The sequence below is a fragment of the Neofelis nebulosa genome, chromosome 2 (assembly GCF_028018385.1).
Source record: "Neofelis nebulosa isolate mNeoNeb1 chromosome 2, mNeoNeb1.pri, whole genome shotgun sequence".
In the NCBI taxonomy this organism is placed as follows: Eukaryota; Metazoa; Chordata; class Mammalia; order Carnivora; family Felidae; genus Neofelis; species Neofelis nebulosa.
This window is the reverse complement of record NC_080783.1, coordinates 28,265,822-28,379,152: the sequence shown is the minus strand read 5'-3', so window position 1 is coordinate 28,379,152 and position 113,331 is coordinate 28,265,822. Positions and strand designations below refer to the sequence as shown.

At 42.4% G+C, this 113,331-nt stretch overlaps 6 protein-coding genes and 1 non-coding gene across 15 annotated transcripts; 1 reads left to right on the top strand and 6 right to left on the bottom strand.

Annotated features, from left to right (window-relative positions):
* Positions 1-38,458: 38,458 nt before the first annotated feature.
* Positions 38,459-41,122, bottom strand: LOC131492842 (gamma-crystallin F-like). Its single transcript, XM_058696699.1, has 3 exons — positions 41,022-41,122; positions 40,688-40,930; positions 38,459-38,797 (listed from the first exon to the last, which is right to left on the bottom strand). The coding sequence occupies exons 1-3, from the start codon at positions 41,028-41,030 to the stop codon at positions 38,525-38,527; spliced, it is 525 nt and encodes a 174-aa protein (XP_058552682.1). The 5' UTR covers positions 41,031-41,122; the 3' UTR covers positions 38,459-38,524.
* A 6,022-nt stretch (positions 41,123-47,144) lies between these two features.
* Positions 47,145-49,034, bottom strand: LOC131492839 (gamma-crystallin D). Its single transcript, XM_058696684.1, has 3 exons — positions 48,917-49,034; positions 48,583-48,825; positions 47,145-47,486 (listed from the first exon to the last, which is right to left on the bottom strand). Exons 1-3 carry the CDS (start codon positions 48,923-48,925, stop codon positions 47,214-47,216), a joined length of 525 nt encoding a protein of 174 aa, XP_058552667.1. The 5' UTR covers positions 48,926-49,034; the 3' UTR covers positions 47,145-47,213.
* Positions 49,035-53,528: 4,494 nt separating this feature from the next.
* LOC131492833 (gamma-crystallin C) lies at positions 53,529-55,312 on the bottom strand. The gene is made up of 3 exons (XM_058696671.1): positions 55,183-55,312; positions 54,832-55,074; positions 53,529-53,868 (listed from the first exon to the last, which is right to left on the bottom strand). Exons 1-3 carry the CDS (start codon positions 55,189-55,191, stop codon positions 53,596-53,598), a joined length of 525 nt encoding a protein of 174 aa, XP_058552654.1. The 5' UTR covers positions 55,192-55,312; the 3' UTR covers positions 53,529-53,595.
* Positions 55,313-60,207: 4,895 nt separating this feature from the next.
* On the top strand, positions 60,208-60,313 carry LOC131505821 (U6 spliceosomal RNA). The gene has a single exon (XR_009258591.1). It is a non-coding gene; the product is annotated as a U6 spliceosomal RNA (small nuclear RNA).
* A 2,692-nt stretch (positions 60,314-63,005) lies between these two features.
* On the bottom strand, positions 63,006-65,415 carry LOC131492828 (gamma-crystallin B). The gene is made up of 3 exons (XM_058696659.1): positions 65,350-65,415; positions 65,012-65,254; positions 63,006-63,346 (listed from the first exon to the last, which is right to left on the bottom strand). The coding sequence occupies exons 1-3, from the start codon at positions 65,356-65,358 to the stop codon at positions 63,071-63,073; spliced, it is 528 nt and encodes a 175-aa protein (XP_058552642.1). The 5' UTR covers positions 65,359-65,415; the 3' UTR covers positions 63,006-63,070.
* A 9,898-nt stretch (positions 65,416-75,313) lies between these two features.
* LOC131499284 (gamma-crystallin A) lies at positions 75,314-77,335 on the bottom strand. Its single transcript, XM_058707166.1, has 3 exons — positions 77,207-77,335; positions 76,860-77,102; positions 75,314-75,650 (listed from the first exon to the last, which is right to left on the bottom strand). The coding sequence occupies exons 1-3, from the start codon at positions 77,213-77,215 to the stop codon at positions 75,378-75,380; spliced, it is 525 nt and encodes a 174-aa protein (XP_058563149.1). The 5' UTR covers positions 77,216-77,335; the 3' UTR covers positions 75,314-75,377.
* A 1,776-nt stretch (positions 77,336-79,111) lies between these two features.
* On the bottom strand, positions 79,112-106,534 carry C2H2orf80 (chromosome 2 C2orf80 homolog). Of its 9 annotated transcripts, none has more exons than XM_058707146.1 (9): positions 106,408-106,534; positions 103,449-103,578; positions 101,613-101,694; positions 99,526-99,608; positions 97,953-98,040; positions 97,477-97,548; positions 86,407-86,494; positions 85,738-85,856; positions 79,112-79,361 (listed from the first exon to the last, which is right to left on the bottom strand). In XM_058707146.1, the coding sequence occupies exons 2-9, from the start codon at positions 103,487-103,489 to the stop codon at positions 79,353-79,355; spliced, it is 582 nt and encodes a 193-aa protein (XP_058563129.1). In that variant the 5' UTR covers positions 103,490-103,578; positions 106,408-106,534; the 3' UTR covers positions 79,112-79,352. The 9 variants fall into 9 exon arrangements, with proteins under 9 accessions (XP_058563129.1, XP_058563112.1, XP_058563103.1 ...); XM_058707129.1 differs by lacking the exon at positions 79,112-79,361 and adding an exon at positions 80,395-82,621; XM_058707120.1 differs by lacking the exon at positions 79,112-79,361 and adding an exon at positions 83,349-83,577.
* Between the last annotated feature and the right edge of the window lie 6,797 nt (positions 106,535-113,331).

Genomic DNA, 113,331 nt, shown 5'->3' with positions numbered 1-113,331 from the left:
TGGAATGGAGGTCTGTGTGTTCAAAGTGATCCGACAGCTCTGTGCTTGGTAGTAACCTTCGTCCCCTATATCTGTGTCTGTGTCTATATCTATACCGATAGCTATCTCTTTCCATATATCTTTATATGTATATTAAATTACATTACCAGAAACTAACATTAAATCACATACAGAGGCAAAATGGAAGAACCTAGTCCAGACTTTTTGAGAAGTTTTTAAGAAAGACCATTCTCAGTTAAAAATCCAAAAGACAAGAAATTAGTGTTGGTGAGGATGCAGAGAAAAAGGAAGCCTTGTGTGCTCTTGGTGGGAATGCAAAATGGTACAGCCACTGTGGGAAACAATATGAAGCTTCCTCAAAAAATTAAAAATAAAAATGCCACATAACCCAATAATTCGACTACTGAGTTTTTACCCAAAGACAACAAAAAACACTAATTTGAAAAGACACATGCCCCCCTATGTTTATTGCAGTATTATTTACAATACCCAAGATACAGAAACAATGTAAGTGTCGTGTCAATCGATGAATGGATAAAGAAGATGTGGTCCAGCAATTGCACTACTAGGTATTTGCCCAGAGGGTACAAAAATACAGATTCAAAAGGGGTACATTCAACCCGATGTTTATAGCAGCATTAACAATAGCCAAACCATGGAGAGAGCCCAAGTGTCTATCAGCTGACGAATGCGTAAGGAAGATGTGGCATATATATATATATATATATATATATATACACACACACACACAATGGAGTATTACTCAGCCATAAAAGAGGGTGAGATCTTGCCATTTGGGACAACAGGGATGGACCTAGAGGGTATTCTGCCAAATGAAATAAGTGAGACTAAGAAAGAAAAATATCACACAATTTCACACATATGTGTGAAAAAACAAAACCAACCAACCAACAAACAAAAGCAGAATCAGACTTATAAATACTGAGTACAGACTGATGGTTGCCAGAGAGGAGGAAGATAGGGGATGGGCCACATGGGTGAAGGGGAATGGGAAGTACAGCCTTCCAGTTACAGAATGAATAAGTCATGGGAACAAAAGGCATGACATAGACATATAGTCGATGATGTCACAGTAAAAATGTATGGTGACCGATGGTAGCTACCCTTGTGGTGAGTATAGCATAGCACATGGAGTTGTGGAATCATCATGTTGTACAGCTGAAAATAATATAACATTGTGTGTCAACTACACACAATGTCTCCATCAAGTGGCAGTTTCTTCAGCTTGGTGCTAGAGGCTTTCAGCCTCAGCCTGTCCGTCCCCTCCCTAGAAGTTTGAAAGTCTTTATGATCAGAAACTTCTTTCAGTCATTATTGCTGTGGCCTATGTTTACCATCCTTTATCCTGCGTTCATCCTTCAGACTATTTTCTGAGGTGGGAAGCATTAAGAAAATAGATATCCGGTCATGTAAATTTTCACCAGAAAATGTTCTTGACCTCATTGAGGACAAAATAAGAAAACATGGGCCTAATACGGAAAGTGAAGGAGCGAGACTAGATGAACAGGGAACTGTTTCACTGTTGGGTAGCTTGGGCATTAAAAACATGACCCACAGAGTGACCATTGTTCTATCATTCTCTTCCTTCCAGGAGTTGCCTTGTGAATGGGCCCAATGACTCATACATGGACGGTAAGTGGTCAGTATTGCTTAGTGGTCCATGGCTGCTTAACTCCGAGGAAATTCAAGAGCTTGAAAGATGAGTGTACAGAAAAAGAAGCATCAATATCTGCCTTTGCAGTAGTCTGATCCTGGCTTTAAGTCTCCAGACCTTAATGATATTGGGTGATTGAATGTGATAATACACTATTTTATCCTTTCTTGGTCACACGCAGAAAGAAAGTAACACAAGTGGAAAAAATATTAAGGTACAAAGTACAAAAATACTAAAATACAAAAAGAGTAGAAACTGAAATGCTTTTGGCCCAGAACAATTATGTCTCTACTACATCAGAGTTAAGCATCTTTTTTAATTGATCTTCCTTCAGGCCGATACAACAAAATACCATAGACTGAGTAGCTAAAAAACAACAGAAATGTATTTATCACTGTTATGGAGGTTGGGAAGTCCAAGATCATAGCACCAGCAGATTTGGTGTCCAGTTAGGGATGGCTTCCTCACAGAAGACACCCAACTCCCTGTGTCCTCACATGGTATAAGGGGCAAGGTCGTTCCTTGGGATCTTTTTTATAAGGGCACTAATCTCTTCCCTCCTGATGTAATCATCTTCCAATGGTGATTGGGATCTCCCAATCACCTCCTAATATCATCATCTTGAGGGTGAGGATTTCAAAATGAATTTTGGTGGGACACAGACATTCAGACCATAGCATGGATCTTTCTCATGTGTAACCCTAGAATGATTAAAATTATAGTGATCCTCAACCACAAGTTTCTCCTTATGGGGAATTCAAGTACACCCCAACTTTATTTCAGTACCTTTACAGCAACAGAAGAATTTAATAGCCAGCATTTAAAAATTTGTTTAATATTTATTTATTTTTGACAGAGAAAGAGCGAGCATGAGTGGGGGAGGGGCAGAGAGAGAGGGAGGTACAGAATCTGAAGCAGGCTCCAGGCTCTGAACTGTCAGCACAGAGCCCGACATGGAGCTTGAACTCACGGACCGTGAGATCATGACCTGAGCCGAAGTCGGACGCTCAGCTGACCGATCGTGACCTGAGCCACCCAGGTGTCCCTAATAGCCAGCATTTAATCTCCAAGTACTTTACCTAAACAATATCCATTCCTCCATCCCAAAAGAACCCCAATTTTATTTAGGATGGTAAGGTGCCCAGGTCAAATAAAAAGCCTTTATTTCCCACTCTCTCTTGCAGCTAAGAGTGGCCAGATGACAACTTCTGACCAAGGAGATGTAAACAGAAATCTGGTGGATGAGACTTCTAGGAAAGTTAGTGTTTTCCTCCTAAAAAGGGGGCACATTTGGCTTGGGGAGCATTTTGCCTTTGCTTTTTGTGCTTCATCTTGCATATAATGTTGGCACAGGATCTTGAGGTTCAGTAGCTATTTTGTGAGCTTAAGGGCAAAAGACAAAAGGGAAGGATGTTGATACAAAAACCAAGCGAGCGTGCACCCCTGATGGCCTCACAGAGCTGCTCTACCAGCCCTGGGCTGTCTGCTACACGAAAAAATTATTTCCCTCACTTGCTTAAGCCTTTCTTTCGGCTTCCTGATACATGCATGAGAGCATAATTCTATCTAATTAAACCACAGTCCTCTCTTTGGAGGGTAATTAGAAAAAGAGAGACCTATGGTCTGGCATTCAGTTGCACAGCCAGACTTACCAGAATTATTCAAACTAGAGGCAGATGGAGGGCAGAGCAGTGAGAACTGAATGACAATGAAACCAACTAAAGTCAGCCAGCCTTTATTATCGCCACATGCCAGCAACTGTCAACAAAGTCAGCCACAAAATATTTCTTCCTGAACAATCTTTGGCCTACATCATAAACAACTGCTGAGGTTACTGAGTTTTAATAATGTGCGTGTAAACTTAAACTTAGCACATTTTATCATTCCTTATCTGTTAGTGCATGTTGTGTTCTACACGGGCAGTAATCACAAGAATTGTCAGTCATTCATTGAGCTTCCAGAACAGGGGGACATGCAGGCTCATTTCAAAGGTAGCTTTATAAAAGGTTCAGGATTGTTCCAGTTCACTTTCGGCGTGCAGTCTGTGTTTCCAACCCCTGTAGTCCTACAAATGCCTGAGTTTAAGTAGCAGATTTGAAACAAGGAACAACAATAGTGACTGCAAAGACAAGGAAATCAGAACACGAGTTAACTTCAGTTCTGTAATTGCTTGTGAGTATTTGAATTTTGGGTATTTGAAATTTAAAACAGTGATACTGGGGTGCCTGCGTGGCTCAGCCAGTTAAACATTGACTTCAGCTCAGGTCATGATCTCATGGTTCACGAGTTCAAGCCCCACTTTGGACTCTGTGCTGACAGCTCAGAGCCTGGACCCGGTGCTTGAGATTCTGTGTCTCCCTCTTTCTCTGCCCCTCCCCCACTCACACACACACACTCTCTCTCTCTCTCTCTAAAGTAAATAAACATTAAAATAAATAAAATAAAACGGTGATACAGTAGAAACTGCAAGGTGAATATTTTTATTGGAAAGTACAGAATTTAGCTTATGTATTCAATATTTTATTGAATTTGAACATTATCTTTAAAATAGAAATTTCTCTTTGTTTTCAATTTGTTAGTCTTTCATAACTATTATTTTTTTATTAAAATGTTTTATTTTATTTTCGAGACAGACAGAGACAGAGCGCGAGCAGGGGAGGGCAGAGAGAGAGAGAGGAAGACACAGAATCGGAAGCAGGCTCCAGACGTTGAGCGCGTCTGCACAGAGCCCGACGCGAGGCTTGAACCCACAAACCGTGAGATCATGACCTGAGCCGAAGTCGGATGCTTAACTGAGCCACCCAGGCGCCCCTCATAATTATTATTAAATTAAAATAATTAATTATTAATTATATAATGTACACTTATATATTATTATATATTATATTATTAATAAATTAGTATTAAATTAATAATGCTGTTATTCATTATGTAACCGATAAATACACAGGTATAAGAGTTCAAGTTTGTTTCCTTTTTTTAACCAAAAAAAATCCATAACATTGTAATTAAAAAGTAGTAATCCGTATTTTCCATATTCTCTTTTTTAGTAACTAATAATTTTTTACTGTACAATTATACATAAAAAATTCAATAAACTATTTTCACTTTCTGCATTTCTTTTTTGGCCGTTATTATAGTTGCACTTAACGATTATTACTGAAATAAGCTTTGTCATATAGAGGGTGAAGATGTTCAAAATTAATGTACTCTTCCTGTCTCAATTTTACTTGATTTTAGTACTCACCATCAAGGGTGCCATTCCACGACTTACCAACTCATAAGTTTGTTAGAGTCCAACTGAAGTAATTTTCTGAAAAGGTTACATAGGTGGCATTCTTTCTGAGCACTTGCAAACCAAGGTCTTCATATTATTTTTCCTTGAGTGAAAACATAGTTAAATGGGATTAGATTCTGACCTCATTCTTTAGCCATCTGTAAGCATTGTTTCATTGTCATTGGGAATTTTGTGTGGCAGAGAAAGAAAAGCTTGTGACAAGTCTAAGTTTTTAATTTGTTTTGGGTAGTTTTTCTTCTTTTTTTTTAAGTTTATTTATTTATTTTTGAAAGAGAGAGCAGGTAAGAGAGGGAGGGAGAGAGAGAATCCTAAGCAGGCTCTGCCCTACTTGGACTCAAACTCGGGAACCGTGAGATCATAATCTGAGCTGAAATGAAGAGTCGGATGCATAACTGACTGAGCCACCCAGGCGTGCCCCCTACCTTTTTTTTTAGAGGAGAAAATGGATATGGTAGCATTTCCCTCCTACTTATCTTATGGTTCAAAAGTTTTGCCCAATGTGTCTAGATGTGGGTTTCTTGTCATTGACTTCTCTTGATTGACTTCATCTGGGATGTGGTTTCGCACTTCTGGCTGAACATCTGCATTCATGCATTCATTCACTATCTTTATCTCTTTATTTTTTTCCCCCAACATCACTAAAGGGACACAACCCAGCCCAACCGGTAGTCATTCACAACTCCAATTTAAAGGCACACCACTCCTTCCAGGGCAATCCAGTCACGTGCCCACCATGGCTACATCCTCAACCCTACCCTCTAGGGAGAAACACTCTCCTATCCCATCTCTGTGACTGTGTCTTTCCTGCTGTTCTGGATTCCTCCTAAGGAACACCGGTTGCCCCTCTCCTTTGTTCTCTATCCTTTGTTGCTATCATCTTAACTTTTTCATCTCTTTGTCCATAAATTTTGATAATTATTTAACTTCTTCTCTACATCACTACAGCATCAATCAGAATCAATGTTGCGATACCTCCCATGTTTTTTCCTTAACTCCAGCATTCCGTTTTATTTTTTTTTTTAATTTTTTTTAAACGTTTATTTATTTTTGAGACAGAGAGAGACAGAGCATGAATGGGGGAGGGGCAGAGAGAGAGGGAGACACAGAATCAGAAGCAGGCTCCAGGCTCTGAGCCATCAGCCCAGAGCCCCACGCGGGGCTCGAACCCACGGATCGCGAGATCGTGACCTGAGCTGAAGTCGGACGCTCAACCGACTGAGCCACCCAGGCGCCCCCAGCATTCTGTTTTAATTTCCTTCCAATCTTTCCTCATCACATTGTCCTTCCTTTAAAAATCTTGTTGCATTTTATTTCATCCTAATGAGTTCTCATTTTATTCTCTTCTTTTAATAACTCATAACCCTTCCCTTTTTAAAAGTCCATCTTGTGTCTATGAAGGCTACCAGTTCCCTGAAGTTTTCTTGCAGATCCTACAGTGGTTCAATATCTGGGACAAGCTCTTCCTGGGGTCTTCTGGAAGTTGTTTCCTTTTTTTTTTTTTTTTTTTTTTTTTGTATTCTGCAAAAGTACTTTGTTAGGTTGCAGTGTTTTGTGCTTACACATCCTTGAATAAAGCAATTCGTTTTGCTCTAACTTCGTTATGCCTCAACCCATTCCATCCCTTCCTTTCCCTTAGAACTAACACTATACCAACATTTCTCATAAGCACATCCTTACTTTTATTTCTATAGTTTTCTCACCTCTGTGGTAATGCATCTCTAAACAGCTTAATTAGTACTTACTTTTATTAACTTCATTTGAATGAAAGTTTATATTTTTTTGTGACTTGCATCTTTCACTCAATTTTAACGTATCAGTGCCCTCCAGTCGCCCAGGCACACTCCTGTAGTTGAGGAAGTTGGGTTTATTATTCATTATGGTGAGGAAGAGCACACACGGTGGGAGAGGGGGGGCGGGCAGGGGATTCTCAGTAAGAGAATTTCCGATCTAGTATAGGCTTTAGGCTTGTGTTAGGTGATTTGGGGAAGAGTTTAAGGAAGTGAGTCTTTGCTCTGGTTTGGATAACCCTGATCAGGAAGCCAGGGTAATTCTGTGATTGGGTATCACACCAAATCTTACCTAGAAGAAAGGAACTTAAGACTGAGGCTAAAGCTGTAATTGGAAAAGAAGCATGAGTCACTCATATCAGTTCTATAAGAGGATATTTGCTCATTTTTGTGGTTAGGGCAATATTCGTGTTTTGTTGGTGGTTGGATGGTGTAACAGTCGTTTGGGTTTTGTCTTGATCTATCATGGTCACAGAATGGCTTTGTCTGATGTTGTACTTGGCGAAATTATTTATGTTCAATAGAACACCAAGGCCTACCTGTGAGTGGCTGAATGTACCAGACTGGCTCTTGCATATTGGGGGCTGCTTTTCTCTTTCTCAAGTGTTGATGTGATTTGTCCATATCATTACATGTAGCTCAAGTTTATTCATTTCACCATTCAGTAGTGTTCTATCTCACACTCACCATAACGCATTTATATGGGTTACAATACAACCATATTTATTTATTCACTCTACTCTTTTTTTATGTGTATTTATTTACTTGTGTTTAAGAGGGAGAGAGAGAGAGAGAGAGAGAGCACGCGCTTGCTTGCATGAGTGGGGGAGGGTAGAGAGAGAGGGAGAAATAGAATCCTAAAACCAATCCAAACCGCAAGACTATGACCTGAGCTGAAATCAAGAGTTGGATGCTTAACAAAATGAGCCACTCAGGCGCCCCTATTTTCTCCACTCTTGATGGACATTGAGTTGTGTATAACTGGGGCTGTGACTAATAACACCTCACCAGCCTACTGCTTGATTTTCCTGATGCTTTAGGCTTAATGCAGCGCGTGGGAACTGCGAGTCCCGGATCACTACAGTAGTCTTCCTCTTTGCTCTCCCCTCAGCACCTGACTTAGGGGGACCAGACCTTTCACGACACACTTTCTGCTTCATTTATAATTGGGGACTCCTGAAAAGTTTTGAATGGGGCCAGTAAAGAGTGACAGATTAAAGATAAAGGAGAGGCAGAGTGATCTACAGAGTGAGGTTCCTGGTCAGGTGAGAGAAAATGACATCCAGAGCCCGTGCATCTGTTCTACCGCAAAGTAAACCACAAATATGGGAATTCCTGGACGAGCGTATGAGGGAGTAATTATAATTACTGTATTGGGCTGGGGTGTTCAGGGAAGACTCTAGGGAAGATGTTGGATTGAAACTGGATCCCAAGCAAGGCTGTGATAGAGAAGGGCAGAAAGGAAGGAAGGGGGACAGGCTAATGTAGGGATAAGGCAAAAATTATATACATCAAACAGTAATGCAAGCATGGAGGGTAAACTTGTGGGAGGTAACAGTGGAAAGAGACTTAGGTGAGACTGATGAAGGCTTGACACCCAAGATAACAATGAATTCTTCCTCCCTCAAGATAGTTTGAAGGCATTTGTGCAAGGAAACGATGCAGTGAAACCCATGCTTAATGACTGTTGAACCATCAATAGTGTTTCAAACTAGATTGTACTGGGGTCTGGGCATGAGAGGTCTAGGCACACGTGAGTTAGAATGAGAAAGAAGGGTCAGGACTTAGGCACCCTCACAGCTTCTGTAAAATACTTTGAATCAGCAATGGAGACAGTAGATCATAAAACAAACTAAACACCGCCCCCTTCTCTCCCCACCGCCCCCCAATAATCCTACCTTATTCTACAGGAATGTTCGCCCATTTGCTGTCTGGTAACCACTCAGGAGGCAGTTTAGTGTGATGGAAAGAATATTTTTTAGAAAAATGAAAACTTTCAAATGTATGGAAAAATAGGACTAATATAACAAATACATACTGATATAACAAATACTAATATAACAAATATAACTGGCAGAATTAACAAATGTTAATATTGTATGATATTAGCTTTTGATATTTTATTAAGAAAATATTGTAGAGTAAACGTGATTCCATTCTCCTCTTTCCATTCTCATAGGTAACCACAATCACACATTTGATGTTGACGCTTTCCTATGATTTTTTAAACAAAAATGTTTAAATAAAATAATTTTAAAATATTTAAGATGTACAACACAATGATTTGATATACATATACATAGTGAAATGATTACTAAAGTCAAACTAATTAACATATCATCTCACACAGTTATTTTATGTGTGTGATGAGAGCACCTGAAATCTATAAATATCCACCTTTTAAATGTATGCAAAAAACCGCTTCTCTTAACAGAAACCCACAGGGGAGGGGAAGGAAAAAAAAAAAAAAGAAAAAAAAGATGTTAGAGTAGGAGAGAGAGCCAAAGCATAAGAGATTCTTAAAAACTGAGAACAAACTGAGGGTTGATGGGGGGTGGGAGGGAGGGGAGGGTAGGTGATGGGCATTGAAGAGGGGCATCTTTTGGGATGAGCACTGGGTGTTATATGGAAACTAATTTGACAATAAATTTCATATAAAAAAAAACCGTTTCTACCATTTAGTAGCTATGGGATCTTAGGCAAGTTACTCAATCCTAGCTGTGTTTCTCAGTGCCATCATCTACAAAATGGAGGTAGTAACAATAGGAAAAATATAGGGTTGCAAAGAGGATTAGGTGAGTTATTGCATGCAAAGCACTTGAAAGAGTGGTACATAGCAAGTGCTCAGTAAATATTATTTTTATTGTTTTCTTGGAGATCTTTCCATGTCAGCCCTTATAACTCCATGGTGTGTATGTGTGTGTGTGTGTGTGTATTTTTTTAAGTAGGCTTCACCCCCAGTGTGGAGCCCAATTCAGGGCTTAAACTCATGACCCTAAGATCAAGACTTGAGCTGAGATCAAGCGGTAGATGCTTAACTGACTGAGCCACCCAGGCTCCCCTCCATGATATTTTTAAAAGGCTGTATAATATTCCCTTAAATGGCCACCTCCAGATTTTCAGATTTTCCTGTTGCATACAATGTTCTTCTGTATGCAAGTTGCCAGGTTTTTGCAAATATATTGATATGGTAATTTTTTGAGTCTGAATTGCTGAATCAAAGAATGAGGTGCATTTAAATTTTGAAAGGTATTGCTAAGTTGTTCACCAAAATAGTGTGCCAATTTTCACTTCCACCATTATTTATTGAGCTTTGTAATCTGATAAGCAAATTCATATACCTCTTTTTCTTTTTCTTTCTCCTTTCTGTTTTAAGAGAGTGAGCTGGAGAGAGGCAAAGGGAGAGGGTGAGAAAGCATCTCTCTCTCTTTTTTAATGGAGTCCATTTTTTTAAAGTTTATTTATTTTAAGAAAAAGAGAGAGAGCATGAGTGAAGAAGGGGCAGAGAGACAGGGAAAAAGAGAATCCCAAGCAGGCTCTGCACTGACAGTGATGTTCCATCTCACAAGTGATGAGATCATGATCTGAACCGAAATTAAGAGTGAATGCTTAAGTGACAGCCACCCAGGCGGCCCCCTGACTGTTTTCTTATATAAGACTTAAAAAACAAAGCGGCTTTGTTGAAATGTAATTCACATACCAGACAATTCACTGTCTAAAGTGCACAATTCAGTGGTTTGAGTACATTTCACAGAATTGTGCAACCATCATCAGAATCAATTTTCATGACCTCAAAAAGGAAAAACACAACAGAACACTCTGTACCCATTAACAGTCACTCCTCGGGTGCCTCAGTGGCTCAGTCCGTTAAGCATCCGACTTCAGCTCACGTCATGATGTCACGGTTTGTGGGTTCAAGCCCCGCATCGGGCTCTGTGCTGACAGCTCTGAGCCTGGAGCCTGCTTCCAATTCTGTGTCTCCCTCTCTCTCTGTCCCTCCCCTGCTCATGCTCTGTCTCTCTCTGTCTCTCAATAATAAATAAACGCTAAAAACAAAACAAAACAAAAAAACAAAACAGTCACTCCCCATTTCCCCTGATTCTCATTGCCCCAGTTCTAGGCGACAACTAAATTATGCTTAGGGTCCCTGTGTTTGCCCATTCTGGGGATTTCACATAACTGGAATCATACAAATATGCTCTTTTGTGTCTGGCTTCTTTCACTTAACATAGTGCTTTCAAGGTTCATCCACATTGTAGCATTTATTAGTACTTCAGTCCTTTTTATAGCTGAATGATATTTCATTGTATGGATATACCACATCTGGTTTATCTATTCATCAATTAATGAGCATTGGGTTGTTTACACTTTTTGGATATTATAAATAATGTTACTTGTTGTTGCTCAATAATGTTCCATTATATGGATATACTCATTGGTTTTGATATGTAATTATTTAATTGTGAAAGAGATGAAGATTTTAATATGTTGACCATTTCTTAAATTTGATTTGACTTACTGAGTTGTACAACATGTTGTATATTAATGACAATTTCTTTGCCAAATATACTGCAATATTTTTTTCTAGTTTGTATATGTTCAAATTTGTTTTTTTTCTTCCTTTAAGACTTTAGGATTACAGGCCTTAGAAAGTGTTTTTGTATGCCAAGATTATCCACCAAATAATAAATCCATTAAAGTTTTGAACTACTAATTCTATAATTTTATTTTTCATGTTGAAAATCTTTCAATCTTCTGGAAATATTTTTGGATATAAAAGTATGGTGAGGGGCACCTGGGTGGCTCAGTCGGTTGAGTGTCCGACTTCGGTTCAGGTCATGATCTCACGGTCCGTGAGTTTGAGCCTCGCTTTGGGCTCTGTGCTGACAGCTCAGAGCCTGGAATCTGCTTCGGATTCTGTGTCTCCCTCTCTCTCTGACCCTCCCCCGTTCATGCTCTGTCTCTCTCTGTCTCAAAAATAAATTAAAAAACATTAAAAAAAAATAAAAAAAAAAAAGTATGGTGAAAGACCATTGTATTTTATTTTTTCATTCCTAGCCAGTCTACCCTGCCACTATTTAATTAAAAAAATTTTTTTTAATATTTATTTTTGAGAGAGAGAAAGACAAAGCACGAGTGGAGGAGGGGCAGAGAGAGAGAGAGAGAGACAGAATCTGAAGCAGGCTGCAGGCTCCAGTCTCTGAGCTGTCAGCACAGAGCCCAACACAGGGCTTGAACTCACTAACCATGAGATCACCTGAGCCAAAGTTGGACACTTAACCAACTGAGCCACCCAAGCACCCCATACCTGCCACTATTTATTGACTAATGCATCTTCCTTCCTCCTCACCTGTAAAATTGACTCATCTACCTGTTCCACACATTAAGTTCACGTACATATTTGGATTTATTTCTGGTCATTCTATTCTATTCAACTATCTATTTCTTCTCTAGAATATGTTGATTATTGTACCTTTGTAAGATATTTTAAATATGGTTGTACTATTTCCTCATTACTTTTTTTTTTTCAGAATGTTTCTAATTATGGATTTCTAGGGGCGCCTGGGTGGCTCAGTCAGTTAAACCTCTGTCTGACTCTTGATTTTGGCTCAGGTCATGATCTCACAGTTCATGGGGTTGAGTCCTGCATCGGTTGGGATTCTCTCTTCCTTTCTCTCTGCCCCTCCCTCGCTTGTGTGCTCACACTACCCCTCTCTCTCAAAATACATAAACTTAAAAAAAATTACCCATATCCATTACCTAATGAAATTTAGTACTATTTTCTTAATTTAAAAAAAAATCACCTTGGTGTTTTATTTGGTTCTGCATTGAATTTATAAATCAGCTAAGGAAATTAATGTTTTTCTAATTTTGAAGAGTCTTCTCTCGTAGGGATATAAACCAAGAGGGAAAATCTGAAATTGAAAAGGAAGAGGAAGAAGAAGATAAAATTTTCCTCAAAATTCACATTTAAAGTATAATGTAAATCGTTTCTCTCTGAAGAGCATAAAACACTTTCAAAATATCACCTCAATCTCTAAAACATCCCCACCCCTACTATTTCTAATTTATAGATTGAAAGTTCAAGGCAGACTCTTGGCCTGTTCTTTAACTTTTATGTATTTATTCTTAAATGATTTCCTTTCCTTTGAATATTTATGAAGAACTGAGTATAAATCTTTCCTGCCTTTAGGTTTTTGGCACCTTCTGTCAGAGTAATATGAAATAATGGATGGGGTTGATAGAAAAGCTCTATATATACATACGCACATAAGAATCTAATTGCTGGTGACTGTATTCTGATATAAGTTACTTTCTGTAAATTTTTACTTTTAGTCCAACTTTGACTCTTATCCTGCTGTCAAAATTATTTCCAGATTGTCCAAAGTGACAGATCATAAACAGAAGAAGAAATTAGCACTCATTCTTAGCTTCTTGTACGTCTTAATTTCGAACAGTTTCCTTTGCAGAATCATAAAATTAAAGGTTATTTTCTCGCAATATTTTTCCTCCTAAATATTTGGATAACACACTGGGGTGACTAAATGGATAGTTCAAATCTGCCGTGAGGATGGCCGATCTGTAAAGCAAAGCTAAGAGAATGGGGAGTCCAAATGCACTTGGAGTACCTGGAAATTACACCTGGCAGCCCGCAACGTTTTGTGCTGCTTTGTTGTACTGTATTTTCTGGCAGCAGGCTTTCAAGAGTACCTTTATTTCACTGATTACTAAATTAGTGTTGGATTTAATGAGAGAGATCTGTCCTTTTATTTGTGCCTCTTTTCCTTCTTCTTCTTACTTAAAAAAAAAAAGGATCAGCATCACAAAAGCTTTGTACATTTCTAGTTTGCTTTTGATGATGTGACCATTTGCTCCCATCTATCTCCATGGTAATAAGCTTCCTCCACCCCCGCTTTTCGAAGCCTCAGATACTTAGGAAGCTTCAGGACTGGAGTAGAGTTGCATGTTAAAATAATGCAGGGAAACAAATTGGTCTCTGTAAATAGGCCCCATCTTCAAAGCATTCGAAGAGTCTTCAAAATGTGATCCATTTTTCTTTGCTTGAAAACAGGTGTATTTTAGATAAAATATTCTAAAGATATTTGAAAGTAAAATTTTGCATCCCAGGAAATGCAAGTCAATAAGTGCCTGTATTCCAAAACAAGACTTGGACAGGATTTTAAAACTGGAAGGAGCCTCAGACTTCATCTAGGATAGGCTTTTTATTGAACATTTGAGGAAACGGAGGCATAATACAATTCATTATCTTGCATCGAATCATAACTTGGGGCTGAGACTTACATCTCTCAGAAAGTATTTTTTCCTCTCTTACTAACGTTTCAACAATAATAATGAATAGCAAAAAGTATTATTAATTGTTAATAGCATTATTGTTATTAATGATAATAATAATAGCTATTATTAGTAGTAATAAGAGATAATACACAGAAGATGTGTTATAAAATGCAAGTAACTATTATTAGGTCTATGCTAGGCAACTTTTCCCTGTAACTTGAAGTCCTTTGGGTGTTGATCTTTCAGATGCCAATCATTTCTTCTATACACTCACAGAAATCGACAGTCCTAAAAGATGATTTACAGATATATATGTATTTATACACACACACACATTTATATATAATATATAAATAAAATATTAACAGTGGTAATTTCTGAGGAGTGGCTAATGGCTTCTTTTTTATAAATTTTCTGTATTTTAAATTTTCTATGTTAAAATATATTACTTTTAAGAAAAAAAAGTCTTTTTAATTTTAGGAAGAAAATTTGCACATTTGATGCTTAAGGTATAAATCATTCATACTTGGCCCTATCCCATAGTTCTTTTCCCACAAAATGCAAATCCATTTGTCGTTCACAATAGCTGAAGATACTCTGTCCTGCTCTACCTATTAAGATGCCGTGCTGGGGCCTGGGATGATTGCATTTCCTTATCATTCACAAAATATCTGGGATTCCCACCTAGCCAGAAGAGAAGGGACTGTAGAACCCAAGATCTTTATAAAGAATATCCCCTTTATAGCCTTTTTTGACCCAGATTTTGCTTAAGAGCTATTTTTAAGGTAAAGATAATATTAATTGGTACTTCAGAGAGCTTTTCACCTGACCGCCTCAAAGTACTTCACATGCCTTAACCCATTTATGATCTCATTAAGGCATGTATTTGGCCTTAAAGATTCATCACAGTTCTACAAACAGAACCCAAATGATCAATTGCATTTCGGAAGCCATGGGAAACTCTCTGAAAACAAAGAGGTGTTCAAGAATAACAATAGCAGTGCCACAGTATCTGACACAGTGACAGTCCCCAGCACAGTGCCCCGTGTATGACAAATGCTAAGAAAACGTTCCATGATTAAGTGGCTCCAATTCAGAGATTACATCAGGGCTAGAGTATCTGGTAAGGTATTTTCCCCCCAGGTAACCAGTGTATTCTGATCATGCACCATGGGCCTAAACACAGCCAGCTGTGAGCTGTAAGTTCATCTCTGCTCCTGACCAGGCAAAACATTGCAAAACAACTTAGTGTAACCTCTATTAATTTTTTTCCTGCTTGATTACAACTGAATCAACTAGACCCAAACATCCTTTATTATCAACACTGATATTGATTTATTCCTTTTTATAGAAGGATAATGCTTGAGACCCTGGGAAACTATCAAGTGCTCGTTTACCACAGCTTCTTTTACACCTGACCTAACTGTCTTCCCAGGAACGATTCTAATCGGATACTAGAGAAGAATGGGAAAGGAACATATAACCTACACTGAGGTATTAAAAATCAACGGGACATAACCAAGTGTCTTGAAATGATTGTCCAAAATACACCGATCTGTCCCTTCTCCGGCAGTCATCCCTTCTCAATATATGGCACTGGTATCTACCAGGTTCCTCAAGCTAAAAACCACACAGACATCCTTGGCTCCTCTCTTCCCTTACTCCCAAATCCAGTCTGTCAGCAAGTCTCGTTGGCTCTGCCTCTAAACGGTTCCTTCATTCCTCTGCTACTTTTCCTTCCCACAGCTGTCCACTGGTCCAAGCCCCGTCATTTTGCACACGAACAACACAATGACTCCTAACCAGTTCTCTGCTCTTGACCCTCACTACAATCTATCATTCCCCCCGTGGCCAGATTTAACACACAGATCAGATCATACAAGTCATACCCCCGCCCAAAGCATCCCTTGTCACGCAACACAAGCCAAACTCTTTTTTGCCCAGTGTCCCTACCTGATCTAGGCACTGCCTACCTCAAGCCTTCTCTTCCATTTTCTCCCTGGCCTTCTCTTCCAGGTGTGCAGGTCTCCATACCGTCTGCAGATGCTCCCGCGTGCACAGAAAACACTTCTCCAAGGACCTTCGCGGGACTTGCCCCTTCACGTCGTTCGAATCTGCCCAAATGCCTCCTCCTCAGGAAGGCCTTCCCTCACCATCCTATCGAAAATGGTGCTTCCCTCTTTCTCTTCTTGACTTGCTATACTCTTTCCCGTGACTCTTACCACTGTTTGAAATGGCGTTATTTCATTTGTTTGTTTTCTGTCTCTGCCTCTAGAACTCCATCACCACGACGGGTGTGGTCTTTCTTGTTATCCACCATGATCTCAGTTCCAAGAGCACTTTCTCACTCAGTAAATATTGTAGAATGAATGGATGGTTTCAACTTAATCCTTTCTTTTTTCTTTTCTTTTCTTTTTTTTTTTTTTTTTGTTTACTTATTTATTTTGAGAGAGAGAGAGCATGAGTGAGGGAGGGACAGAGAGAGAGGGAAAGAGAGAGAATCCCAAGCAGGCTCCTTATTGCCAGCATGGAGCTCGACACGAGGCTCAATCCCACGAACCATGAGATCATGACCTGAGCCGAGATCAAGAGTCAGACACTTAACCAACTGAGCCACCCAGGCGTCCCTCGGCTTAATCCTTTCTTCTCCGAAAGAGAACATTTTGTGGGTGTGGATCAGTGTTGGAGGTGATCAGGCTCTCTGGAGAGTGATAGACCAGCACACAGCATATACAACAGTAAACCACATTTCTACCTGGATCACTGTAGACACATGTGTGCACTTTGCACGGATATTTGGGCTCTAGATTTCTGTCACTCAGAGAGATGCTACCCCAAGAGGTAAACATTAAATGCTATGTAAGGCTCATTGGAGTCACCTGTGTAAATTGTAGTCACTCATATAAGTGCTTATTGTCCCCTTCAGGTGGTTATCTTGAGGGCAGAGACCATGGCTTGCTCATCTTCCTATATTTTCTGACAGTAATTTGCAAACAGTGCCTAATATGTAGATGCTAGCTGAACTGAAGGAAATTGGTCCTTTTAAAAATTGGCATATATTTTTAGATTCTTGTGTGTGTGTGTACATTCAAACTAAAAATATCAATTTTGAAGTGATTAGACTTGGAAGACATGCCAATTCTCCCTAATTCTATTTATTAATTATCACAACCCCAATAAAAAATATCAATAAAGGTTTATACGGAACCAAATTAACTGATACAAAAGCTTACATGAAAAAATAAATGGGCAAGAATGGTCAGGAAATAGAAAAACTTTGAAAAACCAGATATTAAAATATTTTATAAAGCCCTTGTAATTAAAACATCTTCTATTCTTGGATAGGATGACTCAACACCACAGACTTGTTCATGTTTTCCTAAGTCAATTTATTAATTATCACAATCTCAAAAAAAGAGCAATGGGCTGGCTCTTTTGTGGAGCCAGACAAGGTGAAACTAAAGATTATATGGGGAAAATAACTTAAAAATTCAGAGTAAGATTAGCCCTATGAGATACTAAAACATACTAGGTGCTCAGTTGGTTGAGCGTCTCACACTGGGTTTCAACTCAGGTCATGATCCCAGGGTCCTGGGATCAGACCTGGTGTCAGGTTCCACACTGAGTGTAGAGTCTGCTTGAAATTCTCTCTTTCTCTCTCCTCCTCCTCCTCCTCCTCCTCCTCCTCCTCCTCCTCCTCCTCTCTTTCTCCCTGTGTCCCTCTCCCCCACTCTCATGTACTTTCTCTCTCTCAAAAATGTTTTTAAAAATTTTTACGTTTTATTTTTTATTTTTTAAGAGACAGAGAGGGACAGAGTGTGAGCCGGGGAGGGGCAGAGAGAGGGGGAGACACAGAATCCGAAGCAGGCTCCAAACTCTGAGCTGTCAACCCAGAGCCCGACGCAGGGCTCGAACCCGTGAACTGCGAGATCATGACCTGAGCCGAAGTTGGACACTCAACCGACTGAGCCACCCAGGCGCCCCTATTTTTAAAAATTTTTAAAAAGAGTTTTTGTTTGTTTATTTGGCATGGCTAAGAACCCCAGAATAGTCAAAGCAAAAGACAACTAACAAATTGGGAGAAAATATTTGTAAGATATAGCACAGATAAAGGGCTAATATTCTTTGTATATAAATAACTCTTAAACATGGAGAGACAAAGGGCCAAAAACCTGATAGGAAAACAGGAAAAATACATTGATAGACAATTTTGGTAAGAAAAGCAGAAAAAAGTTTTAATTTATAAGTTAAATTAGAAATAAACCACCTATTGGGGCTTCTGTGTGGCTCAGTCTATCAAGCGTCTGACTCTTGATTTTAGCTCAGGTCACGCTCTCATGGTTTGTGAGATTGAGCACCGTGTTGGGTTCTGTGCTGACAGCATGGTGCCTACTTGGGATTCTCTCTCCCTCCCTCTGTTCCTTCCCTGCTCATGCTGCTCTCTCTCTCTCTCAAAATAATTTTTTTTTTTAAAGGAAGACAACACTTGCATCCATCTCCATCAACAGACAGGAGGCCCAGATAGCATAACAGGGTACTTTAATAGAGTCGGGATTTAGGGAAACTAATGCAGAATGATGAGTGCCTTGGGGCTAGCGGGAGCCAGGAGGCCCTTACTCCCCTAGGTCTGCTGAAGGGGGAAGGCTACCCGGGGAGCTATGGAGTCAATCCACAATGGCTCAGCCGGGAGGGAGCTGCAAGAATTCACCACCCTTCATCCCCCATCCATCTGCCGGTATCCCCTAGTGGCTGAACTCAACCAGAAGCCTCCTGGAACGTGGAGCAGGTGAAAAAAGGTAAAGACATCTGGAGAGATGAATGGAAAATATTCAGAACACCGAGCATTTCAAGCACAGAGTGCACCAAACATAAAACTTAGAGTCTCGGACAGTCACAAGGCAACTCTCCGTAGAAGAACTTCTCTTGAAGAGTGAGAACTGGACAGGAGTTGAGTTATACCTGAATTCCTGTTCTCATGAAGTTTTACCCTAGTTTATGACCCTAGTAATAAAAGTGTCAACACAAACGGATGAGCTGTTTCAGGTGGTGAAGAAGATAGGGTGCCGTGTCTGGGGATGGGTGTGGTCGGCACGTGTCGTTTGTATTAAGGTGTGGTGGCGTATGTAATGGGACAGCTACAAATAGCAGTGATCTAAATAAACAGTTCATTTCTCTCCCACACAAAAGATCCCCAGGCTGGTATTGTATGCTCCATCCCAGCCACAGTTTCATCAGCTCCCCTGGCTCCTATCTGTCCATCCTCGCTGCCATCTCAGGGTACAGGATGCTTTCAGAAGTTGCGGTTATTATATCTGTGTTCCAGAGAGCAGGAGAATGAAAAATGGGAGGAAGGGCTTGTCTGCTTCCCTTCAAGGAGGCTTCCAGGAAGTCCCACTCAGCGTTTTCACTTCAATCCCATTAGCCGGAGATATGGCCACATCCAGCTGGTCGGGAGGCTGGGAAGAGTGGATGGTATCCGGGCAGCAAAGGACCCACCCAGCTGGAGAGCGGGGTAGTGTTGGGAAAGGCAGACAGGAGTGGGTGGCTTCGGAAGTCTTTTCCCAGGAAGCGACAGTTAATCTGGAACTTGAATGACAAGAAGCCTCTTGTTGGATGATGGGAACAGAACATTTCAAGCAAGGGGAAGAGCAGTGCGCAGAACTCGGGTGATGGAAAATGCACCACGTGAGGAAGGAAGGGATGAGGAGAGGAGAGTCCCGGAGGTAGGTAGTGCCTAGACCGTACGGGTTTTTAGCCCTTACCACGAGAGCTTCCCATTCATTCCAAAAATTTACTGGAATATTTGGCTCTAATCGATGCTAGAGGAATCTACTCTCAAATACACTGGAAATGTCTCGGTGTTAATCCTGATTTCATCCTCGATTATTTAACAGGATGTGGTAAATTATTGTCTGTTCTGCCTTTGATTTGTCTATAGGCAACAAATAATTATATTTGGTCATTAGCTGCTTCGGTGAGAAACAGATAATATCACATAGCAGATTTATTGTGGAATGCTTTCTTTAGGGGTGTGGGGTGCAGCAGATATGAGGACCTGGGCATGGGGGTACTAACATCAGAAATACTACCATATCTGTGGTCTGGTTGGGTCTTTCAGGATGTGTAAAAGCCAAGAAAAGATGTTTAAAAATCACTTTTTCCACTTCTTATCCTTTTTCTTCTTAAGATCGTTCCCATTTTGTAGGAATTTATATCCTACTACTGGCCAAGGCTATACAGCATTTACACGTGTAAACTTTCACCTGAGTTTTTAGTATCTGTTGCATATTTTGTGCTCCTCCAACACTCAAGCAAAAGCTATGGAAACTTTCAGCCAGTAGGAATTGCCACACATGCCTGTCTGTGGTCGCCCTCTAGTGGGCTAATTAGGCATAACACTTAAATGCCACCTGCCGATGTCCTCATCTGCCGGAACACCCACCCCTCCTAGGTGACAATGCAGCAGTGTCTCCTGAGCTGAGCACAACCTGCCATATACTTGGGCAACCACAGGAATGAGCTGTAAAGTTGAGCTTCAGGTTTTTTAGGTAAAGACTCAGAACCCCCAGCTCTTCCTCTCAATTCACTGTATTCCAAAGTGTTTGGTGGTTCCTCTCCTTGTCCAAACGCTTTGCATTCTACCTTCATGTCACATCCAGCCCTGGGGCCTTGAATTTTGTCTTCTTCCTAACAGGCTTCCTGTCACTTGACCTCCAGGCTGCATGTGTGTATGTGTGTGTGCGTGTGTGTGTGTGTGTGTGTCCCACTGCCTGCTTGAAGGTGCATGGGGGTTGAGACAGAGTGTGAAGTTGAGTGTGTTAGGGCATGGGGGAAGGAAGAGGGGTCCACACACACCATCAAAGGAACTGAAGCTGGAGAGATTCCTTTGCAACCCGTGTTTTCCCCTTAATGAACGTGAAATGTAGACATGGAAACACGCTTGTAATGTATTGGTTTTGGTAAAGATAAGCACAAAAAGTTAACAGCAATCCTCCCTGGCACAGCCTTAAGATTTGCACTAAAATCATGATAGAGCAGATGCCTAGCATAATGCAAAATGAAATGTGCTGCGTTCCCGACATGAAACCAACTACAGAGAAGCCTCTCTTTCCTTGTGGAGGTGGTTGTGTTGAGGTGAAGGCAGCACTGAAATTGTCTGAAGACCTGGGACTGAGTTTTTACTTGCCTGCTTACCATTTCTGAGGCTTGGGATGTGTCACGCACTCTGAGTCTCATCTTTATAAAGTGAGGATGCTAATGTCCATCCCACAGGGTTGGAACAGGGATCGAGCGAGACTTCGAGAAAGCCCTTTTGTGAGTTGTGAAACTCTAATCGAATGTGGAGTTTTATTACTATAGGATCATTCTATAGGTACCCCTGTCTTTTTTAAGGTTCAGAGGTGAGGCCCAGAAATGTTGAACAAAAGGACAACACGGATGGGGTAAGGTGTTTGATTAGATCAAGCATTTACATAAATGTTTCCTGGAAGTTCTCTGTCAACTGCTGTGGTTGAATTCCCACCCTTCCCACTATAGTTTATTAGCTCATGTCCCAGGAAAGCTGGCCCCAAATGTTGTCATCGTTTCCTCTCACCAACCTGTCCTCAAAGCCAAGAGAGTTAGATTTCTAGAAATTACCTATGATAGCATTCCTTCTCCTCTTATATCCAATATGGCAGCTCCTCATTGTCTAGGGAACAGAGGCCTTAGCACCACATCTGAGGCTCTTCAGGAGCTGGCCTCAGCGTATCTAACTTCATTTTCTCCCAATCTCCATCTTATATCCAACATGGCAGGAAACATCTCAGTCTCCAGTATAGAACACAGTTGTGTCTAAGAAGGGTTGCCATGGGCCAAACTGAAGAAGTCAGATTAAGTGGCCGGGACAGTTGGAAATAGAAAGCAGCCCAGAGGTCAGGAGCCAGGTGAGCTCGAGATCATCAGGAAGGGAAGTACAAGGTGGAACTGAGGCAGAAGGGTTGGAGATGGTGGCCCAAGAGGGAGCTGGTTTCACTGGGTTCTGAGAATTTGGCACATGGTACAAGAGCCATAGTCAAAGGCAGAGGTGGCAGTCACACACCCAGCCCTGAGCCCGTCCGCCTCTGCAGGCCCTTCGTCTGGGTTTGTTTCTTCATTTCTGTCATACGTTTACATGAAGAGCTACAGCTCTTTTTAGCCCTGGCCGGGGGCTTCTGCAGGGCATCCTGACCTGTGAGTGGAGAGGTCAGAAAGTCAGTGCCTCTCAGCGGACTGTCTAGGGCTTTCCCTCTTAACGTGAACAATGTCGTCCTGTTCAGGGATGTGACATTTCCTTACAGACCAAGTAGGACTGTAGACACGGGGCCCATAAGATACACACAACTTAAAAAAAAAAAGCACAACCTTACATAACTGGTTATGGAGCTTTGTTGAATTGACATCTACAACGTCTTGACATTAAGAATGTAAATAGAATTAACAAAGAAGAATATTTGCCTTGTTTGCAACGATGGCAACTATTGAAACACTTTGTTAATGGGGCGCCTGGCAGGCTCATTCGGAAGAGCTGTGCCTTTTGATCTTGGGGTCGTGAGATTGAGCCCCATATTGGGTGTAGGGATTACATAAACAAACAAACAAACAAACAAACTTAAAAAGAAATAAACACTTTGTTCAGAAGCAAATTATCCCTGTGTCTGCCAGTCCTGCCTGCATGTTAGAATCAGCTGGGAATTTTGCAAATGCTGGGATGCCTCAGCCCTGCATCAGAACCATTCAGTCTCATCTTTGGCATGAGGCCAAACTTGAGGATTTTTTTTATTTTTATGTTTTTATTTATCTTTTTGAATTTTTATGTTTATTTTTAAAATATAATTTATTGTCAAATTGGTTTTCATACAGCACCCAGTGCTCATCCCAACAAGTGCCCTCCTCCATGCCCATCACCCACTTTCTCCTCCCTCCCCCCCATCCTCAGTTTGTTCTCTGTATTTAAGAGTCTCTTATGGTTTGCCTCCCTCCCTCTCTATTTTTCTTCCCCCTTCTCCTCTCCCATAGTCTTCTGTTAAGTTTCTCAAGATCCACGTATGAGTGAAAACATACGATATCTTTCTCTGCCTGACTTGTTTCACTTAGCATAATACCCTCCAGTTCCATCCACGTTGCTACAAGTGGCCAGATTTCATTCGTTCTCATTGCCAAGTAGTATTCCATTGTATGTATAAACCACATCTTCTTTATCCATTCGTCAGTTGATGGATGTTTAGGCTCTTTCCATAATTTGGCTATTGTTGAAAGTGCTGATATAAACATTGGGGTATATGTACCCCTATGCATCAGCACTCCTGTATCCTTTGGGTAAATTCCTAGCAGTGCTACTGCTGGGTCATAGGGCAGTTCAGCAAAGTCGCAGGGTACAAAATGAATGTACAGAAATCGGTTGCATTTTTATACACCAATAATGAAACAACAGAAAGAGAAATAAAGAAACTGATCCCATTCACAATTGCACCAAGGGTCATAAAATACCTAGGAATAAACCTAACCAAAGATGTAAAAGATCTGTATGCTGAAAACTATAAAAAGTTTATAAAGGAAATTGAAGAAGATACAAAGAAATGGAAAAACATTCCATGCTCATGGATTGGAAGGATAAATATTGTTAAAATATCAATACCACCCAAAGCAATCTATACATTCAATGCAATCCCAATCAAAATTGCACCGGCATTCTTCTCGAAGCTAGAACAAACAATCCTAAAATTTGTATGGAACCACAAAAGACCCCAAATAGCCAAAGTATTATTGAAGAAAAAACCAAAGCAGGAGGCATCACAATCCTAGACTTTAGCCTCTACTACAAAGCTGTAATCATCAAGACAGCATGGTATTGGCACAAAAACAGACACATAGACCAATGGAATAGAATAGAGAACCCAAAATTGGACCCACAAATGTATGGCCAACTAATCTTTGACAAAGCAGGAAAGAAGACATCCACTGGAAAAAAGACAGTCTCTTTAATAAATGGTGCTGGGAAAACTGGACAGCAACATGCAGAAGAATGAAACTAGACCATACACAAAAATAAACTCAAAATGGATGAAGGACCTGAATGTGAGACAGGAAACCACCAAAACCCTAGAGGAGAAAGCAGAAAAAAACCTCTTTGACCTCAGCCATAGCAATTTCTTACTCGACACATCTCCAAAGGCAAGGGAATTAAAAGCAAAAATGAACTATTGGGACCTCATCAAGATAAAAACCTGCACTGCAAAGAAAACAATCAACAAAACTAAAAGGCAACTGACGGAATGGGAAAAGATATTTGCAAATGACATATTCCATAAAGGTTTAGTAGCTAAAATCTATAAAGAATTCACCAAACTCCACACCCAAAAAACAAATAATCCAATGAAGAGATGGGCAGAAGACAGGAAAAGACACTTTTCCACAGAAGACATCCAGATGGCGAACAGGCACGTGAAAATATGCTCAACGTCACTCATCATCAGGGAAATACAAATCAAAACCACACTGAGATACCACCTCACGTGGGCCAGAGTGGCTAAGGTGAACAAATCAGGAGACTACAGATGCTGGTGAGGATGTGGAGAAATGGGAACCCTCTTGCACTATTGGTGGGAATGCAAACTGGTGCAGCTGCTCCGGAAAACAGTGTGGAAGTTCCTCAAAAAGTTAAAAATAGAACTACCCTGAAGGATTTTTTTTTTTTAACTCTGCAGGTGAGGAGTGCCTGGCTCAGTCAGTTGAGCCCCCGACTTCAGCTCAGATCATGATCTCGCTGTTCGTGAGTTCGAGCCCTGTGTTGGGCTCTGTGCTGACAGCTCAGAGCCTGGAGTCTGCTTTGGATTCTGTGTTTCCCTCTCTCTCTCTGCACCTCCCCTGCTCGCACCATGTCTCGCTCTCTCTCGTCTCTCAAAAAAAAAAAAAAAATCCCTTTAAAAAAATCATTCTGAATTCCAGGGAAGAAGGAAATCATGTTCTGCTTCATAAAGTTGAAGTTGACAGGGTGCTAACCTGAGAAATCAGGGTGTTATGAATTGACTTCAGTGTATGTGTTTCTTGTAACGATGGAGCTGGTAGCCAGTTAGCCCACGGAGTACCCGGGGTATTTGCTACATGCTGTGGCATAAAATGAGTTACTGATTTTCTCTGGATTTTGCTGTGGGCATCACCTGGGTGGCAAACATCTGGGGTTTTTTTCCTGCTTGGAATCCATTCCACTTTCTAGTACCCCTGTGTTCTTTAGGTGACTGCCTCTTCCTCATTCTCATTCTGTGTAGCTTAGGTCTCATGGACTCTATCCCCCAACTCCAGAGTTTAGTCAGGCTTCATCTTCAGCCATTCAGACCATTCTCTTCTACTGGCCCCAGGGACTGGCTCAGGAAAGGGAAAATTCACTCACACAAGGCTGGTGAGATCCAATGCTGAGATTTTTTAGAGCTCTCTCCATTGGGATTCTGAGATAGATGCTGTAAGCCTGGAGCTGCTGAGGTCCACCATATGGAAAGAGCTGTTGGAAGTAAATCCAACACAGAGGAAAGCAGAACTGAGGGAGATAGAGGGCTGCAGAGAAGGACTCCTGAAGATCCCATCAGAACTGCTGCACCTGTCCATGCCTACAGCTTTTACATTATAGAGACCAGTAAATTCTCTTCTTACTTTGAAATTGTGTGGGTTAGTTTTCAGTCACTTGCCATCGGAAAAGACCTGCCCAGTACAATAGAACAGTGACCTCAGTTCAGATTATGTGCTTTCTTCCCCCACATAGACTGATCTTACCTTTCCTATTTTGCTAGAAGACAGAAATGAAACCCCAAATATGGGTCACACAATAGTTGCTGCTGACCTTCTACTGGACGCTCTCCGAGCAAAGTTGAATCCAAAGTATTTTGAGGATTAACTGTAAAACATTGAGCACCTACCTCTAGCAAGTGAGATATTTGTTCATATAGGCTTCTTTGAGAAATCAACTTTGCCTTTATTTTTATTTTTTGATTTGAGAGAGAGAGAGAGAGAGACAGAGACAGAGAGAGAGAGAGAGAGAGAGCAAGCAGGGGAGAGAGGCAGAGAGAGAGAGAGAACCTCCATGCTGAGCAAGGAGCCCAATGCAAGGCTCCATTCCATGGGCCTGGGATCATGACCTGAGCTGAAATCAGGAGTCAGATGCTCAATGGACTGAGCCACCCAGGAGCCCCTGCCTTTAATATTAAGTTTAGAATAAGTTATTACAAATGTCTGCAAAGCTCTGTTATCATTGAAAATGGAAGCTGGAAATGTTTTGCTAAGTTAAAATTTATGTGCAAGACTTCAAAGGAAGGAAGAGAAAGGATAAGGCTCATTTACAAACGTAGTGCATTTTTTGGGAGAAAGAGTCAAAGAATTTTAGGCCCATATTTTCTGGTTTGTTTTCCAAAGGGAGGATGAATAATGTCAGTTATGTTTTCTCTTTCTTTTCTTACTACTATGAGTATGAAAACTGGGAAAATACGGGGTTTTTTTAATGCTGCAGTAGTTACTTGTGTTTTAATCTGTTTTAAAACATTTTTTTAAATTTATTTTTGAGAGAGAGAGAGAGAGAGAGAGAGAGAAGGAGGAGCAGAGAGAGAGGGAGACACAGAATCTGAAGCAGGCTCCAGGCTCTGAGCTGTCAGCACAGAGCCCAACATGGGGCTCGAACTAAATAACCCGAGATCATGACCTGAGCCGAGTCAGATGCTCAACTGACTGAACCACCCAGTGCCCCTGTGGTGCTTTAAATCTAAAAAAAAAAACAAAACTCAACTAAAGAAAAGGAGAATAATGCATTGATTGCACAATACAATATATAATGTACAATACTGATAATACAATAGATGTAACAACAACAGAAACTTACATATTTTAATCATGGGTTATATCCCAAATTCTGGGCTAAATGCTTAGCATGCATTATTTAATGTGCCCCTCACAATAACCTGCCCAATCATCTTGCATTTTGAGGCTCAGCAAGGCTAATCTAACTTACCCCTGGCCTCCTGACTGATTAGTGGGAAAACCAGATTTCAAACCCAGGTCAGACTCCAGGGCTTAATTACCAAACGCTACTGACTTAATTTTCAATCTCTCCTTTGTTCCTAATTGTGCAGAAATATAACTGAGGGAGTTTTTCTTGCTCCACGTGGTGATTTTTAAAAGTTTAAGCCAGTATTAAAAATCAGGGTGGTGGTAAAAAAAAAAAAAAAAAAAATCAGGGTGGTGGATGGATAGTTAACATCAGAACGGACGGTTCTAGATTTTCATAGAAGTGGGGAGATCTGGTCTCGATGGGCCTCCTTCCCCTGAGGTGGGAGGCAAAGTGTGTCTGACTGCCTCTTTTCGATGGGGCGGGTTGTCTGTAATGGGCCCAGCTCTCTGCAGAGGCTCTGTGGCTCCCTGGCTTTCCTGCTTCCATCCCTCCTCCTGCTTATCAGTCCTCTGCCTCTAAGGAAACTTGTCCAAGTGCACGAAGCCTGCTCGGTGCCTTCCACGGTGCCCTATTGTCTGAAGGTCCTTCATACCCTGTTTCTCCCCAGCTTTCTAGTGTCTTCTCAGCCTCGCCACCCCTAGCCACCCCTTCTCTTCTTCCTCCAGCCATAGCAGAGCTCCTCACAGTCCACCGAATGCCAGCCTCTTGATGTGTGCCTTGATGTGTGCCAGCCTCTCTCATGATGTTCTGGTGCCATCCGTGTCCTTCTGCTCTTTCTTAATTGTTAAATTCTTACTCAGACCTCAGGGGCGCCTGGACGGCTCAGTCAGCTGAGCATCTGACTTCAGCTCAGGTCATGACCCCACAGTTTGTGAGTTCAAGCCCTGCATTGGGCTGTCTGCCTTCAGTGAGGAATCTGTTTCAGATCCTCTGTCTTCCTCGCTCTCTGCCCCTCCCCCACTCACAATCTCTCTCTCTCTCTCTCTCTCTATCTCTCTCTCTCTCTCTCTCTCTGAAAAATAGATAAACATTTAAAAAATAAATAAATACAATTAAAAACAATTTCTTACTCAGACTTTAAGCTCCATCACCCGCCTATGTCATCTCTTTGGGAGACAGCAAATCCTTTTCTGGAATTCTCCTTACTTACCTGGGGAAAACTCGCATCTTTCCTTTCTTGCCTCTACAGCCCTTCTTGTTCTCAGCTCCTATCCAGTTAACCACATTTTACTTCATCTAGTTAATAGTGGGCCTGGCTGTCCTGTTAGACTCCAAGCGCCTTGAGGGGAAAGGCTGTCTTAATCTTCTTTGCGTTTCCAGAACCTGATAACAGTGATGGGCAGAGTAAGGGCTCAGTACCGTGTTAGTCCCCTCCACTATCTCCCTAATGGCGGTGACTACCTTATCAACGCCGACATTTCTCTGCTTAACTCGGCAGCACTGGTTCCTGGAACACCATAAATGCTCAATTAGTCTCAGTATCCATTGAATGAATGTACGCCTGTCACAGCAGAATTTCACCTGTGTCGGAGCCAACATTGAGTTTGGCCTTTCCAGGCCCCTCCCCAGTCTGTGTGCTCAAGTACTCCCAGCTGCCAGCAGCACCTGTTACTCGTGCGCTCCGACCTTCTGACCATGAAGCCAATGAGAGACTTGGCTCAGGAACCAACACATGTTACAGTCATTGTTCTCAGAAGCAGTGGAGGTGAACAAAATCCCAGATTGCTGCCTGGACCTCAGGCTGCTCCCCACCAGCCTGCCTGTCCCTCTGGTGGGAATTATATTCTGCTTGACTGGCCTTGCCTTCTTGCCTGACTTCCCTACTGGGGCAGAAGCCCAGACTTGCACAGCAGCCTTGTAGGTTTGGGTTGCAGGCACCTCGATGCCCATCTTCATGGCTCCTGTTAACTCCTTTTATTGTCACTGCACTAGGCACTGCTATGCACTTTCTGCCGCCATGTTTCATGGGGTCTTTTTGAACGTCAATGGGAGCTCAGAATTCACTAGCATTCATGCTTCTCTCTAACCTGGCCACTTACACGGTAAATCCTCTGCTGGAGTGGGGAGCTCATCTCTGCCCCTGTGTTAGCTAACTCCCACCAATTCCATGCTACCCATTCCGGCCGGGAACTCCCACATGCCTTCCAGAGTTGTGTCCACTCTTTTTCTGGGTCTTCTCAGCCTCTCCTTCCAAGTTGAAGTTTTCCCTTTGTTTTCTGTCTTCTGAAGATAGATCTTGGCATTTCTAGTCCTTCAAGTAACTATCTTGGTAAACTTGTTCTTCTATAAAAACCAAAAAAAAAGTTCTTATTATTTTAAACTTAAGATAACAAATAATAATCATAATGCTATGGGTTTTCAGTCCTGGGCTGACAAAATTGTCTAAAAAAAAAAATTCCACAAGGAAACTGTCCCCACGCCTAAGTCTCTGCAGCGTAGGAGGGGTCTATGGCCCTCCCTCACAGACTCAGAGCCTCTCCTAGGGGTCAAGTGACCCAGCTCCCTCCTCACTCCCAAGAGGGCTGGTCATGGGGGCGTCCTGCACCCACATTCCTTTTCTCCCTGGGAGAGACTGGTTTCCTCTGTTCTCTGACAGGAAAACTGGAAAGCATCCTTAATGTTTTCTCACTGAGAGTGACTTACTGGGATATTGGGGCACTTTCCATGCCTTCATTCTCTTTCCTCATTTATCTTGTACAAATTATGTTTATGAGAAGACGCTTCCCGATGTCTTATAGTGTTGTGCAGTAGAAACACGAGTGCTGGTTTATCAAGCTAACTCCTCCCCAGACGAAGGCAGGATCGTTGACGTGTGGAGGACTAGTTACTGCAAGTCTAGGTCTGCCAATGTACGGCAAGAATGTCCCTTGGATGTAGGGACCCCACCAATCACACCGTCTCTTCTGGCCTCGCTGATGATCTTGCCTAAAATGACGGAAGCTACGATATCCAGTCTGGTTTTCTGAGTGTTACAGGCCTGGAATCTCCCCGAACAGCTCTTGCTTTGGACTTTCAAAGATCCTTCTTTTGTTTCCAGTCATCCAGGTGGGGACACTTCCCTGCCCCTCCCTCTGGCTCTTTCCTTCTGGTTCTGGATGTGATTACCACCTCCCAATAAACTATTGCTAGAAACGACATGTCTCAGGAGATAATGTACACACTTTTCTGTGTCCCCCTCCTCCCCAAGCCTCCTATGTGTGTCCTCCCATGCAGAGGCAGTGTAACTTACTTATGAAACATGAGGATTCCGGAACCAGAGAGATCTGACATCAAATCCTGGCTCTGCTCCTTGTATGTGTGTGTGGCATTGGACTAATCATGTAACTGATCTGAGCTTGTGTCTCTGTTCCTGCAGGTAGGACTGGTACGGAACTCATATGGTCGCTGTGCAAGGATTGGCACGGGTGGGAAGTGAGGGCACCGTGCCTGGAGACCCTGTAACTGTTGTCAACTATTCTCACTGGCTGTATGGCAGAAAGGAATATTATCGAAACAGCAGGCCAGCCTTCCAAAGCTGCTGATCTTTCCACGGCAGCTCAGACCTCGCTCCCTGATGTGTTGGTGATATGTGCCAACAAATATATTCCAAATGTGTCGCAAATATATTCCAGATGCGTCAAGAATTTCAGTATTTTCCTGTGTAATAAAACCTCAGTGGAGAATCATCTTAAGAGTGTCAATTGGTTTTATCTGTCAAATAACAATAATGTGCGCTATACCTCATGGGGAATGGGTTTTTTTGTTTGCTTCTGAGCTAATGGGAACATTAAAATAATAGCTCCAATGAGGAAGGGCGTAGGGAAGAGGCCCCGTCCCCCTGTCACCATCTTATTATTATTTTTTAAGTTTATTTATTTATTTTGAGAGAGAAAGAGACAGCGCAAGTGAGGGAGGGGCAGAGAGAGAGGGAGAGAGAGAGAATCCTAAGTAGGCTCCGTGCTGTCATCACAGAGCCCAGCTCGGGGCTCAATCCCACAAACCATGAAATCATGACCTGAGTTGAGATCAAGAGTTGGATGCTTAACCAACTGAGCCACCCGGGCGTCCCTCACTGTCACCATTTTAAGAGGCTCCCTGGAGGGTAGCAGTTACACTGAATCCTCACTAGCCCGGGTCAAGCTGAGGTACAGCCAGTTACATTGGCACAGCTTTTGTCATTGGGAGTGCCAGAAGGTTGGCTCCTGTGTCCTCCCTTCCTCACTTCCTCCTTTTTCTTTTAGCGTTTTCCTACTTTCTGGTACCACCAGATGTCCCAGATTCATCTTGTGTTTCCTCTGCTCCCATAACCACTTCTTCTTGAACCCCTGGTTCCCTTTATTGGACCATGGTGCTTAGAAGTCAAGAAAAAGCCCATTATTGCTTTCTCTCATGTGACACACAGTACTCTGAACACTTCTATATTCTGGTCACCAAATGGGCAGTCGTTTTTCACACATAAGTGATTGTGAGACACCAGCTGGGTGTCCTATAATCTAATGCCGTTCTGACACTATCTGCCTGGAGACAGCATTGATCCCACAGTCCTACAAGACTGCCTCCCAACCCCAGTGCACTTAAGACCCCAATCAAAAGCACAGGCTGTCATGTGCTCCTGACCACCTGCCTGTAAACTGGAGGTTCCCATAGCCTCCTTCTTGGTTTTGATTAATCTGTTACGGTGGCTCACAGAACTCAGGAAAACAGTTTATTTACTAGATTACACCTGCTTTATACGAGGATTTTCTAAATGGTTTTAGTGTTAGGTTTTTTTTTTTTTTTTTTTTATGTATTGGTTTAAAGAAAGGACCTTTACTAAAAGCAGCTGGCAATAAGACCATGGCCATCAAACCAGTTTCTCTCACAGAAGTGTCTCTTCTTTTAAGTGTTTCTGACATTGTTCTTGGACTGTCTTAGTGTCAAAAGTCTGTAGTTATACTCATATCATTTATTGCCACTCAACAGTCTTGGGGAGAACAGCCCAGATGGCAGAGATGTACAGGGCAAGGTGACTAGGATGGTCACTACTGTGCAAGCCACCATCACATTGCCTGGCATTTCTGGCTCCTTTAAAATCTTTCTCACATTGAACCGATAACAGCCGTCTCCTAAATTACACCCATCGGCATTAATTCTGTACTGGGCTCACACAGGAAATAGTCTAGGCTCCTTTTCACGTGGTAGCATTTTAAATACCTGAATATACTAACATTTTCTTCTCTGGTCCAAATTGCACCAATTTCTTTACCTACTCACAGGAGATTGTTTTTAGTCTCTTCATAATCCTGATGTCCTCTTTAGAAAATATGACATTTTAGTAACAGTCCCTTTATAATACATTGCCTAGTATTGAATAATTTGTTTGACTAGCTTGAAGAAAAGTACATCCATTGTTTCCGGCATTCTAAGTCCTGTAGCTCCATAAATACACTTCTAATTACATAATTTGCAGCCAAACTCCTCATACCTAGGACATCCTTCATCAAACTTTGGGCTTCGAGATCATTTTTACAAATCCACAATTTTTGGATTGGGTTTGGGATTCTCTCTCTCCTTCTCTCTCTGCCCCTCCCTCTCTCTCTCTCTCTCTTTTTCAAGATCAATAGATAAACTTAAAAAGAAAGGCTTCTCCTTTAAAAAAAATCCACAAATACAAAATATAGCCCTTGGGACAATAAAAAAGATAAATAAATACTAATAATAGCTAATGTTTAATGAGTTACTATATGCCAGGCTTTTTACAGCATTATATTATTATTATTATGTCTCATAAAACCCCATGAAGTGGGTTTTATGAGTATCCCCATTAGGCAGATGGGAAAACTGTAGCTTAGGTTAAAGAGGTTAAGTGGCTTACCTGATGTCCCATAACTAGTTCATGGTAAAGTTAGTATCCAAGTTTGACTCCCAAAACTAGCTCTTGGGAATTCAGGAGCAATGTTTTCAACAGAAAACCACCTGGATGGTTATGGTAAACTGTCACCGTGCCAACTGAAGTATTTGAAAAGTCATAATGATTATTTACGGGAATTTGAGTTTGTTGTTGCTGCTGCCTCCCCACCCCCAAATGCTGTTGTTTCTTAATTGTAAAATTGTGTTCTGTGAATCCTTGAATGGAGGTTTATAATGGAGGGCAAGGGGGAGATAGAAAAATTCTGATTACAGCCTTTAAGATTAAATAAATATTAAAAGTGAAGAGTTGTGAAGAATAGAATTCAAGATAGATGGAACAAAATTTGAAAATTTGTGAAGAACGAAATGATGAAGCAGGTGGAAAGAGTGAGCTGTGGAGCATGGAAACCATGGAGAAGAATCTGGAACATGGGCAGTGGAGTGGTGGCCTGGGAGAGTCTGATGGTAAGACTTGGCTTAGAATGGACCCTTTTGATTTCCTGGAAAGAAAAGATGATTTCCTGAAAAGAAAAGATGATTTCCTGGAAAGAAAAGAGTTTGGAATTTATATTTAAGACCGGGTTTATCTTATGTTCTCAGGACCCTGGGAGGGTGAGGCAGGTGGCTACAAAGTCAGAGTGAGAGAGGGTAAGTTTCAAAGATGGAGTCTAGTAGATTCTCAAAGGGAGCTGGGATCCGGGCTGGTTTGTAGCATTCCCCTGCCACGTGGGACATAGAGTGAAGGTTTTCTAGAATGCCTAATAGAGTCCAAGGGGTATGAGGACATGAACTGTATTTGTGAGCTCTATCAACAATTCCCAATTACCGCCTTTGAAACCAATGTAAGCTGGGAGTAGGCAAGCTCAGGCAGAAAGGTAACATCCCTTGGAGGATATGGGTCAAAGCAGCCTCAAGATGCATAGTGTGAGTGTTACTGTAAAGGGTGAAGGTTGTGACTTTCAAATGCAAGGATGGGCACTAGAGGAGCCATGCTGCACACTGTTCATTATCTCTGCGTATACCTAGGTTGATCTAAGATATTTAAGACCAATGGGATGATGATATCCTTGTATGTCTGCAGACACTGAGAGAGGGACAGAGGAACACAGGAAGTCAGCCAACAAGATTAGAAACAGCTCTCTTGTTTCTATCCTAATGGAGATTAATCAACCAAAAAATGACTCATACACAATGGCAAGGAAAAACACAAAGGATGTCACAAAGAGTTGGTTGAGAACTCATAAGTAAATAGGGGCCGAGCTTGAAGATGAAGTGGAGGACATATCTGAAGAAATATGTGAAATGTATCTTACTTCTGAACTTGAAGTTTCATAAATTAGCAATGGATCTGTCACATGTTGCAAGATGGAGGAAGAAGACAGGGGCTCTGATAAAAGTCACGGTGCAAATGCTGGATTCCCCACCCGCAGGGGCCTCACTGGCTCCGTGAACACAGACTGATTGTCATGCCTTTCTTCACCTGCTCTTATGAAATGCTCACAGTGTGTCACAACGCTCTCAAGCCCTGCTTTTTGAGTAAGATTTACGTTGGCTTAATAAGCATTTTGGCTACAAAATAAGTTTGCAGAGCATACACTGCCTAGCAGAGTATATTTAAAAGGTACAACATAATCTCTCTTTTAAAATACATTTTTTAAAGTTTATTTATTTTGAGAAAAAGGGAGAGAGAGAGAGAGAGAGAGAGAGAGAGAGAGAACCCAAGCAGGTTCTGCACCATCGGCATAGAGCTCCACGCAGGGCTCGAACCCATGAACTGTGAGATCACGACTTGAGCTGAAATCAAGAGTTGGACACTTAACCAACTGAGCCACCCAGGTGCCCCAATAATCTCTTAATATATGTGATTTTGGAAAAGGCTTTTAAACCATATTTGCCTTTTTTCTGGTGAGCACTGGGTGGAGCTCTTATCTAAATTAAGTAAAAGCATTGTCTGAGGGAAAGAGAAGGGTGCTACTTTAAAGAGTTTGGAATTTATATTTATTTAGTCCCGGTGGTACAAAAGATGTTCAGCTTTTCACTAAAAACGAATAAATAGGCGTGTGGCTGCCTCAGCAGGTAGAGCATGTGACTCTTGATCTCAGGGGGTGAGTTCAAGCCCCATGCTGGGTGTAAAGCTTAGTTAAAAAAACAAATAAATAAAAATGGGTCTTCCTTTTAAAAAAATAAATAGATAAGTAACTTTACAAAGAAAAAGAGGAAGAAATACAGGAGTCAAAAATCCGTAAGAAAGATGTGAGAACCATGATACAGAGAGAGGATTTGTGAATGGAAAGCTGTCTTGTTAATAATAAATTCAGCAGACAGTTTAAACTTAGCTAGGTTCTAAGGATTTCTTCATGTTCTAAAAACTTTGTTCCTAAGCAAGGTAAAGATCTCCTTGGTCCTCAGGTGGTTCCAGCCGGCCTAATCAACAACACTGGAAAAAAAAAGTGGGGGGAATGATCATTGTCTCACATCCACTGGGTTTATCTGTGGCTTTACTGGGCCAGGGTTGTTCTGGGAATCCTCCCGCAGTCAGATTACTTCTCTGCCTGGAGAAAGACAGATACCATAGGTTTTCACTCATATGTGGATTCTGTGAAACTTAACAGAGAACCACGGGGGAGCGGAAGGGGGGGGGAAGTTACAGAGAGGGAGGGAGGCAAACCATACGAGACTTAAATATTGAGAACAAACGAGGGTTGATGGGGGGTGGGGAAGAGGGGAAAGTGGGTGATGGGCATGGAGGAGGGCACCTGTTGGGATGAGCCCTGAGTGTTGTATGGAAACCAATCTGGCAATAAATTATATTTAATATAGAAAAAAAAAGATTACTTCTCTGCCTGTGCCTAGGGTTAGTTCAATTTGAGGAGAAGTTGGGATCCCCATCTTGATCCTGGATTCAGACCTTGTTTTCCAATCAAGCTTCATCATTATTAAAATACTGGGCATATTTGACTAATCTAGAATAAATAAGTCAAAAAGCATATGTAAGTTGACAGAACTTACAGAAGAAAAAGAAAAGAAGAGGAAAAAAATTATTGGAAGAAAAATTCCAAGAAGAAAAAAATTATTGGAAAGTGATGTAATTAATTCAGAACCTTTGGGAACGTGGCCCAGGCATTAGCATTTTTAAAAGCTCTGTGGATGATTCTAATGTACAGCCAGACATGAGAAACAGTGATCTATACTCTAGTGGATTTAGGGGATACCACTGCTCGTTAGCCCAAAGTTTCTCAAATTGGTGTGTACATAAGAATCATCTAGCAGGGCTCCTGGGTGGCTCAGGCAGTTAAGTGTCTGACTTCGGCTCAGGTCATGATCTCGTGGTTGATGGGTTCGAGGTTCACATAGGGCTCTCTGCTGACAGCTCAGAGCCTGGAGCCTGCTTTGGATTCTGTGTCTCCCTCTCTCTCTGCCTCTCCCCCACTCACACTCTGTTTCTGTCTCTGTCTGTTTCTCAAAAATAAATAAACATTTAAAAAGAAGAAGAAGAAGAACCATCTAGGGATCTTGTTAAAATGCAGATTCTGACTCAGCGTGTCTGGGTTGAGGTCTGAGATTCCACATTTTTAGCAAGCTCCCAGGACATCCCTGGGCGGCTGGTGTGCAGACCACGCTTTGGGAAGAAAGGCTTTCACCCACTGTTTTCCAAATGTTCAGTGTCATAAGCCTTGCCAGGGGAGCATGTTAACTCTACAGGTGCGCAGGGAACTCCCTGGAGATCCTGATTCACCAGGTCTAGGCATCTCTGTGTTGAAAGTGTCCGGGTGATTCTCAAGGCCTGTGTGGTGGAGAAAGGCTGTCCTAACTTAATCTGGGTGGTTGATTGTGCACCAGGCCTTTGCTACTCTCACTAAAACCTGAAAGTCCTTAATCTCTCTCTTAATAATTGTAAATGTGGGTTCATAAGCACCACACGATTTTTTTTTAGTATTCATTACAGTTTTCCAGATTTTCCTTTTAAGTTTATTTACTTTTTAAGTAATTTCTACACCCAGTGTAGACTCAAACTCACAAGCCCGAGATCAGGAGTTGCACACTCCTCCAACTGAGCCAACCAGGTGCCCCCCAAAATTTTTGATGAACTGGTAGATAGTGCTCTCTAGTGTAATGGTCAGAAAACCGAAAGCGGTATGAAACAACAATTCGATTCCACTTTCCTAATTATGTTTGCGTTGTTCCTGCTGACTTCCATGTTTCCAGATTCATCTGCTCTTTTTTTTAATTTAAAAAAAAAGTTTAATGTTTGTTTTTGAGAGAGAGACAGAGTGTGAGCAGGGGAGGGACGAAGTGAGGGAGACACAGAATCCAAAGCAGGCTCCAGGCTCTGAGCTGTCAGCACAGAGCCCGACGCAGGGCTCGAACTCCCAAACCGCGAGATCATGTGAGCCATAGTCGGTTGCTTAACTGATTAAGCCACGCAGGCACCCCTGGATTTATCTACTCTTAAGAATTAGCTAGGGGTGCCTGGGTGGCTCAGTCAGCTGACTATCTGACTTGACTTCAGCTCAGCTCACGATCCCAGGTTTGTGGGATTGAGCCCTGTGTTCGGCTCTGCCATAGATGTGGAACCTGTTTGGGATTCTCTCTCTCTGTGTCTCTTCTTTTCCCCTGCTTGCTTTCTTTCTCTCTAAAAAGAAAAAAAAAGAACTAGCTAAAAAGTCAGTACCATTTGTTTCTTAAACACCTCTTTTATTTTTTTACGTGAAATTAAATTTTTTTAAATAAAAGAAAAAGCTTTTATTGTGTAAGCCATCGGACTTTTAGCATAATTTATTAGTCCTCCCTCCCATGCATTCATTTTAAAGCTGGGGTGCCCAAGGCTTCACTGATATACATGCCCTGGGGGATCCTATCCCATCTTGTGACTTTCAATACCATCTACCCTCTGATAATTTGCAAACGTTGATCTCCAGCCCATGCCTCTCTTCTGAACCCCAGGCTGGTTGCCTGGTTAACCACTAAGCAGTTATCTGGTCAACAACTCCATCTGATGTTCCTGGCCATTTCAAACTCTTCCTGCACAAAATGGGACACCTGGTTTCCCTCCCCAAAAGTGCTTCTCCTGCAGTTGTCTCTGTTTGGGTTGAAGAGAACTCCATCCGCCCAATGGCATAGGACAACCCTCTCCTGCACCTTGAATCCGATGGGAATTTTTGTGTTCAGAATGTGTTCAACACGCAACCACTTCCCTCTTGTACAAATGCCACCGCGCTGCCCTAAGCCTGTGACCTCTTTTTGGTTTTTGGAGGTTGCAGCAGCTTGCTAGCGGCTGGCTTCTGTTTTCTTCCTCACCTCTTCCTCTTTTCATTTCAAAGTTTCTTCCAACAACTTCAGCAGTCAGTCACAGAAGCAACCATATCACAAAATAATGTATTCTCTCTTCCAATTTTTGTTTTAGAGAAAAAAAAATTAGGATTTTAAAGAAAGCTGGAAGTGTTTAGGCAGGAGCTGCGACAAGGGCGCATAATACCACATAATACCACATATGACTGATCAGTGTAAGCAAAGCCACATTATTCTCAGCTTCCTTTCTGCTGAGCCCTTCCAAGGAGACTGAAAGGAAAAGAGGACCACGTGACTGCAGGAAACACACAAGAAATATTTTATTAGCTTCCAGATGGAGAACAAGGTAGAGTAAAAATATTTCAATAGTATTCCACGGCTCTCCTCAAAGAGCCCACCCGGGCACTCGTGGCCCCCCAGTCGTGGTAGCGCCTGTAGTCCCCCGGTCTCAGCAGGTACTGCCGCCCCCGGTAGTTGGGCATCTCGTAGAGGACCCAGTAGCCCTCCAGCACTTGGAAGGAGTGGATCTCACTGAAGTGGAAGCGGTCGTGAAGCGAGGAGCAGTCCTCGGTGATCTCTACCATCTGGCCCCTGTAGTCCTCTCGCTCATAAATCCTGATCCTGTGGGAGCTGGTCTGTGGGTTCAGCAATTAGCAGATGAGGAAAAGTCAGAAAATCTAGCCCTTAGCAACCAGGGACACATCCCCCAGGGGACTGGACATTTCCTTCTCTTTTCTACATCAAAGATGACCAGGGGACTGGACATTCCCTTCTCTTTTCTACATCAAAGATGACAAATTTTAAAGATAGCCAACACCAGGGCAGCTGTGTGCAATTGAATAGGCTGTATACTGCAGAACTGAAGAAGGTGTCATTCGCATAAAGAGACGAATAGTGCTCCCTAGAGCTAGGACCACAACCTATATGAACCATACATATTGGCCCTAGTTAGTATCATTCTTTTTTTTTTTTTAATGTTTATTTATTTTTGAAAGAGAGTGACAGAGCCTGAGTGGGGAAGGAGCAGAGAGAGAGAGGGAGACACAGGATCCAAAGTAGACTTCAGACTCCGAGCTATCAGCACAGAGCCCGACACGGGGCTCGAACCCACTGACCTGAGCCAAAGTTGGATGCTCAACTGACTGAGCCACCTAGGCACCCTTAGTTAGTATCATTCTTAAGTAATAATTTATGTATATTTTATATATATCATATACATTTTAAATTTATGTTTATTTTATATATTTATTAAATTTATTAATTAAATTTATTATTTATGTATTATAAATTTATATGTTATATACTATTTATATATAAGTAATAATTTATATATATTTATTTAAATAAATTTTTTTAAATGATCCCTGGAAAAAAAAAAGTTATAATTTTGAATCTCAACAGTATTAGAAGAAGCTAGTGGGAAAGGAAGTCAAGTTGCTTTTCCTTCAGGGGAAGTCACAGACTGGTGGCAATTCAAGAAGAGAGTCCAGTCCAGGCAATCCTAAGACCCTTCCCTTCTCCTTTAAGCCCTGCTTCTCTAAGATCCTGAAAAGCAAGAGCCATCACAAAGATTAGCTTCAATTCTCAGCTCTAGGATATGCTCCTGCAAATCTGCTTTAGGTAATAAACAGGAAATTCTCCCAAGCAATCATCCTGCAGCATTAAGGGCTGCTAGTGAGGAATCTTCCATGGTCGTCAAGGACCCACGTGTACATCACGTGATTTGGTCGCCACAACAGCCCCACACCTGTTTCTTCTTTTAGGAGAAGCTCGTGACTAGAGCTCTCAGCGTGTCACGTGGAAGGTCGGGGCAGGCACGTGGAAACCCAGGTTTTCAGGCTCCTCGTGCTGGGCTGGGTCTTATCAAGGCGTTAAACCCTCCGAGGGGGTTTCAGACGTGGCCGGAGCGGTACCTTTTCCACAGGACTGGGTCGCAGTCAGGTTAGAGAATCCCTAACTGCAGAATTCCAGGCCGCTGGGGCTTTATTTGGGTAACAGCGGGCTTTGCCGGAGCGGCTGGAATCACACTGTCGGCCACTTGTTTTGCCTGATCGGGAAGCAGGGCGGGAGGCTCATGCTAACAGTGGTGGCTGGGGGAGGGGAGGCTTGCCAGGTGCCCACCTCTCACCCTCGTTCCAGCCCTGTGAGCTAGCCGCCTTCACGAGCCCCATTCTACAGAAGAAGAGAGAGAGCCCCAGGAAGTAGCCCAGGCCACCTGATGCAAAGGTGCTAACGTGCTGCTTATTCACCGCCTCGCCTGGGGCATAGACTCTCTGAACGGACCGGGTGCCCTACTTTCTCCCAGTAGAGGTGAGTTTACTTGTAGCAGAGCAGAATGAACTTTTAAAAGAGAAGCGTCCCCTCGCATACTTCTGCAATGGAAGGAAAGCTTAGAGATGTTGACAAAGGAGAGGAGACCATGGCGAGAGGCAACCAAAGGAGGCCGCCACCCTGCACGACGAATGCCGCCTCTGGAGCACCCATGTGGCTCCGGGGCTCGGCGGGGCCCGCGGGGCCGGACTCACGTGGGGGATGAGGCGGCAGGAGCGGACCGCGTCGCTGAGGCCCATCCACTGCTGGTAGTCCGGGTAGTCCCCGCGCCGCAGGAAGTACTGGCAGCCCGAGTAGTTGGGCTGCTCGTAGAGCATCCAGCAGCCGCTGTCCACGCGCACCGAGTTGCAGCGGCTGAAATAGGGCTGCAGGTTCGGGTGGTCACTGCTGCACTCGTAGTGGCGGCCCTGGAAGCCCCGGTCCTCGTAGAAGGTGATCTGCAAGGCAAGGGGAGGAAAGGCTCAGAGGCCTGGCCCCCAGCCCCCGGGCGCGGGGGCCCCTCCCGGCCTGCGGCTGCGCTGGGCTCACCTTCCCCATGGCTGGTGGATGGAGGTCAGTGATGGGCCGCCGGCGCGCGGGTCTATATAGCACGAGGGCTGCTGCGTTGGCAAGAACAACACAAAAGGGGCCCGCGGGGTGAGGAGGGGATTTTCTCTCGCTCTTTTCTATATAATGACGGCGGGGGTGGGGTGGGGGACTTATTGTATGTTTCCTCTTAGACTCTCCAGTGCTTTCGAACTGATGACCCGCGTTAAAACTGTCACTTGGTGCCTGTGGGGCCTTTAAATGAAGCCTGTTTAGGAATTTGGAACTGAGCAAAGGCCCTTAGCCAGTTAATAATTGTAATGAGGTATTTGGGTTATCTTTTACAGTTTCAAAATGATCTCCTTTTTGACTACCAAGGCCGGGTAGTGACTGAGACCGAGGTCAGCATAGGCCCCAGCATGAGGCATCTGGATTAGAGAGTATTTCCTTGGTGTGAGGGTCTGAGCAGGGACAAGAACCGCCTCCTCCACAATACATTTGAAATTAGATGGGATTTCCCTCCAAGAGGTCCCGTCTCTGAACCTACAGGCTGGCAAGTGGCTACAGCAGATATGCTGACACACTTGAGGAGGGGTGACAGGGGCTTGGACCCCGAGGAAGCGTGCTGTGTAGGCACCTGGCCTCTGCTCTGCTCCCCGGACACTGGGCGGGACCAGGGCCATCTCTGGAGCCTCAGCTGGGGCACCTCTGGCCAGGAAACCCTCACCTTTGGAATTCATGAGGTGCAAGTTTGTTGTTCTTACTCGGTAGCTTTCTATTTAATAATTTTGCAAAGTAGGTGCTAAGCTAGTTAGTTCTAGCTGCTGATGAATACAAGTTAACATGCAAATGTAACAGGTTAAAAATCCTACAATCTTAACCTTTCCTAGCCCTGGGCAAGACGCGGTTGCTCTGTAGTTAAGGCTCTGACTCTGCCAAGATCCCCACCTCTACCCCTGGTGGCTCCTTCAGAGCAGAGTTTAACTCAGCTCTCTTTAGAGCAGAGTTTCTCAGCCTCACACTATCTTGACATTCTGGGTCAAAAAATTCTGTAGTGGGGTAGTTGTCTTGTGCATTTAAGGATGCTTAACAGCATCCCTGGCGTCAACCCACAAGATATTAGTAGTATTATTCTCCTAGTTGTGATAGCCAAAAATATCTCGAGACATTAGAAATGTTCCTTGGGGAAGCAAAATCAACACTGGTTGAAAACCACTGCTTGCTTTATATATATATATATATATATATATATGTTTTTTTTTTTTTTTTTTCAGCGAGAGAGAGAGCACAAGCGGGAGGGGGGCAGAGACAGAGGGAGACACAGAATCAGAAGCAGGCTCCAAGCTGTCAGCACAGAGCCCGATGTAGGGCTTGAACTCACAAACTGCAAGATCATGACCAGAGCTGAAGTTGGACACTTAACTGACTGAGCCACCCAGGTGCCCCAAAAACCACTGCTTTTGAAGAAGCTGTTCCTCAACTTGATACAACATGATACGCTCTATCTCATTCCTTAGTCTGGATTGTTGTGACTAAAGTCTACTGCTAAAAAGTTGTTTTCCCTGAACAAATTTCATTTGTTGCACACAAGTTTAATAAGCCTTATTCACATTCTTTCCTTTACACATTCTTACTTTTATAGAATATTTGGAAACTATGGAGAAACATTTAAAACCATAGTCCTGTGTCAAAAAAGCACTATTAATATGTATTTTAAAACTTCTTTTCAGTTCTGCAAGTGAAAGAATTCTAAAGACCCACTGCACAACAACGTGCATATAGGTAACACTACTGCACGATGTGGTTAAAAATGGTTAAAGCGGGGGGCGCCTGGGTGGCTCAGTCGGTTAAGCGTCTGACTTTGGCTCAGGTCATGATCTCACGGTCCGTGAGTTCGAGCCCCGCCTCGGGCTCTGTGCTGACAGCTCAGAGCCTGGAGCCTGTTTCGGATTCTGTGTCTCCCTCTCTCTCTGACCCTCCCCTGTTCATGTTCTGTCTCTCTCTGTCTCAAAAATAAATAAACGTTAAAAAAATTTTTTTTAAAGTGGTTAAAATGGTAAAAGAAAAAAAAAGATAGCTTTGCCCATACTCCCACCCCTCTTAATTTTCACTTCTTTGATCTAATAGTTTCATCTGTAAGAATTTGTCCAAAGGAAATAAAGGTACATGCAAACATTATGTATAGTGATGTTTTATCAGACCATTGTTTATAATATAAAAAAATAGGGCATTAATTCGGTAAACTATAGAGCATCTGTGTGACGAGGTGCTAGGCAGTTACCAAAAATCATGTTCTCAAATGATTTATTTAAGGACATGGAAAATGCTCCCAAATGTTAAGTCTTTTTAAAGTAAGGATGTTATACACTGAAAAGTAGAAAGTATTGCTGAAGGAAAGAAGATATAAATAAATGGAAATACATCATGTGTTTATGGATTGGAAGACTCAATATTGTTCAGATATCAATACAACCCAAAGTGATCTACAGATTGAATCCAGTCCCTATTGAAATTCCAATGTTTTATTCAGGAATAAAAATGAAATCCCTCCTGAAATTCACATCAAGTCTCAAGGGACCCTAAAACTCAAAAGAATCTTGAAAAAGAAGAACAGAGCTGGAGAACTTGAATTTTCTGATTTCAAAACGTATACAAAGCCACAGTGATGAAAACAGCATGGTACTGGCATAATGATAGACACAGGGGCTGGTGGACGAGAATAAAAGACTCCGAAACAGAGCCTCCCCGTGTAGTCAATGGAATTTTGACAAGGTTGGCAAGACCATTCACTGGAAAAGGGAAGTCTTTTTTACAGATGGTACTGGGGAAAATGAATATCCACATGCGAAAGAATGAAGTTGGACCCTTACCCTACGCCATATAAAAAACTGGCTCAAAATGGATTAAATGTAAGAACTAAAACCATAAAACTCTTCAAGGAAAACATAGGGGAAAACTTTCATGACGCTGAACTGGGCAATGATTTCTTCAATATGACACTAAAGCATGGGCAATAGGTAAATTGGACTTCATCAAAATAAAAACTTCTGTGTGAAAAGGAGTGAAAGATCATGGAATGTGAGAAAATATTTGCAAATAATATATCTGATAAGACACTGATATGCAAAGTACATTAAGGACTCCTATAACTCATCAACAACAAGCAAAAAGCAAAAAACCCCCCAAAACATCAATTTTTAATAAAATGATAGGAACAGACATTTCTCCAAAGAAAATATATAAATGGGCAATAATCATATAAAAAGATGCTCAACATCACTAATCACTGGGGAAATGCAATCAAAATTACAATGGGATACCATTTCATATCTGTGAGGATGGCTCTTATAAAAAAAGAAAATAACAACCGTTGGTGAGGATGTGGAAAAATTGGGAATGTTGTGCATTGCTAGTGGGAATGTAAAATGGTACTATGGAAGACTGTTTGGAAGTTGCTCAAAAAAGCTAAGCATCTAATTCCCAGATGATCCAGCAATGTCACTTCTGTGCATCTACCCCAAATTGTTGAAAGCAGAGATACAAACAGGTATTTGTGCACCAACATTCACAGTAGCATTATTTACAATAGCCAAAAGATGGAAACAACCCAAATACTCCTTGAGGGATGAATGGATGAAAAACATGTGGTATGTGCATTGAATGGAATATTATTCAGCCTTAAAAAGGAATGAAATTCTGACAAATGCCACAGCATGGGCAAACCTCAGGAACACTATGCTAACTGAAATGAGCCAGACAGGACGACTATTATATGATTCCATTTATTTGAGGTAGATACAGCCGTCAGATTTATGGAGACAGGAGAATGGAGGTTACCTGGGGCTACAGAGCAGTGGGAATGGGGAGTCAGTGTTTCATGAGTGCAGAGTTTCAGTCTGGGGTGATGACAAAGCTCTGGAGATGAATAGTGCTGATGTTTGCACAACGTTCTGAATGTGCTTTATGCCACTGAATTGAACACTTAAAAATGGTTATAATGGTAAATTTTAGGTTATGTATATTTTACCACAATTGAAAACATACTTCATGAGCAAAAAGACAAAAATACATCTATATTAATTTTATTAATACTAACTTCTCGATAATTCTACTGAGGTTGTAAGAACAAATTATATTCTAGGAATTAAAAGGGAATTAAACAGCATTTAAAATAGAGTTTATTTTAACTTGCTTATAATCCTCTCACTTTATAATGAGAAATAAAAGAATAATTGATATAATTAGTGTCTTAAATTTTTTTTATTAGTACCTTCCCCTCCTCGGGCTTCCTACCTCTTTCTCCCTTTATTCTTTCCATTCCAATTAGCTTATATCACAAAAGCTTATACTCAAGAACCTGATAACATTTCCAGGTCCTCTTTAATCCTGGGAATTTGTGCTCTGGACACCATTGTGTTGGAGGCGACGATGGTTGGGTGTTCGCCTTCCCCCAACCTTCCTTGTATGGTGTCCCAGTTGTGCCTAGAAGCTCTCCTATGGTTACCAGTGATACCAGCTTCAGGATGATGCAGGTTCTAAACATGGTGGGAGACAGACAAAACCCAGGGCCCTGCTAGCATTGCTGAGCTGCTGAATCAACCATCCCTAAATCCTGTGCTGTCCTAAGACTTCCTATCACATGAGCTACTAGATTCCCATATCGCTCGTCCATTTGATGTGGGGCTTCTGCTTCTGAAGTGATTCAGATTCATTTTTGGCTGAGAGATTAGGGTGAATTGTGATCAAGCTTTGGAGAAGGAGCTGCTCACCAGGGGGAAGGTGGGGAAGAGTAATTCAGGTATGGAAAAGATGTGAGCAAAGACAAAGAGATGTGAAAATGCTTGGTGTGCTTGGAGGACTCAGGTGGGTCAGGAGAGTCAGGTAATAGGGGATGAAGTAGATGGGCTGGGGCTGGGTTCTTGTAAGAATTGTTTTCCTGTGGACGGTGGAGGAATATCAAAGCTTTTTAAGCAGGGAAACGACTTGATCAGATTGGTCTTTGAACATACACACCAATCCTCCTTTCTAAAATTCTAGCAATGAGAACACAAGACAGAGCAGAAAGCAGAAGAACCAATGTAAGTGAATGCACCATCCAAAATGTTGAGGGCCTTGAGTAGAAGAAAAAGGTGGAGAAAGGACAAATTAGTTCTCTGCTTGAACTGAGACGTCCATCTTCTCTTGCCCTCAGACACTAGCTCTCCTGGTTCTCAGGCCTTTGGACTAGGACTGAATTATAATATAACACCTCCTGGCTCTCCCGTTTACAGATCGTGGGGCTTCTCAGTCTCCGTTAGGGAGCCAATACTTACCATAAATCTCATATTCTCTCTCTCTCTATCCTATTGGTTCTGCTCTCTGGAGAGCCTGACCAATAAACATTGTTTCAGGGGCTTGACCACATTAAGGCCAGCATTTCTGAAACTGTGGCATTTCTCCCACACTTGTCCCCTCTTGGGTATAAAATGCCTGAAAGAGGAAAGAACTGTGGCACCAGGGGCAGCCACTCCTTTTCATCAGGAAGGCAAAAGTTTTTCCAGAACCATCTCTTCTCTCTCCATCAGCATTCTTTCACTTATGTTTCCATATCCAGAGAGTGTCACGTGACAGCCTCAGTTAGCAAGAGACTCTGCCAAAGATTCATGAATTCAATGTGTACATACAGTTTAGGGGATTCAAAACCTTCTGAAGCCCATTATGGTAACCTAGCTTCAGGATCCCTGTGTGTGTGTGCGTGTGTGTGTGTGTGTGTGTGTGTGTGTGTGTGTGTGTGTGTTTTCAGAATCCCTGTTTTAAAAAGTGGGTCCTGCTATCTCTGAACCTCAGTTTTCACATCCTCACACCTCAGAGAAAAACCGAAATCTAAACAGATTTTTAATAATCTGTTTTGAAGCAACAGCTTGTTTAAAGACCAGGGAATCACATGAGACAATGTATTGTAAAAATGTTTTGCCAATTGTAAAGTTGTACTTAACACGAAGGCACGTTTTTATTGTAAGAGGTGTGTTTTATTTGTTATGGATCACACATCTTGGTTTCTGCTTGTGCTGTGTGGTTGTGCATATGTGTGTGTGAGTGAATAAAACAATAAAATAAGAGGAGGACAAAAGAAAAACACAAGAAAACCAATGCCAGGAGCACACAGAAAATATTTTATTAGTTTCCAGATGGAGAATAAGGTAGAGTAAAAATATTTCAATAGTAATCCATGACCCTCCTCAAAGAGCCCACTCGGGCACTCGTGGCCCCCCAGTCATGGTAGTGCCTGTAGTCCCCTGGCCTCAGCAGGTACTGCCGTCCCCGGTAGTTGGGCATCTCGTAGAGGACCCAGGAGCCCTCCAACACGTGGAGGGAGTAGATCTCATTGAAGTGCAAGCGGTCTTGAAGAGACGGGCAGTCCTCAGTGATCTCTACCATCTGGCCTCTGTAATCTTCCCTCTCGTAGAGCCTGATCCTGTGGGAGCCAGCCTGGCCCATCCAGAGATGGAAAGAGGAGAAAAGCAAACCATGAAATGGATGTAACACATTCAGGCAGTCCAGCTCAAGGTGTTTTGTAATATAGGATAAGCCTTAACTAATTCTCCATATTAATATACTCTCCATTTTCAAAGGTGGAAATTCGGTACCTTTTCAAGACCATAAAGTGTGACGGAAAGAATTAAGAAGGAAATTCCACTCTTTCTGTGTTCAAAATTTCCCAGGATAAACTATTAACCGAGTTCAGTATACCCCACCAGAGAGAAACCCAAACCTTTAACAGCTTATTACTACTTTTTCCATTTTGGGGAAATATTTTTAATTTTTCAAGCAGGTGTCTTTGAACAGTAAAAGAAGCCTATGAAATGAATGATCTTGCGTTGGATTTAAAATAAATCTTGGAAAAATCACCAAGGACTTGGATGTTTCTGTTTCTGTGGAAAGCAAAGTTAAGCATCTTAAGTCTCTCAGAAATCATTGATTCTCATTGAATCATTTATGAATACAATAAAGAAAAATGAGAAAGAAAAATCAGTAAGCCCAAGGACTCGTTTTTCAAAAGCCTTAGTGTTTTTAAAAAACACATATTTGAAATATACATGGGTATGTGCATAAAATTTCTCTGTGTTTCTCTCCATTGAGAGAAAGCACTTTTATTTGTATAGGTCCGGTAAATCAAAATATGCAAGTGGGGAGCAAAAGAGAGAAAAGTCTTTTAAACATTAACCCTTGTAAAAGTTTCCTTTACAATGCCTCACTGCTCTGTGACTACAGTATATTCTAGCAGTTCATTACTCTTCTATGGGATATTAGTGCTTTTTCTACAACTCCATTGCAAGTTGTTCCAGGACAGGACCCATAGCTTTTACGTGTCCAGGCCAGCCAACACATTGTTGCTGAGTAAATATTTGTTGATTCATTGGTGCCTGGGTAACACTTTGCTTCTGTCTGTGTCAAATGACATTGAGCTACTCTACCATAGCTGGTCTTTTGTCCAGACTCAATTATTCTTGATGATCACTACTCCCGATGGTTAGCCTTTGCTTGAAACTACCCATTCTGTGTCCTGTCACGGGGCTGGACTCACGTGGGGGATGAGGCGGCAGGAGCGGACCGCGTCGCTGAGGCCCATCCACTGCTGGTAGTCCGGGTAGTCCCCGCGCCGCAGGAAGTACTGGCAGCCCGAGTAGTCGGGCTGCTCATAGAGCATCCAGCAGCCGCTGTCCACGCGCACCGAGTTGCAGCGGCTGAAATAGGGCTGCAGGTTGGAGTGGTCACTGCTGCACTCGTAGTGGTGGCCCTGGAAGCCCCGGTCCTCGTAGAAGGTGATCTGCAAGGCAAGGGGAGGAAAGGCTCAGAGGCCTGGCCCCCAGCCCCGGGGCGCGGGGGCCCCTCCCGGCCTGCGGCTGCGCTGGGCTCACCTTCCCCATGGCTGGTGGATGGAGGTCAGTGATGGGCCGCCGGCGCGCGGGTCTATATAGCACGAGGGCTGCTGCTGCGTTGGCAAGAACAACACAAAAGGGGCCCGCGGGGTGAGGAGGGGCTCATTGTGCTCTTTTTTCTCTTTGCTGTCAAAGTCCACCGGCTCATTGTGGGTTTTGGTCCCATTCTCTCTGGAGTATTCGGGTTGCTATCACTGTCTGGTGCTATTGACACCGTTTGAAAAGAAAAAAAAGTAATTTGGAACATTGTTTATTTAATAATAGAAGCAGAGCTTCAGCCATTTTGTATATAGTCGATCCTTCTACTTGTATAGGTTGGGGAAAAACAACAAAATGTAACTGAAGGAGCAAAAAAAAAAAAAAAGCAGAGTCTTAATATGGTCAATATAAAATTAATCTGTGAGAACTATCATATGACGTATGTGCCACGATATTGTACTAATTGTGAATAGGAAGAGCATGACCTTAGCTAAATGTTGAAAATTCCAAAGTAGTTCTTTAAGAGAATTTTCTTATTGAAGGGTGTAAGTTACTGGAATGTTTATCAAGGGAATTTACAAAACTTCGGACTTGCAGGTACGCCAAACAATAGCAAAGACAATAAGAACACACCAGCAAGCACAGATCTGAGGTGTCTGGTCGGAATTTGTTACAGCCCTGTCTGGAGGTAGACTGAGGATTAGATGTTTCAGCGTGGCCAATTGTAATTCAAAAGGGAGAGCAGTGTTAGGAGGCTTCATCTCAGAAAGAAGAATGAAAAAGGAAATTCCTAAGTTGGAGGAAATAAGAAAAAGTGAAAACACAAAAATCGATGACCTCTCAGGTTATTATACGATAAAACCCAATTCCTAGAAAACCCATTTCTGGTAGGAATCCCGATACCCCTTTTTCTCTGGGGAACAAGAGTACGCAGAGCTTTTGACTCAAAGGAGATTAACTGCGTGAACACAAAGAGAAGTTATAGCTAAAATGGTGTGGGAAGAGGAAGGAATAAATCTGGAAGCTGAGACTCTAGGAAGACTTTAGAAAGTATTTATTAGCCTGGAAGAGAATAGTTTGATGGGCTGGAAAGAGCACTGGAGTGGAAGATGACCTATGCCTTTGGCCTCTTTCATGTCCAAAGAATTATTCACAGTCCTGTGTTGTCTCATGGAAATACTTTGTCTTGACTTTGGGTCATAAGTCTTTGTAAGTCTGTATTTGTGAATAAACACCAACTAACGTACAATATGATGATTTCCGTTCTTGTTAACCACTAGATAAAGGCATATGTTTGCAAAATTACTTCTGTTTACAGAGTGGAAAAATAAGCAGAATAAAAAAACCATCATTTTAATTAATAATTTAAAAATTAATCATTAACAAAATAAAAAGGTTAAAATTGTCGTTTTGCTCAGAGTTGTTTCTGCGGGGAGAGTGTTGAGAGGTAAAAATAGTAAAACATGAGAAAGAACCAAATGCAGAGCCCCAGGGAACACCCAGAGGAGCATGGTGGGAGTGGGCTGTGGGGACCACCAATACAATTACAAATTTATGATACATGTAGAGGACCAAACAAGGGAGTTGGGTTTGGTATTTTCATTGACTAGGAAGAGAAAAGGCTTTATTTCAGCCTGGAGAGACAAGGAAAAAGAAAGAAAAAAACCAACTCACAGTTTTCACAGAGCTGAAAAGTGATTGGCTCGGGCCAAATGTGCCTTGATTTTAATGCTCTACAGAGAATTCCTGGATTGACAAATGTGTGTCAGACCAAAGCCTCAAACTGCACTTAGTGTGCTAAGTGAACATAAGCTAAGACTTGAGAATCCTCACGCCTGTGGCACTGAAGCAGAGGTCTGTACAAGTTGCCTGGAATGATTGATAGGGACTGTCTTTGGAGGGAGAATAAGAGATAAGGATCAGGCACCCTCAATCCTGAGCTCTAGTCTGGGAAGTAGCCCTTTGTCACTCCCGAAATATTCAGGTGGTTTCAAACAAAAGTGAAGGCAAAAGAGACGAGTTCAGGTTAAATTTTACTGCACGCAGAGTCAAAGATTTTTGTAGCTGCTGTAAATGTCAGTCTACAGAATGAAGTGTACGAGAAGTACCCCTTTCCTTATTTTCTATTGTTGAAATATTTCATGAATCTAAGTCTCATTCCACTAGGATGGACAGAAAATTGAACTGCAGTCATTGTTGGGGTTTTGTCTTCTCACTTTCCCAGGCTCTACAGTTGGGTTCTGTGGGCATTTCATGGCGGTATTGGGTGTGCTGGGAAGTCCCGTGTTAGCCATTGGTGGTGGCTGTCCCCAGCTTTCACACCAGCGTGGAAATGAGCATTGGCAGCCCCGAGGGCTGTGGGAACTGGGATGTGTTTTATTTGGCCGGCACAATGTTTAGATGTTTTTCATGATGCTTTAGGTTGGTTCGCACAACCCATAGCTCCCCATACTCGTCATCACTCCTTGTTGTCTATAAGAAGTTGTTTTATTTATTTACATCATTTCTCAGGCCCCTGAGGGCATTGAGCTGCAGCCTCAGACAAGAGTTTTCAAACTCTGCTCAGTTTTTGCCAGATGAAAACACTATACATCAGAGCAAAATCCCAAGCATTCTTCCTTGGTTGGAGCCATAGTTTACTAGGAGCTTGTGTATCTTGGGGTATTAAAGTGTCCTTTTGTAAATGTCTCTTCTTTTGTAAAATGATGTACGAAGAGATGGTGCTTAGTTTTACAATTTTGCTGGTTTGTTTAAATTTTAAGTGTCCTTGCTTGGCAAAACAAAAATTGGCAATCTTATGTTGGTCTCTATTTAAAGAAAACCGGTCTGGTAAACCTAAGCTACTGAGAATCATTTGATTTGATATCATGATTTGAGCCATTTGGTATCATAAGAAATATGTAAATAAATATTACTCCATTTATTTTCCCTAGAAATTTGTCTCGGGATGACTTTAAAGTACTAAATAAAAGTACTTGATAAACAAAAGTGATTATATATGTATTATTTAGTACCTGAAAAGTACTTGACTCTAAAAAGTGATTACATACTTATGTTTAACGTAAGCATCTCGTATTTCTGGGTAGAGCTCTGTGGTGGTAGGGACAATGCCTTTCATTTGTTTGGGTTGTTTCATCCCCAGTACTAACATATGACAGGCCTATGGTAGGTGCTTAGAAAACGGTGAAGATACTAACTCAAAAAAGTTAGGATCTTTGGGTGGCCAGTAATTGGGCAGAATCTAATAAAATTAAAAATAACTTGTGCTTTGATTGGGCGGTCTCACTCCTAGGTCTCTATCCTCCAAAAGTTATGGCATGTGTAGATAAAGGTACATGTACAATGATATTCTTTGCAGCCTTGTTTGTAAAAGGAAACTTGGACAAGCCCAGTCACCAATGGGTAAATGGTAAAATAATCTAGGGGGTCTTCAAATCACGGAATGCACTGCAGCCATTAAATAGAATAAGATACGTATCTAGATCTATGTCCGTATCATTTTTCATGGTAAAAGCAAGCTGCAGACTAATATGTGCAAGTAAGTAAATAAATAAAAAGCATGCATTTCATGAGATGTCAATATAAACAGGGAAAAAATTCAAGAAGGGTGCCCATCAAGTGTAAAGCAGGGTTGGGGAATAGGGGCGCCTGGATGGCTCAGTCGGTTGAGCGTCCAACTTCGGCTCAGGTCATGATCTCACAGCTCATGAGTTTGAGCCCCGCGTCGGGCTCTGTGCTGACAGCTCAGAGCCTGGAGCCTGCTTCGGATTCTGTGTCTGCCTGTCTCTCTGCCCCTAACCCACTCGCATTGTCTCTGTCTCTCTCAAAAATAAAATAAACGTTAAAAAAGCGCTAGCAAATAAAGAGTGGGATCAGAAGGACCCTCTCTACTTCTTTCTTTATAGAGTTTGTAAAGTAGTAGGATTATAGGAGGCTTTTCTTCAGAGGAAAAATTTTAAAAATAAATTAATTCTCTACTAATGGAAAGATTTTCAATTTTTTTCAACATGCAAGGCTTTACTTGTGAGCAAGCAGGTTTTACTTCAATCAAAGTCTATTTAAAATATTTACATATATCTCATTAATTGCTTTGCATTAACTGCACTTCAGGTAGGGTTTGGCCCAGGGGATATACTGGCCAAGAGGTGCACCGGGGGCTGGAGCCACTTTAGAAAAGGAAGGGGGATCTATAGCTTTGACATTAGTCATGTAATACTGTGCTCAAAAGTAAACAATACAATTCCTTATGTAGCCTAAACAGGCTTTTTGCCAAATGGGCTTCTCTTCACTGCTCATCTGGGACCTCCTATGGCTTCCACTCACCTGCTGGGGCAGAAGGAAACTCCTAGAATGCTGTTCCTCAAGACCCTCACCTGAACGCCTCCCTCCTCACCAGTCACCCTCTCCCATTTTTCTACCTTGACTTCCCTTTCCTTCTTAGACAGGCTACCTCATCCCTCCACCCCCACTTGGGAGCCTGTTCCAGACTCATTCTACCTTGAAGTGCTTCTAGAACTGAGCCCTCCCCACCTAGTCACACCTCAACCTTTAACAGGGAGCCTTTAGAGGTAAATTAATTGGCACACAATGAAAGAAAAACAGAAGTCAGCAGTTGCCAACAATACAGACTAAATACTTTATTAGGTTCCAAATTGAGAAAATGGTAGTGTGAACCTATTTTAGTATAAATCCACCACCCTCCTCAATGCGCCTGCCTTAGCATCCACGGCCCCCCAGTCGTGGTACCGCCTGTATTCTTGGGGCCTCAGCAGGTATTGCCGCCCCTGGTAGTTGGGCATCTCATAGAGGACCCAGCAGCCCTCCAGCACGTGGAGGGAGCGGACCTCACTCAGGTGGAAGCGGTCCTGGATGCAGGAGCAATCCTCGCTCAGCTCCATCATGAGGCCTTTGTGGTCCTCTCTCTCATACAGTCGCAGCCTGTGAGAGCTCGTCTGCTTGGTCCACAAAGACAAGGAGCAGAAGAAGCAACCAAACAACAGATGAATTTGGTAGGTTGGGGGATGGGACTACCAGTGTCAAAACTGAGACTCTGAGATTGCTGCATATGCTGTGGATAGCTCTGTGTTCTACCAGCATTTAACAAATATTTGCATATTCAATTTTTATTTCATATCTGGGAAATACAAATTTTAAGAGGTTCTAAGTCTGGGTTAGAATGCATCAAGAATTCAAATATCTAGACTCCTAATTCCCTAATTTCCATTGATTCCTAGGTGATAAGTCAAATGTATATTTTGGGGAAAAATACAAAGTATTTTAACTAGTATTATTTTAATATGAGTATCATCTCCCCAACTTATATACATAGAAGTGTACAAATAAAGTTGGACTTTTAAAATTACATACTTCAGTGAAAATTGGTTTGATTAGTCACTTGGAACCAGAATTCAACCGCTTTTCCAAATCAAGGGCAATTCCCTTCTCCAAAGTTGGACACAAACTTAGAATAGTCTGTATTAACAATAGAGTTTCCATTTTTACAAGTCTGTGGTGGAACCTATCTAATTCATTCATTGTCAGTTCTTTACTACTAATTAAAATTACAATTTAAAAAATTTTTAATTTGTTCGAAATACTACCTTCTTAAGTCCAACCAGCTCCTCATTAGCAAGTTTCGGTCTCTATCTCTGTATATTACATTTGTTACATAATGGTAACAAAACTTTGTAATTGACATAACGGTAGCAAAAATGAAAACTAAGACCGACTCTTCCCATGAGTGAATTCCTCTCATATTCTCTGCTGTTTCTGTGCATTTATCTCTCTGGGCTTAGGCAGTAACTAAAGCCCACTCTACCCTTCCGTGTCTTTAAAAGAAAACCTGCCTCACGTTAACCCCCCAGTAATCCAGTGAGGACACTCAGGCAGCGTGATGGAAATGAGGTCGGACTCACCTGGGGGATGAGACAGCAGGAGCGGACCACGTCGCTGACGCCCATCCACTGCTGGTAGTCCGGGTAGTCCCCGCGCCGCAGGAAGTACTGGCGGCCCTGGTAGTTGGGCTGCTCGTAGAGCATCCAGCAGCCGCTGTCCACGCGGATGGAGTTGCAGCGGCTGAAATAGGGCTGCAGGTTGGGGCAGTCGCTGCTGCACTCGTAGCAGCGGCCCTGGAAGCCCCGGTCTTCGTAGAAGGTGATCTGCAAAGGAAGAATAATTCTGAATTAAATCAGTTGCTCCCAACAGATCTGGTATAGAGGCATTTTCTCTCTTGATGTCTCTTTTTCTTTAACTTGTATCCTGCTCACCTTCCCCATGGCTGGTTGACACGGATGTGCGAGTTCAGTGCGCTGGGCCGGCAGCGCCGCGGGTCTATATAGCCAGGCTGCTGCTGCGTTGGCAAGAACAACACAAAAGGGGCCCCCGGGGGTGAGTAAGGGGATTTTATGGATCCCTTTTACACGCTGCATTCAGTGGAAATGCCTGTAGAGTTTGCCCTCATTCTCTGGTATATTCTAACGCTGTTCTGAATGCGTCCTGGTTGAGTCCCTAGAGTTGCTTTTATGTGGATTCTTAGTATTTTCTAAATTTATCAGCACCTCAATCTGAACTTTTGACCTGAAATTCATGTCGCTACGGATATGATTCAGTTATGCCCCGTGTAATTTCTACGGGAAAATCTATGCCTTTATAGCAGTGCCCCCCCACTTCCAGGGGCTGTGATGTGGAATGCCACAAACATGGCCTAATTTTCCTTGATGACAGAGGCCGCTGTGACTTAACATTTTTTTTCCTTTATACGATTAGCCAGTCTGGTGCAGGACACAGGTTTGGTTTCTGATCTTTGCTAGTTTTGACTGTGGTGATCTGATGCTTTTAGACATAGCTACTACTCCTTTGGTGGGCGTACTTCATGCACGAGAAATCAGCCCCTGCAAGTCAACTTGTCGTAAGAACCAAGGGAAAGGTTTGTTTCTAGGGGCTCTGGGCCCAAGACTAAGAAGTATATTGTTTTTTGGCGTAACTTCCCTTTGTTGGGCCTGGGGAGGCAGTAAAGCTTTGCACGCTCAGAATGTCCACTGAGGAGCCACATGAACTTGGCAAGCCACGTGACCTCTCAGAACCTGAGTTATTTCATGGTACTTATCTCCTGGGATATAGTAAGTTGAAAAAGAAAGAAAGAAGCAAACGAGAGAGGTATTTGCCTACAGAAGCTGTCCTGGCATTCAGAGCTAGGGCATGTTTTTCCTCTGTTAGATGAGAGAGAGAAAGAGAGAGAGAGAGAGAGAGAGAGAGAGAGAGAGAGTCTCTTGAGAGGAAGAGAAAGAGAGGGGAACAAGAGAGAGCCCCCCTCCCCGCTCTCGCTCTCCCCTCCCCCTCGCTCTCCCTCTCTCTCTCTCCCTCTCACTTGAGAGCTGCCTCACAGAATACCAGCTGCCGGCAGGGTTCCTCTGAGATCAGGATGCAGTGAGACAAAATAAGGTCACTTCACAATGTTAAGCACACGCGAAAGCAAAGTCACCATGTCACCCACACAATACCAAACACCACCCCTCTCAGCCTCCACAATTAACTGTAGCTTCATCCTTCTTCTAGGCTACCCTCCCCATGAGTAGATTTATTGAGATGTCGAATCATAACATTACCTCCACTTTCTGACAACATCCAGTTTAGACTGAACCCCTGCTTCTTCAGACTCTTCCCCAAATCACCCAACCAAAGTACGGATCCTATAATAACATCCTTTGCTGAGACCCCCCGTGCTTTCCCATGGTGTGTGTTTTCCCTTGCTGTGACAAGTAATAAAACCAACTTGTTTTGTGACAGGTATTCTGGGGGTCTTTGGCTGAGGGACACTGACATGAATACATGGGATTATGTGTGCAATGTGTTTGGCACCCACTTGGCACAAATGAGCATTAAGTACATGTCTCCTGTTAGTAATAGTGTGACAATACTAAGAATGACTTCAGCCTATTAATCTCTCAAACATATGCAATCCTCTCAAAGATGCCTGAAAAATTTCTTTGCTATGAATCCATTTTGCATATATATGTGTATATACATATATATATATATACACACATGTATATATATGTGTATATACATGTATATATGTGTGTATATACATGTATATATATATATATATATATATATACATGTATATATATGTATGTATATATATGGAGGGGGGCACTTTAGAAATCATCTAGTGGCTTTCATTTGGTGGCTTTCAAACTCCAGTGAGCATAAGAATCACCTGTGCTTGTTAAAACTGCAAATTGTCAGGTCCTCTCCTCTCCTGAGATTTTGCATGATTAGATGTGGAAAAGACTCCAGGAATCTGTATTTCTAACCCACACCAGATCATTCTTGCATCAAACTTTAAAAAATACTACTCTGGTTTACTCTTTTTTTTTTTTTTTTTTGGTAAAGAAAACATGTTTTAGCCATCTCCAGCTAATGTTTTATTAGCACTTACGCATCATTTTCCTTAAACACGTAGGCAGAAGAGCTCTCTGCTTTGTTCTACAAAGTTTTATATGCGCATAAAAAGAGAACCCAACAGAAATACCAGTATGATATAGCTGACTAGATAAAGTTGACTAGACAGGAAAAGAGGTGAAAGGGTCAGAAAATGCATAGTACTAAACTTCAGTCTTGTTTTTTTCAGATCTTTCTCTTTCTCTCTGGGGCCCCTGTCTTCCCTTCCTTTACCCACTCCTCCAACACCCCCCTAACACCATCACTGCAGTTGCCTTTCTTGGACTCTCACGATATCTCAACTAGACTGTCCGCAGTCTCCTGACTCTGTCCAGCCTTGCCTTCTTCCAAACTACATTCTGTCAGGATGCCAGGGTGATCAGAAGCAAAACACATAGGAGTGCCTGGGTGGCTCAGTTGGTTGAGCATCTGACTCTTGATTTCAGCTCAGGTCATGATCTCAGAGTCATGGGATCAAGTTTTGAGTTGGGCTCCATGCTGAGTGTGGAGCCTGCTTGGGATTCTCTCTCTGTCTCTGTCTCTGTCACCCTCTCCCCTGCTTGTGCTCTCTTCCTCTCTAAAATAAAAAAAAAATTTTTTTAAAATAAGATAAAGTAAAAAGAAGCAAAATGCATCAAGTCATGTTCTTGCTGTGGACCAAATGTTTGTGTCCCCTCCAAACTCATATGTTGAAACCCTAATCCCCAGTGTGATGATGTCTGGAGATGGGGCCTTGGGAGATAACTAGGTCATGAGGATGAAGATATCATGTTAGAATTAGTGTCCTTATAAGAAGAGCCAGGAAAGAGCTTGCTTCCTCTCCTTGGACAAGGAAGCTGGCTCTCACTGGACACTAGATCTATTGGCATTCTGACCTTAGACTCCCCAGTCTCCAGAACTATGAGAAAGAAATGTTTGCTTAAGTCATCCAGTCCATGGCATTTTTTTATTTTAAAATATTTTTGAGAGAGAGAGAGAGAGCGCACAAGCAGGGGAGAAGAGCAGGTTGGGGGGAGAGAGAGAATCTCAAGCAGGCTCCACACTCAGCACAGGGCCTGACATGGAGGTCAATCCCACAACCCTGGGATCATGACCTGAGCCAGAATCAAGTACCATTTCCTTAGCGTGGCATACCTGACCCGAGATCCTCTGTCTGTCTGAATCACTGAATCACTTGTAGTTTCCCAAATGCACAATGTTATTTTCACATTTCTCATTTACCCCCTAGTTTTACTGAGATATAATTGAAATATTACATTATATAAGTTTAATGTGTACAACATATTGATTTGATACATTTGTATATTACAAGATGCTTACCACCATAGTGTTAGCTAACACCTGTGTCACATCCCATAATTAATTTTTTTTGTGGTGAGAACATTTCAGATCTACTCTCTTAGCAACTCTCAAGTTTATAATATGGTATTATTAACTATAATCACTATGCTGTACATTAGATATCCAGAACTTATTCATCTTACAGCTGGAAGTTTGTCCTATGTACTTCTTTTGTTTTTTAATGTAGCGATCCTTCCCCCTAAGACACCAGTTCTACGTTTTTCACCCAGAGAAATCTTACCCCTTTTTCAAAGGTTCAACTCAGGTATCAATTCCTCTGTGAAGATTTTCTTGAACCTTTCCTAATCTTTCAGGCTGAATTTAGTGCTGCCTACTTGGTTCTACCAAGCATCTTGCTCATACCACTGTGATGGTGATGATCGCTTATCTAATTATGTTGTTTAGACATCAGTTTCTCAAAATAACTGAGGACAGCTCCTTTCTGGACTATTCCACCTTTATTTTTGTATTCTCACTGATCGGCAAAACAGGCACATAAAGGCAACTCATTAAATGCCTGGAGGATATGAATGTTATTCCCTAGTCTGAAACCCATTGTTGCGATAGTCCATGAGACCTATTTTGAATGCTCAGCACAACAGGCATATGGGCTCCCATCAGAGTTCAGTATTTGCAACTTTCAATGTGTAGGATGACACAAGCACTCTGCATTTGATCTATTTAATGGGCCTTTATAACAGGGGAGATGAGTAAGCAAAAGAGAGAAAACAGGAATGTTGTGTTGTCCCCTAAACCCTCTGTTCCTTGGTCATTCTGTCTAATTTTTGTGTTTCCTGAGATGCCAAGTTAATGTCACAACAGCAGTGGCCAATTCCAGAGTATTGCTAGTGTCCGAGGTCCAGCCAGCAGTTGATCTTAAGCCCACCCTCCTGCTTCCTGCTAATTCATGTAGCATTTGTATCACATACAGGCTTGGTTAAATGAGAAAAGGTCAACTGGTTGGCAGCTACTTAGACCAAACTATCCCAAACAAGGAGGCTGGGAGAGAGACGAAGCATCACCATCATAGCCCCAGCCTCTGGTTCTCTTTCTCTGCTTGTCTTTGAGGACTATTCAATAAATGACAAGAAGACAGGGGGCAACCTGTCTTAATGACCCACCTCTGCTTAACTCCTATGGCATTCCATTTGGATCAAATTGGCTTTCGTGTTAAACATAATACATTTCTTCTGCTCAGGTGGTTGTGATTGTCACTTTAGCTTTAATAAACCCACAAAGAAGAACCCCTAAAGTCTGGAGGAGAAGGAACAGGACAAAACTAACATCAGGACCTAACCCTGTGGCAGCGAGGAAGGATCATTGGAGAGAGAACCCACAAGGAGGAGCACTCTTTGAGGGTATCCATCAGTATGGCAGTTCTTGGCACTTCTTTATGGAATGACCTCAGTTGCTTTGCTTGGTGGGTTAGATTGGCCAGAAGATGCTATAGATGCTATAGATTCAAAGGGAGAGAAAAGAGGAAAAGGAATAAAAAGATTTAGATTCTGGTGCTTACTTTGGCAGCATGCATACTAAAATTGGACCAATATAGAGAAGATTAGCATGGTCCTGCACAAGGATGATGTGAAAATTCTTGAAGCATTACATAAAAAAAAAAAAAAAAAAAAAAAAAAAAAAAAGATCTAAAACCTGGGCTTATTACAAACTAGGACCTATGTGAAATACTGGTGAGTATAGGGTATATAGGCTGACAATGGGGTTATCTTGAATTGTGTTTTCATCATCCTGGGGAAAAGGTTAGTGGGATCCTGTAGGGTATCCCTTCTTGCATTCCACTCTTGGAGCCTGCTTTCATCTCAGACCCTTTCACCTCTCTGAGGCTCCAGTGTGCACTTTCAAGAGAGGAGGGAGAGGAGGAAGCATAGGTGAGGGACTAGTTTGAGCGTTATTCCTCTCCTGCCACCATTACTCCCCTCTGTTGGCTTTTTTTTTAATGCTGGGATTAGAGGGAGGATACCGTTCTCTTTGCCTGTTCCCCAGGGATGGAAATATAATTTTCACGAAGAAAAGCTTGATCAGTGACATCCAGGGTCTCTAATTTTACATGCTTTCAGTTCAGGTATTTCAGGATAATTTCCATGTCTGCAGTCTGTGATTTTATGTCTACCAAACAAATAATGTGAAATCCAGCACTCCAAGAAGCTTTTGGCTTTCTAATTTATGCCTGATGTTATTATTACTGACAAACAGAATTCTGGCTGATGTTTCCGGTAAGCTAATACTATCGTTGGGAGTTTAAAGGTTGAAGAACTGAGAGTTAGGAATAATTGATACCAAATAATTCAAGAATCTGACTATTTTCCAGGGAAAGAACTTTTATAAATAGCCTAACCTTGTGCCCCAGTTTGCCTGGAATACTCCTGGTTCATGCCTCTTGCCCCAGTGTAATCCTTAATAGAATACCCTTTCATTCTCAAAAATGACTCAGGTTAAGCAACAAATTAGATGCTTGCTCTGTTCATAGACATGGAGATATGGAGCCCTTGAGGGCATAGGATGGAAGGAAGCTATAAAGAATGAACAGCCATGTGGGTACAGCTCAGACTAGAGGAGAGAGGAACAAGAATGAGAAAGAAGACCAGGCCACCCGGTAGCAGGTTGGAACTTGCAGACTGTTTAGAGCAAGGTCATCTAATCTTAAATTTGTACTGTTGTGCTGCTGTGATCTAAACATGTATCTCTCCTCCCACAACCTGTATAATAAAGCTGTCTGCACCCATGAAGGCTTTATATGAGAGATAGTTCAGGAACTCAAGGAAAAGAAACTGTCTCCCATCTGAGTCAGTGAGATGCATGGGGCTGGTCATGTGGGGGAGAACAAAATGGTCCACCCAATGACAAGGCAGGAGTTCAGAGTGGAGGGTTACTGGGAAAAGCATAAACAACCCATTCCCTTTCCAGAATTCCAAGAGACTTTGAGGATATGTGTGTTGGAGAAAGTGGGTACACAAGTACCCCACTCCACGTGAGATGACACTTCAGCCATTTCATTAGAATCTCAAAGAATGGGGCACTTTAGCTGAATTTTGATCTGAAGCCATCAATTATTTCATTGTGGAACTTTGTAAGAAAGATCCAAGAACCATATTTAATTACTGCAGGATGATACTAAGAATGTTGTTTGCTCAGTACTCTCTTTACTAGGACCCTCATGAAAACTTTCTTTTAGGTTTTGGTACTGGGAACGGTTAGGTTAGCCTTGAGTAATTAATTGATTTGTGTTATGGACTCTGTTAGTCATGGGACTTATCTTGTTTCCCCTCTCTGTCTTGGCTGCTGGATTCAAATCTGGCTTTATCTACGGCCAACATGGTGCAGTAGATAACAACATGCAACTTGGGCTTGAACCTCACCCCTGGAAAATAAACATACCAAAAGGAAACATACATGCCATCAAACAAACTTCTCCAGGAAGTTTCAATTCCTTGTTTTCCATTTAGTATCATTTTCCATGTATAGTCATAATTCTTTACTTCCTATTAAAATGATACGGGCTGAGTCCCCCATGTGTATGTGGTTTTGGTAGAAATCCTGAAATTCTTCTATAAAGCATATATAGCAAAGAGACAGTAAATTCTGTTTGGACTGAAAACCTCATGGAGGAATGAAGTACTGAACATGGAATTGGCTGCTGTTAGAAGGATAAGGCACGTAACAGGTGAGGGTGGCTGGTTTCTTCATTTGTTTTTGAAGCTAAAGTAAGGGTCTAGATGCTGAGAACAACTTTCCTCATTAGCTAAGGCTTGGACTATATATAAAAGATGGCGGGGATAACCTAGAAGGACAACTTGGGGTGTTACAATAGCTATTTATTTATCATTGTAGCTGCAAAATTATCCTTCTAAGACTAAGCATAAATGGCTTTTGCCCAGTCGAATCGAACCTTGAGCCTACATGGGCTAGTCTTTAAAAGAAGGCTGGAGGGGCGCCTGGGTGGCTCAGTCGGTTAAGCGGCCGACTTCGGCTCAGGTCATGATCTCACGGTCTGTGAGTTCGAGCCCCGCGTCAGGCTCTGTGCTGACAGCCCAGAGCCTGGAGCCTGTTTCCGATTCTGTGTCTCCCTCTCTCTCTGCCCCTCCCCTGTTCACACTCTGTCTCTCTCTCTCTCTCTCAAAAATAAATAAACGTTAAAAAAAAAATTAAAAAAAAAAAAAGAAGGCTGGTGATGATATCCTTTACTCCTCTTATAGTTTCCCATCATGAAAACATCTGTCATTATGTTTGGCAAAGTGCCATTGTCGCTTAGGAAGTCTTAACAGATTAAAAGAAAAGCAGGACTCCATAGTGCGAGAAACACAAGCTAAATATTTTATTGGATTCTAAAAGAGAAGAGCGGAGAACGTAAGTACTTTAGTAAAAATCCACTACTCGTCTGAAAGAACCAACTTTGGCATTCATGGCCCCCCAGTCAAGGTATCTCCTATACTCCCCGGGCCTCAGCAGGTACTGCCTTCCCCTGTAGCTGGGCATCTCATAAAGGACCCAGCAGCCATCCAGCACATTGACAGAGTGGATTTCATTGAGATGGAAGCGGTCCTGAAGAGAGAGACAATCATCTGTGATCTCTGACATTTGTCCCCTGAAGTCCTCTCGCTCGTAGATCCTCATTCTGAAAGTGCCGGTGTGCTGGGGTGGCAGAAAAGAAAAAGTAAATGAACACAAGTGGAGAGAAATGGAAGTGTTCTAGCTCCTGCACCTCCCTGGCCACACCTACCCAGAACTTGTTGGAGTCCAGGTTTGCTTCCAGAACAATCACGTTGCAGTGTGAGCCTTGCCCACCCCCCACCCCATCGCCTACCCAGGCATCTAGTGATTTATGGGTAATATGAGGAGCAGAACTCAGCCACCCTTCACTGCCATCCACATCTCTGTCCCTAGCAACAAGACTCGTCCAAAATAAAATTGATCATGTTGGTGCTTGTTGTTAGAGCAGGTCCTTCTCAAAGGTGAAAAGTGTAAGTCACTGGAAAGAAAAGTCCCATTCGATACATTACTTTGGTTAAAGAGGAATCAACATTTAGCTATTTTATGTACATTATGGAACACGGGATTATTAATCTCTTGTAAAAAATAAGATGACACATTTTCTTTATCTCTGTGTTCAATATCAACCTATCTGGCGTCTAAACTTCCTCTCTGGTCTCTTCCCTTCCCGTCTTCATTTCCCTCAGCAACAAGAACCATCTCCATTAAGCTCTGTTTGGGTGACACTTTACCCGTGCCTCCCACACTCCAGCACATTCCTCTAAGAACTGTGAAATCACTCTCTAAGAAATATTGAATTCAAACTTTGATTTTGGATTTGGCCTTTCCTTTAATTTATACCTCTAAGTAAACTAATAGGTAGTGACCATGGTATCAGAATAAAAAATAGAGGACAGGAAGATAATTAAATAGGAAAGTGAGCCAAAGCAAGCAAACATATATTTATCAGGTAAGCAGACCCGGAGCCCCTGGCTGGCTCATTGGGTTAAGCATCAGGCTCTTGATTTCAACTCAGGCCATGATCTCATGGTTTGTGGGTTTGAGCCCTACATGGGGCTCTGTGTTGACATGCGGAGCCTGTTTGGGATTGATTCTCTCTCTCTCTCCCTCTCTCTCTGTTCTTCCCCCGCTTGTGTTCTCTCTCTCTCTCTCTCTCAAAATAAATAAATGAACTTAAAAAAAATTAAGCCGACCCAGATTGTATCTATCTGAGTTTTGATATATTATTTCTGAGTTGATACAGTTCAGAATGATGACATTAAGTTATATCTTGGGGCGCCTGGGTGGCTCAGTCGGTTAGGCATCCAACTTTGGCTCAGGTCATGATCTCACAGTCATGGGTTCAAGCCCCATGTCGGGTTCTGTGCTGACAGCTCAGAGCCTAGAGCCTGCTTTGGATTCTGTGTCTCCCTCTCTCTCTGCCCCTCCCCCACCCATCCCCTCTCTCTCTCTCTCTCTCTCTCTCTCTCTCTCTCAAAAATAAACATTAAAAAAAAAGAGGTTATATCTTACACAGATGGCAACTTGTTTTCTATTTGTCCTGCTTTTTCCTAATTAGACTTTGGCCTTTTAATTTTTTATTCCATTTAAAATATAAGAATCTGGGACCATGTGAGTAAAAAAGCACACACCATAGGGTTCATGAAGACCGACTTCCCATCTGAGACAGCCTTTTAGAACAGACCACATGCGGTAGCCCCACTCCCACCTTCTGCTGTGTAGTTGGAATGATTTGGTTGAAGAATAGTATTCGTTCATGGCTTTCACTTCCAAAGCGACCAGAGACAAAGACAGAGCCACACTCACCTGGGGGATGAGGCGGCAGGAGCGGACCACGTCGCTGAGGCCCATCCACTGCTGGTAGTCCGGGTAGTCCCCGCGCCGCAGGAAGTACTGGTGGCCCTGGTAGTTGGGGCGCTCGTAGAGCATCCAGCAGCCGCTGTCCACGCGGATGGAGTTGCAGCGGCTGAAATAGGGCTGCAGGTTGGGGCAGTCGCTGCTGCACTCGTAGCAGCGGCCCTGGAAGCCCCGGTCCTCGTAGAAGGTGATCTGCAAAATGGAAGGTGCGGGAGCGTGAGGCCATGTGCCCCCGCTGAGGATGCTGCGCCAGGGCAAACCCCCGGCATCAGGGACCCAGCACTTACCTTTCCCATTTTGGAGAGAGTGGTCAGGAGGTGTTCGCTGGGTGCTGTGTGGGCCGAGGGGGAGTGCCGCTGTATATATAGCAGCCCTGACTGCTGCCTCCGCAGGAAATCACACAAAAGGGGCCCATTTCGGTGAGTAAGGGGATTTGCAAGCTCCCCGCTCCCCCTCCCCCTGGTCATTGGGGTTAGCTGAATGGTTCTCTCATTCTTTCTGGTAGGTTCGGGTTGTTCTCATTCACTAAAGCTGTTGTTGCCACCAAAATGAAAAGAGTCTTTACTCTTTTAGTTGAGCAAAAGGATGAGCGAAATTCTATCCCCCGTGCTTTTATTTTGTCGCCTAATCTGCTTCATTGACTCCTCAAAGGTAATTAAACTAAGTAATGTGTTCTGCTCGGGGACTGGTGTATTTTTTTAAAACGTATTAAAAAGCAGAATTTAAATAATGAGGAATCTTAAGGAAGAGGAAACCAAGTGAAGCAATCTGTGAAAGTGCTTTAAAAAGCACAAAGCTTAGTTCGGGTTCAAGACTCTGTGGTCATCGTCGTTTGTATTTTGGGGTCTATCTGGAGTAAAATCGATACTTGACTGGAAATTCGTAGGTTCTTGGGGGCTGGGAACTCTCTCTTGTTTCTTTGTGCCCCGGGCCCTAGAGCAGAGGGTTGGCACATAGTGGGCCCTCAATACCTGGCTTTGACCTGAGAGAAAGCAGATAGTTATGACTTTCCTTCACTTGCTGAGGACACCCGGAGAGCCTAAATCCTTCCTTCTGCCGGTGGCTGCCCGGAGTACTGCTGTTCTTGGGCATTGTATTCCTGCCCTCCTTCAATGTCCTAATCTTGGTATCCTTGCCCTCCTCAACGTCTTAAGATCTTCCTTCTCTCTCCCCCATCACAGACGCTTGCTCACTTGGTAAGGGTGGTTTGAGCTACTGTAAGGAGTAATGTAGAAGCTCTCAAAATACCAACGACCTACTTCCTCAGACTTTTTTTTTTTTTAATTTTTTTTTTTCAAAGTTTTTTATTTATTTTGGGGACAGAGAGAGACAGAGCATGAACGGGGAAGGGGCAGAGAGAGAGGGAGACACAGAATCGGAAACAGGCTCCAGGCTCCGAGCCATCAGCCCAGAGCCCGACGCGGGGCTCGAACTCACGGACCGTGAGATCGTGACCTGGCTGAAGTCGGACGCTCAACCGACCAAGCCACCCAGGCGTCCCCCTCAGACTTTTGAGATGTGGATGGCACCCAAGCCAGATGGCAGCCTTTGGATCGTATGGATCTCACAGTGTGGTATGGGACCCCTGAGGCCGCTGGGACACTTTCAGGAAGGTCAGAAGGTCAAAACAGTCTTCCCAACAATACCAAGATGTTATTGACTTTTTTCACCCAGTGGAGTTTATGTCCAGAGGCTATATGAGTTGAAGAGATTTATAAAAATGTCTAATAATGCCAATCTGTTCACTAAATGTTTTTGTTTTGGAAAATACGGTTGTTAGTCATAAAAACGTTAGTCATAAAAAACAACACGTTATTTATGTTGACATGTAACAGGTTTACCCTCTAAGGCCTTGCGTCAGAGGCCTACACTCAGGCCCTGTCAGTCGTATGGTCGCCCTGTCGGTTCCAATGGTCAGCTTCCAATGTTCGAGCATCAGGGACCTGGACTGGGGGCGGGTACGGGGTGAGTGGTGCTGTCAGGACCTACACCCTCGCAAGTGACACTAACTGTGACCACCTACCCTGCCTATCCCGTGCCTTGCATCCACACTGCTTCCTCTAAAGCTGTTTTTCTTCCCAGTGCTTACAAACGTCATGAAATTGTTGAATAGACACCGTTTATGGAGAACGCATTCAGGGACCAACGCCTACACACCTCCATGTGCACGCACTTCTGCAGTTTCTGTGGCTGTTTGTGTAGTCTCGGTTTCCCCGTTTATAAAATAGGAATGGTGATGAAAATCAAATAAGATAATGGATTTGAAAGTACATGGAACATTGTAAAGCAATACCAGTGGTAAAAAAATATATATATCGTTCACATTTTAATAAATGCTAAAGATGATAACGTTAATAGAGCTCAGAGCCTGGAGCCGGCTTCGGATTCTGTGTCTTGCTCTCTCTCTCTGCCCCTCCCCTACTCTCTCTCTCTCTCTCTCTCTCTCTCTCTCTCAAAAGTAAAATAAAAACATTAAAAAATGTTATAAATAAAGAAATAAGTTTCTGCTTCCGGGCTTCGATGTCATGGTGTCTACACTTCTGCTTATTGTATACAGACTAAATGCGATCCGTGGATAATTGCATATACTGGAACGCTTGATCTAATTTAGCAAAGGTCTTCTGTTTGGTAACTTTGATTTCACAGTCAAATGACGACTACCATTTGGAGGTGGTCTTGAAGCAAGGCACCGAGAAAAGGAATAACATAGGCAAGGGCTGTGCGGTCAGAGCAGAGAGATTCCTTGAAGTCCATCCACTGCTGGTGTCAGACGCCCCGGCACGGAGCGTCCAGCTCTTGCTGTCCACCTGCACGCACCCTGTTGCTGTGGATAAACAGGTCTGCAGGTTGGACTGGTCGTTGCTGCCCTCAGAAGAGGTAACTTGCGATGGAATGTGCAGTAGGGGAAATCCCCCCAAGAACACGTTGCCGTGAGGTCGTTGACAAACCCCCGTTCTACACCCAGCCCACTGTGGTTGATGGACTGAGAATACAGAAGCCAGGGTCGTCATCAGCCATAGCAGAGACTCAGGGTATGTGTGCTTGTGTGCGTGTGTGGGTGCATTTCAGACCCACTGGTGAGTTAGGCCTGATTTGGCCAACAGTAGCATTTTGCCCTTTTCCTCATTTCTATATTACCAATGCAGTCTTTTTAAATGTGTTTGTCTTTCATTCTCCCTTACCTAATAGCTGTGTGTCCTTTCTGTTAAAGTGCCTTGGAGGTCTTTGAGGTGGTGCGGGAAAGGGAAGTTGATACGTAAAGCACAGGTCAGAAGAAGTGTCCCTGCTCTCATTGTTTGATTACACTCTTTCACGTTTAAGTAGAGAAATAGTAGGAATAAACACAATCCAGCTGAAAAACTGTGGGGGCGTGTGTTTTCAATCTTGACAGTGCAGGAGGGCTTATTGGAGAGAACCTGTTCCCATTCTGCCTTTTGAACTCAAGATGTCTGTGAGGATCCGGGCCCAGGGAAGGAATCATCCCTCGATACTGGAACGCCTTCCCTTCCCAGAGGCTTATCAAAGCTCACCCAGTCTTCAAGGCAGCCTAGGCCCGTCTTCCTAGGACACCCCCTCTTCAGGCCAGCTGTTACTCGGCTGTCTCTTCTCCGAGCACCTACATGCACTTCGTCACCACCCAACTTAGTACTGCAGCCTTGCCTTTCTCGTCGAATTCCTTCTTTTCGTTGTCTTCAGCAAGGTCATGAGCTCAAGAATAAGGGCATGTCACACTCCTTTATCCCCCATGATGATTTATCAGTTAGGTGGGTGGATAAATAGAGCCCTGGAAGCACGAAGAACATGAAAAAATAATGATTCTAATTCTATTTTGGATAACGATAGTTCTCCCGTGTGAGGTCACCCGTGTGGGCTCAGAGACACGGAAGCCAGTTTCTCCCACTCACTCAGCTACTGCTCTGGTTCTGATGCTTCCTCTTCTGTCCGCCTTTGTTGACCTGGGAGGACTTGAAGGGAGGTAAAAATGGCCCAGAAACCAGGCAGGCTGGTGTGTGCAGAGGGCAGCGAGGCCTGCCGTTGGGGTGGGGAGGTTTTAAGCACCACCGGGGTATGCTGTGAAGGTCTCAGAACTTACCTCTAGTGTCTAAGCGTGAGAGACAAGAGAGGTGGCCTGAGAAAGAGAACGGAAATGAAGGAAAAAGTGATAAGCAACATTTTTGTGAAGGAAAATGATAAAGAAGATTCTTAGCTACCTCCTTGTACTTTAAAAGATGGATGGATCAATGGAATGAGACTTGGGGTCCCGGGGGCTGCAAGGCATGCTTTGTAATGTCTCTTTGTATTATCAGCCAGCAGCCCAGGCTAAAATATGTCAGAGGTTAGGGCACTGAGGCCAATGAGGCTTTTATCAGAAATATTTGAATACTGAGTTTATCTCTCAAGTTATGTACAAGCATTTTATTTTTCTTTAAAAGTAACTGTAAAACTCTCTTTTGGAAGAACTGGTCTCATTTACATCAGGAAAAAAATTAGAAAGCTGTTTAAGGTCCTCTAGGAACTCAATGGTTAAATAAACTTGTATATCAAAATATCTGAAAGTATCTACTGTAAGCCTGGCTTCTTCTTTAAAAAAATTTTTTTTTTTAATGTTTATTTTTGAGAGGAAAACAGAGCATGAGTTGGGGAGGGGCAGAGAGAGGAAAACACAGGATTTGGAGCAGGCTCCAGGCTCTGGACTATCAGCACAGAGCACGATGCAGGGCTCGAACTCACAAACTGGGAGATCATGACCTGAGCTGAAGTTGGACGCTTAACTGACTGAGCCACCCCTGCGCCCCAAGCCTGGCTTCTTGTAAAAACAAAATCACTCATTTAGGAGCCATTATAGTTGCCTGAGGCCTGTTAGGAGCCTCAGTGAAAATAGTTCATTACCCTTTGCCTCTCTCCCCACACAAACGTTTTAGTTTATACGCTGGCTTTTCCTGAAGCATTTGCGGACTTTTCTCCTGACTCACTGGTAACCACTCCCAAGAGAAATCTCTCGAGTTCGTCAGCACATCGTTGACATGACACTCCGCTGAAGGAAGCCATGTCTACCTTCATTTACGTGGTTAGGATTGAAACTGCAGCAAATTTTACAGCACTCACTTGGCTCGGGGTGATGAAATAATAATAGGTATTAATAAATAGCCTACCTATTAATAATAGGTATTAATGAATAGCCTACTGTATAAAGAGTGTCTAGTATGTTCCAGACATTGTACCAGGAATCTGGTACAAAGTACATCATGTAGCCAACACAGCACAGTTATTATGGAAACTCCCAAATGTTTGTGAGGTCTGGGGCAAGAGCATAAATCGAGCCGCCTCCAGCTTCTCCCTCCCTCACGTATACACACTCTATCTGCATGCTCCTTGCCCCCTCCACTTCCCATAAACAGCCGCCTTTTGACTCCCAGTGGCCTTGGGAGGATAGGCCAGGCAAAGACTCTCCTTTAAGTCTTGGAAACAAGGGTCTAAATAGAGGGAATTCTGGAGCTCCAGGTAAAAGGTGTGTGGTCTAGAAGAAGTGTAGGCTTGTCTCCAGGATCCAACAGATTTCTGTCCTGTGGGAACGATTATAGCTGGGAGTCTAGAGTAAGGCTCTCTGAAGCACCCAGTTCAAGCCAAGATCTCTGACTAAGTCTAATAACAGTACTGATCACCATAGAGAAACAAATCCAAAAAGGTAGATGTAGCTAGTAAGTGGAGGAACTGGGGATTGAACTCAAGTCTGTCAGCCTCCAAGGCCTAAACTAATTGCCTCTCCATGTAATAATGGTTTGTTTTGTGTATTACCTTTCTAGGTATACACTTCTAAATTATACACTTCTAGGTATCTCTTCCCTAAATTACACATTTCTCAATGTCACACTTTTTTTTTTTTTTTTGTAATTTGCAAAGGTCCAGCCTCCAACTGGCCTGCTGTGTCCCTACAAACCCTGAAATCTTTGTCTTTAACAGTTCTGGTAAATTCTAGTGGACTCTTCAATGACTGATTGCTGCCAGGCTGAAGAAATCAGCATTAACTGACCATAAAAAGCTCTGAAATCCCCTATTTATTTATTTGGGTGTAGACTTCTAAGACAGTAGTATTGGGTGACTGTCAAAGGGACATTGAAGATGTTTACATTTCCTTGACTTCAAAGAATTTTCTAGAGAACAGCTCATTTCTTCCGACCCCTTTTCCTTATCAAGTCCATGTATGTAGCACAATTAGACACAACTGATAGAGTCATGGCTACTAGTAACTGAGCTCCTGCCATAGGCTAGCTTCTGTACATGAGGTAGCTCATATATTCCTCATAAGATTATGCAAGCGGGAAAACTGAGGCTCAGGGAGGGTAAGCAAGTTGCTTAAGGTCACCCAGCCATTAGGTGGTCAAGCCAGAATCCAAGTCCCTGGACCTCAGAGTCTGCATTGGTAACCACTGAGTTACCCCACTTTGGTAACCACTGAGATAGCCCACTTTGAAACCCAAAAGAGTCTTAAAGTATCAGATCTGGAAGGAAATACAGAGCTCATCTTGTCCATACTCTTCATTTTACAAAGAAGGAAACTCATGGCAGACTGAGCTTTGTGAGATGAAATGCTATTTTCTAAGCCTATGAATTCACCAGATTAAAACAAAACCAAATCCTAAATTAACAAAGTTATTTTCGGTGACACAGGTCACTTGGCTTTTCATTTTTTGTTAAAAGAGAACTCATATGAAAAAGACCCCAAAAAACAACAAAGCTCATATGTCATTAGTCACCCAACTATAGGACAACACAATGATTTAGCTAGGCCAGCAAGAAAACCTCAAATCTTCTGCATATTTGGTATTGATAAAAGCCATAACATTTTGATAATATGTGTATATTTATAATTTATCCCACAAGTTCCTTCAACAAGAAGGAATCTTATTTTAAAAGAATCTTCATTACTTAAGGTTTTATGCAGAGCATTATCTTTTTAAAGATTTATTTATTTATTTATTTATTTGATTTTTTTGTTTGTTTTCAGGTCATCTCTATACCCAACATGGGGCTCAAACTCAAAACCCCAAGATCAAGAGCTGCATGTTCTATCAACTGAGCCAGCCAGGTGCCCCAAAGCATTATTTTTTAAAACATTTTTATTGAGATATTATTTGCATACCATACAGTTCACCCATTCAGAGTATATAAATATAATTAAACAATTTTTTGCTTTTTGGTTTTTTTTTTTTTTTTTTTTTTTTGAGAGAGAGCAGGGGAGGGGCAAAAGGAGAGAGAGAGAGAGAGAATCTTAAGCAGTCTGCATGGTCAGCATGGGGTCCTTCTCGGGGCTCGATCTCATGACCATGAGATCATGACCTGAGCTGAAATCAAGAGTCAGATGCTTAACCAACTGAGCCACCCAGGGGCCCCTAAGGTTTAGTGATTTTAGTATACTCATAGATAATGTGCAATCATTGTCACAGTCAGTCTTAGAACATGCACATCACCACAGTGAGAAATCCTGTACTCTTTAGTTTCATTCCCTATCCACCCATCCCCCACCCAGCCCTAAGCAACCACTAATCTACTTATGGTCTCTGTAGATTTGCCTAACCTGGGAATTTCATATAAATGGAATCCTATAATACATATTCTTATATGACTGGCTTCTTTCACTTTGCATAATGTTTTCAAGGTTCATTCATGTTATAGCAGGTATCAGTATTTCATTCCTTTCTGTGGCCAAATAATATTCCGTATATGTATATATGACATTTTATTTATCCAATCATCCATTGATAGGCATTTGGGTTGTTTTCACCTTTTGGCTATTGTGAATAGTGCTGCTATAAACAATGCTTGTTTGAACACTCCTTTCAATTCTTTTGAATATATATCTAGAAGTGGAATTGCTGAGTCATATGATAACTCTATGTTTAACTATTTGAGGAACTGCCAAATTGTTTTCCATAGCAGCTGAACCATTTTACGCTTGCACCAGCAACTTATAAGCATGCCAATCTCTCTATGTCCTTACAAATATTTGTGATTTTCTGGGTTTTTTCCCTAAAATTATTATAACTATCCTAATGGGTATTAAGTGGTATCCCCTTGTGGTTTTGATTTGAATTTCCCTAATGACTAATAACGTTGCACATCTTTCCATTTGTTTATTGGCCATTTGTATATCTTCTTCAGAAAGATACATATTCAAGTTTACTGTATGTATATATATATATATATATATATATATATATATATATATATATATATTCTAGACTCTGGATACATGTACTCAGGTATATAGTTCGTAAATATTTTTTCCCATTCCATAAGCTGTCTTTTCACTTTCTTGATAGTGTCCTTTGATGTGTAAAAGGTTTTAATTATAATTAAGTCCAATTGATTTTGTTGTTGTGGTTTATGCTTTTGGTGTCACATTTAAGAAATCATTGCCTAATAAAAGATTACAAAGATATATGTTTGTGTTTTCTTCTAAGTTTTACAGCTTGAGTTTTTACACTGAAGTCTTTGATTTTTTTTTTTTTGAGCGAATTTTTATATATGGTGTGAAATAGGGGATTAACTTCATTCTTTTTCGCGTCATTGTCCAGTAGTTTCAGCATCATTTATTGAAAAGCTACTCTTTCCCCATTGAATCATCTTAGCATGCTTGTCAAAAATCAGTTGACACATGGGTTAGTTCCTGGACTCTCGAGTCTATTTTATTCATCTATATGTCTACCCATATAGACACACACAGGTACCCAGGACCTCACTGCCTTGCTTTTCTTGTTCGTTTGTTTTCAATGCTTATTTATTTATTTTTGAGAGAGAGAGAACAAGAGAGAGAGAGTGCACATGCACAAAGAGGGGAGGGGCAGAGAGAGAGCGAGAGAGGGAGACACAGAAGCTGAAGCAGGGTCCAGGCTCTGAGCTGTCAGTGCAGATTGTGACCTGAGCTGAAGTCAGATGTACAACTGACTGAGCTACCCAGGCACTCCAAAAGTCTCTTGACACATGGGTTAATTTCTGGACTCTCGAGTCTATTTAATTCCCCTCTATGTCTACCCAATGCGAGTACCTCACTGTCTTGATTACTGTTGTTGTGTAGTAAGTTCTGAAATCGAGAAATACTCCTACTTCACTCTTCTTTCTCAAGATTGTTTTGGCTTCTCCAAGTCCCTTGCATTTCCATATGAATATTAAAATCAGCTTCTCAATTTTGACAAAGAAGTTAACTGGGACAGGGCACTATTTTTGCTTATATAAATTTGGAAAGAGAATTGGCATTCTGGGAGAGCAGCTTTAAGTGGAAAGAAACTCCAGAGGTACGCAGGAAGTAAATATTAATACTTCATTCTGCATGATTGAGTCTTTGGTAATTGAGTCCTGATAAAAATTCATATTGGAATCCAAAACAAAGATGACCATATCGCACTGTTGAAAATGAGGGGACACTGAGGGTGCCTGAATTTTCTGCATTTGTAATGTAGAATAATAATATAATAATTATTGTATAATAATTTAAAAAGAACAAAGTGTGTTCACAATCTTTCCTTATCTTTTCATCATAAGTGTACTGGGATTTAGTGAAGCAGGAATTTCTTATCCACTTGTAGTCTTCAATAAGGTAATTCAGGCACAGAGAGGGTAAGAAGTGACTTGATCAAAGAGATAAGCCAGTTAAGTAGGGTAACCAACCATCACGATTTACCTGAGACTGAGGGGCTTCCCACAATATAGGACTTTCGTTGCTGAAACTGGGAGAGTCCCTAAAAAAACTCATCTGAGTTGGTCACTTTACTAGTAATTAGCAGAAGCAGGAACGACTCAGGCCCTTTAACTCAGCATACACACTTTTCCTACCAGTTGAACGCATCAAGCATGCTTGACTTTCTCTACCTTGGGAATTCTGCGTAAAAACCCGTCTTCACTCAGCTTTTCTTGACTCGTCTTATCTGGGACTTCAGCTGCCCTAAGCTTTCCAGCAACCTCTTGTCTTTGGTGTCCCAGCCATAACTCATTCTATTTTCTTTTTTCGATAGTCGAATAGTTTTTCGTTCTATCTGCCCTTCCTCTCTTTTGCAGATCATGGGTTGCAGAAGCAGACATAGTGCTTCTCCCTGCTTCCCATGATGCGAGTGGGGCCTTCACAAATACCGTTGCCTGATGGAGAGGAAGTCCGTAAACACTCAAAACACCTGATCTTCAGCGTCAGGTAAGTTGCCAGGGGTCACCATTCCTTAGAACTCAATTATTGTTTAAATATGAACAAGAGTCACTTAGTGCCAGGAACACAATTTGTATCTTTATTGCATTTTGACGTGGATCACAACAAGAAACACACAGCCTAGTACAAATCGATGACCCGTCTCAGAGAGCCCACTCTGGCATCCATGGCCCCCCAGTCGTGGTAGCGCCTGTAGTCCCCCGGCCTCAGCAGGTACTGCCGCCCCCGGTAGTTGGGCATCTCGTAGAGGACCCAGCAGCCCTCCAGCACGTGGAGGGAGTGGAGCTCATTGAGCCGGAAGCGATCGTGGATACAGGAGCAGTCCTCAGTGAGCTCGGACACAAGGCCTCCGTAGTCATCTCTCTCGTACAGCCTTATCCTGTGAGAGCTGGTCTGTTGTGACAATAAACAAAAGAAGAAAAATCAGTTGTGTGCCTCCCTGATCTCCGTAAAAGTGGCTCAGTCAGCCTGTACCTTCATGAAGCATGGTTTTCAAACCATCCTGCCGAGTATGTGTCCTTTCCTCACATTGTTGGAAATTCCTAACAAGTCAGGACGAATATTAAAATAAGACTGTGGACTTATTGTGGAAGAAACCAGTGGACTGTCTTGTGGAAGAAACAAACATTGAAATAAAGGTCACAAAAGTCCTTTGTAGGAAACCATCGGGCCCAACTGTAGTTAGTGAGTCTGCAGAGAGGATGTGAACTCTTTTCCATTATGGCTGCATATAACTGAGTCCTAACAAGCTTGTTTCTAAGTCGCTTTTCACTCAGAATGTACAACAGTTTGTATTTACTCTGACATGTCTGACATTTTACCAAGTCACCTGAGCCATTTGAAGTTCTTGCTTCAAAGCAATTCCTCTTATATTTATATGTCTTTTTGCATCTGCAAATTTCTCTAGCCTACTTTTGGTTTCACTTCTTGAATCTGCTTGTCATACCACATAATTTGGTATCATCGGCAATCAGAAACACAAACTCAACATGTTTAACAAACATGAGCAGTGCTCTGAGGAGGGCCATGCCCATGAAATCTCAATTAATGACCCTGGAGAGAAACTAGGTGATAATGACTCCTGGGAGGCACGGAGGAAGCTGAGACATATCGTTCTAGTTTCTAGACCCTTATGCCATAGAGGCTGCATAGAAAACAGTCACTAATACAGCCAGCACACATTACACTGATATTGTTCTCCCAGAGTCTATTAAGTGTTTCTATTAATAAAAGGCAATGATCTAGAACAGGCTTTTAGCTATTCTGAGCAAGGTGATGTTTATTTCGAATTTAGGGATCATCTAAAAGCCACCAAATTTAACTTTAGCGGCTATGTTGTTGCGATTTCTTGTGCCCTAAAACAATCTTGTCCTTTTTTTTTTTTTTTAAGTCTTGTCCTTAAGTAAGAAAAAAAAGAGAGACAGGTTCCAGTGATTCATAAGCCTACTCACAATTTTCTTTTCAAGGCTTGAGAGCCAGGTATTGCTATCCTTACTGTGAACACTAGTCCTGGGTTGAAACAAACTGACTTTTTTACAAACAGGAATTTACGACGACGGATCAGTGATGCTTTCGCATCAGTCTGGTTGAACCAAGACTCACGTAAGGGATGGCCCGGCAGGAGCGGACCGAGTCGCTGAGGCCCATCCACTGCTGGTAGTCCGGGTAGTCCCCGCGCCGCAGGAAGTACTGGTGGCCCTGGTAGTTGGGGCGCTCGTAGAGCATCCAGCAGCCGCTGTCCACGCGGATGGAGTTGCAGCGGCTGAAATAGGGCTGCAGGTTGGGGCAGTCGCTGCTGCACTCGTAGCAGCGGCCCTGGAAGCTCCGGTCCTCGTAGAAGGTGATCTGCGGTGGAAAACAAGGGGACAGCCAGAAGTCAGCGGGGGAAGTGCCCCGAACACAGCAGGCGCTCAACAGACATGGCATGGCACCTCGCTCGGGTGGCTCACCTTCCCCATGGTTGTCGGCAGCGATGATCAGCGTCCAGTGTGATGGGGACAAGAGTGGCAGCCGGTATATATAGCAGGAGGGCTGCTGCGTTGGCAAGAACAACACAAAAGGGGCCTGGGGGTAGTGCGTGAGGGGATTTCTATGTTCTCACTCTTTTTTTCATTTGGGATCATGGGGCAGGGGGCTCTCATTCTCTCTGGCATTTTCGAGTTCTCCTCACTAGCTCCAGTGAAAGGAATTGAAGTCAGCAGAGCCATTATGACCTTGGAGACAAAGGGCGCACTTCTCATCCTATGCAGCTCTCTAGAAATACATTACATGCCCAGCATTTTGTGGTGTTTGCCTATGGAAACTGCTGAGATGAGGGGTGGTTCCATCTGGGGTGACTCATGACAATCCTCTGAGTTCCAGAAGGACTTGAAGTGCTAAGGGTGACCAAAAAAATCCTCTAATTGAGCGACAATTACATTTTCTAAACTACCTCATCAGTATGATATGGTTTTGATAAAAGCATTTTGCGTATGTTTATGTAGGGGAAAAAAAAGATAACAATGGTGTATGTATCCACCAAAATGTCAGTTGTGGTTATCAATAAATGGCAAAGTGATAGGTCCTAGTTTTATGTTTTTATTTCTCCTTTTGGTTGTTTTTGATTGCCTTATTTTTTTTTACATAAGTATATATTACTTTCATGGGATGAGAAACAAACTCAATTTGTAATGTATAACTTTGAGTTGCTGGTGAAAAGCAGCAAATTTTGAAACTAAGTATATTTTGTTTTGAGCTCGAGCACTTCTCCTTGGGCTAAAAATAAAGAGATTTCCCGAGACCCTGTGAGACCCTCTGAGAGCAGGAAAACATACAGGATCCTTCCATTCCCTCTCTCCCACCAACGGTCGTCTAAGGTTGCTTTTTGTTTTCAGAACTAGCATCGTGATTTGCCTGATTTTTCCTTTCCTGGAGTGTCACTGCTTCCTAGAACCCAAGTGACTGCCCAAAGAGCTTTCTCCACCGCTGCCAACCTACTGACTCGTCTTTGTCCCCTGTGGGTATGTAGAAAGATGGTAGTTTGTGATTCATGGAGGGCTCCGAGAGGATAGCCAACCACAGCTACCAGTAAGTGTTCACAACACCATTTGGGCAAGTCCTTGGGCAGCACGTGAAGCAGATGTGCAGATGGCAAAAGGAGAGACAGCAATAGCCACAGAGGAAAAAAAAAATGTCCCCTCACAATTAGCAGGGCTAGACCAAAGAAAACCCGCGAAGTCCTAGGAAGCTAGACAGTGTATCCACAGGTCACTGATGTATCTTCAGTCTCCACCTAGTGCTGCAGGCCTCAGGTAAACCTCAGTTACAGCCGCAACTGAACCCGTGTGGAAAAGGCGGCATCGGTCTCCCCAGCCATACCACCGCATCGGGACACCCCACGATTTTCAGCAAAAGCCAACAAACGAAACACCGGTTTTTGCACCTGTTTCTGCGGAAAGGTGACACATCAAAACCTCAGAAGAGGTGAAAGCTGTACTCACGGTCATTTGGTCAAATTATTGCTACATGTATTTACAAGCTAAACCAGTGCTTAATCAGCATTTTGCAAAGTGCTGAAGGACTAGAACATTTTCTTTTCCTAGTAGATATTATATTTATTGAAAGAAAGCCTACACTTATTTTTCCTTTACTGCTTTATTGAAATGATTTTAAATGTCTCCATCGGAGAACATAGTAAGGGCAGTGAATGACAGATTAATTTGATTTGGGGTCAAAACTTCCAGAAGCTGCCTCCTACCCCCCTCACTCTGTAGTATTCAGTGCTAAACACTTGTGGCATTGCTGCAAAGCCAGTCTGTTCTGACCTAGAAATACTACATAGTCTCGAAATTCTCTGACCAGCCGACCAGCCGACCAGCCGTCTTCCAGTGACAATGAAGTAGCTTAAGATACACATTTTTAAAAAACCACACTCTAGCCACACAATAGGATTCTAAGAGAAGAAAGCCCAACATCCAAAGTAACCCTTCAACAAACTTTGCACTAAAAGCTAACCATAAAGAAAAACGTGCTGGCAAAAGTTACAGTGTTAAGATGATGTTTCTTTTCTCCTCCTGGAGACTTTATTGTAGACTCTCGTGGTGCAATTCCATGTTTCTAAGTGACCTGCAGAATAAAAAATAAATAAAAAAAGATTTTGGTATCAAGCACATCAGTTTCAGATGTACACAGACATTAGCTTTCAGTCTATAGGGAGTTAAGGTCAAATATCGAATACTAAGTTACTGACAAAGATGGATTAAAATCCATGTAGGAACAAAAGAATATCCATGGAATTGTTCTGAGAGGTTTAGGAAATTGAGTTATATTTCTCAACTAAATACAGTATCAGATCCCACACTGAATCCTGTACAGAAAGGAAAAATGTTTAGAAAAGGACACTATTGGGCCACCTGGGTGGCTCAGTCAGGTGAGTGTTCCATTTTGGCTCAGCTCATGATCTCACTCAATTGATGAGTTCAAGCCCCACATCAGGCTTTGTGCTGACAGCACAAAATAAATAAACATTTTTTAAATTTTTTTTAAAAAAGAAGGACATTATTGGGTCAATTGACAAAATTGATATATAGGCGGTAGATCATATAAAAATATCAAAGTTGGAGGCACCTGGGTGGCTTAATCTGTTAGGTGTCCAATTCTTGATTTCAGCTAAGGTCATGATCTCATGGTTCATGAGATCGACCCCCGTGTTGGGCTCTACACTGAGAAGGAACAGCTTGCATGGGATTCTTTCTCCCTCACTCTCTGTCCCTCCCCACCCTGTGGGCATGCATGAATATGCTCTCTCTCTCTCTCTCAAAATAAATAAATAAACCTAAAAAAATTATGTACTATATACCAAGAGAAAGAGAGAGACACAGAGGAAGAGAGTTGGAGTGACAGAGGCAGATAAAATGGTAATGCTAATGGAGCAAAACACTAATAATTGGTGAATCTGAGTAAAAGGTGTATGAGGAATCTGTGCCATTCTTGCAAACTTCCTCTAAGCTCAAAATTATTTCCAAAGAGAAACATAAATAATAAAAGTTATACTTCTTTTGACTAACCCTACCCAGAGCAAATCAATCTTTTTTGCCCCTGAGCAGTTGCGTGTTTCTCTTATACTATATTGTTTTGAATTGTTAATATATTTCTTTGAATTTAAACTTGAATCGCCCTCTCTCCATTTCTGATGAAGGGATGCTGAAGTCTCCAGCTGTGATAGTGGAGTCAGCGATTTCTCCTTGCAGCTTTACCTGTTTTTACCTCCTGTGCTTTGATGCTCTGTTTTCCCATGCGCACGTGTTAAGGATTGTCTTCTCAGAGAATTGACCCCTTTATCATTTTATAATGCCTTTCTTTATCCCTGACAATTTTCCTTGCTTTGAAGTCAGCTCTGTCAGAAATTAGTACAGCTTTTCCTTGCTTTTGATTAGTGCTGGCATGATTTATTTTGTCTATCCATTTATCTTTAATCTATATGTACCTTTATATTTAAAGCGGGTGTCTTGTAGACGACACATAACTAGGTTTTGTTTTTCGATCCACTCTGACCGTTTCCTTTTTTTTCTGCTTCATAATTTCATCATGAAGACATTCATGCAGAAGAGTTGAAATATTTGTACAATGAAGATACACACGCCCCCACCTGGATTCTCCAGTTAACAGTTTGGATTTTCTCCTCTCTGCTTCCATCGCTATCTCTTCTTGCATGCTGTGTTCCTTACCTATTAGAGCTCTTGGCATATTAATCATATTTGTTTTAAATTCCTGGTCTGATAATGCCAACATCCCCTGCCGTATCTGTTTGTAATGCTTGCTCTCTTTCAATTATGTTTTATGCATCTTACTATACCTTGTCATTCTTTCTTGATAGTTAGATATGATGTACTGGGCAAAAGGAACTCTCTGAATACGCCTTTAGTGATGTGGTGCTGGGGTGTGTTTGTGGGGGGGGGGAGGGAATAGTTCAATAGTCCTCTGATTAGAACGCAGTCTTTGGTGAGCCTGTGTTTCTGGACTGTGAGCCTCACAAGTGTTTCTCAGTTTTTCTTCTCCTCCAGCTGGGACAAGATGACTACAGCTAACTGGAGTTGGTATTTCCCTTCCTTTTGGTCAGCTGGGCTCTGATAAAACCCCAGAAGGTGAGGTTCTAGTTAACTAGTTTCCACTTGGGGCAGGCCAGGTTAAGAACAGCGTGCTGTATTGAAACATGATTCCTTTTCTCCTCCTGCTGCTGGAAGCATGAAAGGAATTTTCTCCAATACTTACTGTGAGAACCTGCAGAGCTCCTGGAGGTAAATTTCACAATATTGTGGGTGTCCTGCTATGACTGGTCCCCCTGGAGTTGTTAACCCTCTGAGTTGTCTGCACTGAGGTTCCCATAATTTGCCAATTACAGTTGAGGTTTTCATACTCCAATGCTGTATCCCTGGAAGCTTCCACTTGTGAGTCTTTGCTCTCGCAAACCGTAACTTCCTATATCCACCTGTCTGTCTCTCCAACCTTTGGGGGCAGAGGTTTGCCTTTTGACCTCCCCTGTCCTACAGATCCAAGAGGAGTTCATTTCTCAGCCTGTTCAGCTTTTTACTCGTTAGGATGAACGGCAGTTTCTAAACTGTGTGGAACCAGAAACCAGAAACCCTCAAATTGCCCTCTCTCCGTATCTTGTTCCGGTCCATGATCTTGTGATTTTGTCAGGAGTGATAGTAACAGAAGCAGTTGTATTATGGCTAGCTAGGTCCTGGCACTTTGCTCAGCCCTTCCACATAGGCAGTCCTTGTAGCGACCTTATGAGATAGGTACCGCTGTAATCCTCTCTTTATAAATGAGAAAATGAAGCACAGAGGGATTCACTTAACAATTCACTCCAGTTATTAAATGGGAGAACCAAGAGTCAACTCTGAGCTGTGTGACTCCGGAGTCCATACTCTTAATCATTATAGCATGCTGTTTTCTAGCTCTTTTGTATGGTCCTGTCCATTCCGAATCCATTTCCTGGTAATGTGCTCAATGTCAACACTTTTCTAGGGTATGGTGTTGCTCATATTCATTTTGACTAAGAAATGAGGAGCACCTGGGTGGCTCAGTTGGTTAAGCATCCAACTCTTGATTTTGGCTCAAGTCATGAGCTCACATTTCATGAGTTTGAACCCCGCATTGGGCTCTGTGCCGACAGTGTGGAGCCTTGCTTGGGATTCTCTGTCTCCCTCTCTCCCTGCCCTTTGCCCACTCGCTCTCTCAAAAATAAACATTAAAAAAATTAAGAAATGAATTACCAATGTCAATATAATACAAAAGAAATCTTTAAAACTATTTTCCAAATTACCTGGATTAAAAAAAATATATATTCTCCTTGTCCCTTACTTTATGAAGCAGTTCTGTGCCTGGAAATAAATAGAAAGTTCTGAATGAGACATCGTTTTATCTTGAGGTTGTAAATGTTCACCAGTTAAAAGACACGGTACAATATCCATAAAACATACGGATAAAAAGACTAGGAAGTTCAAATATATAATTTGAAAAACTTCAAGCAATAAACTGTGAAAGCATATTTTCCATTTAATAAAGATATTGCTTTCATTAATTTCTTTGTTATTTCTAACAAATCAATAGGACACATGTATGTATATTTATATGTACATGTACAACAAATATTTTAATATCACAAGAGATATTAACAGTGGTTATTTCTGAGGAGTAGGACAGGAGTGTGGGGAAGGCGGAATTCTTTTATTTTTCAGTTTATATTTCCTGTATTGTTTGAAAGTTTTACTATAAGCACATATTACTATTATAATGTTTTGAGCTAATTTAGAAAGTACATTACCCAGGAGTTGGAAAAGATGCCTAATGTACACAAAGGAAAAAGAATGAACATAAAGTCATAATGAAAGTCAAAAAGAAAGTCATAAATGTGTTTTCTGCTGTTTGATTATCAAGAAGAGGACTTTATGGAAGGGATTCACCTCAAGACCTGGCCCTACTGCAAAACGGGCACTTATTTTTTGGACACTCCTGGGCTTACAGGCAGTAATTAGCCTATAGAAATGGCTGGTCCCTAGAAACGAGCCTGTAGGTCAGTGTAGACAGAGCACAGTGGTTTGAGAGCACTCAGGACAATGCAGTTTATTGCCAATTCAGTAATGAACAATAATTACTGAATATCCACTGCTTGCAAAGCACTATATATACATGTGGGAAATAATAAGGAAAGAAAAGATCTGCTTCCATCAAGAAGCCAACAATCCTTAATGGCGGTGGAAGAAAACACACAGGAAGTGAAATTGTATTTTCAAAAAAACATACCAGTGAGTCATCTTGAGAGCCAGATTTTCGGTACCTAAGATGCATAAATGGGCCTATGAACTCCCGTTTCAGAGATCTGCTTTTTCATAATTAAGTTTAACATCTAGATATCAGTGTGTGTGTGTGTGTGTGTGTGTGTGCACATGCATACGTGAGTGTACATCTGTGTGTTATTTCTGGAGTTGTTACTTTTTTTCCTGTTGTTTTGTTTTACTTTCTAAAACTTGCCATCTCCAAACTCATATTAAAAAAAAAAAACAACAGCACACACATCTTACTTCAAATAGTTCTTTAGTAACACAGATACGGTTCTAGAAAAGCCATGTCTTTAAATCTCATTATAGCAAATATCTTTAAAAGAAAACAATATAGTAAACCTTTCCCAATAGTGGGATTGATATGTTACTGGAACAACACTTTTTTTAAAAATTTTTTTTTATATTTATTTAGTTTTGAGAGACAGAGAGAGACAGTGTGAGCAGGGGAGGGGCAGAGAGAGAGAGTGAGACACAGAATCAGAAGCAGGCTCCAGGCTCCGAGCTCTCAGCACAGAGCCTGATGCGGGGCTTGAACCCACGAACCGTGAGATCATCACCTGAGCCGAAGTCAGAAGCTCAACCGACTGAGCCACCCAGCTGCCCCAGAACAACACTTCTTAAAACCCTGATATGACCAAAGAATTCAGGCAGTTCCTAAAGCAATTGTTATGATAAGGATACATTTCTTACCAGCCAATAGTTTGCCTCTAAAACCTGAATAAATCCTGAGCCCTGTGTGGTCCAGTCTATTCAGAGATTCACATTAAAAAATGAACAGTACAGCAACCAAACTAGATAAAATTTTTATTTGTTAAAGTAATTTTTTTTTAAGTTTCTTGATTTATTTTTGAGAGACAGCATGCGCAGCGGAGAGGCAGACAGAGAGAATCCGAAGCAGGCTCTGCACTGTCAGTGCTGAGTCAGTCCCATGCGGGGCTTGAACTCATGAAACCATGAGATCATGACCTGAGCTGAAACTGAGAGTCAGACGCTTAAGGGACTGAGCCACCCAGGTGCCCCATAAAAAGAAATTTTAATTTTCACTTGTGTTTCTTTTTTTTTTTTTTTTTTTTAAATTTTTTTTTTTTCAACGTTTTTTATTTTTATTTTTGGGACAGAGAGAGACAGAGCATGAACGGGGGAGGGTCAGAGAGAGAGGGAGACACAGAATCGGAAACAGGCTCCAGGCTCTGAGCCATCAGCCCAGAGCCTGACGCGGGGCTCGAACTACGGACCGCGAGATCGTGACCTGGCTGAAGTCGGACGCTTAACCGACTGCGCCACCCAGGCGCCCCTCACTTGTGTTTCTGAAAGCAAACCCAATTCATAATCCAGTGTACCAAGTTTCAAAATTCCCTTTCCTTGTCCTAGCTTATAGCCCTGCTGCTGACCCATAGTCCCTCATTCTGCAAAGCCCTAAAATATCCCAGACGCTCAGCTGTACCACTTATCTGACTCTTTCCCCTCTCAGCTTTTATTATGTTGACCAACTGGGTTTCCTGACGTCTTTATAAATTTCCTTTTCACTTTGCACATTAAAGAGCCAGGGCGGGAAGGGGAAAGAACTCGCTTGCCTGTTTCCTTTTTCTCCAGCCCAGTGCCTCTCTGACCTTTCTCTGAATTCTGCAGCATAAATGTGCCAGGAATCGGATGGACAGGGCAGAAGCAGCAGAGATGCAAAGCAGGCAAAGAGAAATTTTCATTAATGTGAAAGGGACCAAGAAGAGAAACACTTAGGACACAGGCATTCATATAAATCTCCTCAACACATTTACTTGAATCAAAAAATAACAGCTGATTAATTTGTGAATAGTATTTTTTAAGTGCTAAAAGATAATAATGGCTAGTATTTATTTAGGGTTTACTTTGCACCAAGCACTAATCTAATCTCTTAAAAATGCATAATCTCAGTTACTCATCCCAACACCCTGGACAGTAGGTAACCTTATTTTTCCTGTTTTGTAGAGGGGGAAACTAAGGCACAGAGAGGTTGAGTAGCTTGTCTGAAGTCACACAGCTTCACACAGCAAGGAGTGGCTTGATATTCAGACCCACAGCATCTCTCTCCAAAGGCTAGACTTTTAACCACAATGTAAGTAAAATATTCCCCAAACTCTCCGTTATCAGTTTGGTCCAGTTTGCATTTTTAGACCTACTTTGTTCTTGGGCTGGATGTCCAAAGATACATTTTTTGATGATTTCCATGCTGTGACATTTACTTCCCTTGCAGAGCTGCTGGCGGCGTTTTTGTTTGCTCCCCTTCTTAACTTGACACCTAGAGACACATGCAGTAACCGTATCGGTATAAGAAACTTTTTTTAAAAAAATGAGTCCACCCACGGTTTTAGATTCTTCCCTTCTAGAGTGCTTTGCTCCCAGGGCTGCCTGGGTGGCTCAGTCGGTTAAGCGTCTGACTTCACCTCAGGTCATGATCTCCTGGTTCACGAGTTCCCGCCCCACGTCAGATTCTGTGCTGACAGCTCAGAGCCTGGAGCCTGCTTCAGATTCTGTGTCTCCCTCTCTCTCTGCACCCACCCACCCCCTACCCCCCGCTCTGTCTCTGTCTCAAAAATGATTAAAAACATTTTTAAGAATTAAAAAAAAAATTAGAGTGCTGTGCTCCCAATGCTAAAGGGTCTGAGAAATAAGACTTCTCTGACTTCTATAAAATGAAGGGAAATTAAGTCATGGATGCTTCTGGTTTGTTTTTTCTTTGTTCAACTGGACAGAAGAATCTTATTGCTATAACAACTTTGGCCTTACTTTGTGTATTCACCTCCTAGTTTTACTTAAATTTCTCAAGCAGTGGAAGTAAGCAGGCTTACCCTGTTTGCGGGCGTATTCTGCTGCTTTGGGTGCCGTTAACATGGCAAAGGGGTGCAAGGAGAGGCGGAAAGGTGGAGCTCGGGGAACCTGAAAGGAAAACAGTCTTATTTTTAGTTTTTAAATTAAAAAAAATTAATGTTTATTCATTTGAGACAGAGAGAGAGAAAGCGCACAAGCAGGGGAGGGGCAGAGAGAGAGAGAGAGAGAGAGGCATAGAATGTGAAGCAGGCTCCAGGCTCCAAGCTGTCAGTGCAGAGCCTGTCACTGGGCTCGAACCCACGAATCCCAAGAGCATGACCTAAGCCTAAGTCAGACGCTAAACTGACTGAACCACCCAGGCGCCCCTTAAAAATTTTTTTTTAATGTTTATTTATTTTTGAGAGAGAGAGAGAGAGAGAGAGAGAGAGAGAGAGAATGGGAGCAGGGGAGGGGCAGAGAAAGAGGGAGACACAGAACCCAAAGCAGGCTCCAGGCCCCGAGCTGTCAGCACAGAGCCCGACGCGGAGCCCAAACCCACAAACTGTGAGATCATGGCCTGAGCCAAAGTCCAACGCTTAACCGACTGAGCCACCCCCAAACAGTCCTGTTTTTAAAAGCTGCACACACTTTGCGCCGTTAACAGCCGCGAGTTGCGACACTTGGTCTGTTGAAGCAGCCGTGGTCCCCTCACACAGCATGGATGTCTGCTGGTGGAACTCATGCCTCACATCGTATGCACGTTCATTCGCTGCCTTTGCTGCCGCGCTTGGTCCCCTTTGCCCGGAAGGCTCTTTCACACGCTGACCCCGCTCCTCACATCGTGATAACCATTCCCTCCTTTTCTGCCTACGGGCTCCTCCTTTTCCATTGAGATAGAGCTCAGATATCACCTTTTCTGAGAAACTCGCCCCGATGTCTCCCACCTCCACTCTCCTATGCTGGCACCCCACCCCCCCACCTTACCCCCCAGGCAGAATTACTGACTCACTCCTCTGTGAACTCAAAGCATGCACTCACGTAGAAGAGCCGCAGTGTGTAATATCTGCACTTAGTCATAACCCACGGTCTGCTGCTCTACACTGGGGACTTCTTCAAGGTTAGGACTGTCTCTTCACTCGTTCATTCCTTCAGTGAGTTTTCACTGAGCACTTACTACAGGCCAGGCCCTCTTTTAGGAGCAGTGGTTACTGAGACAGACCAGGTTCCTGCCCTTCCGGAGCTGAGTAAGGAATCACAAACAATAAATGATTAGACAACCAGGGTAAGCCTACATTGTGATGGGCTTCATAAATGAAACAAGATGGTGTACTAGCAAGTGACTGGATAGCCACCACTTCAGAGTGGCCAGAGGAAGCCTCTAGAAGGGAAGCAGTGTTTCAGCTGAGATTTCCAGAGTGAGTGGCCGACGGCCCTGGGAAGAGCTGGAGAGGAGTACTCCGGGCAAAGGGAATGAGAAGGTCCTCTTGGAATAACCTGTGTTTCCAGACACAGAAAGGAAGCCAGGGTGGTGAGAGCATAGCGAGAAAGGGGAAATTGTAGTTGGGGCTGAGGAGGGAGGCAGGAGCCAGATGCCCTGGGTCCTTGTTGGCCATGGTGTGGAGCTTACGTTGTATCGATTCCAGGAATCAATGGAAGCCACTGACATTTGTTTAAGCAGTAGGTTGACCAGGTCTGGTTTAGCTCTGCTGCTGTGTGGAGCACGGGTTGGAGTGTGGAAGCAGGGAGCCCAGTTAGCTAATTTAACCTTTTCTCTCCAGTGCCTTAGAGAGGAGGCCCTCAAGTGTCATTGGCTGGTTGAATAACTCCCATTCCAGTCAAACAATAGTGGTTAAGAGCAGACACTTTAGTTTCAGACTGGCTGGCTGTGAAGGCCGGCTGCACCATCTACAAGATGTGTGACCTTGGGCCTGTCACCTAACTCCTCCTGTTTCTTCATGTGATAATAATAACACCGGCAGTGACCTTACAGGGTTGTGGTAGGGATTGAAAAGTTAACATATGTAAAGGACTTAAAATAGTGCTTGGCACATAGCACCATATATTAGCTTTCAAATTAATGACAAGAGTAATTATTATTTATGTTTGTTATCACCATCATAATCATCATCTTCCTCCCTGACTCATCTCTCTCTATTGTAGTGAATTACCCAGGGCAACAACTTGGCCACCATTTCCTTTACAGGATCCTGCCTGGAAATAACTAATCGAATAACTAATAACAAATAACTACTCAGAGCCAGCAGGCCTGAAGTAATTCATATCCCTCTGCAAGACCAACAAGTTTCTGCTTTCTCACCGAGAGAGCTTCAGGCATTACATTTACAGAATTTACAGAACTCTTATTTCTAAGGAGCAAGATGTGATTATACAATTCTCTTTATGTGTACATTTCAACAAATATGGCATTTCATCAATAGGACACTTTTACATGATGTACAACTGAGGCAAATACCGAAAGACAAGGACAATAAAATAAATACCCATTTTTAGATTTCCAGGTCAGTAGAACATTTCTACCCTATCATCCAAACTCTTAATGATCAAGTTCCCACATCACTGGTATTCCTTCAAAGTAAGTAGAAATCTTCATTTCCACGAGAACTTGAGTTTAAGATAATTGTGTGGTTTATACATAGGTGGGATTTGGCGGGGGGGGGATAGTTTTTATTTTTTATTTATTTTATTTTATTTTTCTTTAAAGTTTATTTATTTTGAGAGAGAGAGGGAGAGAGAGAGAGAATTCCAGGCAGGTTCCACACTGTCAGCAAGGAGCCTGACGGAGGGTTCAGGCTCATGAACTGTGAAATCATGACCTGAACCAAAATCAAGAGTTGGACACCTAACAGACTGGGTCACCCAGGCGCCCTGGGGGTGTATTTTTTTGTGAAGAAAGGTACTGTATTTATGTATTATTTTGCAATTTTCAATAAGAATAACCGAGCAGAGAGCCCGGAGAAGCCTGTGTTCCTTACCACCCTGTGGAACCTTGGTAGTGGCCCCAATCTGCCCACCTCCAGACTCCTTCACATGAGAAACAGACTCTGGTTTTCACGATTACTATAGGTTTTTGGTTATTATCACACAGAAAACATGGATTAAATAATAAATGAGGTTGTGTTCTCTTTGTTGACAGAATAGTTTATAGCCACCTAAGCAGGAGCCCTTCTGAATTTGACCTCAGCTTTTGCAGTGCCTGGGTGACTCAGTAGGTTAAGTTTCTGACCCTTGATTTCGGCTCAGGTCATGATCTCACAGTTTGTGGATTCGAGCCCCTCATCGGGCTCTGTGCTGACAGTGTGGAGCCTGCTTAAGAATTTCTCTCCCTCTCTGTCTGCCCCTCTCCCACTCATCCTCTCTCTCTCTCTCTCTTTCTCAAAATGAATAAATAAACTTAAAAAAATAAATTTGACCTCAGCTTTCCTTTTTTTTTTTTAATTAGAAAATATGTTTATTTGAGAAACAAAATCCCTGCTTTAACTGCATCTGTAACAAAATAAGAGGGATACAATCAAAGTAGTAAACGTTTAGAGAGAAAAATTTATAGCTTTAAGTGTATATATTAGAAAAGCTCAAAAATCAATGATTTAAGCTTCCCCCTTTAAACCGGACAGAGAAGAGCACATTTGCTCAAATAAAAGAGAAGGAATGAAATAATAAAGAATTCCAAAATAATAGAAAACAAGTACACTACAGGCTTTTTAAAAAAGAAAATCAGGGGTGCCTGGGTGGCTCAGTCGGTTAAGCGGCCGACTTCAGCTCAGGTCACGATCTCGCGGTCCGTGGGTTCGAGCCCCGCGTTGGGCTCTGGGCTGATGGCTCAGAGCCTGGAGCCTACTTCCGATTCTGTGTCTCCCTCTCTCTCTGCCCCCCCACCCCGTTCATGCTCTGTCTCTCTCTGTCTCAAAAACAAATTAAAAAACGTTAAAAAAATTAAAATTAAAAAAAAATAAATAAAAGAAAATCAAAGCCAAACCTCAGCCTTTTTTTAAATGGCTAACATATTTATAGAGTATACCTGCTATCCAGCATTGTAAAAAATTAAACATAAGCATAAGCAACGGCCTCCGTCTTCAAGAAGTAGATATCTATTCAGAAACATGGCCCTAAAACACAGAAAGTAATAAAATGAGGATTCGTATTGGTGGGGCGATTATGGCTATGAGAACGGCCCTTCAGAACAACATATGCCAGGTATAAGAGAAAGAAAACTGGCTTATACGTTGTTCTCGATGCCTTTGAAGATTCAAAACTTGATGTTTTTCTTGCTCTAGCTCCCTATCCACTGGGGAAGACAGACCCCGATGATTTTAAAGGTCACTGCCAGCTCAAATATTCTATGGTCCTGATAATCTGATGCCTCATGCAAGCAGTTCCTATAGCTTCCTGTGTGGTTTGTATGAGAAGTTATTTTCCAAGTAGGGTGAAATTTAAATCCTAAACCTAGAGTTGGTTGTACATTCTTTTTTTCCTTTAAAGCTATTTCCTAATATCATCATCGTGCCAGTGTGGAAGTATTATGGCAATTCTTATTTCTTGATTCAAGTTCTCCTTAGGTGCCATATTATGTCCGAAGCACATTCAACGAAAGTTTCTTCTAACTGGAAGCATGAAGAGGGAGAGAAGATGGGGATATGTTACATAGGAATGTGCACAAGAAAGTCCCCGGATACATCAGTAAGGGCTGAAGAGCATAGACAGGAATCTGCACGAACCTTTCTTTCAGCCTTGAGCAGTAACTTATTAACACGTCATCTGGTATCACTGAGACAGAAGGTGGAAAGTTTCTGATTCTAGATGTCAAAGTGATCGGGTATATGCGTATGACAATCATATTTTCCAAAGTAAAAACAGGGCATGTGGTCTGGAAAGACAGTTGGATCTGTCCAAGAAGTTTTTCAAATGTGCTTGGGATGGGGCAACATCGTATTTTCCAAACATTTTAATGTCTGTGAAGAGAAACGGCAAATTTCAAATAGGAAGAGTACTGGAAAATCCAGGACTCGACTGATTATATATCCTGTAGCAGAATAAACAAACAAACAAAAAATGGACAGAAGATTTTCAGCAGGCACTTCACAAAAGAAGAACGTAGAAATAGCTGCTCATTGATAATCAGAGGACTGAAAATTAAGACCACAATGTAAATTAAGACCTCAGCCACTTAACAGACGGACAAGCTTAAAAAGCCTGAAAGCAGCAAGCGGATGACCTACACTGCGGGTAGAAGTGTAAATTGGGGGGCGCCTGGGTGGCGCAGTCGGTTAAGCGCCCGACTTCAGCCAGGTCACAATCTCGCGGTCCGTGAGTTCGAGCCCCGCGTCAGGCTCTGGGCTGATGGCTCGGAGCCTGGAGCCTGTTTCCGATTCTGTGTCTCCCTCTCTCTCTGCCCCTCCCCAGTTCACGCTCTGTCTCTCTCTGTCCCAAAAATAAATAAAAAACGTTGAAAAAAAAAAGTGTAAATTGGTACAGCCATTTCAGAAAGCAATTAGACTTTATATAGAGTTGAAGATGCACATCCCTGGGACGTAGCAGGTTCACACCCTAGTTCTAGACACACAGAAGCTCTTTCACTGAACACAAGGGCGGGGCGCCTGGGCGGCTCAGTCGGTTAGGTGTCTGACTCTTGAGTTTGGCTCACGTCATGATCTCATGGTTGTGAGATCAAGCCCCAAGTCCGGCTCTGTGCTGACAGCGTGGGGCCTGCTTGGGATGCTCTCTCCTCCTCCCTCTCTGCCCCTCCCCCACTCACATGCACTCTCTCTCTTGCTCTCTCTCAATAAAGAAACAAATAAATGAATTCTTTTACTGTACACAAAGAGACATATCACAGTAATCATCCCAGTGTCTATAATGGAAGAATATATAAATAAACGGTGGCATACTCTTCTACAGCGGAATACTATACGCAGTGAAAATAAACTGTGTGTAACAACAGGGATGAATTTGTGCAACATAGCGTTGAATGAAGAAAGGAATAAAACATTTGCTCTATTTACGAAGACTGTCTTTTATATTACTTATATCAAATTCAAAGAATATGCAGAAGTAAACGATACATTGATTAGACATGTATATGCAGTCAAACTAGAAAGAAAGAAAAGAAAATGATAAACTCGTGATTCAAGATAGTGGAAGCCTGGAGCAAAAGGAAGGGTAGGGGCAGGGAGAGCTCCCAAACGGTTGATACGTCCAATTTCATCCACTTGGCGGATCTGTTGTTTGCTTGGCCTTTATACTTTCAACATTTATTGTGAGTGTTCATTTGGACATCATGGATATTGAAAGCGTGGTTTCCAATCTCCCATCAAGAAGATCTGCCAATACTGAACTTTTGTATAAACGCAGTAGGTCCCTGTCTTTATCATGAAAACACTTTTTCATTTTTGTCTGATTCAGGCTGGGTCAAGAAGAGAAGACACTTGGCGGATTATTGTGGTGAGTGCCTGAGGTTGGGGCTGCAAACGGGTCTGAGGGTGGAAGATGGGCCTGCTGCGGAGAAATCAGGCTGCTATCAATGGACTCCGGGGGGCGGGGGGAAGGAGGCTGACCATCCTGAGTGTGCTGGAGGCCTCCCACCCTGTGCCAGCATCATGCACCTGATATGAATGCTCAGAACGATCTAGCAGGGTTGGGTAAGTGGAATCATGCATATTTACACATAGGGATATTGGGAATCGGGGAAGTTAATAACTTATCCAAGGCCACACAGCTGGTAAGGGACAGAGCGGGGACTGGACACCAATCTCTGAAGAGCATGCTTTGAACTTTGGATGCAGTTAAGCGATGGCGGGTCAGACTCTGGGGTGTGGCTACAGGAAGAGAGAAGGAAAGCAGAGAGGTTCCGATGTTCTCTACCACCTCTCCTCGTCTTTCTCCTGTCTCGGTTGCACTGATTTTTACTCTGCCTCCCTTTCCTTTTTCCTCTTCCTCTGAGAAATGGAGCTGAGGAATGTTTTTATTGCTGGCTTGCTTTGTTGAAGGCAGATTTATGCTCCTTTTTTTTTTTTTTTAGTTTAAAATCGAGAAGGCTATTTTATATCTAAAGTAATTGTAAATAACTCTCATTGGTGTGAGACCTTTACTTGATTTTTTTTTCTATAGGTCCAAGGCCCTCAGCAGAAAAATGGCTCCCTGTCATTAAATAACAGCTCCCTATCAAGAATAGAACCTGAGGATAATTGACAGAACAATACTGGGCCTATGATGCCTTTCTGTCACCAGGTGGCAGCAAATACTCCTGAAGGAAACCATCAAGCCTTTGCACAACCCACTGTATACTGTAGCCAATTCTAGTGGCCAGAAATTTACATAATCTGATTAGTATTCAACAGGGCTTTAAGCTCTTGCTTGGGGAGGATTTTAGCTGTTGTCTAGGAGACAATTTTATCCAAAGGAATCAAGGTTTATTCAGATAGGGGCTCCTGAGTGGCTCAGTTGGTTAATCGTCCCACTCTGGATTTCGACTCAGGTCACGATCTCCCAGTTGTGAGATGGAGCCCCGTGTGGGACTCTGCACTGAGTGCTGAACCTGCTTAGGATTCTCTCTCTCTCTCTCTCTCTGTCCCTGCCTGGCTTGCAAGTGTGCACGGGCTCGCTCTCTCTTTCTCTCAAAATAAATAAATAAATAAACATTTAAAACAACTCAAAAAAGTTTATTCAGGTATATGCAGTAATTCCAGAAGAATCTTTGTCAATAACTTCTTTTGAACAACCTCATCTCCTAGTTAAGTCAATTTTTTGAAATTATGTTAAACCTTGAAAGACTTTTATTTTTATTTTTTAACGTTTTTATTTATTTTTGAGAGAGAGACAGAGTGCGAGCAGCGGAGGAGCAGAGACAGGGAGACACAGAATCTGAAACAGGCTCCAGGCTCTGAGCTGTCAGCACACAGCCCGATGCAGGGCTCGAACTCATGAACCACGAGATCATGACCTGAGCCGAAGTCTGACACTTAACCGACTGAGCCACCCAGGCACCCCTGAAAGACTGTTTTAAAATAGCTCTTCCACTTTAATCTTTGAAATGCTACATCTCCATTGAGGGTTCTACTAATCTTTTAAATAAGATGTGGAGGAGGTCCCTGAGTTGAGCTGATATAAAGCCACAATAGAAAGGCCTGGGTGGGCATTCTTGCAGCAGGGAGGAGCTTGTGAGGTCCACAAGGGTAGAGGATCCTCAGACTTTTTTATTGTAGCTCAAGTGGTATCATACCCTTTGTGATCATTTGGTGTCTAAAATGGGCAAAGTTTATATTGTGTTAATAATATATTTGGATGCTTGATGAGCTTTTTAATTTTTGAACATTTAGAGAAGTGGTTCTCAACTAGCTGTGATTTTGCTTCTGAAGGGACATTTGGCAAAGCCAAGAGACATTTCTGGTTATCACATTGGGGCAAGCTATTGGCATCTAAAGGGTAGAGGCCAGAGATACTGCTAGACATCGACAATGCTGAGGACGGCCCTACACACACAACAAAGAATTATCTGGCCTGAAATATTGAGAAACCCTGATTTATAGGAACATAGAGGAAATCGAATACCCAAATCCCAAGTACCAGAACCTTAACTATAGTTACTGAGGTTACCATGTGCCCAGCACTAGGGGCTTTACTAATTCACCTCATTTCCCGCAACAATCCTATTTTCTTGTCCCAGTTTTTACGATGAAATTGAGGCTGAAGGAACTCAGATGACTTACCCAAGACCACTCTGCCTGGAGCTGGTGGGGCATGGGTTCACACCCAGGCAGTCTAGCTTTAGAATCCTCATGCTTAACCCCTACACAAGCTGCCTTTCCTGTACAAACCGATAAATGAGCTGACAGATCCTGTAACAATAAATAGACGCAGACCTTTGAAGGAATGCCCGCTCCATGACCATATTATCTATTTCCCTTCCGAGTTGGTCATTATGTAGTCCATGTGCACATCTGAGCTTTTTGTTACTGGTCACCCATTGTCCATTGTGAGGACAGAGACTGTGTATAACCGAACAGAGAAGGTGCACAATAAAGTCTCTTTACTGAAAAAGTGAAAGACCAGACGTATAGATAGAAATTGGCCAGCCTTCCTCGAAACAGCATGACTTCCTGTTCTGGCCCTTTGAAAGGAACCTGGCCTGAGCTACTCAGGCACCCATGTTTGCAAACCTTCTTAATTGATAACCCAGCCAAAACTAGAAAGGTTCACAGGGCCATCCCTTCCAGGATGTGATTTTTTTATATTTGGCCTTTGGCCATTCGAGCGAGACCAACCAATCAGTGCCTGATGACTGCCTAGCTGTTCCAAGGCACCGGAAGATAAGGAAAAACACAATGGCTAAAAGGAAAGGGTTAAGCTGAGATATTAATGTGTATGTGTTGGGCGTATTGGGGAAAGGGGGAAAGAGGGCAGCCTGAAAGGGAGAAAGCTGCAGGGAAAAAAAAAAAAAACAAAAAAAAACAAAAAAACAACCAAGCAAGAATGAAGCATTATGGTTTGCTTGGCTCTCTAAAGAACCAAAAGGGTTGGGCTTTCTTTAAAAACCAAAAACAGCTTGGTCTCTGAGGAAAACTGGGCACAGAGTGGCTTTATCTCAACCAGGAGGAATGTCAGGTCCAGTACAAGATATAAAACCCATGAGAAAAGTAATCTTGCCTGATTCAATCACCATTATATCCCTTGCACCTACAACCATATTGAATGAATGAATGAATGAATCAATCAATCAATCAATGTAGTTGAAGCTAGAGTGATCAGAGAAAAGGTACTGACTTCCTCTGTGATCAAGGGAACTTGAGTCTCAGAACTAGAGCCAGTTTACATATGGATTAAGGCGATGGGACAGTGGGATTCAAAGTTACAACACTTCTTTTTTTTTTTTAATTATTTTTTTTCAACGTTTTTTATTTATTTTTGGACAGAGAGAGACAGAGCATGAACGGGGGAGGGGCAGAGAGAGAGGGAGACACAGAATCGGAAACAGGCTCCAGGCTCCGAGCCATCAGCCCAGAGCCTGACGCGGGGCTCGAACTCACGGACCGCGAGATCGTGACCTGGCTGAAGTCGGACGCTTAACCGACTGCGCCACCCAGGCGCCCCAAAGTTACAACACTTCTTAGTAAATGCTTGATTTTTTTTTCCTTTTCTTCTTTCTTTTTGTAAATGCTTGACTCACAAGCTGGACATGGTGAGTTCTTGATTTGCTGTATGGTCTGCGGGTAAAGAACGGGGCGGGGGGGGCTTTTCTGTGACCATAGCCCTGCCCCTGCCCTGGCCTCCCTGCCAAGTGCTGGTGGGGGCATCCACAGTGATCGTGTGAGCAGAGGGCTGGGTATGTGGGTGTGGGTTGTCCCTCACCCCCACTGCACATCCCCCTTTCCTCATCCATTTCCTACAGGTATCTAAAGGTAAACGGATAGGTAGTTCACATCTAAATATCACCTCTTGTTTAATGCTTACTAAATGTCCATACATCCATAAGTAGCAAAAACGGAATTGGCTGTAAAGACCATTCACAATTCTAAAAAAAACAATTTTTTTTTTAGATCAGTATATGGAAGAGATCAAAGAAGGCAAGGACCGAGGGCTCTGTAGAAGAGGTGTCAGAACTCGGGTCACTGGAATTGTGATAATTGCCGCGTCTACTGTTGTGATTAAAGGACTCTCGTGGGAAGAAGTGTGGCAGCAGCAAACTACAGAATGTATCACGAGAACAAACCTTGCACATCTTGCCTGAATTCTGGATGTTCTGATACATCATGCAAGGGGAGTTCTTGGGCTTGCCAAACGTGCATTACAGAGTAAGTGAGAGATTCCGTTCACCAGAGACAGAGGCAGAATCTAGACTCAGAGCTTGGCGACCTGTTTGCTGCCTCTACTTAGCCTTACGCAAAACACATTTGTCCTTATGAACACAGCCCTCACGTGAGGAAAGCGTTTTACAGACCTTTATGAGCCAGGTAAGACGTGGTCCCCTCTGGTTTTGTATGTTTCGATTAACAACTGTTATTTCATGCAGTTGACAATGTTAAAAATCCACTATAAATGTATAAAAATAAAGAAATCCTCTCTAAAATTTCCTCTTATTGATAGTCTCGGGTCTCCCCTACCTTGGTGGCCCCAGAATTGGTAGAAGAATCGGCTCCATACATTTTAAACACTTCCTCAACTGGGAGACTGTTCTGTTAAAAAAAAAACAACAGCACCAACAAATGTATTATCATGTCATGGTTTTTCTTTTATTACAACACAAAGCAATTGTAGCTCCAACATGTACAGCATCATGCCTGGATAGCATGGGCACTAAATAAGTAATTTCTGAATAAGCAGGTAAATCAGAATCACCTGTATCCAATTATTTATGTCTTTCATTCTGGTTTTTTTGCCTTTTAAATGAAGGTTTTCACAATACCATATAGGCATAAAAGACTTTTTACTGTATCTTTAAAACCAGAACATTTAATATTAGTAAACCTTAAGCATTTAGGAAGAGCGGTTGAAAAATAAAATAAATATGCATTAATATCAAAATGCACATAAGTAAATATAAAATCCCCATATAGGCAAACAGTGTTCTTTACCTTACCATTAAGATTCCAGCGTAAGATGATAAAATCATTGCTTCTCTTTCTTTCCGGTTTGGATATGTGGGTCTGCCATGAAATGGCATTTTCCTAAGGGGGAATAGGAGTAAATAACAATGGAAGGTTTGTTTTTGGGTTTTTTGGACATCTATTAAGTTTATAATGTTATGCATCTATTTACAAAATTAATGTGGTGAATCTGCTCTCAGTAAAGTACACACTTAGAATTCTGAATCTTCCAACAATGGTGATGAATTTGCCTTCGTTGGTCCATGTTTTCACAGCTAGCAACCATTGGCCACTATGGTGGACACTTATGGTTTTGCCAACCCGGATCCTCTTCCCCTTCTTGATGGAGGGAACTGCTTTACCCACTGTAAGCCTATGTGCTTCTAGGGAAGCCATGAACACCCCTAGATTCCAAGGGTAAAACACTGCGGACTAAGCTAGTCCGCGTATTCCATGCCCCCCACCTTCCACCTCCAGACAAATCAGGGGCTGAGGCACAATTGAGACACAATCTTGTGATCTTTTAAAAAAATCTATTCTCCTTTGGACTGGATGTTGCAATAAAATGGGCTGAAATTAAGAATAATGTCCACCCAGGGGAAATAGTCCAGAAGTAAATCCTGATGACACGATTTGAGTTTTGAATTAAGCCCTGCCTAATGCAGACCGACTCATGGACTTTTCAAACGCAAAGTTAATAAATTCCTTCTTCCCTCCTCTTTTGGGGGGTGAGGCTTACGTCTGGATTTTCTGCTTATTACAACTAAACCCTAACTGATACAGCGAGCCAGGACAAGGTGTGTGTTCTAAGGCAATGGAACAGAAAAAATAACTGGCCTCTGGAATAAGCTATTCAATCCTGTCTTCATTAGACATGGCAGAAAATACCAATAATCCTGGAAAGGATTGACACAGCTGTAATTCAAACACCTCAGCCCAGGTAGATATTGAGCTAAATGCTTAAGAAATTGTGTTTGATAGTCCTCAGAAAGAGCCTTTACCCACAGAATTGACCGTTTTAAAAATCATGGCATGGGCACAGTAAAGTATGGTCCATATTTCTAAGACAGAACATTATGTGGGAGAAGGATCTTCATCTGACAGAAACCAATGTGTAGATACAAAATATACAAACAAGTATATGAGTTCTCCAAGTTGACAACTATAGGGTTTCTTCAGGTTTCTAGCTGGAAAGGGATGGATACTCACCCTGCAGTGTTTTCAATGGTTTTTTTTTTTAATGTTTATTTATTTTTGAGAGAGAGAGAGAGAGAGAGTGCGTGCGAGCAGGGGAGGAGTGTGAAAGATGGGGACAGAGGATCTGAAGTAGGTTCTGTACTGACAGCAGTGAGCCCGATGGGGGCTTGAACCCATGAACTGTGAGATCATAACCTGAGCCGAAATTGGACCGTCAATTGACTGAACCACCCAGGCTCCCCACCTTGCAGTATTTTCAAATCAGAGTGCCTCGAGGTGGATGATGCCAGATAGAAGTTTTCTCTATCACTACTCATAGTCATATATTTGAAAGAAAGAAAGAAAGAAAGAGAAACCATTTCCACTTACACTTTCTCCCACTCAAGCCAAGTGAAGTCTTCCAAGTGATCCAGCCATTGCAAAGCAACATTGATGGCCAAGTCATAGTGTGCCTGGGAGCGGGAAGCAGACAGAAAAGGGATGGGCTTAGACATTGGCCGAAGCACTCCCTGGACCCAATGACAATGGCACTGCTAAGCCTATTCTACTATATTGTCACATCCACAAAGGTGAGGATCATCAGCTAACCTGATTCCCAGACAGAAATATTTAGGGATCTTCAGTCATTACATTTACCTCTCACTAGAACTGATTTTTGTTTTTGATTTATGGTGACAGGAAAAGAAAGGATGGATTCTTGGAAGGAAACTGGGAATCTGGGTTCAAATCTAGGTATTGCCAACAACTCATGGTATATCTTCGGGTAAGCAATTGATGTTTTCAGCACCTCAGTGTCCTCAAATTTTAACATAGAAAAAAGTGAAGGTGGGGGGAAGAGGGCCTCAGAGAACAATTTTGAATTCTGTGAACAGAACGTCAGAAATGTGCTCCCAGGGGCACCAGGGAAGTGGTGTGTCCACCTGGGGTGTCAGGGAGATCCCGGGAGGCTTCAGAGAGAGGGCCCTGGTGGAGCTGGGGCTTGAAGTATCAGGAGAATTTCTACAGGTGGAGAAGAACTTGAGGGTGGAGGGACCAGCATGAGCAAACGACTGGAGGTAGACCCCAATGAGTGGCTTGCTAAGAGTCTAGTATGCAGTAAAAAGCTGAGGACCAGTTCAAATATTCATTCCATGCCTGTTGACCATCTTTTCCTGGTAATTTCTAAGCATATTCACCTTGTCCCCATCCAAATATTCTTTCTCCTCTCTCTACCCCGCCCCCCTCCAGAAAAGGGAAGGTTGGTTTTGTTTTTGGGGTTTTAGATGGGTTCTAAGGTTCTAACTTTTTCAAAACAATGTACAGTTGACCCTTGAACACCCAGGGGTTAGATGCACCCACCCCTGCAGTCTAAAATCTGTGTACTGTGAATAGCCTGCTATGGACTGGAAATTTTACCAGTAACATAAACTGTCAATCAACACATATTTTATATGTTGTATATATTATATATTGCATTCTTATAATACAGTAAGCTAGAGAAAAGTTGATTAAGAAAATCATAACAGAAAATATTTACAGTATTGTACTGTATTAAAAAAAATTCTGTGCATAAGTGGACCCACACAGTTCAAATCTGGGGTCAAATCAAGGGTCAACTGTACTTCTTCCAGTGACTAAACAAAACTAGAGAGTGAACAACAGCAAAAAGAACTGTGATTGGTGGTTGAAACCTAATGGAAAGGTTGATGCTGGACTAGCCGTGTGGGCGTGGCCTGTTTGCTCATTACAAATACAAATTCCCCAGCCACGCACCCCCAACTTCCGCAATCAAAAGGGCCTTGCGTTGAGACCTCATTAAAGTTTGAAAGCACTTATCTGATCGATTTAAGTTCCCCATTTAACATGTGCACAGAGATGTACTTTAGAACACCAGGCCTAACTGCTTATTCAGCTCTAGGGAAGTCAGGCAGGGACGGAGGGTAGGGCAGGGACACATCCTTTCTTCCTTAATAGTGCAAACAGGTAAGCATAAAGAAGCTGAGGATTTACTTATTAGGCCTTTACATAATTTCCGTGAGGGGAACTTTCATTACAGAACATGAATCTGAACTTCAACATTAACAATGATGACGGATTTTGATTATTCCATTCTTTGGTTTTCTCCATGAATGCAAACGATAAGTAAGTAAATAAATAAAATTAGAGAACTGCATAACTTATTTTGTCAAAAAAATTGTTGAACAACATGTATGTAACGTTTAACTTTGCATCCATTTTGCTTTTTAATCTTTTCTAGGAGCGAAATAGCCAAGAGCAAACAGTCTCATAACTTGGACTTTCTCGTTATTTTTGCTTTCAGTGTAATGAGTCGAAAAGACCGTGTGGAGGACTCTAGGATGAGGACACTACGGGAGGATCAAGATTAGGCTTATTTAGGATATACATTAGGTCCTTGCTCTGTCCCCTGAACACAAAAAAAACACAAATGTGACTTGCGTCGGCATGCCTTTCTTTACCATATCATCTAGAAAGGTGAGTTGCCTTCTTCCTTTTGGGTCAAATTCATTTTCCCGAAGTCTGATGCCAATATAATCTCCCCTTAAAAGCAAGAGAGCAGCATTGAACCATTGGGAAGCAGAGGGGAGCTCAGTTTGCCGAAGCGCGCTCTTTCCAGTGCCTCCCCTCCCCCACCAAAACCCAGGAGCTCTGGTAGCTCAGCTAATATTCGCTTTGAGTTAAAAGGCAATTCTGCAACGGTGCAGCTTTAAATGTTCAACCACCATGAGCTTACCTCACATTTATCTAAAAATAAGACTCCCGTAGTCGGAACAGGATTCATGGGAAAGCAGGAGGCGGGGCCGCATCACAAATTCCCACACGCAGAAAAGGTTTTACAAAACCCAAAGGATTGAGATCCACTGTTTAAAACAAAGATTCCCTTGCTGCCCGTGTTAAACCCAGGCAGAATGTCCACAGTTGAAAAATTCCAGCTCAGTGATATTCTGTATGGATGTATTCTCTCGCCCTAAGGCCCCTTTTCCCCCATTAGAAAGCAAATATCCTGAGGAGTTATACAGAAAAGCGTACCAGAAATTCCACTTTTAGTGTGTCCTGTGCGATCCTTCCCTACCAGTGATTTTAATGAGGGGTCCTGGCAGGAAAAGAGAAAGTGGTTTACCGCCCCCACCCCCCAGCCCCCCAGGGAGAAGAGCCAGAGGGACCTGATAAAGGAAAGAGGATTCTGGCTCCCCGGGTCTATCTGCACACTTTTACATAAGGCCAGTTCTGTTTTCAAGGTCTTTACCAAGCACTATGGGCAAGTTACTGTGGGGGGTGGGGTGGGGTGGGGTGGGGAATGGGGGTGGTAAGTTTGTGTCTGGTTTCTTAAAGTTCTGAATCACTAGGCTAAGATTTTTTTTTAAATTCTCAAATTTTTGCTTTCTAATTCCAAGGCAATTTATTTAAAGTAGCCTAAATGTATTCTTTAGGTATAAAATTATACTTATATCAGTTTTGAAATGCCAGTTCTACATGGAGGAATTGACATTCCTGATAATAGGGTTTTTTTTTTATTATTATTATTATGTTGGCCTCCAAGCCCATACATGTAATTATGTGTAGTCCTACATATTTTATTCCAGTGTTTCTTAAGGACTTGTTAAAACATCATTATCTTAGTAGTAGAGAAAGGACATTGGATGAAGACTGTGATAAGGTCTTTGATAAAAAGGATATTATTGTTGTGCCTATAATATATATGAAACAGAACAGCCTTTTCTCCCCTTTTCATATGGTCTGTGATTTTCACCAACCTCTTAACAAAGTACCAAATCATAGAAAAGCTACCATAGGAGAAAAAAGATTTTTCCATGGGAGAACTTGGCTTTTTTTTTTTTTTAAGTTCAAATGGCAAGAACAAGGAGATGAATTATTTAGTTGATAAGACTAACAATGAAAGAGGCAGGCTACACTTATAAATGTACCTTTGGGCACATTTTGCAGAAATCTCGCCTGTGTTCCTGGCAGGGCCCTTTCAAAGGCACACCCTGTCCAGTAGAGGCAGCCTGGCATGGGGGTTCAGCTGTCAGGTTCCAGAATGGGGATGCCTCAGATGTGCAGTTCATGGTCTTGGCAGAAACATCTCTCCCAAGAGAGTCAGCATCCTGCTTTGCACCACACGTGAGGCTTCTCAGGCAGGAGGCAGAAGCCAGATCATCTAGCTTTCTCCTATAGTGCAGGAATCCATTCTTCTCTTAGATTTTTACCCTCTGACAATATCTAAACCATCAATGACCTGAAACCCACCAAATGCCGAGTGTAATAAACGAAAGCTTATTCTCAATCATACTTACAGGAGTTTTTTCATTTCCTTCTTTAGGAGCTTTCTTTCCATGATTAAGGCTTGTTCAGATGAGCAGATATCTGTAGCTTACACTGCACTTGATATCCTTGGGGAAGAGTCAGCCTCTTTGAGCCTACAAGCTACAGCAGCAAATCAGAGAGAATTTGAGTTAAGGATGCTATCACTCCAAATACCAGTCATGGAGTCCTAGACTCTGGAAGGGATCCGGGAGTGTGCAGAGCTCAGGCCTCTTATCCAGCCGGTTCCAGGTTGGAATTAAACTGGCTTGGGGGTGGGAGGGCAGTGCACTGTACCTTGAATTTGTCTGACACCTCTTATTCTTTCCAAGTTTCCCAACATTCACCATTTACTTATCCTTGCAATAAATAAGCAAGTAAAATAGTCATGACTCATGTAATAGTAGATGAGACTATTTGGACAGAAACATCCAAACATGCTGTGATCTGAACATGTGAGTTCTGTGTGCATTCCACATAGTGACTCCCAGTGAATCCACCTTGGTACAATGGCTCATAATGGAGTTTTCTATAGAACCTGTGTACAACTTCCTATGGCCGGTAGGTCCTGGAAAGAATACATCATCATGGCAAAGGTGAGGCCATGTCTTCAATTCTTATCTCCACATTGAACCAGAAACCGGAGTTTAGGTGATGGCATCAGAAGGCATTTGAGGTCACAAAAAGGAGTTTATTAAAAAAATCATCACTTTTAAATGGGACATCTAAGGAGAGGTATAAGTAGAATATCAACTATGTCCACAATGTTTTATTTCTTTTTTTTTTTTCCAACGTTTTTTATTTATTTTTGGGACAGAGCGAGACAGAGCATGAACGGGGGAGGGGCAGAGAGAGAGGGAGACACAGAATCGGAAACAGGCTCCAGGCTCCGAGCCATCAGCCCAGAGCCCGACGCGGGGCTCGAACTCACGGACCGCGAGATCGTGACCTGGCTGAAGTCGGACGCTTAACCGACTGCGCCACCCAGGCGCCCTGCACAATGTTTTATTTCTTAAACAAGATGGAAAGCAAATTGTGATGGTTACTTTTATGTGTCAGCTTGGCTGGGCCACTGTGCCCATACATTTGGCCAAAAATTATGCTGGGTGTTTCTGTGAAGGTATTTTTTGTATGAGATTGACACTTAAGTCAATCAACTTTGAGTTGAGCAGATTACCCTCCATTATGTGAATGGGCCTCATCCAATCAGTTGAAGGCTTGGATAGAAGAAAGATTGATTCCTCCCAAATAAGAAAAAATTCTGCCAGAAGAACTCTCCTCCGAGTCTCCAGCCTGCCAGCTACCCCTTCAGATTTTGGACTGGCCAAGCCACCACAATCATGTGAGCCAATTCTTTACAGTAAATTTCTCTTGTACATGTATATACATTATACATAGATACATATATGCTCTGTTTCTCTGGAGAACCCTGAGAACAAATATAAAAAAAATGTTAACATTTGTTGACTCTGGGAAGATAAATCTATAGGTGTTCATCATATTACCTTCTGTGCTTTTGAAATTGTGCATGTGTTTTTAAATTGCCACTCTAAGTACGGTTTGAATAAAACTTTAGAAACTTCTGGGAAAAAATGTAGTCTGTAAACTACATTAAACATGATGCTTGATTTGATTCAGCTCTCTAACAATAAGCAGAGAGAAGACAGGATGTCCTTAATTTAACACGAATTCTTCACCAGACCAAATTAATTATTTTGGACCATTCTTGCTGCCCCTGCAGCTGCTTCAGTCTTGGATGGGATGTGGAAAAGATAAAAGGGGGGGTAACAAAGTAGGAACATTCCACAGGAAATGAATGAACTGCATAGACAGTAATATAGCTCTCTAGAAGAGTCAAGCGGGAGAGAATACTATAAGCCAGAGAGGGGACCTCATAACCTAGAGAAGGAAAAGCACTGGACGGGGGAGGCCAGATGCCAGGATGTAGTGTCTGCTGTACCACTGACCGACTGGCATGGCTGTGGCCAAGCTTCTTGGGTCTTCTGCATTCCAGTCTCAGGTGTTGTCTAAAAAATGATGAGCCTGGTTAATATCACCAAGAGCATTTTTCACCGTACCACTCGAAACTTCATAAAGGCTAGCACAAATTATGATTCTTCTAATTCACTGAGTTGGAAACGCATTTGTCGGCCGAACATTTGTCTTATTTCAATTCGTTCACAAGGGGGCAGATAGGCTCCCTTAGCTTTGATGCTTTTTTAAAAAGCAAAAGACTTAGCATTTGCTTTAACCCATTCTTGTTGGTAATTCTGAGCCAGCCCTTAGAATTTCAGACTTAAATTATAAAATATGCATTTCTTGCCCACTGTGATAACTTCCCCTTGGACCACCCTCCCCAACACCATTCAACGTGGCATAATAAACAAAGGTTTAAATCTTAAAAATATGAGCGAGCCTCACCCCCAGGAGGTCCAAAGACCTAGTAAGGCTATCAGCTAGCTGTGTCACCTTGGACAAGTGAATTTATGTCTCTGTGTTTTTCTGTTTCCTCTTCTGCAAAACAGTCATTGAATGATTGGAGAGGTCCCTTCTAGCTGTAGAGTTCAGTGACTTCGTACATTGAGTAGCTCCGTGTGGTTGAAAGGGGGCCGTTTGCATAGACTATTTGGTTTAAATTTGAATTCAGCCAGTCACTCTTCTTTTCTGTCTACAGAGCTTTAACAAAAACCAAGACTCTGGCTGGAAATACACACAAAGGGTCTAATGGAAAGATGTTAGCTGTCTCAGGCATTAGCTGTTTCATAGAAACCAACCCCCCAGAAGTCACAGCCCACATACTCTGTAAGAATATCATGCCCTGAATATCTGTAAATATCTGTATACTCCATGCAGATCCCCTCCCTGCACCCCTGTAGCTATGATACAGGACTCTCAGATTGTGTTCTATTAGGTGCCCAGCCCTTAATAAATTCCCCTTTCAGAATCTCTTACCAACCAGAGACGGATTCTGGTGCTTTTGTTCTCTCCCTGCTTCTGGAGGCGTGCTGGAGCATTGAACATCATCGTCTTGGGCTGGTGCTCACAGACATCAGGAAAACACATGCCTTTTTTTTTTTTTTTTTTTGGTTGCTAGGAAACAATGACTGAATGAAAATAATTTGTTTTTACCCATCCCCTCCCTTCCTCCAACCCCTGCCATCCTGCAGGGGAAAGAATGTCATATATTTAGACAGGGTTGTGATCCTGACCTGGAGTTCACGTATCTTTTTACCTGAGCAGGCTTCGGTTTCCCACCTAAATGATTAATCGGAAAGCCTAGAGGATGCAAGAAGTCCCCCTCCCCTCCCCCAGGGTTTTTTATAGCACTTGGCTGCAGACCCAGGAGTCAACTGACTGAGCAGGGATTTCTGGGGAACGTCTGCCCCGAAGCATTCAGGGTGATTCCACCTGATGATAGTGCGGTGGGAGTCCTGAAGAACCATCACCTTGGTGCAAGGCATCACCATTTCCCCCCTGCTAGGGGGTCTCCCTGCTCACACACTTGTCTCTTCATCCTGAGTACTTCTTCCCCTGCTTCAGGCTTGCTCACAGTTTCCCACCCCTCTTAGCGGAAGACCAAAACTTGCCATGGCCTGTGTGCAAGTCTCCCCCATACTCCTGGACAGAGCAGAGTTTGTTCTGGCCCATTGACACCTGGGCGTCTGTTATCAGGAGCACTTCCACTCCTCCCCACCGACCAAGTCTCTTGGTTACTTGATGTCTCAGGTGTTCTATGAGTGACAGTAAAAACTCTAGATCTGGACTTTTAGAGAATAGTTGTTCACTCCACAATGAATTTATGCTCTATCCAGACCTTTCCAGGCTTTATGAGCCTAAAGTTTATACAGTTTGAATTTTATGCAAATTTAAGACAAAAATTGTAAAATTGTGAATACAAAATTGAGTGTTTTTTAGAACCCTTGATCACAGGTTTCACTTTTTTTTTTTTTTTAGAGAGAGAGAGAATCTTAATCAGGCTCTATGTCCAACACACAGTCCCACACGGGGCTTGATCCCATGACCCTGAGATCATGACTGAAATCAAAAGTTGGATGCTCGACCCACTGAGCCACCCCAGGTGTCTCAAATTTCACATTTCAAAGAGTTGACAAATACCACACATTAAAAATATACAAAAAAAAATCACAGTATTAATATTAACTTTATTATTAACTGACATACCCTAAAATTCTTTTTTTTTTTAACATAATACTCTTTGATTACTTCTTAATATGACCGAGATTTTGGGGTCACCTGGGTGGCTCAGTCAGTTAAGCGTCTGACTTCAGCTCAGTTCGTGAGTTTGAGCCCCGTGTCGGGCTCTGTGCTAACATCTCAGGGCCTGGGGCGTGCTTCAGATTCTGTGTCTCCCCTTCTCTCTGCTCCTCCCATGCTCATGCCCTGTCTCTCAATAATAAATAAATGCTAAAAAAATTTTTCTTTAAATACGACCGAGATTTTATAATATTATATTCTATTGAGACATTAGAAAGACAATTCAGTCTTGCCTCTAGTGTGGCTGTTCACAATTATTTTTTAATTGTAAATAAAATACTAGAATAAACTAGAATTTGTTTTTCAGCTTACTGACTCCTGTTGGTGATGCCTACTCTATAACGTTTGCCCCAATGTTTCAGTTTTCTGCTCCCAAGATGCTCCTTGCCAGAGGGCAAACCCTGGAGAACTTCAGCCTTGACCTTGCTAGGTCTGTTTACCCCTGCCTCCCTTCCCCTCTCCCTATCACCACAGCTGAAGTCACTGCAGCTGGCCCAATAAAACTAAGATCTGTCAATTGCAGTGCTCTCCTCCCCAGCTTCAGTCCTGGAAAACCCAGATAGGGTCTCGGTGCTCAATGGACCAACAGGGATTGCTTGTTGCTAAGACCCAGCATTGGCAGAGGTAATGGTAGCAATGTGCCTTGCACCAATGCCAGGGCAGCCACCAGGAGGGAATGGAGGGTGGTGCCTAGGCTGCCTAGGTTGCCTCTGCTCACTTCCCCCATGGGGAACTCGTGCAGCCTTTGAAGAACCCAAGAAAGTGAGGAGCCCTCCACATTGGCTGCTTTAGCTTTGTGAGAAAACCCACCTCTTCTTATATTTCTTATTCTCAAGACATTAAAATCAAAACAAAACGCAACAGCCCAAAGCGCTTTTCTACCACATCAAGAAATTCTCAGTTCTCACAACACATCTTTGAGGCAGATATAAAAATAATATCCATGTTTTATACATAAGGAGACTAAGGGATAGAAGGGGCAATGATTTGTCGGAGGAAAAATCCACTTGGGGTCTGACTCCCCAAGGCAATGCGTCTTCACCAGACTTTTTGATGTATTCTTCAAACTTTCTAAGATTCCTGTAGTATTCAAGATATCTGCATGTAATAATATTGACTTGACGTTGTGGAACATTTCCACAGAATGTAGATACGAATTTTTCATCGTCATCAAGACTTACACTTAAATTACTGGAAAGGGGTCGCCTGGGTGGCTCAGTCGGTTAAAGCGTCTGACTTCAGCTCAGGTCACGATCTCGAGGTCCGTGAGTTCGAGCCCCGCGTCGGCTCTGGGCTGATGGCTCAGAGCCTGGAGCCTGCTTCCGATTCTGTGTCTCCCTCTCTCTCTGCCCCTGCCCTGTTCATGCTCTGTCTCTCTCTGTCTCAAAAATAAATAAAAACGTTAAAAAAAATTTAAATTACGGAAAAGTAATACTACTACACAATAGACAACGGAGTGGTAACTATGTGATTTTGGGTAAGTTGCTCAACTTCTGTACTTTATTTCCAACTTCTGTACAGTGCAATGAAAATCTATCTCATAGGTTTCCAAATGTTAGAAATGTCATATATTTGGCCTAGAACATTATAGGTCTGTTATAGGTTGTTGTTGTTATTATTATAGTTTTGCAGCTTAATCAATTAAATTTATTCATACTTTGTTCTTTAAAATGTATTCTTAGCAGGTTTGTATTGAATCCCCTTAGACAGATGGTAAGCTCCCAAAGTGTAAACATTATGTTTTCTATCTTTGTGTTCCCCAAAAGAGAGGCATAATGATGCTTTGCACATATCACGATTCACTAAATATTGTCTGGCATGGGGAAATTTTTTATGTCCTGAACATAATGTAAACTCTGAACACATTTAGCAAATAGAAGCTCTGCTCTCTCATCTGTAGGCATGTTCTTGCCCTTAGTGGTGGAACAACTGGGGAAGGGGGGTGGTCAGCAGGGGTTGACCAGATGGTAGTGTTTTTAGCTTTTGCATTTGGTAAGGAGAAAAACCTGTATGCACATGTAAATAGCTTACGGCCAGCCACCATATGTGAGCATACAGGTTTTGCATGGGGGGGGGGGGGAAGAGATGAGATTTAGTAATCTTCTCTGTGAACACAAGAGACCAGACATTGGAGAGTTACAAAGCTCTGACTCTACTCACCCCAGGATTTAGACATGTCTGAGCAGATCTGGGCAAGTCAGGAGGACCACAGATTTGTACACCAAGATTCCGTTTGCATCAGTGGTTCTCAACATTGTACTTTAGAATCACTCGAAGGGCTTTTAAAACTCCCTGGATCAATTAACTCAGAATCTCTGCGGGTAGGACTCAGGCATCCATATTCTTCAGATTTCTCTAGGGCTTGCAATGTACAGATCAGGCTGAGAATTACTGGCCCGTGAAAGACTGAGGAATAGCCTAAGTATTTGGGGGTGCCATATTCAGATCCCTTTCACCTTGATAGTCACTGTGAGTGCAGCAGTGATATTTCCTTTGGTGGGCACCAGCTGCCATCTTTCCTTGGGGACAGAGCCACCATTTTATTTTTAATAAAAATTTTTTTTAATGTTTATTTTTAAGAGAGAGAGAGAGAGACAGAGCATGAGCAGGGGAGGGGCAGAGAAAGACACACACACAGAATCTGAAGCGGACTCTGAGCTGTCAGCCCAGAGCTTGTCGCAGGGCTCAAATTCATGGACCACGAGATCATGTCTTGAGCCAAAGTTGGGCACTTAACTGACTGAGCCACCCAGGCACCCCGAAGCCACCATTTTAGACTTAGCAAGATATGTTATACAGGACATTCGGCTGCATGTAACAGAAACACAACCTTTACCTATCAACTTTAAACAGGTATCTTATTTCTAGATCAACATGGATCCATATCTTTTTCTTCCTATCATTAGCTTGTGAACATCACATTTATATTACATTATAATTCAAGTATTTTTGGTATTAAATTTCAACAATTAAAATATACTACCATTTTTATAAACCTCTTTTGAGTTTTTTCTTCTTATTACGCTACAAGCTTCTAAACGTGGAAGTGCTGTTCTATTCTGTGGCTGGCTTCATGAAAGATACACAACAACAGGGCAAGGACCATGACTTCGAGAAACAAACAGTGAAGAAGTAATAGGTAATATTGCCACCTTTATTTTTTTCCGAGCGAGGTTTTGAAAGCGTGGTAGGGATTGGGCTGACCCAGAGGTCATCGTTCTCAACCAACCTAAGGAGATAAATCATTCTGAAATACTGCCTTTGCAATAGTATTTCTTTTTTTAATGTTTATTTATTTATTTTGAGAGAGTGTGTGTGCATGAGCTGGGTACAGGCAGAGAGAGGTGGGGGGAGAATCCCAAGCAGGCTCCACGTTGTCAGCGCAGAGCCCAACAGGGGGCTCAATCTCAGCACACAAGATCAGGACCTGAGCAGATATGGAGAGTCTGACGCTCAACCGGCTGAATCACTCAGGCTCCCCTGTAGTAGTCTTTCTTGAAACAACAAACAACTTAGAAATTAATCTACTAATCCAATAAGAAGGGATAAAGATCATGCTTCAAGTTACCATTGTTCTCTTATCTAAGAATAGATATTTTATAGAACTTGTTTTTTTTTTTTTTTTTTTTTTTTATTTGAGAGAGAGAGTATGTGTGTGCACGTGCAAGCCGGGGAGAGGGGCAGAGGGAGAGAGAGATCACGCACATGTGAAGAGGGGCAGAGGGAGAGTGGGGGAGAGAGAATCCCAAGCAGTTTCCACACCGTCAGCACAGAGCCTGATGCGGGGCTGGAACTCATGAACCGTGAGATCGCAACCTGAGCTAAAATCAAGAGTCCAACACTTAGCTGACTGAGCCCCCCCAGGCACCCTGGACTTGGTTTTTAAATGTAACCTGGGTGTACATTTAACCCAATGGGGCTGAGGTAGAGTTTGTAATAGGCTTCTAATTGTGATAAGGAGCAATGTTAATAGACTAGTTCTTTACCAGAGTTGAGGAAACCTCAGTTTCCCACAAACCCTCCCCGCAAAGCTCATAAATTTCCACGGGGGCCTCCTGGGTGTCTTGTGTAGTTTTATTCTGCCACTTCTGCAGTTGGTCTCTTGCTTCCCTGGTCACTGCCAACGTTTTCACCTTCACCTCCTTCAATCCGTGTGGCTTGAGACTCAGGTCACCCTCAGCTTCTTAGGACTGAACTGTAATGTCAACCCCCTTTCAATCTGTGTGGCTTGAGACTCAGGTCACTCTCAGCTTCTTAGGACTGAACTGTAATGTCAACCCCCTTTCAATCTGTGTGGCTTGAGACTCAGGTCACTCTCAGCTTCTTAGGACTGAACTGTAATGTCAACCCCCTTTCCCGGGTCAGACTCATCCTGCAGTCACCTCTCTCAGGTATGGAGAAACCAGCCCACACATACCCAGGTTCATTCCTCCTCACGGCTTACAATGCATTACAGTCTGATACTCTGGGTGACTCAGATTCTGATTATTTTTACTTTGTTGGATGGTTGGTGTCTTAAATAGCTTTCTCTTTCTAAGCCTCTGTTATAAGTCTGTGTTTGAGAGCAACCCGAGAACTCCTGGGATTATCCATGTATACACTCACAAATGACTGCTCTCCTTTTGCATGGTTCTGTAGAACACTTGAACTAAGCTTGAATCCCTGAACCAAGTATTTTCACTTGGTTCATGGTATGGATTCTTTCTGTGGTCTCTTCCATTCCTGAAGCAATTAGATCCCAGGATCCTGGGTGAATATTCTCAGGAAATCCTAGGTATGTGTGAATTTGCCACAGTTATGTGATTTAGATTTTTCTCTCTGAGATCCCTGTTTCATAAAGAAGGTCTTTGTAGGGAAGTAAACAGGATTCGGGGAGGATAGTCAAAATAGCCAATTTAATTATTTTTACATTTCTTTTAAAAAGCTATCGGTTAAAATGATTCAAGCAATGCTCAAACGCGCTCTTGCTAAAAACTCCAATGGCATGGAGATACATTAAGTCATGTGGTACAGCCTCCTTCCATCTCCCAGCAAACTTTTTTTCCTCTAGTTGTAAGCATTATGAACATTTAAGTATGTGTCACTTGAGTCATAACACAAAGCCTTTATATACATAGGTAAATGTAGAAACACTTGTGACATGTGTCTCTTTTCGTGTAATGGGATTATAGTGATATTCTGTATCGTTTCCCCACCCCCTTAAAACCTCCTTAGAAAGCTCTCCTTATTGGGATATATAAATCTGCCTCATTTCTTTGAACTGCTGTGTACATCCCATAGTATTACATCATAATATATTTAACAGTTCCTCTAGAAAGACACCTTTGGGTTGTGTCTAGTTGTTTGCTGCACTAAGCAATCCTGCAGTGGCATCTTTATATAAATACATATTTAGCTTTGTGAATAAGCATGCCCTTAAGATCGATTTCTTGCAGTGGAATTGCCAACTCAAGGGATAGGTACATTTAAATATCGATAGACACTGTTAGAATTGCTGTCTCTATTTCCTCTTCCTCTGACAAGTGAGTGTAGAGTCTATCAACTAATTCTTCTGGTGCAATTGGGGGATCACCAGGATTTTGCATGAACAGCCAAGGAGCG

Excerpts from the sequence above, each read along its gene's own strand:
- LOC131492842 (XM_058696699.1), bottom strand. Across the intron at positions 38,798-40,687 it reads CCTGCCGCCTCATCCCCCAC|ACCAGCTCCCACAGGATCAG; the intron begins GTGAGTCCGGCC and ends CTGAACCCACAG.
- LOC131492828 (XM_058696659.1), bottom strand. Across the intron at positions 63,347-65,011 it reads CCTGCCGCCTCATCCCCCAG|CACACCGGCACTTTCAGAAT; the intron begins GTGAGTGTGGCT and ends CTGCCACCCCAG.
- LOC131499284 (XM_058707166.1), bottom strand. Across the intron at positions 75,651-76,859 it reads CCTGCCGGGCCATCCCTTAC|ACCAGCTCTCACAGGATAAG; the intron begins GTGAGTCTTGGT and ends TTGTCACAACAG.
- C2H2orf80 (XM_058707090.1), bottom strand. The coding sequence starts at position 103,489 with ATGGAAAGAAAGCTCCTAAAGAAGGAAATGAAAAAACTCCT. Across the intron at positions 97,549-97,952 it reads CTTACGCTGGAATCTTAATG|AACAGTCTCCCAGTTGAGGA; the intron begins GTAAGGTAAAGA and ends TTTTTTTAACAG. Across the intron at positions 85,205-85,737 it reads ACATCCAGCCCAAGAACAAA|AATTCAGAGAAAGGTCAGAG; the intron begins GTAGGTCTAAAA and ends TTTATGCTGCAG.
- LOC131492839 (XM_058696684.1), bottom strand. Across the intron at positions 47,487-48,582 it reads CCTGCCGCCTCATCCCCCAC|GCTGGCTCCCACAGGATCAG; the intron begins GTGAGTCCAGCC and ends TGGATGGGCCAG.
- LOC131492833 (XM_058696671.1), bottom strand. Across the intron at positions 53,869-54,831 it reads CCTGCTGTCTCATCCCCCAG|ACGAGCTCTCACAGGCTGCG; the intron begins GTGAGTCCGACC and ends TGGACCAAGCAG.